The sequence below is a fragment of the Calliopsis andreniformis genome, chromosome 9 (assembly GCF_051401765.1).
Source record: "Calliopsis andreniformis isolate RMS-2024a chromosome 9, iyCalAndr_principal, whole genome shotgun sequence".
In the NCBI taxonomy this organism is placed as follows: Eukaryota; Metazoa; Arthropoda; class Insecta; order Hymenoptera; family Andrenidae; genus Calliopsis; species Calliopsis andreniformis.
This window is the reverse complement of record NC_135070.1, coordinates 12,311,503-12,455,681: the sequence shown is the minus strand read 5'-3', so window position 1 is coordinate 12,455,681 and position 144,179 is coordinate 12,311,503. Positions and strand designations below refer to the sequence as shown.

General features: G+C 42.1%; 5 protein-coding genes across 10 annotated transcripts; 3 read left to right on the top strand and 2 right to left on the bottom strand.

Annotated features, from left to right (window-relative positions):
- Positions 1-58,199: 58,199 nt before the first annotated feature.
- LOC143182939 (uncharacterized) lies at positions 58,200-93,488 on the top strand. Its single transcript, XM_076384271.1, has 6 exons — positions 58,200-59,056; positions 60,478-60,708; positions 66,491-66,604; positions 73,343-73,642; positions 91,326-91,493; positions 92,491-93,488. The coding sequence occupies exons 1-6, from the start codon at positions 58,804-58,806 to the stop codon at positions 92,958-92,960; spliced, it is 1,536 nt and encodes a 511-aa protein (XP_076240386.1). The 5' UTR covers positions 58,200-58,803; the 3' UTR covers positions 92,961-93,488.
- A 4,113-nt stretch (positions 93,489-97,601) lies between these two features.
- LOC143183256 (brefeldin A-inhibited guanine nucleotide-exchange protein 3) lies at positions 97,602-110,354 on the bottom strand. Of its 2 annotated transcripts, none has more exons than XM_076384769.1 (22): positions 110,270-110,354; positions 109,899-110,032; positions 109,344-109,478; positions 109,105-109,270; positions 108,742-108,871; positions 108,405-108,689; positions 108,062-108,295; positions 107,759-107,986; positions 107,305-107,681; positions 107,046-107,230; positions 106,810-106,972; positions 106,426-106,734; positions 106,127-106,349; positions 105,872-106,045; positions 105,387-105,795; positions 105,093-105,305; positions 104,121-104,991; positions 103,893-104,025; positions 102,140-102,368; positions 99,657-99,883; positions 97,848-99,429; positions 97,602-97,753 (listed from the first exon to the last, which is right to left on the bottom strand). In XM_076384769.1, exons 1-22 carry the CDS (start codon positions 110,352-110,354, stop codon positions 97,610-97,612), a joined length of 6,636 nt encoding a protein of 2,211 aa, XP_076240884.1. In that variant the 3' UTR covers positions 97,602-97,609. The 2 variants fall into 2 exon arrangements, with proteins under 2 accessions (XP_076240884.1, XP_076240885.1); XM_076384770.1 differs by having other exon boundaries at positions 108,405-108,665.
- Positions 110,355-111,245: 891 nt separating this feature from the next.
- On the top strand, positions 111,246-114,494 carry LOC143183833 (C-mannosyltransferase dpy-19). Of its 3 annotated transcripts, XM_076385575.1 has the most exons (9): positions 111,246-111,378; positions 111,462-111,574; positions 111,653-111,790; positions 111,867-111,935; positions 112,345-112,680; positions 112,759-113,581; positions 113,647-113,809; positions 113,892-114,020; positions 114,090-114,494. In XM_076385575.1, exons 1-9 carry the CDS (start codon positions 111,309-111,311, stop codon positions 114,307-114,309), a joined length of 2,061 nt encoding a protein of 686 aa, XP_076241690.1. In that variant the 5' UTR covers positions 111,246-111,308; the 3' UTR covers positions 114,310-114,494. The 3 variants fall into 3 exon arrangements, with proteins under 3 accessions (XP_076241690.1, XP_076241691.1, XP_076241692.1); XM_076385576.1 differs by lacking the exons at positions 111,246-111,378; positions 111,462-111,574 and having other exon boundaries at positions 111,725-111,790; positions 111,867-111,931; XM_076385577.1 differs by lacking the exons at positions 111,246-111,378; positions 111,462-111,574; positions 111,653-111,790 and having other exon boundaries at positions 111,900-111,935; positions 112,349-112,680.
- A 1,899-nt stretch (positions 114,495-116,393) lies between these two features.
- LOC143183587 (uncharacterized) lies at positions 116,394-138,902 on the top strand. 3 transcript variants are annotated; one of them, XM_076385196.1, is made up of 9 exons: positions 116,394-116,587; positions 116,669-116,855; positions 125,622-125,846; positions 126,245-126,822; positions 133,407-133,587; positions 134,260-134,394; positions 135,302-135,785; positions 135,861-136,116; positions 136,870-138,902. In XM_076385196.1, the coding sequence occupies exons 3-9, from the start codon at positions 125,624-125,626 to the stop codon at positions 137,227-137,229; spliced, it is 2,217 nt and encodes a 738-aa protein (XP_076241311.1). In that variant the 5' UTR covers positions 116,394-116,587; positions 116,669-116,855; positions 125,622-125,623; the 3' UTR covers positions 137,230-138,902. The 3 variants fall into 3 exon arrangements, with proteins under 3 accessions (XP_076241311.1, XP_076241313.1, XP_076241310.1); XM_076385198.1 differs by having other exon boundaries at positions 116,394-116,855; positions 135,392-135,785; XM_076385195.1 differs by having other exon boundaries at positions 116,394-116,855.
- A 560-nt stretch (positions 138,903-139,462) lies between these two features.
- On the bottom strand, positions 139,463-143,143 carry LOC143183145 (uncharacterized). The gene is made up of 2 exons (XM_076384597.1): positions 143,004-143,143; positions 139,463-140,771 (listed from the first exon to the last, which is right to left on the bottom strand). Exon 2 carries the CDS (start codon positions 140,769-140,771, stop codon positions 140,541-140,543), a length of 231 nt encoding a protein of 76 aa, XP_076240712.1. The 5' UTR covers positions 143,004-143,143; the 3' UTR covers positions 139,463-140,540.
- Between the last annotated feature and the right edge of the window lie 1,036 nt (positions 143,144-144,179).

Genomic DNA, 144,179 nt, shown 5'->3' with positions numbered 1-144,179 from the left:
CCATCGGGATTCCCATGAACAGCGAACGAGAGAAGTTATCGACTCTGATAACGAATGTCCTGGGAAAACAGGATGAATATTAAAGAGCGAGGAACGGCACCAATGAACGAAAAGATTGACATTTCTGTCAGATAGATAAACGATTTATCACTTAGGCTCTATTCTAGAGCCACTGCTCCGTTGATATCTCTCATCTGCTTTCTCAGTATATTCCGTATTCTATGATCAAACTTCCTTGTAACCGATAGGTACTCGAGATATTTTCTTGAGGGATAAGAACTAACTCTATTTCAAACTAAAAAAATAAACATGTCCTTTTGGAACCTTCTTTCATTTCATAAAATTGTATTTTCATAGCTTTTGGGACATGGAGCATAGACTACTCAACCTCAAAGAATATTTTGCATGTACCTATATGATCAGACAGGAAAACAGAGTAAAACGAACAGATAGAGGAGGAACTTTTTGAGCGATTGAATGGGATTAGCCGATGGAAAATGAGAACCGCGTTAACACCCCGTAGCCGTGGGGCTGCTCGTTGACGAGTAGACAACGGAACCAAGCAACCATGAAGGGTCGCCGCATGAACCGAGCTAAACCGATCGGAGGCAATCCATGTGCGCGCGCGCGAGCACGCGACCCAGCCAGTCCAGTGCTAACTAATGTTTGCCCAAAGAATCGCGACGAATAATTGAGTCAGCAGCAGAGGAGAGGAGAAAAAAATCAGAGCCCGAATCACCGGCGGAATAATCGACTCTCGTCGGGACCAGACTTCCTCGCCTCGCGATTTTTCAGCTCCGAGTTAAAATGGACGGTGTTTGACGAACCCCCTTGGCGAGAGGCTCAGTCCTAATGGACGAGAATATTCCCAGAGAGTCGGGGAATCCTCGAGATATCGTGGAAAATTGATTCTTTTGGATTAAAGGAATTCAATTGGACTTTTAAATCTGTAATTCTTGGTTTCTTTTGGACAGAATTTATGTACGATAACTTTTCTACAATACTGATAGTCAAGAAAGCTTGAACTTAAACCCTTAAGCTGCTGAAACCAGACTCTCGATCAGAGTCTCGACACAGAATATTATTACAATGTCCTTAATTCTACATATACTGAATACAGTTAACTCACCTTAACAATAATTCAATAAGCTATATAATATCAAACAGTTAAACTTGTATAGTGTTCTCGATACCAATAAAGCACGTTCAATCTGTTACAAACTACTCTGTCCACAGAATCCAGTCTGCAATTAGGGCACGAAGGACCCAAAAATACGAAGGTTGGAACATGGACAAAATATTCGAACGATCCAAGCATGTAGACGTGCCAGTGGATCCTCCGCCCAGGATCGTGAGGACAGTGCTTGAGGGTCCTAGAGTTAGGCAATCAGCGTTGATGAGAGGGTACTCGCGGAGTGAAGGGCTCGGACAATTAGTAACCACCCTCTGCCACCCCCCTGCCCGTGTCTTCCCGCACCTTTGGCCTCCGATTCAACCGGTGAAGCTGCCCAACAACGCACCGACCGCAGCGGCCACGCATGCGAAAGAGCAGACTTGCGTGGGAGGAACTGAGAGAGAAAGAGCCCAGGGTTTACGTTCGTTCGCCGCGTTGTGTGGATTACGCTGTTGTAAAGGGCTCTCTTCGTTCGCGGACAATGTCAACGCGATCGAAACGCTGCTGAAGCTAAGATCGGGACTTCATTCTAGCTGATGGTCAGGATGAAAAATTCTGGTGGTTGCATTTTTTACAGTTTTAGTTCGAAATTGAAAATAGTGGAAAAATTGGTGGCGAACCTGGATGAGAATGTGCGAAATGTTCATACATCACGGTAGTGGAATTTTGAAAAATTGAAACGGTTATAGGATTAATCTTCACGAAGTTTAGTTGCATGTTAACACTCAGCTAACGTGATGTCAATGTTACAATGTTATGAAAGTAGTGGTATCAGTGTAACAGTGAAAATAAGTGGACTTATAGTATATAATTCCATTTCTACATCAGAGAGTTGAGTTTAAGTTTGATTAAATTTCATATGTGTATTAATAATCTTATGCTTGCAGAGTACCTAAGTTAGCGGTAACTTAGCCGAGCCCTATGATAGGAATGGTAGCTGTAACGATTGGTATAAATAGCCAAGAAGAAGCAGCACAGAAGAACAAAGTTAATCCACTATGCATTCAGTTAATCCACAAAAGTAGTACCCACAGCGAAACAACGAAACGATGATCCTAATTACAGCATGACGGAACCAATAAGCAGCACCCCTCTTTAGAATCAAGAAAAACCTATCGACTGAAGGATCAAGCCAAGTCTCCGACGTTCATTAAAAGTCAACCTATCGGATAGCCTAGCGATGCTACCGAGACGCCATTCCCATCCAAGGGACATCGTCTGAATCGTTTATTCGAACTGCTTGAAAACTACTTTGAAGACCATACCCTCCTCACCGAGGAGGAGAACCGCGCCACTAATTGCCTCCATCTCCTCTTTCCACGAAACGTGTCGAGGATTACACGACGTCCAAGGAGAGGATGGGTCTCCTCGAAGGACCGCGGGAATAATAAGCCTGACTGTGGAGGATGTCGTCCCTGCTCCTCGCCAGGGGAGAAGAAAAAGCGCTAAGATTCTTTGGAGGGTCGGGCGTCTTTCGAGACGAAGACAGGCACGCGATCGCGGCCTTGCGAGACGCTTAACGAGCTGTTTTGCATCGCAATGCTTCGACCTCGTTATCGGTTATCGATCCGTCACGAACACAGCCGACAGGCTGGCCACGGATTAAAGAGAACCTGCGCCCGGGCTGCGTGCACGCTCGTGCAGTTATTTGACGTGTACACACGCGCCTGGCCCGTGTGTACGCGTCTCGCGAGCGTATTTCCAGGCCACGGTTGTTTGACCGATTGCCACCGGGAGCCGGTGAAAAGGCGCATCGTTTCGCGGAAACCACCGATTTTCAGCCACCGCCGACGCTAAATCAGCAGGAACTGTTCGCCGTTTCGGGGAACGTCGATCGATTCTTGGCTTCTGTTCGAGAAACGCCGCTTGCTGGCTCGTTCCACTGCGTCGTGAACTTCTTCGCGGGGAATCATAGTTGGAAATTGCAGTTGAGTGAATTGTAGAGCATCGAGAAAGTGCAGGGCTGAAGTTGAAGGGTTCTGCGAACGATTCTCAAATGACAGACAGGATTCAGTAATTTAGAAGATAGACTGGTTTCTTTAACTGTATATGATTGGTATGGAATTCGATTAGCGGTGTGCTGGATCGATTGCAAGAGTACTTGAAGTCTTGAAAAGATGTTAATTTATTATTGAATGTCTGTACTTTGGTTTATGTCTTATGCGTTTCTCTGTATTCAATGATTCTATTTCATGGAACTATGACAATTAAGTTTCTGCTTCTTTTCGTCAGAAGATACTGGTCATATTCTTCTATATACTTTCGATCACACTTGCTTTAATAACTTTACTGTACTGTCGTAATACCTTAGTGTGATAAAATGAAGTAGGTGGATTAGAACTAGATTCAATATTCACCTAAATATGTAATTTAGGACACTTTCCGAGATCCTTCAAAGTGAATAAAATTGAGCTCAAACTAAATCCTATTCTCAACTTTCCATAAGTCCTTCAACCATGTTCTACACCTCGCAACTCCGATAATTTAAACAATCTTCTTCTTATATTACAAACTGAGTAAAATTGAAATATATAAAATCCAAAGCCTCCTAAGCCAACGAGCACAGACCAACCTAAAGCAAAACACTAGAGTGGAAACATAATTTCTCACGAATGATATTCGAAACCCACCCCCTGCTACCCACTTGCTCCATTTTTGCTGAAGATCCCCGAGAGCAATACCAAATCCAGAGCACAGCGGCAGCATCGTTTGGGGGCCAAGACAGACGGCAGCACCGAGGCAAATCAACTTCATCGAGCTCACCGAGAGGAGTAACAAGCGTCCAGCAGCACGAGTCGGTCGACAGGCAGGCAGCCAGGGCGAGAGGCGGGCGCGACTGCATTAACGGGGCTAGTGTCAGAAGATCAAACAAGATAATTAATCTCGTTAGTCCCGAATCAACCTGCGCTCTCTATTATCGGATTACCATACCGGTTGCCCGGCAATTTGTCAACGCGCCGCGTTCCTCTGCGATTTCCTCTCGTCCTCCGCGTGGCCCCGCGTCCAAGCGTGTTTTCCTCGGATTAACGGATCCAGCCGCAGCTTGGTGCAGCGGGCCGACCGTCTTAAGGAATCCAAAGGGAAAACAGCTCGGTCTACGGCTGGTTGAACGAGCCGAGGAAAAGACCTAGGTGCGAGGAGAACACGTTGTAAAAGGCAATAAACCGCAAAAATTTCCCCGCGCGCCGTTTATAAAACCACACTCAGGCTGTTTGTTTCCAGCTCCCCGCGCAGCGTTTTCGCCCAGGAACGTTTAGGACCGCCGAGGGCGAGCCCTACAGCCTAGGATGCGAGGCCTCCTAGGTCTCTCGCGGTCATTTATGAGGACAATTTGATCATCGACTTTACGATAGGGTTCTCTCTGGTTTTCGTACCGTAGAAACGGCAAAAGAGACTGAACAAGCTAGGCGAGGACAAGGAATATTGCTACGGACTGGCTCGGCTGGCCCGATTGCTTGAGGTAAAAGTTGCGGTCGTCGCATGGCGAAAGCCCATATAAACTTTTACGATTTCGTTTTATAACGAGCATGCCTTTTCGCTGATTCCCCACTCCTTCGTCATCCCCCGACGGACCCAGGGGCCCACTACCCTCCGCTGACCTGCATCGCCAATTTAGGAATTTCTCCGAAAGAATTTTAATTTAATTAAAACTGTTTTGCGCGTCGCTGTATTTAATTTGCTGCGTTCGGGCTTTTTCCCTGTTTTCTCGGAGGTGCCTTTACGCGTTTACCACCAACCCTTCCGAGGGATCTTAGCGATGGTACTTGCGACTTGAAGGGTTTGCTGTTGGTTAATCTATGTTGCTCCTTTGAATGACGTGCTAAGCGGACTAGGAGGGAGAATACAATCGCCTTAGAATATTAGCTTATCCAAAGTTATACCTATTTATTAACGAGGTACTGCCCTGCTCAAATATTTTCTCAGAGGATCTAATAAAAAGATTATCATGGCTTGTCTAAAGATCCCACTTCGCTTGTATCGTCATTAATGACACAACATATGACAAAGAAAAATTGTTACTGTCCTGTGAGGCAAGGCACGTGTTAAAAGGCTTGTTAATCGAATGGTTTCAGACGCGAGGTCTCGACAAATCGATGGATCGCGTTCGTAGGTAAGGTTTGATCTAGTTGACCGTGGAAGGCTTGATTCTTTTCAGGAGCCGTCGACTACCAACCAACGGCAGAACGGAACTCATCAGGCCGAGAGGAAGTGGACACGTCGGAACAATTTCCTTACACCGTCTCTGCTGCCACCACCCCACACACCCTCTGCCTCTGGACCTTTCCGTCGCTACCCTATCGTCCCGGCCGCTACTGAAATTTTGACCCCACCCCGATTGACCAATTTGCCAAATCGATTCACGTCGAAATGAACCTACGTAATATCTCCAGGGCTGATTCTCCCTCGCGATCCTTCGCACAGCCACCCCTGGGCAGACGCTCTTCGGTTTAGGCTCAGTGGTTGCTTGAAACGCGGGACACGATGCTGGGGGAATTCTGCTGGGTTCCTCTGATTGACACTGTCAAAAGGATTCGTAGGTGATAAGATGGAATTAGGTGGGAAGATCTTGTTGCTTCTTCGAGTGGAAGGAAATTCGACGACCTACTGGGATACCTCACTGTTAAGTCTCAGAAGATGGAGAATACAGTATTCAATCTAGGAAAATTAATAAAAGTTGCTAACTTTCAAATGGAGAGTAACAAAAAATGAAGTGATCAATTATTTTGTATAACTCTAGTTGAGGATATAATTGAAAAATACTGTAGTTTATCAGAAGAGTTAATTTTGTATTATCTTATTAAATGTTCTAATTACCCTACATTTTATATGAATCCGAGAATCTATAAGTTGAAATCGCACAACGTATTCAAATTAACAGTATGCTATTTAGTCTTAGGATCTATCAGGAGCATACCAATACAAAACGAACAGAAACCATAAAGAGGAAAAAGCTCACGAGGGAAAAGTAAAGAGAAAAACTTCCCTTGGCGTAATAAGTCCCCCGACGCGTCACCCTTTAATAACGTCAATCGATTCGATCTATCGATGGTCAAAGCGTCGCCCGAAGGAGTCCCAGGCGAAAGAAAATCAGGCAAAGCTAATAGACGCGGACCACGTGCAAAAGGGAGACTTGCGTCTAGACGTACAAAAGCCGCCAACATTTTTAATGTCGGAGCAAGAGGGTACTTAGTACCTATCCTCTCGGAAGCAGAGTCCACCCCCCGTCTGGCCATCCTCTCTAGATATTACCCTTTGGAATAGCAGCAAAAATTATGGACAGCCGATAGGCCAGCAGCCGCTGCAGGGGTGCGTCTCATCCATTTAGGTCCATCACACATGACTGGATGGGGTGAGACTTACCCCGCAGAGGTTCTCACGTAGATTATGAGCTCCTCACCCTCTGTCCTCCGATGCACGAGTGGAGGAAAGCGCCACCCCTGGATGCGCGACGCGAATTTTCCTCTTCTTCCGACGGGAGTGGAGCGTCCCTTGAAAGCTGACGCATAGTTTCCGAGAAATAATTTTCGAATTGTTGGAAAGAAGTATCAAAATTAATATTTTGTTAATCACTCAATTGATTTTTCAAAATATTTCTGATTACTCTCATTAATTACTAAAAATGTATTTGGAAATTTTTTCTCAGTAGACACAGTTTATAATAAGAAGTCTTAACAATGACAACTTGAACAAAATTTTGACATTTTGAACAAAATGTCTAAGAGACTGATTTTTCTGAGACAGAACTTGAGATGGACAGATAGAATTTGTTTGTGACGAAGTAAGATCCAATGTGGCTTATTTCTGCACAGAAATAGTGCTCTCGTGGAATCACGTACGGCCTAACTGATCCGAAAGATCGTTTGAAAGTCTGCCGAGGGCAGGGGTGGTCTTTCTCTTCGAGGGCAGATTTATCGATTATTCCCGGTCCAGTGGTCCCCTTTCGTTGAACGCGGCACGCCTTACCCCTCGGCGTGTGTGTACAGCACGCGAAATTTACGACGCCAAACATCCGTAACATCTCTCCTACTGACTAAGAAAAAGACTCCTCGACGATAACGCAATCGTATCTCCCATAAAAATGAATATATTAGCATCTGAGTGTCATTAGAATTATACAAGTATTCCAGGATTTAGGATGAAAGTAAGTGCAAAGAAATACTCGATTGCTAGACTGATTTTAAGTACATAAAATTCAATGCAATGAGAATAATATACTACGTACATAAAATAATGAATGAAAATGTTATGAAACAGTATACCATTGAAATAAAAATTAAGTGACTCATATCAGGTCATTGTAAGGGTTTTTTAAAAAAGCTCTGATATGTTGCATTGGAGTACACAAAGCTTAGTAAAGAGATTGAATTCTGATGCTAAAATTATCCAAACCTTTCAAAACAACACTACCCTTAGAAGAACTCAATATCAACCGCAATCATAGAATGAAACGATAAAGCAAAAGCCGAAGGAAAAAGAGAGCTAAAGAAAGAAAGCAGAAACACCGAATCTTTTTCCATTAACATCATTTACTGTACACGAAACACGCGGCTATCCACGTATATGGAACACACGCAAACCAGTGTGTACGTCAGCACGTGAATGTGTGAGGATGCGAACACAGCCTCAGCGAGCTCTCACCCTTCGTACAGCCGTATTACGGTCGTCGGGGGTAAACCACCCTGGCCTCTAGGAGCCGAGAGCGGGAGCCCGCAGGGGTACGCCACGACAACCCCCGTAGCAACCCCTCAAAATCAACCGAACTCTACTCCCCGCGTGCTCCTTTCGGTCGCCCCTCCCTCTTCATCCCTGTCTGAAACTCCTGATCCGTTCTGTGTAGACGTTAATACCGCGAGAGGTATCCGTCCGTGGCCTATTCTCGCTCGGAAACCTACTTCAACCGAACTACCCTTCTTCGAGGCATCACGGGCTAATATCAACGTGGGATTGGAGAACCAATCGGGGATCTTGGCCCGAAGAACCTTCTGCTTTTGGAATCCTGCTCCAGGGGGTTGGTATTGTACGAGGTTCAGAGTGGTCAATGTTGAAACTTTTTATAAATTTTTAATTTAGAATACTTTAAAATCCCTCCTGCGCTCTACTGTTACCAGTGCTTATTAGATTGTTCTTATTTATTCGTGATATATTTATTTACTGGTCCTGCTGATTTCGTGAACTAGAAATCTACACTGTTCCTAATTAGTCCTATCTCAATTTCGTCGTACTTCCTAGACTTTACTTTCGAAAAAATCCCTTTTCGAAAGCCACAGGAAAGCAATTCCACAGTACTCTACTGTCCTTTCGAAACGGCGAATTTCCACAAAAGTTCCCCCGATCGCGGGGAAAGCGTCGGAAAAGGACACAAAGTAACGGACAAAATTGGAAAGAGCCAATATAGGTGCTCCAATATCCCTCGATCGGCAGTGGCCGTAAGAAGAGCGTGATCCAGCGGCAGGTCGGCCATCCCAAAAGGGATTGCAAAATGCAGCGCGGGCGGCGTTGACGGGGCGCCCTTTGCATTCGAGATGCACCGGCGAGTTAAGACTGAAGTTTGAAACACAATCAACGGGGGCCCTATAAAGGGCATCCAGCAACGGGGCCAGCAATAATGCATGCGGCGTGCATTCTACCCTCCTCTGTGTAGATGGGGTTCTTTGTGCTAAGGGCTGCGCCAGAGGCCAGGGCGGTTGGATATACGGGGGAGAGCTAACACCATTATCTAATACTCCTGGGTGGCCATATGTGGTGCTCCAGCTACGAGCCACTGTGCCATTCTCGAAAACCTCGGCCACGGTCATCCCAGCGACGATCGTCACCCCACGCGGACGAATTCGTGACCCTCCAGCCGATTTCTTTTGTTACTCTCAGCCCCTATTTACCCTCGTCCCACCCTAATTATGGATAACAAGCTGCAAAAGCGGATTCTTTGTTACTTCGAACCGGCGCGGCGGTGTCTGTTTGCGATGGAAAAGCGACGGGAAACTGCCACGTCGAGGGAAATATGTGACGAGGTTTATTATCGCGAGGGTGTCTTGATTAATTCCTGCATCAACGAATAGAGGATTAGCTTGTTAGCGATACACCCTTTCACTCAATTTTTTGTCGTAGCTGTCGGAAATAACTTGATGATACAAAGGTGTCACTTTAGAGGTAGGAAAACAAGAACAAACCTGGGAAACCCAATTTCTTTTCACTGTATCATATATCTACGAGACCAGAAGTTTTAAATCTGTTGATTCAAAGATGTCGACATTCAAGCAAGCGATAATAATTCTCTGTAAAAGCTTAAAATATATAAAAATTGATGACAATAAATTTGTTTGTTTAATAAGGTATTCATCTCTCATCTCCCTTTATATCATTTGCTCCACATACACAAAAATGTCGATGCCAATATATCTCCTCACACAAAGTAACAGCACACCCCTCATTTTTACCAAATGCCCTACAATTTTTTCCCTCATGCGACGCAATTACTATTATTCGCTTAACAATACAAAAAACTGATTCTCCGTCGACGGAACCGCGCTTCCACTAACGAGCAGCCGAATCAACGAGCTGTTTATAATTCTTGATTCCTCGACGCACGACGATCGCGAAAGTGTAATTGCCGTTCCGATACCGAGCACCGAACTGCTCTTCCATTTTTCCCAGTGTCGATACCCGTGGCTTCCAATTACGCCCGCTTTGGCCAGCAATAGATCACGATTATCTCCTGAAAATCGGCCAGACGAATGTCTTTGTTTTTTATTGCACGCTGTTTCCGTCGTTTCGAATCAGTTCGATGGTTTCTACTGCAAAACGAATGAAGCCAGTAAATTAACCGTTTCACAGTGCAGCGCGAGAGAAACTTATGCAAGGTGATGCGTTATGGTTTTATAGTCCACCACAAATTGGTAACCTCACGATTGCTTTAAATTTATTACGATAAAACAAAAATAAATGTAAATAATATATAATATCTATATTTTGCCACCATTGGGTGACTTGAAAAACGAGTGGACAATTTAGGAATTTAGAAACTAAACAGAAGCTGTAAGCGCTTCAATTTCGAAAATTGTTAGTGTATTCTATTTCTACTTCCTTCCTGTGGAATGATAAGTACCTGTATAATATAAAGTACTGAACAGTCATGTTGAACGAAAGTAGGTAAATGAAAATACTGGAAAATGTATAGGTATACATTGTTAAACGTCCCTAATTGTTTCATTCCACTGTGGAAAAGTTAAGGGCATTATAAAATGTCTAACACAGGTATAATCAAATGTTTCAAAACTTTTAGAAGAGCTTAAGGGAAATTATAGACATTTGATGGCAACCACGACCAGTACCACAGGTGATGGCACTGTTTCCCAAACACCTTCGACCCGTCTAGGACCGAAAAATTAATCCGATTACAACGGAGGGTAAATATTTGGACATTTTCGACGCTTCCTTCATTAAGGTCCGACCATTGTTGGCCAGTGTTCCCAGCTACGACCCGGTCCGAATGATAGGATTACCATGGCTTGCAATACGATCAATAGGATCCTCCTGTTAATTTAATTTTTTCGCGTGCAATAAAACAATTAGACGAGCCGCGGGGCGTGCCAACCGTGTAAAGAATCTTTTGTCCCTTTTTATTTTTCACCAATTCTTTTTTAGTTTCCAAAAGGGTCGGGGACTGACGTGACACTGGATAGAAGTGACTCGAACGCTCGAGGGATTTTGCGATATTGAGGATTTGTAAAATGGTTTGTTGGTATTTGGCATGATACTCGACCACGAGGAATATTTACTTTTTATAATACTATAAATATTTGGAAATGCTTAAAAAATGAAGTCTACGGTGATATTGCGACAGTACTATGCACCTACTATAAAATAACTTTTTGTAAACTCCATTCAATTTAGAAAATGATATTCAAATGAAGTAAAAATATAATAAGTAGTACTGTTGTACTGTCTTTAAACATATCTTACGTCTTCATAACCAAAATCTACAAATCTACAAAGTGAACCAGTCAAATAAAACATCTTCTAGGCTACTAATTCTCTTTCTACATTTCTTTTCTAAAGGAACTTCCGATTTCAAAAACCTCATTCTTTGCTTCCTAATATTTTGCCAATCGTGTCACCTTTCCCCAGAAGAATCCCCAGAAGAATCGTTTGGCTCGCTGAAGTACAGAGAGGATCTCTCTATTTACGAAACTTTTCGATTTCACCCGGTTTCCGGCCGGTTGCGGAACAAACAAGGGTAAGGTGTAGGTGGAAAGAAACGAGGCTAAACGCTGTTTCAGGTCGATTCAAGATCGTTCGTCACGCCTCGGGGCAGCGTCACCTCGGTATAAACGAAGACCCTTGAAAACTCTGCTCACGGTGCGAAATTGTTAAGCAAGAACGCTTGGCCACGCGTGTCTAATTTCGTAGGTCGACCGTCGGCCAGAGTTTGGGTTCCAGATACCTGAATCGTCGACGAACACGTTCCTCGGGCGAAGAAGATGTCAGGGAATCGGATTAAGGGATATCCTGTTTTCATATTGCGAGCTGCGTACCGTATTTTGGTAACTTCGGTGAATAGAGTTCTCCGAATGCCACGCGATCGAAGCCTGAAGGCTCTTTTCAAATGCACACCTGTACTTTACAAAATATGATGTATCTGTATTTGAAAAATATTCATTATAGGCAAGTAGAACTAAAAGATATTTGTCATTACTGGCTTTTCTATCTTAGTTGTTAGGTAATACTAATAATCACTACCAGTTTAATAGATATTAATAATTTTCAAGTCCCCCATTCCCTCGTAAAATGAATTTAAAGAAATATATCATCCCCCAAGAACACCCCACACTTCCTACTACTCAAATAATTTCAAGACGTGGGTCTTCAACACCGCCAAGATGAATTACCTATGTACGGCTAGGCGAATACGTATATCAATTAGAACTCAAGCCTTATATCATCATGAAAGCTGCTACAAATTTCTCCAGATATTTAAAGAAAAAAAAACTCAATCTTTCTTCTCCCAAGTTCGAAGCTGTCCACAATAGAACTTCTAAGAAGTCTCAATCAAGTCCTCCAAAACCAAGCCTCAAGTTGAAACTCCAGAGCTTTCGACCCCCAAGCCCACCAAAATCTGTCCTCGGGCATCGAAGCGACACCAGGCACGACCGAAATCGCGGCATCACGTCGAAGACCTTGGCGAAACTTTCACGAGCGGTCGTCGCGCGCCCATAATTCCATCTCCTGAACAGCATCTCCGTGTAAATTATCCGTCTGGTTTGGCGCGCTTGGGCAGCCTCGGTGGCCGACGGTGGCCGCGGCAGCAGGCCACGCGCCATATAATTTCCAAGGAGGCAAATAAAGAGGTGCGCGCTCGCACCGTAAAAGTTTACGGGAGCTTTCTAACGCGGCCTGACAAGCCCGGGCGTACGACTCGTCATAAATTCTGCCAGTCACCGGTGCCCCGAAACGTTGGCCAGCTCCCGTCGACAAGGATAAGCGCAGGATCCGATCCATCGAGTCGAGAGAGACGGGGCTAGGTACGAAGCGAGCGTCAGCCGTAAAGTTTTCCCGAAAATTTCACGAGGCACGCAGCACTCGCCTCGGGACCTCTCCACGGCCTCTCTGTTTTCTCCTTTATGATCTTTTCGGGGGAAAGCTCTCTCTTCTGCGGACCGTACAGTGAGCAGGTTTATAATGCGGAGGACGTCCGCCTTCCTCGTCCCCTCTCACTCGGCCCGCAGACTTTCTCGTGCTTCCTCCTCGTCTCTCGGCCAGTCCTGCGAAAGTGGTGGCGGAGTTGAGCGTACGAACGAGGCATAAATATTCGCGTCGATCTTAGCGACAATAAGGTGAAAGGGAGACCCAGTGACCCAAAGCCCTGCCTTTCCATTGGACCGGGCCCCCCTTCCGTCACTCTTTTTCCATCGTACGCCACGGTTTTCCTCGGCAAGATCGTAAAGACCGCGAACGGGAGCAAGCCGATTGCGTTCGCGCTGCGACCCTTCTCCTTCCTGGATGAGGGAACTTTACGAGGGTTCCAGGCGGGATAAAATGCGATATCTGGAGGAGTCGCGGTGAACTGGATTATCGGGGACTTGTAAGACATCTGTAGGGGACCATTAAGCGACTAGGATTCCTTTCGTGCGGTTTTATTTATATGTTGGGGTGGCGGAGAGGGGTTACTTCTTCGGTAATGGCAGTTGTTATTCGCTCTTCTGGCTTGTGGAAGCTTGCAAGATGGGAGATATTTTGGGGAGAGATAAGTAAGAAAGGTCTTGGACCGAACTTTTTTCAAAGTACCAGACTAATTGGGCTATTGACTGTATTGATTTCAAGTTAGCGTATTATGGGTATAGCTACATGTAGGAAAGATACTTTCTCTCATCTCGTTTGCTATGCACTTGAATACATTACACCTATAAACCCTACTTACAATTCAATACAAACAATTTTCAGGCTTCTTCTCTGATAATTTGTACTAGGAAACGAATCTAAGTGTATTGTATAGTATACTACATAGCATAGAATAATTACTATCTTACTGACTACCCATAGATTTTCACCTTACTATGTACTTGAAATGAAGTACACGCATCACGCATCATTGCCTAAAAGGAAAACTCATCTCGTTTACCAAGCGAGCCTCACTTTTTTCTCCGAAATTTCATGAAAGAGGCTTAATAATGGTCTCAGAGCTCTCAACCTAACGCCCTTCATTTTTCCATCGTTTCTCTGCGTCGAACAGAAGGCGGAGACCATGGACGGTTGGTCAGATCCACGCGTCCCGTGGGATTCTGCACTTTGCGCATCGACGTTCGCTGAATGTCCCGGAAGAGACGCTTCTCCCGCTCAGTATCGCTCGCACCGGGATGCTGGGTATTATATGCTGCGATGCTATTGTCCTCCAGGACACCGTATAAGGTTACGGAACGATTGTCACACGGATTCCTGACGACGTGTTCTCTATGAGGATCGAAGACGTCTCAATTACCCGATTCTACCTGCTTTTACCTGTCGATCCACCCACGCTACGTGGGAGAATGCTCCTGTGAACAGTGGCTGCTGGGCCATTTATTCTAGCTGAGAATTAGGAGCCTTTGCAAGAGTCTACATAAGTGTCAGAGGAAAGCTAGCTGAAGGGATGTTTGGCTATCACCCTTTTGGAACTGTTAAAGACTTGCTCTCTTGTAGAGCGTTGAAACTGCCTTTCTATTCGTTTTGTCTTATGCTTGTAATAGACAAAGGTGGAGGAAAATGAAAAATTGAATTTGAGAAGAGATAGAGATGGTTTAAGAGATTCTTAAAAGCTTGTATCGAGAAAAAGCTCTATCTACACATTTTCATTTGGAGTAGAGTTTTCAGTATGTAGGTACAGTGTTCTGAATTTTGAAATTGTTTTTCTAGGAGAAAGAGGAATTTTCAAGCTGATGTCCTAGGTGAAGTGATGAAAGTAAAAGTGTCTACTGTCTATCCATGTTGCCGAAAGTCGAAAAGGTCCCTCGTGATGCCAGGCTGAGCGAGGACACGACAAAGTCTGGTTCAACTAACGGTCCGCCAGTTGTCGACGGCATAATTGAGTTTTAAGTGTAATAAATACTGGCATAACCAGCGTCACGTCAGGGCCAAGGTCAAGTGCGGCCCTCGTCCTTCGAGTCGCGTGGAAAGGCAACGCTTTCACGAGAGATCATCGGAAGACTCTCGTGCCTCTCCCTTCCAACTTTCCTGACCTCGTCCAGGCGAGATGAAAGTTATTTCCGTAATATTCGAGTCAAAAGAACCCTAAAGTTCTAAAGGAATTTCCATCTTGGATACATTCTGGCTTCCTAGGAACCTTCTAGACTTTATAGAGTTTAGAGAATTTAGAGACACTCTTTGGAGAAGATACCATAATGATTCTTTAGAGAATTTTATTTGAGACAGCATCGATTGTGAATAATTGAATTGAAAATAAAGTTGAATTAGTAGACACTAACTTTTACTATGCAATTACATATGTGGGGAATTTTTTCGAATTTCGAAACATTCAGGTATTTATATTTCCAAGGATTCAAATATAAAAATTTATGAATACTTGAATTTTAAATTCAATTCGATTTTAAAGTGATAAAGATCTATAAAAAGGCCAATGTTACATTGCAAGCTCAGACAGCAAAATGTGTTCCTGTACAATATCCTGCTAATTGCTTATCTGTCCACCTGATACGAGATAATGTACCAATCCAAAGATCGTTATCTCTGTTCCAACCTCGCATTTTAGCCAATAAAATTGAATCCAATCTCAACTACGGCTACCAATATCCGCATATCCTTTCGATCGCCTATTAATCCTTCAGTCAAAGCTACCGAATCTCAAGTTGAATCCACAGGGTGACGAGACACCCTACTCCCAGAGAAAACGTCGATCCAGTCCCTGTTTCCACCGTGGTGAGACGCGTTTTTCTCAGGCTGGCGGCATGAATGAGCTCGGGGCAGGCTGTGGAAACCGCGCGGATGAATGGGGAATGCGAGGCGAAGGCGTTTTCACGGAGGATCCACTGCTCTCGCCGTGGTGTTTGGTGACTCGACATAAATCACGGGGAAATCTGCTTTATGCTCGCGGGTGCAAACAACCGTGCGACGTTCCGCCCACCCTCGCGCATTCGACTCATCGACAATGGCCGTGGACGTGTAACTTGCTGGCCAGATCGCATAATAAACGCGTTTCGGCCCGCGACGAGAGACGCAGCGTCCTGGAAAAACGCAAACTCCCGGTAAATAAAGCCGTATTCTGGAAGCTGGCCCCCCGCTCGACAAAACGCGAGATAAATGGACGCGCGAGCAGCCGTGCCCGCGCACGCACACCCCCGACCACCCTCTTGTTTCGTGTGCTCGCGGCGCTGGACGGCACTCCTGACGAAAAAAAAAAAAAAAAAAAAATGAAATGAAGAGAGTGAGAGCCCTGAAATCACCCGACTGTGTTCTACCTGTCTCTTCTGGGGAAACGTGGATATTCCTCGCCTCTCTGTCCCGCGAGGAGTACGCGCGCAGCTCGGAATTTTATTCGGTGCACGCGAGACGATGCGAGCGGCCGCGTAATGGGAAACGGAGACGCGACCCGTCGAGGGAAAAATTGTTGCTGCAACGCTGACGATGGCTGTCTTTGATATGCTGTCCTTTTTTTTTCGTCGGACTGCGACCAGCAGTAGTAGTTTGTACAGTGGATAGTGTGTTCATTTAGGGGTGGCTTCAACGCTGAATTTCACTCGGGATGAATGGTCCAGAAATGGGCAAAGAAATTTTGGAAAAAGGTCATTCATAGGTCAGATGTCTTTTGTCCTAGACTCTTTGGCTTCTATGGTCAAATGCAGGGGGTGTGGAGCTGTTTAGCGGAGGGAGAAGAAAGGGTTGCGTACGGTCTGCGATTATACAGATACTGCTATCGGAAGTAAAAAGACAGTTTTGTTCTTTTTTGAAGAGACTCGGGGACTCACACCCAAAGTTCAACTCTCTTGAAACACCCACTAGGAAAATGGTGCATATGTGTGTGGATAGGTCAAAGGTGTCCCACGTTTACAGGTTGGAAGACATGTCCCGAGTCATCGATCATGAAGTCGGGATCACATTCAACCTTCTACTCCACCAAGGAAATACAGTTTTTGGAAAAGGTAGAAACGGACTTTCCTAACGCATTTCGAATACATTCTTCGAACGTTTTACACGTGCATGCTATTGTTGATTTCCACTACCCCAGGTTAATTTCTGACTGTGGCCGATTCGAGTCAAAACGCGAGGGGGCGTGTCGTGTTTGATTACACAGAAGTCGACTGCTTTCATGGGAAAGGAAGCGGAACCGAGCCTCGGGCGACTCCAGTGGCTTTGTCCACCCTGGAGTCTCAGCCGCGAAAATACGAACTGTCAGTGAACTACAAGGTGCATAACGGAAAGGAATGGTGATATTTAAAAAATGGAGCTAAAAATATAGTATAACATATCGTGATTAAGAGCATTATTTTAAACATTTTTGTATCCATTGCAGATGAAACAAAATGAAATTTTAAATGAAAATTTAAAAAACAATCTGCAAACAAGAAATTAGAAAAATTTGCTTTTGTCTAAAAGTAATTTTGTGGAATATTCGTAACACCGCGCAACCTAAACGCGAAGCTCTAAATAAAAATTAATTATTTTGTCTTTTTATATATATTTTTTCTTTAATGCAGACTTGCTCCTCTCGGATTATATCATCAGCTCCCAGACACTGTATATAGACATCTTCCCTAGCTGGACCAAAGGACGTTGAACACGGAGAAAAACGAGGCCGACCGAGTCTAAAAGCCCGAACAAATTACTGAAAGATTCGGCTGAATGTGGCCAGTCCACCGGGGGCTGACCTGCTGACCATTGTTGGCTAAATTGTTGCGTAAGAGATGCCTCACTCTGGGCGGAATATTGAAACGCAACCGGAGTCGAGCTTTAAAGCGTCGCATAGTGCAGCTGAGCTTTGTGTGCGCAATGGGAAATTTTTTTTTCGCATAGCTACTCTTCAATGAGAACTTCTCTCGCCTATTCAACAGATAATATACCTTTTATATCAATAATAGGAAATTTTGGAATATTTGAGGTTTTCGAAGAACTCGTAGAAACTTCCACATAGTTATGAACTCCAAAACTCTAATAGACTTTGCAGAGTAGGTGCTCAAGAATTTCAAGGAACTTTGAAATATTTTTGACTAGCAAGAAATTTCGTAGGAAAGTTTAATTTTGTTGATTTTTAAAGAACTCTAAAATTTGAAATACTAGGATACAATAAAAGACTCGAGATGTATGTGCTCTTAAAATCTGAGAATTTCTAATCCAAAGTAGATTAAAATCATTATTTTAGATGCTTTTCATGCACCAAACTCTCGCGAATGATAAAAAAATTTTTAATGTTCTCGAGTGTGGTATATTTTAGAATGTTTGTACTGTAGTATGTAGGTGCATGCTACCAATTGCGGTTTTCGTCTTTTCTCCGCTGAGCATAGATAGAACAGAAGTTTCCATTTGTCGAAATAGTAATACTTCTTCGTAACAAGTTATTTTCGTGTTAAACTTCGTCTACCGCTGGAGTACCACACCGGTTCCACAGCTTGGGCTATTCTGGTTTCCATATTTTTAGACGAACACGCCGACAAGCCTGTGTCATCGTACGTTACCTCGAGATAAACGTGAATTCGTTCCAATAGACGAATGGCTTCCTGCTTTCACAATAATTCAACATTTTCAAAATTCTCAGCCTTTAAACACCGAAGTTGAATTTCAAAATATGTCGCATTCAATCTTAAATTCTAAATGCCACAGAGTATCTATATTCGTTATAAATATATTTTAAAGTCAAAATCAACTTCAAATTCTAAGTAATTTCAAACACTAATTGTGCCTCCAAAATCTGAGTCTTTCAAAATTTTCAAAACTTTCAAATGTTAACACTTTCCCAATCCACAATATTCTGGAATTCAAGAGAGCTCTAAATTTAAACCTCATACATACTGCCACAACAGAATATCAATCGAAACCACGCCCTGAATTCTCAAAATCAAAGATTCCAGGCTCTCAACATTCACCAGATTTCAAATGAAGTCACAATATTAAGAGTACTAAAATATCAGTACTTCTTGTTTCCTCTCTCAAAAGGGATCAGAATTCTTTCCCTTGTTAAAAGGCCAGGGGAGCAGAGATGTCCAGGGACCGGAAGGATCTTCGTGTTTCGGAAGCTGAGCCGTCGAGACGAAACCTCAGACTCTGCGCGACGAAACCTCGTGCTTGCCAAACGGTGGGTCGACACTTAAAAATACAAATTCGACGAACAAAGGGAGAAGCGTTATCGGCACGGTGGGATATCGGTTCCTGGCAGGCGGCATCCCTAAAAGTCGACAGAAAGAAAAAAAAAGGGGGACGCGTCGTTGCTGAAGGAGACGCTTTCGAGAAGCGTCGGCTCATTATGGGTGCCAACCCCCCGCAGCTCGACCTCGGAAGACGTAGGGGGTCGTTCTGGAATTTGTCTCCTCGGATCGGTTCTCGTTTGGGCGAAAAAGTTACGGCCTACCCCTGGGGCACGACGATTTTAACTAATCGTGTCGACGTCACGGAGGATTCGTCACGTTAGTGACGAATTACTTTATTGGTTCACCAGCGACGGGTTTCGAGCTTTCGTGATGGTGCTAAATGGTCATTTTGTGTCACTTCAGTGGTCGCTTCTATACTTTTGGTATTTCAAAGTATCGTTAAGCGTACAATCAATTTTTTCGGTATTTAATATGTCTGAAGTTTTCATTTATACAAGAAAAAGAAAAACAAAATAATTGAAGAAAGTATTAGGATTTATGAAATCCACCATAATGACGAAACTTTTGGAGAGCAAGTAGCTTATTAGGTACTCGAAATAAATGAGTTCTTGATTCTTAATTAATTGATGAGTTCTTAATTAAGCAATAAACGATGCTTTCTGATTTTGTATACAAAAATACATTATGACTTCGACAGACAACACAGAAGGCGTTCTACCTTTGTGCACAGAATCCGAAATTCGACAGGAAATAGTCAGCAGTAATAGGATTAGAAATTTCCATAAAGTAGCAACCCGTAGGTCAGGTTAGAGGATATGGAGACACAATATTCGAGGGGACCTAATCGTTACCGAATTCTGGACCATCAGTCATCCGCAATAGAGACATTCCTCGAGGCGGCTGGGAGGTTGGCTTTTGCGGGTGTTTATGGAGCCAACAGTACGCCCCTTCAGCTCCCTCTTTACCCATCCTCCGAAACCTCAATTGTATTCTCTTAGGATTTTGGTCCTTCGCTGACCGGCCGTGTGCCTTTCACAGGGACGCAGCAGCTGTTACCACCTTCGAAACTGAATTTCAACGCAACGTTGGACTCTAACGATTACACCGTGACAATGTGAAAATTGGTGTTGAAACAGTTCAGATTAGAAAATTGCGATGCTATATAATAATTAGAATTTTCTTATGAAAGTTCTGCGAGATTTCAATTCCAAAATTCGACGAAATTTAAAAGTTGAGAGTTTAAAGAAGTATAGACATTAAAATATTTTGAATTTGAGAGAAAGGAAAACTACTGGCTTTCAAAGTCTTCTAATATTAAATGAAAGAGAACATGAGAAAAATTGTAAAGAAAATTATAAAAGTTTCTTCCATCTCCATCCTTCATCGACGATCACCTGTGTAATCACGACTATAAGAAAATTCAAGGGTGGGGACGAAATCTTTTCACCAAATGGACCTCAATCACGGGCCCGTCCATATATTTACTCGTTGAGACCGCGTCTCTTTTATCTCGTTCGGCGCTCTTCCACGGTCATCGTCGCAAATCTCAACCATTTATCCATCCCGCTTCACGGACAATAAGAGAGAACGAAGAGACGTAGGTGGAGGAGGCAGAAGTCGCGCGACCGTGCACGAGAGAGTTTCCCCAATTTCGAGGCTAACAGGGCCGATTCGTTCCGGCTGTAATACGTTTATGGCAGCATGTCCGGCAGTCCAGCGTCCCGTCACGCTTCCTTCCCGTGTTACAGGACCCGCTGGACGTGCTAAGGAGACCTAAAGACTCTGTTTTGTGCGACAGGGACCCCCGCAGGAAGAACGAGCCCTCTTCGTCCACGTTCCGTCGATCATCGTCCATCGCTTTCTTCTTGCCTCCGTCGCGTTCCAAGATTTAGAGTCTTGTCTTCCCTTTTTGCCCTTCATTGGGGAAATCGACGTCTCTGTAGCTTGGAGCTTGGACAGATTTTAGAGAGGTCTTTACGATAACCTTGACTAGGTTTCTTGATTTGGACTTTTGAAGGAAAATCATTGCACAGGGAACTTAAATCGAAGAAAATCGATAGAATCCCTAGTTACGTTCGCAATTCTAAATTTCACGTATACCGAAGATTTCTGCTAGTAGTCACGACCAATAATAAAGAGCACTCGATGATCACACTTTAACTCTAGTAAGTTTTTTAAGACTTCTTGAACCTAATTGCGACATGAAACGAAAATCATAATCATAATGAAATAAAAATTAGATACTACGAACAACATTTTTAAAAAACACATACCTAAGTGCTAACCTACTGATCATGAGATCACTTCATAAAAAAGAATTTTTTGAAATCAGTATCTACTGAAAATTTCAACATGGATATAGCGCGATCCCACAAATGGATATCCTATCAGCGAAGCAAATCCAGAAATGAAAGAAAAAAAATCCCAGGTGGATCGTTAACGCCGCGCAGAGACAGGACCTTATCAGCGGGGGTTTAAGGAGTCGATCGACCCACGAAATCATCGTCTCTCGCGGAAAGACTCGGGTCGATACAGGCGAACGGAAGCGAAGGGAATTTCGACCGGGGATCAAGTTGGCGGGTGGCCTCCCCCGCGTATAACCACGGATTGCCGGGGTTCTTTATGGGCAATCTATGGTGATGGAGATGATAGGCAAGCAGATATACGTAAACCTGATTCCGGGAGGATCGTCCGCGACCCTACTCGAAGCGAGTACGCGGCTGGAAGCGTCGGAAGAGCCCGCCTCGATTCCCCAATAGTTTAACTTACGGCCGGATTTACTGGCGGAGATAGGAGAACCCCCGCGTATTGGCTGATAGACCCGCGACACCTACGCTCTCGCCGATCCCCAGCGGTCCTCAAACTTACCCAGACTTTCCGCGAGACTGGGAAGGAATTTTTGCTCTATCCACCAAAACGTTCACCTTCCAGTAACGCAGACCTAACGTGATTTATTTCAGTGTTTTGCTCAAGAGGAGCTTTAGAATTCGAATCGGGGTGGATTTGAAATTTTTGTGGGGTAGATCTGAGATTTTGTAGTTAATTAAATTTGGAGTTTATCAAGAGGTACTGAAGATATAATTTGGAAAGGTGTTCTTTTTCTTAGTATTTCTATGGTGAGACTTTAATATAGTCAATTCTGATAATTCTGTAGAGTAGATTATGTTATTCATATTGTGCAAGCAGATCTACCATTACCCACAACAGAATTTACAAAAGTTTCACAATTTGTCTTCACAAGAAAAAGAATGCTAAGTAGATTTAAGCAAGATCAATTTTTGTAGGATCTATGACAGACCTAAAATTAGCTTGACTCAGGCTTCTTAGAGTACTCCTGTAAATTCTACAAGAGATTTCAATAATTTTAGTTTAACATTTGTTTGATATATTTCAATGTTGCAAAGTGTAGGAAGGAAAACCTAAAATCTAAAGTAATTCTAGAAAAAAGGAGTTATGATAGTCTTTCGGCAGAGCAATTTAATTCTCCGAGCGTCAATTAAGTCAGCAGTCAGCTCAGTCCAGCTTTGGTGGATCGGTCGCCCCGACGGCCGGAACTTTGAAGAGCGAGGGTAAGCGGTATCTCGAGCGTGTCCAGGATGATACCGTCGGATGCAGCGAACAGGAAGCACTTGGGTGACGCAGGAAGCACCCCTGCTTCAGCGACAGCGGCGAAAGGGAATAGAGGGAACGCGGGAAAAAGAGGGAAAGGAGCATCGCCGCGAGTAAGAGGGACGGGGAAAGAGCAAAGAGGGCGAAGGGATGGAGGCTTGGTCTCATCTTCCCTCCACAAAGCGGCGCCGCATCAGATAGCATTTGTTTTAAATATATGGATCGAAGGGTGTGGGAGTGGATGCCACGGGGGAGGAAAGAAGGGCGGAGGGAACGGCTGGGATACAATACCCCCCTGTATCCTACGCGAAAACCGGCCCACACTTTTATCGCGCGGCAGACGAGCGAAAGAGAGAAAGGGGAGAAAGGATGGAACAACCCCGTTATAGGACACAACTCGTTTCCTCGGTATTCCCTAGTTTCAGGAGTCGATACTCTCTACCCCCTGAATACGGTGAACGAGCCTGCTCTCTCCATCCCGACCTCCTCTAACCTCCCTGCGGCCAGATATCGGCTTCCCAATAAGCTAACCGACTGCTCCACGCCGGTTACCAGCGGTATCCGTGTCCTGGTTTCCTTCCAAAATCGCCTCGAACCTTACTCGCGATCCTTCGTCTTCCTGCGAGACGGCCTTCGCGAGTTTCGCTCGAGAGCGGCTCTGTTAAAAGAAAACTTATGGCGCCGTTATTTGTACATACGACTGGGATTGAAATGAGCTTCGTCGAGTCTGGGAGGAGGGTGTGTATCGAGGATTGGGTGACGGAGCGGTCTGGCTGGTTGGTCGTTTCCTAGATCTTCTGATCGCAGAGTTCTTCAGATATATATTGTGTCTTTTGTGATACTGAATGAGTGATCTAATTTATATAATCCTTTCGTGATCGAGTGAATTTTTGAGAACCTTTTTTTTTAGAGAGAATATTAAATGAGTTACAGATATATGGTTCATTAGATATGAAAGGGTTAGTGTGCATTTGGAGTGTAGAAGTGTTGTACTAGTCCTGGTGGAAATTTACTAATTTAAATTTATATAAGTGAAACCAAGTTTATTTAAAACTTATTGCGAATTCTTTACCCTTAGGTATTAGTCAAACAGTGTAAAAAAGATCTTATTTCGTCCACTATATTCACTAATGACATTAATATTGTTACACAGAATACCCAAGCAATTGCACATTATATTCGTTGGAACTACCTACAGACAATGACAGAAATAAACTGAGAATACTATAAAAACGAACTAAAAAAAGGTTATCATTTGTTCAGTAGAGAAGCAACATAAATAAGCGAATTAATTCATTTCAGAACGAGTTAATTACTTTGTTCTTTAAATGTGACTACCTGTGAGGCATTCAAGACTTTACGCGTTTGTTAACTTTACTGTGGTACCTTATCAATTGCTCCTAAAATGAACATTTTGCTTTTGGTATAGGGTTATACCGCTCCCACAGACAAGAAGGTCAATAAACTTTATGGTACCCATCGAGGATTACTTTTATCATAATTGCTGGCTTGGTCGACCAAGTCGACTTGTACCGTAGCTTTTTCTTAAAGAACCATTACCCCATTAGCAAGTAAATAAACACGCGAGACAATAGTTCTCTTTAAAGGAGTGTATTGTTCAGGTCAAATAAGACCGAATTAAAGGAGTTACTTTAAGTTGACGACTTAATAAGGGGGCACTCTGTGGAAGCCTCTTTCACAAACGAATATGTAAATATTGTAAAAAGTTAAAAGTATATAAATAAAATAGTAAACAGAAAATTGTATAATCTCATACCCTTATAAAATAGATTACAATATGGCTTAATAGTAGCTACCATACATTTTCAAAATTTACTCTACTTAATAGTCCAGAACTTAGACTTTAGTGACACTTTAAATCGTACAGATCGTGACTGTTGTGAATTAAGCAGCAACTTCGTTTGGAAAAAGGCAGGAGGGTAGAGCGATTTGTCCGCAGTTTTTCTTCACCCTCGAGATCGAGATGTAGCTCTCCTCGGAAGCTGTAAAAGTCCAAGGGACTCGCAGCTACTTATGGGCCACAATGGGTCCAACAATGGTCCCCGTTTCACTACGAGATCCGGCCACCTCCCGCGCCTGCCCGGGGGTCTTCCGGCGTTCCCATAAATGCATCATGGTTACCACGAAAAATTACGACGTTTCCTCGAGAACAGTGTGAATCCATGAATCTCGAGTACGTGAAACGTAATTGATCGCGAGGACAGTCGGAGGGCCCTACCCGCGGGAATCCTTTAAGATGTCGTCGAAGTCTCTCGCAGAACTTGACAAATTGTGGGTTGGTATGCTTAAGGTAATGGAAAATGTGGTTTCTGGGGTGGAAACTTTAGGTGAACCTGCGTAGGGGACTGATTGGACTTGCGACATAAAAAAGACGAATTTGTGTTTGCAGATTTCAAAGGACAGAAAAAGTTCGAGGGGAGTCGATGTAAAATGGTCAACAGGAGATCAATAAGAATTGAGGGGACTATGTTCTAAAATAATTCTACAATCTCTTAACTGAAACTCTGTGATTAACTTTTGTCTTTGACAAGAAGTACCCACGAGTGTCTTGATTAGGAAGATTCTTGATTAAGTTTAAAGAATGTATTGCTTGCGACAGTGTTCGATTATAGGTAAATATAACTACTGAATATGTAGTAGTTTCTACCATCATTTTATATTTCTTAAATAATTATGGGAAACAATCTCTCGACTTTCAAGCTGCAACTACCTATACTTTGTGACTAATGTTCAGTGTTACGAACAGTAAAACAAGTCCCGAATTTCCTACGAACATCCAAGCTTCTCGTCTATTCCAACACTCGACAGGTTTCTCAATTGCACCAACCGCGCTTACAGGATTTATCACCAGTAAGAAATCTGTTTCAGCGAAACCGTTCCACGTCGATTCGTCGACTCTAAAAAAATTCCCCGTTTTCACGCGAGAGCATTCCTTCGTTAGTCGATCAGGGTGAAGGCAACGAATAACGTTGGATGATCGCGCGAGATGGCAAGCACAGAGCGAAACAGAGAAATCCATACCGAGAGGGAGAGAGAAGTGAAGTGAGAAAACGAGAAAGAGAGGCACTTGTAGGGGTCAGAGGTCGCTCGAATTTCACACGTGGATTAACTCTCCGTCGAGTGGAGTGTGCTCCACCTCCTCGTTCAACTTCCTCTCGTTCCTTGCTCGTTTCCACTCCTCCCTCCGCCCCTCTGCCGCGTGCGCGCGAGGCCTTGGCTACACGAATTCCGAGATCCACCCTGTGCAGCCGCTAATGAACGTCCGCGCGGCCTGCGACATAAGCCCCCCTTCGACCCTCCTCCAACCCCCGTCGATACGGTACACGGGAGTGCATGACAACGAGCACCTGAACGATGAAGTCGAGGACACAGCGCGAGGGATGGGTGGAAAGGGTGCGATAGTCGCGTCCGGTGATCGTATTAAATCTCCTTCGACCTGAGCTTTTCGCCTCCCCCTCTCGACCCTTCGGCTCACGGTATCTGCGTCCATCGATCTCGTAATTCAAGCTGACTTCAAATAAAACCGTCAGTCAAGTATTACCGCCACTAGCCCTCCATCCCTTGCCTCTCCCTCTTTTGCAGAAAGTGTCGAAGAAGATAGCCGGAGGGGGGTGAGGCGGTAGCCCTAGCATGCTGGAAAACACCGATCTATGGCATCGAGCGACGTTCCTCTGACGTTCGCCGTTGTAAAGCACTCGATTCGACGTGTAACGTGTTCCGTAGCGGAGGAAGCTTTTCGAAATTTTCAGAATTTTCACGGCAGCTGGAGTACGTGAACGGGAAATTAAAAGGGTGACTTTTAGATTGAAAATAATTGGAAATAATTCTGGAGTTAATGCGATAGATGAATGGGCTACTGAGCTTTAACCTATTGTCCTGCTGATGTATGGACCAATAGGTGAGAATGAATAAAGTTATTGTGCTTATGATGAATATTATGTGGGATTTGATATGTGCTGTACTTTCTCATTTTGTGTTAATGTGAGTATTAAATTTTCTCACATAAAACTTGGTCTCTTCTCTATAGAAATTAATCTACATATCTATTGTATATTTTTAAGCAATATCGACCTCAGTTTTAAAATTTTGTTCTGAAAAGATTTCTAAAATTGAAGTATTCAATGATATCGTCAATTTCAAGTATTGACATGAGGGTTAATATGGAAAAATATTTATAGAACTAATTCACTCATTTTTCTCAGTTAAAAAATGAATACTTTATGATTAGATGGTCTCATCTGATAGCTCTCAAAATTGGATACATATTCTATTCGTTAAAATTTCAAAAATTTACTATTCTTTACTACTCAGTAAAACATTTATACCCTTTTTATAAGAAAAAAATAATCTTTCGAATAATCGCCCTTCGCTTACTCCTACTGACGATAATTAAACCTCTGAACTTCACCAGAGATTACCACCGAATCGTTAAACGGATTCCATGTAACGCTGTCCTCACGCCCATTCCAAACTTCGCCCCCGAATTGCTCGAAATTTCCAACTTAACCCACTAACGTTATTCGTCGAAATATTGCGCCAATAAAAATTACAATCTTCGTCCCCCAATATAAGTTCCTAACGATACCAGACGGAGACGATGGAGCCTACCGTAGCAACGGGTTAAAGAGCATAAATCAAAGTGGACCGCTGCTCTTGGTTCACGAGCCTAGCATCCCCAATATTTTCTCTGACCGTGAATGCCACAATCTTTACGATGGCCTACTTTCTCTACCCTTCCACGAGGACTGTATTACGCATTGTACCGAGTGGGCTAACCGGGTTGTTGTAACGTCACAACGAAGACATAATCGAGCAGAACGACAGTTCTCGGGGATGCTAATAGAATGCGAATTGGCCAGTTTGCCATTTAAGAGATATTCGACAGCGGCCAGAGTACCGCTAAAAGAACAAGCGTTTCCCATTCCAGGAAAGGTTCCTTTCTTTCTATACAAGGGTTGTTGTTACCTTTAGAGGCAATCCAAAGGGTGAACACCGCACGGTAGTCTAGCTTCTGACCAGCTCGAGCTGAGAATGTCAATCACCCAGTAAAATCAGAAGTTGGTGGCGGGCTCCTATTCTGAGATCTTTTATTTTGCATGTAAAAAGATGAAAAAACCAATAGATGAATAAATATATATATCCTTTTGATTAAAATTTGATTAGTATGATTAAATGCTTAGCATTTCGAAAATTTCTAAAGTTCTAAAAAACTGCTATACAATGAAAGAGTACAAAGTAGGAAAACAGAAAAAAAGAAGAGTTATATTTTAATTCTCTAGAATTAAGTTTCTATCACCATTTAATATATTAGATACGAAAATCATCCATGGCATCCCTCCTTGTCGCTCTTTTCACAACAAATAATACAATGTCCCTACAATTTTATTACACTACAGAGGCCAGGGTTCTATCGAGCGCCACTATGGCGCTGAAGGACGAAAACAAGAGCAAGGGTTTTGAAAATCGTGAAGGCGTGCGACTCGAGCTAATAATAGACCAATAAAGAGTTGTTTCGTTAATTGGAGGGCACTGGGCAACCCTTGCTAACTCTTCCTCGCAAACGGTACACCACCCCCCCTGGAAAACCATTCGTCCCTGTAAATTATCCAGCTTCGCGTCCCCGAAACCAGTCAGACTCGCTCGTGGGGGTCCACTGTAAAAGGAGCACGTATAACGGGTTTGCGAAAATTTACGATTTCGCCGACTGTTCGAGGAACCTGTGGCGCACAACTCGTTCAAGGGCTCCCCGTTCTCATCCTCCCTCGTTGGGGCTGCACATCTACTGCGAAGACACTCGTAGAAATGTTAAACAAGAACTCTCGTTCTTTCCTCCCTTCGAAAAATGCTACAAACCTGTTTTTCAATTCTGACAGTATTTTCGGACACCGTTCTACATTTCTTTCGCTTGGAACCCAAATAAAAAATTTCTGTTCATCCTATCTTACGACTCGCCAAAAAATTCCAACAGTTTCGTCAATATTTCCAGCAAGATTTACAATCCCTGACCCTGCAGAGTGTTTCCAAGTGTTTAAAAAACAACGGTTCCTCCACGTAACCGGACGTCGTTCCGCCGTACCGTTCGTTTCTTTTCACCCCTTCCCATCTTAGCCCTCTCGAGCCCAGAATTTTTACCGTTTCTTTTTGCCAGAATCCCCAAGGAGAAGGGTAGCGGGGGCGAGCCGCGCGTTTTTACGATAACGTAGCGGTGCTTTATGAATTTATGCGAACCCCTTCCGTATTCCTCCAGACCGTGGTCTTGACTTTTAAGGGTTATATGGCCCCTCGACAGCTTCTTCAACGGTTTCCTTTCTTGCCCAGTAAAATTAACTTTACTGCCGCGAAAGGCTTAGCGGTAGAAAAGTCAACTCGACGGAACTTTTTCGCCAGAAAAACGTCCACTCCTTTCGCCTGGCGTTTTATGATTTTTTCGGGGACGAAAGGGTCCAGCCCGAGGTACCGTTTTTTCTCTTTTCTTGCTGCATGTGGGTCACTATGCGCGGCCCGTTACACCGATTCCCAGATTTTTACCGTTTTTTCGTCATCCATCCCCGACGTCCAGGTACCGGCTGTTTCACCCTATCGTTTTAGGGTTATGGACGATCGATCTACCCCTTGCAAATCACTCGAGACGGAGGGACGCTATTCTGACGCGCGAGCTTTCTGTCGGTGTGCTTTTTCTGACGCGATCCCTGGGAAATAAGGACTCTGGGAAGCATGTTCTTCGTCGAAATTTCAGACCTTGATTTTGGGAGCAAAAATGCACACGAGGGAAGGATTTAAGAACTGCATTTGAGTATTTTTGTCAAGATTTAGTGCAGCACCGAAGTCGCGTGTCTGAAAATTGTAGAAGTATGTGCATAGCTAGAAGCCTAGACGTATGTACTATTTATGAGGCGTAAATTATACCTATATATAAAAGAGTAAAGAGATTATAGCGAAATTGGCCTTCACACAAATAATATTCGAATCGTAAAATGTTAGGTTGATAAAAAACTTTTCATGTGGGCCTAAAAGATGAATCTTTTTATGCAATAGATGGGAAATAATAACCCTAAATTTCCTAGCACATTTAATATACCCACTACTTAACAATTACCACCCTCATAAGCGAAAACGACAGAGAAGCAACTATTGTACTTTCTGTCTCATGAACACAAACTAATAAGATCCATTTATGTGTTCGTAAAACTACTAAAAATTTATGAGCGTCTAACCTCCATTCTATGGAGAAACCCTCGAACAATTCTTCTAAGATTTCCACCCCCATTCCTCCCCGTCATCCAATATTAAACAATTTTATATCCTTATTGATTTTTTGTTAAAAGAACCCCGAAACTGGGACCATAGAACCATTTTTATCGCCGAATTTTTAATGATCTCAGAAAATAACAAGCAAAAGGAAAGCAAAAATACAAAAGAATGACCGTCAGCGTTCGCAGGAGGGTAACGGGAAAGCTCTCTTTACGGTGCAGGTACGAAAAAGAAGGTCGAGGAAGTTTTCTTGACCCAGTTTCGGTTAACAGTGACTGGCCATTATGGGCCGATTTTTATGTTTTTACAGGGCCAGCAGCGACTGTTCCCCGCGTGAATTCTAGGCAAACGTCGACCGCGAAGGACGGGAAACGGGATCCCAAAAAGCGGGATCCCGTTTCGTGCATTTCTGGATCAAGGGTCAACCTAACGGTGGTTTGTTTTTAATAACGGTGTCGTATATTTTAATAGGCCTCTTCTTTTTAACACAGGCCCCGGAAATACGTTTTACGCGTTTAGTGTCGCCATGGGCCCAGTCCAAAAACCATCCTGCACTAATTCTTAACCAAAACAGGGCAGTTTTTTGGCCTCGACCTTCCCCGAATCTGGAACATTTTTTCACGACTGGCCGTAAAGAAATAAACCTCCCGAGGCGAAACAGAGCTACATTTTTTGATTTACGGTCGAGGAAATCGTCCCCCTATAGACGACTGTCTTCGAGGTAGAACAGCGCTGTTATCTTGAAATTGGACGTTACGGAATTTCTGCTTTGGAATCGTGGGTTCGAGTTCGCCGATGATGGCTCCATTTAAGAGGGACCGTCTTCGGCGATATATTGCTCCTATCCATGGAAATCGACGGAGTGACGGAGGCCAGGGGCTTCGGGGGAGTCACAGTGATGCTAATCGCGGAGTAATCTCTTCTAATACACGGTTTAGAATGCGCGACGTGACGCGGTGCGCGCCAGCTGCACGATCACGCTTTTTCAACCCACCCCCTCCCCTCGACCCGGTGTTCCATCGAACGGCCTCGTGTATCGGAGAGGGGTGTCACATTTTGCGTGAAGAGATCTCTGTGAAACGGAGAGAAAGGAAGCGAATTTTTAAATACTTGAAATCCTTGGTTAATAAACGAGCCAAAGGCGTAGCTTACTTTTTGTCAACTTACACACCAGTGGAAAATATTGTTACATCGTTACATGACTTTAAATAAAACGAGAGAATCAGTGTGAAACAATTGAAAGCTTTATGAAGTGATGTAATCGGGTTACGTTAAAATTTTATACGCGAGCAGAAAATAAAAAATTAAATGTCTCGAAAAATATAGTTTATGTTTATTTTAATATGCCTCTACAAGTTTTAAAGTATCATATAGAGAATTGTGTACAAAATGTTGTACTCTTAAATAAGAAATTTTATCAAATTCACTCTACAATAAATGCAGAGAGAAGTAGTACAGAAAGAAGAGTGCAGATTTCACTATTAAAGTGACTGTCTCAGTGATTTTACCGACAGAACATTTTCAACCCTCATCTTTCACAACCCCTGTCCCACCACAACTCCAATTTTCTTCCAACCATTTGATCGCATCGATCTCGAGGAACTCCTCAAAAGTGATACATATAAAGCACCGAGATCAAGTGGACTAGTGCTCCATGGCGCGATATCATTTCCACAAAAAGGAAATACACCGCAACAAACGGTTTCAAAGTAAACCATGCGACGCACAGCGAACCTCCCTCTCTCTCTCCGTCTCCCCAGCGGCCAAAGCTAGACCACCACCATCCAAATTCAAACATGCCACCCCCTCCTGGTCCGCGTCCCGACGCTCCGCGTTCTTATACACACGTACAGGATGCTGTACGCGTGCACACGCACGTACACGCGCGTGAACGCTAGCTGGTCAGCGTTCGGGCTGACGCTGCGTGCGTGAAAGGGCTCGTGGATGCACAAAGAGTGTGGCCAGGCAGCCAGCCAGTGTGTTGGTGACTTAATTCGGTGTGAATATATGCAAGCCTCTCGGATCCCGATCCCTGCCACCGTCGACGAGCACGTTCAGGCCACACACTATCCAACGAACGCTAGCGATGGGATCGAGACGTTTAAAGTCAGGAAAAAAGGTGCATAAGTTAGTTACTTCGGTTGAAGTGTCTTCGAATGGGGTGTAGATTGTAATTAAAGTACGTTCTTACTGCTCTTAGGAGATCAGATAGATTGTGGTCATTATAGGTGGGTAGCAAATATGTCAGAGTATTTACAACTTTTGATTCAACTCTAAGTTGATCTTCATTCGATGGATGTTTTAGTTCAAATACAGATTCAAGAAGTATCAATGATCTATGTAATATAGATTACATGGAATTCAGTATGAGGATACTTGAAATTTGAGAAACTATGTTTTAATAATACTTGTTAAGAAACTGAGCGATCTTGAGTAACACCAAGTTGGAATTAAATAAAGGACATCAATCCTGCTTTCCTGGAGGTTTGAATTTTTCAAAAACTTTGAATATCTTCAGACTTCCAAAGTACTTGGACAACTTCAGAAGTTTCTAGATGTCAACAAATCAATAATCCAACTTCTTCGACAAATCTGGAAGACTGTCAAATTATTCAGAAGTGTAGGTGTCTCCATACGTAAAAATTTATCACATGAAGTTCTAGTGAATTCTTCACGAGTATTAAGAATATTGAAGAAGTTAATCTTGATCACCCTGAAATATAAATAAGCATCATCTGAATGGTCCAACGTCTGTTATCATCAACCCTCCTCCAACAAAAGAAAGAAAAACCAGGAGATATTAACATCGTAAAACAACATCCCCCGAATGAACTCAATCCTTTCGCCATTCTCAAAATTTCCAAACATCCTCTGACACACGCAATATCCAAAGCAACTCCCAGCGCCAAAACTCCTTGAACTCGGGCAAATTGCTCGAACTCGTGAACACGGGGAATTGAACGGCCATCACTAGTCGAGCTGGTTGGCTAATTTCAATACCTCCGCTTCCAGCCCACTTGCCACCCCCTGAACCCCGTGTACGTGGTACCAACACGCAGGGTGTTGCTGGTCTGCGTGGCGCTGAGTCGCGTACGAACACAGGGGGTGGACAGTCGCCGGTTGCGTGTCGTTGGTGGGGGTGGATTGTTTCGGTGGAGGCGCGTGTGCGCGCGTACAACAGCGCGGATGTATTTGATGCTGGAATATTCCCGTCACCCACTGGGAGAGGGTGGCGGCGGCGAGTGGAAAAAAAGGAGCGCGCTTCTGCAAAACAGGAAGCACGGTGTAGCGTAGATAAACGGGCTTTTCGAGCGACGACGAGAGATCACATCCTCCAATTAATGCGTCTCGACTTAACGCTCCGCTACTTTTTGCGCTTTTCTACTCTCTTATCGCTTGCAAGGACATTTTGCTAATTAGTCGATCGCCTACTCAAGGGGAGAGTCGCTATCCCCTTGTATTCGATCGTTCGATCGTTTATTCCACCGCGTTCTTTTTCTTTGGGACGTTTCACTGAATACTTGTCACTAGTTTTAGCTTAATTCTGTTACAATTAATATTAATTAAGAATATACTGAAATTTGGGAGAACAAAATTAGTATCTCCTCCTTAATGTTTTGTAATGACTTAAATATCTTGAGATATATCACTATTCACGAACTCTGAAAGGCTAAAGATGCACCTATGGTTATGTATACCTACTTATATCTTTTCACCTGAAGACAATCTAAAGATAGTTTCCATAACTACTAAACTTCCACTTCAAGCTATCTACTACCTACATTTTACCTACGCCACACTAGGATCTACTGATGCTAGAATAAAAATCACGTAGCAGTAGAAGTATTGCCCTTATAAAAATCCTTACGACCATGGCATAAAAGTCTCCAGCTATGCATGTCCTCGAAGCACAGAAATTTCCTGACGGCTGACAAACAGGCGTCGCTAATTTGGTCGATATTCACCGTGCAGTTGGGTGGCCCATGAAAAAAGCAGAAGATCGACTGCAATCAACTTGGATGCACCGTTTCCCAGACGGGCGATCCATTTCCTCCCGATGCAGCGGGATTTACAGCGCCTTGCAGCCTGTAATTTCGGTGCCTGGAAAGACGGGAATGCGACGACGTGGAAACAGGGTCAAAGGGAGTGAGCAGTTCCGCCGTTGGGGTGAAACCCCGCGCCCAGTACCCTTCGACCTCGCGAGCCTTCCACGGTGAACTCTCTCTCTCTTTCTCTCTCTCACTCCCTCTATCCACAAGAGCGGCTAATTTTGATTCGCGATTGCCCTCACAGCTACACCCCTCTACACCCCTTCATCAGGTAGCTCTAGCTGCTTCAATACCAGTGCAGCAACCCTAATTTTCCCAGCGCGTCAGGGAAGGAAAGAATCGCCAATATTTCGCGGGTAGATTGAAATGTTCCGGTTTTTCTGTCTTGGAATTGTAGAACACAAATCGAAATCGATTCAGAGGTGCAAATATGCATGTTGGAATTGCGTCATTTGGAAAGCTTTTTGTTGAACACACAATACATACACGCATAAAATTGTAGTTACTGAAAATGCATGGAAGATAAAAAATATTCCTCAAATTGCTTCAATTGATAATTCGCAAAAATAGTAAAGAATATCTTTTGGTAAGCTATACTCTATTCAGATGTTCATTGAAAATCATTAAGACTCTCAAATCCTAGCTAAAATAATTCTTGAAAGATACAACGAAGTCCATAAGAAATGGATAAACAAAATTACTTAACTCACTTCTGAATGAACCGAAAAAAGTGAAAGCCAAATATCCTCCTGCTCCCATCTAATAATTCCATCGCTTTTCTTCCAACAGGATTAAAGAAAATCTCCAGAAAGGAGAACAAAATCCTTTTCCTGCAGGAGTCGGTGTTCGAACAATCACGCACAATCACGGCCAGCATTATAAAACTGTCCCCTGGGGAACGTTTTGGCCGTGAAGGGGGTTGGCGGGGGTCAATCGAGAGAGGGTTGGCCAGGATATGGCGAGAGTCTGTTGGAGATTTTGCCATCTCGAAGGGGTCCAAAATGTCCCTACGTGAGTTCAACGTTACGACAGCCTTGTATGGCTATCGCGCGAGACTCGGTGGGGTGCAATGGCTTCGGCGATGGAGGTCGAGGGGCGAGGGGTGGCAAACTGGACGGCACGTATCTTTACGGGTCATAAAGGTTGGCCCTCGTTACGGAGGAAGCTGTACCGCACCCGTGGCCACCAAGGCACCGCACCACGAACCCTCCTTGTCGCCTTTAACCCTCTCTTTCCCCCTAGCTAGCCCTGTTTCAACCTATCTCTGCCCTTCTCGGTTGGCCCTTGGTGTTCCAGGTGCCACCGATACGCCCACAGTAAAGCTGTCACGGATTGAAACCGATCCACTGATACCATGGAACGACGCAAGGGGAAAAAGGGGATTGCGCGGCTAAATGTTGTGTAAATGTTCCACGTGCACGCGGAATGAGATTTTTTAACGATTCTGACACAAATGGCTGCAAAAATTGCTTTATTCAGCATCATAAAATTCTTCGAGAATTCTCGACTGTGATTATGATCTCGAATGAAGAAACGAAAGTGCTAGCTTAAAATTTAGTTCTACTATTTCATAGTAATCTAAACATACTTTCTGGTAATATCAAAGTATTCTAACTACAATAACTGAAGTATCTAAAATCAACAATAGAATACAATTCTCTTGTAAAAACGTCATAAAAATATACTTTCGAATCTAATGTCCTCAAAAGTTCACTGCACTCACCCTCTACAATTCTTCTGCCTCCGTCTATCATGCAGTGCATAAAATCATAAAATCATAAAAGTTTCCCTTTAATTCTTAGAAACCGAACTTTAGTCCATCATGACTATATTCTTGCGTTGTTATCGAATAAAATTTTGCCAGCAAAACGGTCTGGTGAGGTGAGGAAGTGGGCCCTGGTGGATGCAGAGTGATGAAGATGTCTCGTCACGGGTGTCCTGCGGCATGGGGCCCCATTGGTCCCGTGGCAGACCACGGGGGGTGCGCGTAAACGATGTCACGGACGTCATTGTACTCTAAGCAGAACTGATCCCCCATGGAATCGAAAGAGAAACTCTGACTTTTCACGGGGTCGGCTTCAAATAGGCCGGATATATAATTGGGCCCCTGCCATTCACGAGATTCCCGCGGTACCCCCCATAATGCCCATCGAGTGCACACTCGGTGAAAAGGGAGAGAATAAAGACGCGTGTGACTACTGGAATGTCTTCGTACCAATTTTGATAGATTCTGGGGGAGAATGTTGCACACAAAGGAGCCACTATGTTTTGTCTTCGAGTGTCCACAATTTTTAGGGGGAAACGATACAAAAAGGTAGAATAAACAGGGAATACAGAATACGTCTTTGACGACCTGAATAGCAGCCTTTCTTTCTTCTTAAATTCTGTAGATTGCATGATTCTTTCTCATTATCGTTTAAACATTAAAGCAGACTATTAAATATTCCTTCTTGTGATTAAATTAACACGTGTAGCTTACAAGAAGTTATAAGACAAAGTACTTATTGAAACCCTTCAAATACTTTCTCTAACAAATACCTCCAAAATTCAACAAATTCCATTCTTTGCGCCCGAAGGATTCGAATCTCAAGCAACGCAGCCAAGGTTTCAATGAAACGAAAGCCCTGACTATTTTGGAGTGGCAAAATATTGAGAGGTTCTCCCCTGGTTCATCCACAGACACGCACCAAGGAGGACACAGAAAGGGCGCGCGATAAATGCTGGGCTAACCTCATTTTTCACGTGTCCCCATAAAAATCGTCGTCCATGTATCTGCCTTGAATGGCGGGGCCCCCAGAGACCTTTCAGTGCCGGTCCCCGAAGAAGAAGCTCGAAGTCTGGCATTGGCGGGCGCAGAAGCGTGACATTATATTTATGTTGTCACCCTGCGTGTCAACGGCGCGGCTACTGGGGCCGCTGAGAGAGGGACGTGAAAGGAGAGGGGAAAAAAGGCGAAGATAGGCAGGAGGGGGCCCTAACTGGGCCTTGTCTGCAAACACTGCCGCGTCCCAGATCGCTACTCATGCCACGGACCAGGACAATGGACGGATCCTTTCGTTACCTGTTTACGAAAGCTAGTCATCGTAAAACCATCGAATCGAATCGCGAAGAAAGCGACTGTGACGCGTTTTCCAAGATTTCCTCCTTTCTTCTCTTCTTTCTTTTTTGTGGGCCTCATTTTTTGAGACGGGACACCCATGAAAGCTGCTCTACCTTGTAATCTCGCCATGATTCGAGACACACGCTTTTAGTGACCCTTTTTTTGAACTTTTTTGAGAGAGTACATACATTTTTTTTAGTGGACATTTAATACTAGTAGCTTCTATTAAATAGTATCGGTATTTTAAGTTTTATTCACGACGCTTAGATTTGGGCGATTATTTTCTTAGCTACCTTAGGTTGAGAATTAACATTCGGTGTAACTTTTTGGGCTCAGACTTGTAGGGTTGCAGGGGGCCCCTCCAGGCGACGCGCGTGCCCCTGTTGTCGCAACTGTCGTGAACAGTTGGCCCTCCAATGTTCTCGAAAATGTCTGCGAATCGTCAGCAAGGGTCTTGTCGCGTCGACAGCATCCGGTTCTTCGATTCGTCGCTGGTCGTTTGGTCAAACCGCTACGTCTGACAGCTCTGTTCTCTTTTAACGCTTTGTGGCAGGTTCAACGACGCCGACGGCTCGTGTCGCTCGAACGGAAGTCTTAATCGCCTGTCCACTAAAAGCTCGACAGACTGCGGAAGGCCGACAATCTAAATCTATGGCAGAGTGAAGCTTCTAGCCATGAAGGACAAACGAGTGACGCAGATCTGATCAGAAGACACTGATTGGATGTAAAAGAAAACTAACAAGTAGAGACAATTGCAGACAAAATAATAAACTATTCTATGTTACAAGATTCCTAAATACTTAACTCTCAATGTCACAGCGAATTATGGGATTTATATAGAGATTACAGGGGAACAAATGTTAAGCTGAAGTTCTTGAAGTCTCTTGTAGAATTTACAAAAGTACTGTAACAGGCCTCACTTGAATAAAATCAGTAAAAGTCAACTGTGTAGAGTTAATAAAGCTACTCTTACTATAGTTAAGCTACCTCTGCTAATTTTATAAAGGTCCTGCAGATCCTATAAAAGTCTACCCTGCTTAAATCTACTTAGGTGATTTTTGCAAGACCTGTGTGACCATTTTTCTCCGTGCAGAACCTTGATAACTCGAATTTCAATAGTCCATGTACTATTTTCTTCAAGATTACAATTACTCAATGTAATAGCAGTAGAAATATGATAAAATACTGAAAATAAGAATACATACAATAAACCAATTAACTGAGGTCCTGTCATATGCACATCATGATACAATTTTCACTAGATAAACGAAATAATAGTACTTGCTACTCACAACATGTAAGTGCTACAGAATAGACTCTCAAATTATATTACGATATAGGGTTAGCTGCTACAACTAAGGGTTGAAACTTCCGACCATCGAAAGTATATGTCTAGAATAGCTGTAACTACACCAATTTTAGGTCAAAGAGCCAGGAACATTCTAAGGGGGGCCAATGAAGTTGAAGACTTGGTGCAAGGCCACGAAAGGTCGTGCAACAATCGATAACTGTCGTTCGTAGCAGGCATAAGTCGTACGTGCTCGTGAGCGTTATAGAGGCCGGGGAAACGCGTGCCAGTTTCCATCGAGAATGATGGTAACAGCTGTTGCACGTCCATTCCGAAAGCTTTCTCGGTGGATTCCCCGAGAGGGAAGGGAAATTGGCGGCGCTGATCGTCGCGTAAACACAACTTAAAAGCAGTAGATCACTCGATTCCTCTTCGCGCCTTTCTAAACAAGGCTGGTTCTCGCGGATGCGCGCAGAACGACTCTATATATACGAGACCCCGAACACTAGCCTCAAATAGAGCTGTCGATCGATTAGAACTCTTCCCAGCGCATACGTGACACCCATAAAAATCGTGTACCACCTCGTCCAAAGGGATCGAATTCATTCGACGTTTACCTACTCCGTGTCGATCAGGGCTGTTCGCCCCAAAGAACTACTGTAGGCTTTGCTAGAGTTAGACAATCAGAACTGTAAAAAACAGATAATATCTCAGATCTAAACCAGCTGACGACAGTACATAACAGGATCTACTTCTCTCTACACACGTTTCAATACTACAAAAACTCTTTGCAGAAAGGGTGAGTGTAACTGATACATGGTTGCTCCCTGCATCTCCTTGCTTCTTATCCTATTTTGCAACATCCTAGTCTGCTTCAGGAACATGTCACAACAGTTCAACGTAAATGAAACGCAGCACAGCGAATTATTTCTTCAGAAGAGAAAAGAAAAGGAACGTACAGATCAAGAGATACATAAATTTCATTGAATACACTCATCCTCCTCTCATTTTGTCCTTCACACCCTTCCCTTAGAGAGACGGGCAGTCCGATCGAGTCGTTAATATTACAGGTATTCCGAGAATTCGCGAACATTTTGAAACACCGCAAACATTTATAAAAAATTCAGAGATAGTTGGAGGCGCGGCGGTCGAACCAAAATTTATGTCGAACATAGGCGAAAAAGGGGGGTCAGAGTGTACAGCGACCTGAACCAAAGAATTTAGTAACATTCTTCTGAAAAATGAACTTCCGAAATTTCAAGGAATTTCCTAAATGATCATCAATCTCGCGAGTGAAGCTACAGAACTAGCACTTAGATAACAGAAACGAAAGCATGGATATTAACACAGGAACGACTGAATCTTTTAAATGAATAACAACCTCTCTTTAACAATACACGAATTAATTGTATAATCTAATGAGTTGCACGATTGTACCCACATGGCAACATGAAAAAATTAACGAAAAAGTTTGAAACAAAGAGTAGGGCTTAAAAAACAGCGTAGTTAAAACACATAATAGTTATCATAATAATTTGTTTATCTCAACAGTAACCTGGCACATAAATTATTCAGTTTAATTCACTCTATGGTTTAAAAGTTACACGAAACTGTCACTAAATTCTTCGATCCCAGCCACTGTGTGGTGGCGGGAGCAACAGTTCGCGCGATTCATTCATAAAAAATTCGTCGTGTTCCTAGCGTTACATTCGCTCGTGCGGCAGAGGGGAGCGTAGAGGCAGCGCGAGAATTTGATTTAAGTATGCCCCTCCGATCGCGGGAGCGTCGCTGCTCGTTGTCGTTTCATATTCGTCGAAGAGTGGCCGTCCGAGCCGGCGAGATTGCAGGAGAAAGGGAGCGTGGAAGTCGAGGGAGCGGGGCTGCCGGTAAATTTTCATTAAAATACAAGGGAAACATTTCTACTCCGTTAGACGGTGAATTTGCATGAATTAGAATTTCAAGTGTCGCGCGCGAACCAAGGGGCGACCGTGGCCGCTTTGGAAGAAAAAGGAAATCGACGGGTTCGTTGGCGTTCCGAGGATCGGGGAAAAAAGAGGAAAAAGGAAGCGCAAGGGGGATGGCGGTCGAAAGCGCGAATATTATTTTTCAAACCGGTGATATACGGCCGAGCGACGATTTACGAAGTTACAACGATTGCTTCGTTTTTACGGTCAGAGCGGGCGAAAAAGACAACTCGTTCGTTCTTCCGCTTCCTTCGTGTCTCTTTTTTTTTTTTTGCTACTCTGCCGTGCTTTTTTTGCGTGTCGCTTTTTTTTTTCTATGCGCGCTGCTCGTCGGAAAAGCAACGGACGTTATTTCCACCGCAGGCTCCTCTTTCCGCGTATATTCTCGCGCGCTTCTTCTTCGGGGTCTCGAAGGCTTCAATTTTTTTTTGGCACGCGCAAAAAAATGAGGAAAAAACGGGGAGAGGGGAGCGCGAGGAAGCACAGGGGGAAACGAAGCAGCCGCAGGACAATGGTGCCTCGGTGCACCGACGATGCTTTTAATTTTTATGGGATTTTAGGGGGTTAAAAAGCCGTTGCCGACGATTTTTCGTTTCTTCTGGCCAGCCTTCTCTCTGCGGCCGTTTTATTAGGATCGTAAAGTCCCTGCGGCTGGCCAGGAACGAATTTTTTGCCTCCTTCGACGACCGACGCGCACAAGAAGACTGAGCCAGTCCTAGCTGACGAGGGACACACGCGCCACCTCGGAAAAACTCGCGGAAAAAGTCGTGGAAAAAGTCGCGGCTGAATGGAACCCGCGCAAAAAGTGCATAATGAACTGTGATGTCGCGATCTCTTGCCGATGGCCCTCCTGGCCGAGTAATTATCGACGCTTTGTGGCTGGAGACCAGTAAAACCTCAAACGAATTTGTGTTCTTTAAGCGATTTTTTGAACATTCTGTCAGGGGACTAAAAATGCTTCCAGGGATAGAAGTTGGAGGAAACTGGGAAATAGCCGTGTCGATGATGTTTCTAGTTCCTTTTCATTGAGACAGCCATCTTTTTTACTTCCACTTTCCCATTTTTAATGACTTCATCGAATCATCAGCAATGAATCCTTTGCAAAAATATAAACTGTAATTAAGGATTATTATTTTCTCTGGCGTAATTTTTAACAAATACACCAATCCCAATTTTTACCTTGTTTACTTCGTATTCTTCACGCAATGTGTCATTCGAGATTTGACAGATTCGAGAAATGATCGGCAGCGACGTCGATCGATAGGGCCAGACAATCGAATAAAAATAGAAAATCGGAAATTTTTTGACCGCGGAAGATCCCTCTTTCGACGCAAGCGCCGGTTTTCCGCGTCCCCTGTCGGATCAGAACGATCGAACGATACCGGTGTCGATATTGAAACGTTGGGAAACAGAGGAAACACAGACGGGCTGACCGATCGGCGGTGCACTCCGGTATTTCGCTCTGGTTGCGAATCAGTTGCTCGTCGGCCTCGCGAGCCGAAAAAAATCGACTATTCATGCGCAACACCGATAAAATCTGAAAGCTGCTAAAAGCGCACGCGATCGTATCGCACAATAATGTCCTTTCCGCCACGGCAAATGCAGAGCTGTATTTAAGCCTGGCTGACCATAATTCAACAATTTCGAAAAGATGCACTGAATATGGGTGAGAAAAACTTGATATCCTCGTTTGCAATTGAAATACTTCTCTGCTACAGGCTGAGCATTACACATGACATTTTTCAGAGCTGCTTGGCACCAGTAAAACTGAGTTTCATATTTTCTGACTTGCTTTTTCAATGAGACAAATGTGAGTAGCATGTAAAATGACCACAAAAACTCTCCTCCTATTTTTCATATTTTATAAACTTGTTACTGTGTTTGCATTACCAGATTACCAGATGAAAGTATTCTACATTTTCATATGCTTTTGTATATATAAAAGTGTAGAATATGGATGAAGAAATTAATTGTTAACAAATAATTAAAAGCGAATAAAATATTTTACAAAAGACCATCATAAGACATTGCAGAACTTGAAGAAGCTTCAAACACAAAAAAGGAACACAAAATGAGACACTTCCAAAATCTTCCTCCGTCACATCCATCCAACAAACTATTCACAAATCCCCCTCTCGAAAGCCCACACACTCTGCCTTCGCAATTTGCAACCTCACCCCGAAGCAGTGCATAGCAATCGCTCTTCCCCTTGATTAGCCAAAGAGATATAGAAAGAGGAGAAGAGGGACGCGCGTCGGAAGATGTTTGAAAAGAACCACGGAAAGAATGAGAAAAACACGGAGAGGGTAAATCCGCGTAATTACCCCCGAATCTCGAGGCCCGTTGCGAAATTCGGTGGTTCCGGCTGGGCTGCGCTCACCGAGAGGGAAAAAAGATACCCCGTAGATAGGATCTGAAAGCTGCTGAAAGCGCGCGATCGTATCGGCCGGTAATGCGATCCCCCAGCGACATAATGGCGCAAAACCTGGCCCCCATTGTTGGCTCGGGGGCCTCGACGGCGCATTCCTTGGGCAGGATGTGCTCTCGATTTTCTCGGATATCGTATAATGTGGCTTATGCCTCTGGCAAACGGGGAGAAAGGGAAGGGGGACGCGAAGATCCGGCGATTTAGCGTGTAACCGTGAAGGAGGAAGAAAAAAGTCCAATCGCCTTGGCTGAAGTAGGTGTGTCTTTTAGAGAATCTATTATTGCTACTCTTAGAAGGGTGAATTAAACCGGACGTCGCTTTTTTCCTTTCTTCATTCGGAGGCTAACACATATGTGTGGACCTGAAGCAGCGAAACTGTTGAGAAGTCGATGAATTATTTTTAGATGGTAAAGATTGTTTCGAGAGTTGTTATTTGAAGGGACGGAACTGGAAGAAGAGAGTAATTGTAATTTTTAATGTTATATAATTATCTGTTTCCAAGGGGAGATCTGAATTTTTGAAGAAAATGGGAGGACTCTGTGAAAATGAAGATGCAAACTGCACTATTTTTGATTGAGTGACTTGAAAGCTTTGTTTTAAATTATTCAGCAGTGTGTATGAAATGTACTCGTACGCAAATTCAAAGTGTAATTCGGATGAGAGTAAGAGCAACATCGTGAAGCTATATTGTGAACTACTTCCACCTTGATGTCTCGGTGGATAGTACACCGTTTTAAAATAAAGTAGGTACCTGCTGTACCGATACTAGATTAGTGAATTTCACAGCAGCGTGGAGACGAGTGTAGAGGATAAACCAGACATTTAATGGACTTCCGTGTCTCACGTTCTGAAATACCGACGGCTTAAAAAACCACTGATTTTCGAGAGCCTCCTGTGATTAACGGTCGGTGGATGTAGGAAACGTGTTCATTTTACACTGATAATAACTGCAAACGTGAAAATGTTCCTACCATACCACCCAATATTCAAGAAGTCCCACTAAACTATGCTTCTTATGCATCCCTATAATTTCAGGTAATAAACAAAAATACTATTTATCAAAAATATGTTGCTGCAAAAAATACACTAGAGAGACAATATTTATTCTAAACGAGATGCCCAATTTTTTATGGCTAAATTCAGTGGAATACGGACTTCTATGCAAAAGTACTAAGGAGCATTCACTCATCCCGAAGTTCAGCACGCGTGGCATATTCATAGATTAATATCTATATTATATTAATCAAGATATGCATCGTATTAGTTAGTACATGAGAAAAATGCGTAAAAAACAACAGTAAATACGTATATAATAAATTCTATAGATGAGAAAGAATCGCTTAGCAAACTTGGTAAAAAAAATGACTAAAAACCTTAACAGTAGATGGTACACATCCTACGCTGGTCCACAGGGAGATAGATAGAATCAAAGTCCCAATGATCTCCCTTCACAAAAATTTTAAAGTCTAAAACTTCAACTAATAAGCCAACGATATCTGACCAAAGGTCCAGCTGTTCACTGGCCAGAGTGGTTCAGAGTGACCCAGGGAAGTCCAGGTCAGTCCAAGAAGTTCCTCCAGAAGATCGCCAAGACGATCTGCGCCCGCTGGAGTCTCCGAAACAAGTGACCAGCAAAAAGGGAATCAGTTACTGAACTATAAGATTAATCAAAGGAAGAATAATGTATGAAAAGTTATTAATTTCCACGTTCGTTAACTAACAAATGGAAATTTTAATAACTTATACAAGTGCAACACTGTATGTGATTATTATTAACAATATGTGTACCAGAAATTGTTGCTGAGATGATTATTTTATAGAAAATATCAATTTTTCGCGAAATACTGTTCATTAGTAAATCTGAAAATTCTAACTAACTGAAGAACTTCTCTGATTGGTTTCTCATCTTCCTCGAGACAGTATAAATACCCCTGCAGGAGCACGAGTGTCTCAGTTTCCGCGGGTCCTCCGGCGGGAACGGACCTTCCGGGATCCTGGAGACCCCTGAGCCCTGGGCCTCGGACCTCCCTGGACTCCTGGGCACCCCTAGGCACCCCTGACCAGTGGGTAGGTGGTCGATGACCAGTGGTCATCTTGGGTGACCGGTGAGTTTTTGAATAAATTTTAAATTTATTTTTTCTGTTGGCCTTATTTTGCATATACCCCCTCTCTGCCCCCTCTTTTGCCATTTTGTGCGCACCTTTGCATACCTTTGCATACCTTTGCATACCTTTGCATACCTTTGCATACCTTTGTATACCTTTGCATACCTTTGCATACCTTTGCATACCTTTGCATACCTTTGCATACCTTTGCATACCTTTGCATACCTTTGCATACATTTGCATACATTTGCATACATTTGCGCACTTTTGCGCACTTTTGCGCACTTTTGCGCACTTTTGCGATCTTTTACGCGATCTTTTACGCGATCTTTTACGCGATCTTTTACGCGATCTTTTACGCGATCTTTTACGCGATCTTTTACGCGCTCTTTTGTGTTCTTTATTAATCAACTGAAGATATCAGAAGAAGATCAAACCAACTAATATTTCAAATTCAAACATTTCTTTTCTAATCTTGTCTTTGATTTGATACCGTATGCCCCGAGGGATGGTATTAACATTTTTAATTTTTAGTGTTACAGGGTTTAAATAATTATTGAATGAAGATTTTGAAACAGGTAATTAGTCAAACACATTTCTATCTTTTTTTTTTTTTTTGCTGTAATATGTTACTACGAAATTCCTTATACTCTTCGAAGGTTGTAGATCGTTCTGTCGATCCTTTATATTTTGTAGAAAGCTCCTCAAACTCCATAGCTAAATCTAATTTTTCATTTTACAGGTTTTAAGTAACGATCGAATAAAGATATTGAAAGAAGGTAATTACAATTAATATTTCTAATTTTTACTAAAAGAAGAATTTAATCAAATGCCAGTCTTGTTTAGTTCTATTCCCTTTTGAAAAATGTCTTGTCTTGATTCAAATATTGGATTGTTCTGTCAATCCTTTTTTGTTTTTGTGACGTTCTTAGAAAATTTTTCATTCACTTCGTAGACCGTAGACCGTTCTGTCCATCCTCTATCGTTCTCTAAAAGGTTCCGCAGTGTTCATTTCTGATTCTAATGATTATCCCTTCTCCAATTTTTATTATATTCTATGATTTAGGTGAATATAATTTAATTAATTTATATAATTTAGGTCATACATTCATCTAACGAAGACATTGAATCCAGCGAGGGATTGCATTAACAATTTAAAATTAAAATTTTACAGGGTTTAGATAACTACTGAATGAAGATTTTAAAAAAAGAAATCAGTAAAACACAATTTCGTTCCCTTCTCCTGTAATAAGTTCTCTTGATTCGGCTTCTGGATTGTTCTATCAATCCTCTATTGTTCTATAAAAGGGTCATCAGGGTTCACTTCTGATTCTAATGTTCAGTTCCAATTTTCATCTCTTCCAATGTTTTAAAATGTTTAGATTTTAAGATTTATGTAAGATTTTTGTGGATGGAACTTTGATTCCATCTACCTTCCTGTAGGTTTCCTTCCCTTCATTCCTCTTCTGTTTCCTCGCTGGTTTTCTTGTTATTCTTTACTTGAAGAATGAAGAATGAAGAACGAAGATATCCTACACGCCGAGGGATGTACATTTTGTTTGAATTTGATAACAGATAAGTAAACTTTCATTTTTTCCTCTCTGGTTTTCGAGGCGGCTCCTCCAATCATTGGGTACATTCTTTTATTGTTCCATCGATCGTTCCCTACTTATAATTAACCATTTGCTCTTTACATCAAGATTGTTCATTGAACGAAGATATCGTATCCACCGAGGGATTCATCGCTTTTAGTTTGTAAGTCTCTACAAATAAGAATATTTTTAAGACCCTACTTTTAAGATTCTATTGTAAAAGATTTGTGACACTGCCAAGTTGTCATTTCTTAACTCTCTTTGCTCGGCTACTTCCTCCTCACCTTCTGTGAGGAGGTCATCTGCTTCTCTTAGTAGAAGCAACTCGCAGCCGTGGAATCGGCGGTCGATGGAGCTTGTTCTTCTTCCCTTGGGGGTTTGTACTAGCGAGAGACGATGTGGACACCGAATGGTGTGTGGTATGACACACTTGCAGGTGGAAACCCCACAGTTCAATCAGGCAACTGATTGGACTGTGAGGTGCCAGTCGTCTTCTCCTAGTACCCGTCCTCAAGGTGGAAGGACTCGCACCACCGATTGTCTATTTCATGGTTGCCTTACGCGGTAGACTTTAACACTTCCCAATCTTTTCTCAATGATTACTTGGCAGTTCCCTACTATAAGAACCAAGCTGAAGGTGTGGATGGAACTTGACATCCATTTATGCCTTTGGCTTGTTAGTTTAAGATTTTTGTAAAGGGAGATCGATGGAACTTTGATTTCATCTATCTCCCTGTGGGTCTCCCGCACAGCAACCTCCTCGTGGTGAGACCTGGGGCGGCTCTGTCCGTGCCAATGGCTGTGCCATCGTTGGGGTATTCTTGGGGAGGCTCCCCCAATTATTGATAAAGTACTCTTCATGCTGGTTCTCTCTTCACTTTTTACTTGAAGACTGAAGAACGAAAACGTCGCATCCGCCGAGGGATTCACCGCTTCTAGTATATAAGTCGCAATCACTTAGAATATTTTTAAGACCCTATTTTTAAGATTCTATTGTAAAATAATTGTAACACTGCCAAGTTGTCATTTCTTAGCTCTCTTTGCTCGGCTACTTCCTCCTCACCTTCTGTGAGGAGGTCATCTGCTTCTCTTAGTAGAAGCAAATGTCCAACTGTGGAATCGGCGGTCGACGGAGCTTGTTCTTCTTCCCTTGGGGGTTTGTACTAGCGAGAGACGATGTGGACACCGAATGGTGTGTGGTATGACACACTTGCAGGTGGAAACCCCACAGTTCAATCAGGCAACTGATTGTGCTGTGAGGTGCCAGTCGCCTTCTCCTAGTACCCGCCTTCAAGGTGGAAGGACTCGCACCACCGATTGTCTATTTCATGGTTGCCTTACGCGGTAGACTTTAACTATTCCCAATCATTTCTCAATGATTACTTGGCACTTCTCTGCTTTGAGGTCCGAGGAAAAGGCTTGGATGGAACCTGGCTTCCATCCATGTCTTTGCCTCTCTAGTTTAAATTCACTGTACAATTGTCGAGTTGTCATTTCTTAACTTCGTTTTTTGATACTTGTTCCTCATCTTTGGTGAGGAAGTCACCGCTGCTTCTCTTGGCAGAAGCATGTGACCAACCGTGGAATCGTCGGTCGGTGGAGTGTGTTCTCCTCTTGGGGGTCTGTACTAGGAGTGACGCGACGGACACAGTAGGGTGTGTGGAAAGACACACTCGACTGTGGAAACTACACGTTTCCGCCTTTTGCACATTCTCTTTACCAGCCTGTCGGAATTAGGTCTACTTCGGTAGCTCCTATGTGGCAGCAGGGAGCAATGGACAATTGACTGAATCATGTAGTGCCGTGCGCCACTCCGACCTACCGGCCTTCAAGATGGTAGAGCTCACACCATCGCTCGTCTATTTCACGGTTGCATTAGCTGTAGAGTCTAATTTAATCAAATCCTTCCTAATGATAACTCGACAATTTCCTATTTTAAGATCTAAGCTAAAGGCATGCATGGAACTTGGTTTCCATTCATTTCTTTGGCTTGTTAGTTTAAGATTCTTGTAAAGGGAGATAGATGGAACTTTGATTCCATCTATCTTCCTATGGGTCTCCAGCACAGCAACCTCCTCGTGGTGAGACCTGGGGCGGCTCTGTCCGTGCTAATGGCTGTGCACTTTGTATTAGATATAAGCGTAGTTAGGTAGGGGTGCTTCCTCTAATTTTCTACGTTCATTAATATGCTTTCATTATTCGTCCTTTCTCTCTTTGCTGAATGTCTCTCTGTTCTCTTCTAAGTTTCAACGCTGGTTATAATTATCGCTCCTATTTCATTCACATGAAACTCATACATCGAACGAAGGTATTGTATCCCCCGAGGGATTTCATTTGCATTTCTGATTTTTAACATTTCAGGATTTAGGTGAACATCGAAGAAGAATTCAATCAAATGCCAACGTCGTTCCATTCTGTTTTTTGTCTAAATATATTCTGTCTTGATTCAGAGTACGGATTGTTCCATCAATCCCTTCTCATTTCTGTGACTACCATATGGGTCTCCAGCACAGCAACCTCCTCGTGGTGAGACCCGGGCCGGTTCTGTCCGGGCCAATGGCTGTGCCATCGTTGGGGTATTCTTGGGGAGGCTCCCCCAATTATTGATAAAGTACTCTTCATGCTGGTTCTCTCTTCACTTTTTACTTGAAGACTGAAGAACGAAAACGTCGCATCCGCCGAGGGATTCACCGCATCTAGTATATAAGTCGCAATCGCTTAGAATATTTTTAAGACCCTAATATTAAGATCCTATTGTAAAATATTTGTAACACTGCCAAGTTGTCATTTCTTAGCTTTTTTTGCTCGGTTACTTCCTCCTCACCTTCTGTGAGGAGGTCATCTGCTTCTCTTAGTAGAAGCAAATGTCCAACTGTGGAATCGGCGGTCGATGGAGCTTGCTCTTCTTCCCTTGGGGGTTTGTACTAGCGAGAGACGATGTGGACACCGAATGGTGTGTGGTATGACACACTTGCAGGTGGAAACCCCACAGTTCAATCAGGCAACTGATTGGACTGTGAGGTGCCAGTCGCCTTCTCCTAGTACCCGTCTTCAAGGTGGAAGAACTCGCACCACCGATTGTCTATTTCATGGTTGCCTTACGCGGTAGACTTTAATTATTCCCAATCATTTCTCAATGATTACTTGGCCCTTCTCTACTTTAAGGTTCAAGCTAAAGTTATGGATGGAACTTGATTTCCATCCATGGCTTTGGCTTACTAGTTCAAACCATAGATTGTAAGATTTTAACTTAAGATAGTATCCTTAAGACTACAGAAGACATGTCATCCGCCGAGGGATTCAGCACATTTGGTTCGTAAAGTTCTGTCTTTACTCTTTGTCGTTCGTGTGAATGAAGACATCGCATCCGTCGAGGGATTCGCCGCTTCTAGTATATAAGTCGCAATCGCTTAGAATATTTTTAAGTCCCTACTTTTAAGATCCTATTGTAAAATATTTGTAACACTGCCAAGTTGTCATTTCTTAACTCTCTTTGCTCGGCTACTTCCTCCTCACCTTCTGTGAGGAGGTCATCTGCTTCTCTTAGTAGAAGCAAATGTCCAACTGTGGAATCGGCGGTCGATGGAGCTTGTTCTTCTTCCCTTGGGGGTTTGTACTAGCGAGAGACGATGTGGACACCGAATGGTGTGTGGTATGACACACTTGCAGGTGGAAACCCCACAGTTCAATCAGGCAACTGATTGTGCTGTGAGGTGCCAGTCGCCTTCTCCTAGTACCCGCCTTCAAGGTGGAAGGACTCGCACCACCGATTGTCTATTTCATGGTTGCCTTACGCGGTAGATTCTAAATATTCCCAATCTCTACTCAATGATTACTTGGCACTTCTCTACTATAAGAACCAAGCTGAAGGTGTGGATGGAACTTGACTTCCATCCATGTTTTTGGCTTGTTAGGTTAAGATTTTTGTAAAGGGAGATCGATGGAACTTTGTTTCCATCTATCTCCCTGTGGGTCTCCAGCACAGCAACCTCCTCGTGGTGAGACCTGGGGCGGCTCTGTCCGTGCTGATGGCTGTGCACTTTGTATTAGATATATGGGTAGTTTGGTAGGATTGTGTATTAATTTCTGCATTCTTTCGATCGTTTATGATCTTTATCTTGTGCTTGGGAGATCGAAGGAAATTTGATTACATCTATCTCCCTGTGGTTCTCCACTCGCAGCTATCTCCACGTGATAGGACCCGATTAATCGGTTTTGCCAGAGCTAATGGATGCGAATTGTCAATAGTTATAAGATTAGACTTATAAATACTTTTTAGGAACATTACACGCTTTCTGGGTAACAACTATTGAATTTTCAACCATACCCTGACTGTAGTTTGTATTTAGGTTTTATCTACTGTAAGTTACGTTACCTACGGTTGATCACTCATACGCACAGTCGAGGTATGTACCTTGTCGTTAGCTATGAAATTAATGAACAGCCGATGGTAAATAAAGAAACTTCTATATAATCATGCACTCAGTTTTCACCGATTTTGAATTGTATGTTCGTAGAACTGATTTCTTTCGATACACAGCCAAACTGAAATTATGCTTCTGATTGTAATTAGTTCAAAGAATACGTATTCATTATAGATTAATTAAAAACCTTAATATGTAATTCTTCCAAAGAACATTAAAAGAAAGGAATTTGAAAGAAGGAAATAAGTATATCGATGGAAGTATGAAAATATTTCAAGTTAAACATGAAACTTTTGAGAAAAAAGAAATCTCCGCAACCGCAGTTCAACTACTATTGATCATCCCCATTAGTTGTATAATTTATTCCCAACACAGGCTAGCTATAATGCTCAGACCCGAATGTTCTTGATTTACGCTTCGCAAACCCACCGAAACGAGCGGCAAAGCTCGTCCTTTAAAGCTCATTCTCCCAAATAGGATGAAAAGCGAGAGAACGAGACAGAACAAGGGTTTGTCGCACATCTGTATTGTTACCCTTTTGATGTCCTTCTCAAAGCCGGACCACGACGCGCTTACATTCCCCGTTTCAGTAAGCGCAGGGAGGCAGTAGCAATAAATTTCAATGGTCCACCTCACGTTATTCGCATTCGCTACTTCTCTAACATACCTCTGTCAAAATTTCTCTGATTTTACATCCAATGCCTACATTTCAACAATATTCATTTCACACAATGTTATAACTTCATACATATTCCAAATTTAAAGACTGCAGAATTTCTAGAAAACTATTCAAACGTCTCTATTTTCACCGACTAAATAATCTACGTGCGGAAAAAACTCATATTACATTTTCTATCTTCTAACTCGAGAGAAAATACTGTAACACTGGAAGGTAAAAGTGTCTACATAGTGATAGACAAGAGGCTACCTAACTAATTATTCCAGTATAGTTCACAAATGAAGGTGATTTCAATTAGAACAGAACTATTAAGAATATTTCCAACGCATGTTCAGCGGATATAATTTGTTAAAGATCGAGAATTGAGAGGACTTCCCTGTGCCGTCGGAATCTAGAGAACAAACAGACACTAAAGAGAGAGAGAGAGAGAGGCAGTCTTGTAGAGGGTTTATTAAGCTTATTAACGGACTGCGCAAGGGTGGACGTATCTACGTCGGTGGTCGGTGGAAAGTATGGCTAGCCAGAAGGGGCGCCAGGGTGGAGGATAATGGTACGTGCGCCGTATCCTGACCCCCCGTTAGTTTAATACAGTAGAATTTGAGATTTTGGCTTGTCCTACCTATAATTATCACTTTCCTTTGTGTTATTTCCTTCCTATCTACCTGATTCCACGACGCCTTTTCCAAGCCCGAAATTCACTCGATTTAAGGTTCAAACTGAATCATGGATCTTAATTACCTACTAATTAACTGTATACGTGAAGAAAGCATTGCATCTGAACGAGAAAAGGCCTACAAAATTTCTTTAATATCTTAAATCGATGTGTATAGAATTATTACTTGAATCTCTAGAGATACTCAAATATATTAATTTAAAAGTGAGAATGGAATTAATTATTTATAATCTACTTGACTACGAAATCATAGAAATCTTTAAACCGAGAAGTTAATAGTGGATATCAACGTCTGTACATTAAATCATTTTGGTATTCATTATAATATTGAGATTACACATAGTGATCTAATAATAAATGAAAAATACCAGAAATCGATTGAAAAATTAACAACGTGGTTGAAAGAAGGATAATCATGTAGTCATTCTTCTTCCACATCCCTTTCCATAGAGTCTGTATTCTTTGACTGAGCCACCCTCCCCGTTATCGCGTGGCCACCCCAACAAGTATTATTAGCTGCACGCTTTGCAATCGGATTAACGGAAACGGAATTGCATCGACGGAAACGGAAACAGCGTGGATTGTTCCGCGTGGTCACGAAGGGCCACCACTTTTGCTCGCTCCGTTTAATGGAAATACTTGCCGGTACCATGACACAGTTATTATCAGGACTGAATTATTCTTAATTTCTTTTAAAACACGAAAAACTGATCTAATTAGAATTAAACGTGGTATTAAAAATATTGCTGAATAATTCGAATGACAAATTTCAGACTTTCGTCTCTGGACAGATGAGGTACAGGGTGAGATTTAATAGAATTTTCTTACAATGTAAAATTAAGAACTTACATGGAAGAAAGACGAGGGAGATACAAAATGTGTGTAATATTCTTAGTTAATGTTATTAAAGCACTGTGACGAAACAGTACATGTGGAAATAAAGACGAAAGTCATGAGGGTGAGACGACGTCAGGGTCACGGATTTAGGCCTCGCAAGAGCCAGGAGAAGAGGTCGTCTAATCGTGTCCCTAGTCCTGATTTAGGACAGGATTTTAATTACGAAGGGTCAGTAAGTGCGGCTGTCCACTCGCTGTAAGTATTCCTCCCTTATTTATAGTTCATTAGCTCGGCTTTCGCACAAAAGGCAGATTAACTTACACCCCCAGTTACGTTCACTCCCCAGAAAGGGAATTTTCACGAACTCTCAGGATAAGATCTTGACGAATGAATTAAAATAACGAGAAATGCTATACCAAATCTAAACATTCGCTTTACAAATTCACCCTAATTTCCAAGAATGAATCTTGGAAATGCAGTTATCTCTAAGCTACAGAAATATTTCAAAGAATACACTGTACTCTTGTCGAAGCATTTACATATCTGAGGTTGTAGAACCTTAACAAATACTATTTTGACACAGAGGATGATTAATGAACAGGGGCATTAACGAATGAATTATCGAAGGCAAAATTCTGCCCAAGAACGAGACATTTTCTGAGAGACGACCAGCCGATAAGCGTGTCTTACGAAGCCCTTCCGGTGGCGCTGCAAGTGGCTCGTTTCCAGGCGATATCGTTTCGTTTCGATAAAAAGCGTCAAAAAAAATGTTTCTGTTCTCCCCTTCGCCTGTTCACCTCGTTATCTCGCTAACCCTGTGGCTGCTTACAATCCTAACATAGCTTGGGTATATCGCGCAACCCTTAAAATAAGATTTCACAAAGAGAACACTAGCATGCTAACTAGCTTTCCCTCTTTACTTAAAAAAAATAATTAACTTTTAACAGGAAAGAAAAAAACCACAGTGAAAAGACAAAAAAGTACCATGTATACATATTAATTATACTTTCCATCAATTCGATCAGTGAGTCAAAGAACATTACGAATCCAAAACTATTTTCAAACATTCTCAGAACTACACAAAGTGTATTAAGTTACACAGAAAACAAGTAAATTTAGGCTCGTGGGTTTAGATATGCAAAATGCACAGAATTAAACGTTTGAATCAAATATCCCAAAGAAATGATTTTTGGAATTATACTGCTCTTTAATTCACTCATTCAATTGTAAATACGTTCCAGAAAAATAAGAAAATTGCGTTTTCATAGGGACTAGTTCGACCAGATTAAAATGGGACAGAGAAAAAGCAAGCAAGATTACGTCGTGGCTCGATAATCGTGGACACACGTGACGATCGCGATAGATCTCCCCTGGCGGCGTCTTTCGCGTAAGTAATTGCGGTTTCACGACACGCCACGCGGTCCCGATTTTTGCGGTAGATCGGTGCGAATCGACAAAACCGATCGGTGAGCCGAGCTTCCCGCCCAATGACGGAACGAGATAAGAATAACGCCAGGCGAAATCGGCCACAGGTCGAACGCGTCCTACGCTTCCGACAGGGTTAATTGCATTCTTGCATGGAACGAGTAAAACCGCACTCGCTTCCTCGCACCTTAGGCAGACCACAGTGCAACAAACGGTACCACTGCCGCGAACCTTTAAAACGCCTCGCAATCTTTTGACGAGTCAGTGTTATGGGAAAAATCTTACCTTCTCACGTGATGAATAAGCTGACCATATTGATGTGTAATGTTTGTGCCTGTTCGATGACTTCCTGGACTGCTTTGAAGATGTGGAGGGTTGCCTGGAGGATCCATCGTATTAACGGCTGGTGATTTTTTGATAAGTGTGGAGCACAGTCTTGGTTCAAGTTTTATCTGTGAATTGAAATAATTGCTGTAATAAATGAAGAGGAAAAATTGGAATTTAGGATAGACAAGAGAGAGTTGTTGTTTTGGAAAAGATGGGTACTGGACCAAAGTAGGAGAACGAGATTCTTGGGGATTGTTCAACAGACTCCTAAGTTACTTACGGAATTCCTGAAAGTTCTAAAGGTAGCTAAATACAGGTCTCTACCGAGGACAGAAAATCTACTCCAAAACAGTAATTCAGCCTGAGATTATTTCAGCTTATTTGAGTGATTACAATTTGGAGTAAACTTTGATGAAGGTACAAATCATTTTAGAAAAGAATATAGGTCATCTCTATTATACATTAGGAAGTGTTACCACACTCAAATAAAGGACTCTTACTCCAATCATCACAGTTCTTTCTGATAGAAATTGGAGCAGCTGTCTATATCAACCAAAGTGTGTATCTCTAAAAAGATTTTAGAGAATGAGGCTTGAAGAAAGTAAAAAATTCACGAAGTGTCAGCCAGATTGCATCCAGCAATGGCTAACTTAGGTACCAGTTCCCTACCTGCTGTTGTCACAGCTGGTGGGGGGTCACCGAACAAAGTTCAAAAGAGAGGAAAACAGGCCACGAGGGAGAGAAGGAGGAGGTCGAAGGTGGCGGTGGCACGAAGGAACAAAATCGCGGGGGTGGGGCGAGCGATCCACGATGCGGGAGAGCCCCACCCCCCACCCCCCACCTGCTCACCCAATCACAAGCTCCGCCTCCAGAAACTCGCGTGACGTCACACGGACACTTGTTACGCCTTGCTGGAACACTGGCTATAGCTGTGCCACTTGGACCTTACCAAGATAGGAATGTCACCCCTTTCGACCCCCTGCGGACATCTTCGATTCGTGAGACAGATCCCTCGATCTGTCAGGTATCAAAATTTCTACACATCACCCTCTGCTATAGTATGATTTCTATGGGTACGTGGAACGTGGTATAGTCTAACGAAAATTCAAGCAGGGAGAGAGGGTTGTATAGAAATATAGAAAACTAATTGCAATAAATCGTATTTGGAACTTCCTAGTATGAAAAGTTTAATTATAATTCAGAAAATTGGAATCATTCATTCAGTTAAGAGCTACACAGTGGCAAACTTTTTTCATTTAATTAGGTACTATTTCAGAGAGGACTTCATAGTCCCTAAATAAAAAGTGGCACGATTACGATATCGCGGGTACCGAAAGATTGGCCCGCCTTGGGGAATAACGTGATAACATGGGGAATTTCGACGATACTACTTCCTCCTTGTCGGCGCAACAACTAGCCCAAAGATTATGCAGAGGAACAACTAATTACCATGAATTTCAGACAGTCATCGTTTTGACTTCACGATTATTTCCCGAAATTCCCAAATGTTTTTAATGTATCAAAGAATGATTAATGGGACCCGTTTTCGAGATGATTTGTTCGAACATACAAATATATTTACGAATAGATGATAAGATGACACAGAGGAATTTCCACAAAGCAATTGCATTAACAACATATATTATCATTTACGTACCTTTCACATGGCGAGAACGACCTTGGACACATTTTTTATCCTGTAAACTCGATATATTTAGTCTGCTACCGCTGCTGCACTTGATATACGCATACCAAAAAGGCGGGAACTGACGACTATCTTCGGGACGATTTTCATTAGACTTATTTTCATGTAGGACTAGGTGAAGCTCTTCTCCATACGATTGCTTTAATAACAGAAAAATGTTTAAATTATTCTACATGAATATTTTTAATTCAATATCTGAAATTTTTTTAATCATGAGTTAATGCTAGACTACTTGAATAGAAATTCTATAAACATTTTAAGCTATCACAATTTTAAATCGAATGTTATGGTATAAAACTCTCTACTGTTGTAAGGTTAATAAAATGAAGCAGTCAATAATGAAAGAATAGCAGCAAAGATAACAAGGATAAAGCGACAGACGATAAACTAAATTAATAAAACCGGTAGCAAACAAGTGAATGATGACTCGACCATGTATTAACCTTGCAAAAACCTCGTCAGCCTCTACATCGCAAGGTTAAGTACGACACACGATAAATTAACACACTTGTTTAATAATTAAAAGCAATTATATTCACAAAAAGGAATGTGCACTCAACTACTAGTAATCGAAACTACATACTATAACAGTCCTCGTTAAATGTCATTATTAACACAAGTCGAATACTCTATGGAGCAAAAGCGTCAAACTATTTCCCTCCACTCGTGACGCTACTTAACCTAATTTGCGCGCCCACGTTCAATTGCATCTCGAGTTCGGAACAAAGCATTTCAAATTATGCACCTTTCGCAGTAACTGTTTTCTATGACTCACCAAAGAAGCTAAAACGCAGAACAGTGAGGCGGGAACAACAGAAGGAAACTTTCCATGTTTGTGAAACGTCAAAATATGTCAAAGGTCTCGGGAAATCTCCTTACTTCATTTTTTCTCTGTGTCCATAAAACACCTTCAGAGATGAACCATTCGAAACATTTGAAGATGAAGCTCAAAAGCGCCCTCTTATGACAAGTACAAGAAAACTACAAAAAAAAAATCTTGATATTACATTCTTCTAGATAACAAAGTACAATATTTAAAAATTAATATCTCCATGAAATATTCTATTCCATGCTCAAATCACGCATACTGTGTACTACAAAAATGCCTTACTAACCTATTAAAATTTACCATAGAACACATCATTTGTAATTTACATTTGAAAAGTTCTTCGACTAAATACCATAATTCTCATCTTTAACTAACAAACTTTTTACAATGAACAGAGGTGCATTTACCAAACTAATTCACAGATATAATTCAAAAATCACGTTCGAGTCATGTCACTTTTGAAGTACCTGTGCGACACGTACTCTGCTCGTACACAATTCCATTACCCATGCCAATGCCTTCGTAACGATATCGATCAACATCCTCCCATCGTCATACCATTTCCATCAATGCCCATCCGAAGATGCTTTCGTCTGGGCAGAAAGTTCTCGAGGAACTTTCCACGGTCGAAAGCACCGCTAATGAACAAGCCATAGGAAGATCGAAACACGAAGGACACTGGTCACAAAACGAGTCCACGATCCGGAGGGCGGTCGGTGCTCCTCCAGTGGGGGGACGCGGCGCGTCGGGACGCGGCGGGAGGACGTAGCGCGAGTCGACGGTGGGGATGTTCGGAATTGCGAGGCTTAGGCCGTCCCGGGCCGCTTACGCGGAACACGCGGCCAAAGCCGCGCCGCCGGCATTACGTCGCGTACCGTCGACCGCGACTGACGTCCGCGTGGACGCGTCCCCTCTGCTCTCGATCGGGCTCCATACCGTGCCCACCGGATGCGAGTATCCGCGAGATACCTCGGGAACGGAATCGCGCGTGGAACGACAGTGCAAACAACGTACCTAAACCTCCTCCCTTCATCGGCACCGAAGAAACGTTAACCTTCGGCAACCTGTAGAATCCCGCGCTCCGAAACGTGCTGAATTGCTACACTTGCGAACAGGTGACAATCACGACGCGCATTGGGCATCGATCGCGCGTTACTTAGATCAGTGATACGTCTCTGAATAGACGCCAGGGGGCTGGTGCGTCTAGGACTTGCTGCGCGTGAGGTGTTGCGCTCTGTTCCAGCTATTCGGTGTTCGAAGGCATGGCGTTGGCGGGAAAACTGTAAAGTTAGAGTTACGCTATGGAATTGGGGGAAACATCGTCACAGCCGTGGATATCGAGCAACCTGAGGTGGATACGATGAACGAGTGGGTAAGTAGCCTGGTCGTCGGTCACGTCGAGAAGAAGCGGAGGGGCTGCACGCGAGGCTGGTAGCGGAGGAGTTGGGAGCGCATAGACGGGGAGGCAAGCGAAGCCACGACGTCCTGCTCGGAGGGTGCTTGCTTGGGCGACGAGGGGCGGCTACTGGCCGATGGGATGCATCTACCGGTGGGCTCGGTGGGCTGCGGGGAGAATTACGCCACCGTTGGATCCCACGAAGGCGCCGGCCCGTGCGGCCCCTCACTGGCGCCGCTGCAGGGGGTGAACACCAGGTACCAGGCCGACGACGCCGACGTCGGGGGTGCTGGCGGCGAGATGAGCGAAGGTGCCGCCGTCGGCGAGCTCTGGTGGACCGAGAGGCTCGTCGGCGAGGCACAGGCTGAACACCCTGGCGAACTGGTTCGAACAGGTTTGTATGTGTTCTTTCTAACTGATGGTTCTTAACCTCTCGCGGTCTGTCTTATGCAAGAAATTGATGCCCTGTGGTAATTATTGGGAGGAATGTTGTATATACTCCATCCTAACCCCAAACAGAGTAAGTGTACGTGATACTCGACGGAACCTAGTATTGGATGTTAACTATATCTTTGATTGATGAAACGCAACAAGGGGACTAAACTGCAAACGTCATAGCAAGGAATTTCCTCTTTAGTTTTGCAGTTTGGCCACTTTTTTGCATTTCGTTTGTTAAAGGTATAGCTAATGTCCAGTGTTAAGTGCTGACTAGTATTAGGTACATTTATCCTGCATAGTGGAGGTAATGAAACTTTTTTATGAAGGAAATTTATTTTATTTTATTTTTATATCGTCAATGCAAGAGTATATATAAAATAGAAGTGTGATTGATCTAGAATGCTGGGTAATGTATATACTGTATGCCTAGAAGGCATAGTTGTACTGCAGGAAATGAAAAGGGAGGTTATACATAGAGTCTATGGTCTCGATGATAGGGGTTGTACTTTGGTTGTTGCGAATGTAGTGGGTATATAGGAAGGGAGAGATTAATGAGAAAAATATGTTGATACTTAAATTAGTGATGTACTGTTCGAGGTAGTTCAAAGACGATATGTGTTACTTCCAGAAGTGAGGATTATTGAATTATTTAATATTTGCCCATTTAGTCTCGCTTTAATATTTCAACTCATGATAGCAATAGAATGAATCATAATTTTAACATAGATTTATTTTCAAAATTTATCGATAATGTATAATTTTGAGGAATGAATTGTAATTGTTTGCACTATGTTTTACGAAAGTAATCTTGTAATATAAAATAATCCAGAAGTGAGTTATTGTTTCTTTTATATTATCACAGGAAGTAACCAATATTGATAAAAACATGCTAAATTTTATAACTTATATCTAACTTATATCTAACTAATGAACACAAAATATTCCGAAAATTTGATAGCGTATATAAAATAGAACCATTACATTTACTTGTTTGCATGGTTTCAGAATATTAAGAAATATTTCCTAACACAAAAAGTATAATGTGTGTCAAATAGTATCACAATGGTAAGCGTAAAATAATTGTTTATGGTTTCTACGCGTTCGTTAAAAAGGAAGCTTAAGAAATCTTGCACAATAAAAAAAACAATGAAAATAGAATCGCAAAATTACTCAAGATAATTGAATTTACTCCAAAATCTCTTATTTCTCAATCGTGACACCCTTTCTAATTACGCTAATAAAGCCTCTATTTTTCCACCAATTAAGTGATAAAATATAGCGAGCTTATATAGAAATTATAATAAAAATTGTTTTAATGTGTAGTTTATCGTTAAAGACATCTTTGTAGTTAATGCGTTATTTCTGTTCTATTTTCAGGATCACCGTATTTTCTCTGCAGCCAACTGCCGACTCACTGGCGATCCAACAAGACACTTCCGGTGGCGTTCAAAGTTGTCGCCCTGGGCGAGGTCGGCGATGGAACTCTAGTGACAGTGAGAGCGGGTAATGACGAAAACTGTTGCGCTGAACTGAGAAATTCCACTGCCTTGATGAAGAACCAAGTCGCCAAGTTCAATGACCTCAGGTTCGTCGGAAGAAGTGGCAGGGGTGAGTCTGTGAAACTATTTCTCTTAATCTCTTCTTTTCCACTTCATATTTCTTCATACAGTACTTGTATTCCTCGTCACACTATTCTCGATATTATCACAATTTTTGACGCTATTTTTGACGCTATCAATCAGCTTTCCACCAAAAAAGATAAAGTACGTATCTATCCACTTTTGGTTCATCATCCTTTTTAAAAACGATCGAATAGAAAACAACTAACAGTTGTCGTCTACAACGTCGAACTCGATCAATTAGCACGGTTTAGTTTAGGGGTTGCAACTCCTCGGGGCTAGTTTGTTCCATGAATCGCTGCAAAAAGCAGCCAGTAAATTGTCTGTGCGGGAGAGGCATGTGCCGTGATTTCGAACCCTCTAAAAGCACGGTTATTGTAATCATCATCGTCATCAACTGGCCTCAACCCCCTTGAACCGCCGCCTCGCTTTTCAACCCTCCGCATCCGCGAGTTCTCTCGCTCCCACCGCCCCCAGAGTCATTACTCGATGTCCGCCAGTAGCCCCGACCTAGCATCCGAAACAACTGGCCGTTAATCAGAAATCATCGTCCGTCGGCTGGGGAGAGAGAGGCTAAGTCCCTAAAATCAGCCGAATCCAGTCGATGCTCACGAACCTCTCAAATTCGCCACTCGAAACTTTTGCTATTTTTAACGATCGGTTTCAAGTAAAAAAAAATTAAGATCTACATATTTAAATTCCCATAAATTTTTATAGAATTTAAGTTATAATAAATTTTTGCAATTATTGGAGTAATACAGGGATTCATTTTACGGGTATCGCTATTTTAGTAAAGAAACTTCGTTTCCTTTTAAAACAATTCTAGTGATAAAAGATATCAAAAGTTCAAATGTGGGTCTGATCCTAAACGATCCAAGGCCTCAAGAATTCTCTTTTCACTCTCTCAGCGTTTCACGCTTTCGATACTGCATAAAATCGCTATTGCCGTTAAAACCCAGGCGAAAGTGGATCAAACTCTGCCTCTTTAAAATTAAATCATCGAGCTGACCGCGATTGAAATTGCACGAATAACGAACGATTTTTCAGCAGTTTGATTGCGCGACAGCTTTTTAAATAATCCGGTTCTACACAGATTTCAGCGATGTGTGTTGATCAAGGACGATTATACGCAGGTAGACTGGAGCGTTAGGCCCTACAAATGCACTTTGCACTCCCAGCACCCCCGCAGGATGCATTTATGAATTAACGAGCCGTACTGCCCGCGCTTCGATCGCATCATCTATGTTTCATTCGATTTCATGATGAAGTGCAGGGTCAGCGTGTTCCATCCTCCTGACACCGGACACGCTAACCCCGGGAATCAATTAGCGAAAGAGACACGTCCCTCGCCGAAATCCTTCGATCCCTTTGTCCGATTTTTTGGCATTTTTCTTTCTCCTTCTCACTCTCTCCCTATCTCCCTCTCTCTGTCGCTCTTTCACTCGCTCTCTTTCTCTCTCTACCACCCACGTCGTCTATCTCTTCTCGATAATCCGTAATACTCAATTTCGACGATTGACCAAACCACCCCTGCCCCTATGTACCCAGCCACGAACAAAGCTACCCTCCTATCACCGAGGTTTTGTTTCCGCGACTTATTAATTTGATTGAATCGCGTCGCACGGATCTCCGATATCGCCAATCCCAAGGAATTTTGGGGGGGAATGTCTATGGCTACGTAAGAGTTGATAATGAAGAACAAGTTAACATATTAATGTAAGGTGACGTCGCACGCATTGAAGAATACTATTCTCTGTAGGCAACAGTGATGCATTATCGAATATGAAATCATAAAGAGCCTTATGAATATTTTACAAAAATAGTTTAACATCCTGTCAAATGAACATATAAAATATAAATCAACACATAAAAAGCAATTGTTAAGTTAAATGTCCCAGTAGTTGACCACGTCCTGGTACCTGAACAATAACGCTAATTTTATTTAATTTTAAGATTAATTTCTAATGTAAATTAAAAATACAAAATACTGTACTCAGCTACTGAGTCATCATAATTCACGTATTAGAACATGTACTTTTGGGTTATGTCATATTGACTCACTGGGACATATCACACCTTAAGCGTTCAGGTATTAGGCCATTGACCTTCTAGTAACGTCAGGTAAACTTGAAAATAATAGAACAGGTTTCAGTATACTTCCGTGTATAAAAGTTCGAGCCCTTTAAAAACGACATTTGATCAAACAAGACGAACCGTCTCCCGGAAAGCCAGCTCCACAATGAAACAACTGGAAAGAATCTCGATGAGTTAAAGTAGTTGGTGGTCGGGCGGGCAGTGGAGGATATCGCGGGATCGTCGCAATTATCACCTTCCTTGAAGGTGCACGGTGTTCCGGGGCCGCTCGTAAACAGGGAAGAAAAGGGAGAGAGTGAAAGAAAGGGTGGGAGGGTGAAGAAGGAGGTGGTAGCGCCGGATCAAAGAGGCTCCACGGACTAAAACGGGCGTTCCATCATGGTCGGGTCCGAGGCAGCAGCCCGTGCCTATAATTAGTAATATACCGCAGTCTATATCGACACGGCTGAAATTACCACCGATAGTAATTATTTGACAATTGCAGAGACATCCTGTTGCGAGACTCGGGACCTTCGTCCCCGTTCCCCTCGTTTTCCATCCCAGCTTCTGGCTCCCACTTGGAGAGAGACTCGGCGTGTCCCCCTCCTCTCTGCCACGGCTGCCACGAGTATTAACGGACGGTTTCGAGTGGTTTCGTACGGTTGTGTGGGCGGTTTTGGGATGGCGCTCGTCTCATCCTCGCCGCTGAAACGCACCGACACACACCGAGGCTCGGAGCCAGAGTCGTGGCGTGATGCTGGCTCCCGCCGCCGCTGCTGTTGGTGCACACGTTATATAGGTGGCACATACGCGTGGCCCGGTTTTGTCTGTCGGTCTGTACGTCCGTCCGTCCGTCCGTCGTTCGCGAATGCACGGCCTGGGTGTCCTGTCTCTGCAGATGACCGTTCCCATCATCGAGTATTAACCGCAGGTCCGGGAAACGGAGGGGGGAATCGGCTGTGCGGCATTATTAGCCCCAAATGCGATAGACTCGGATGTAGAGGGAACGGGGGACACGGGTGTCGCGCGCGAACCTTTTCTCCTGTCGCTTACGGGGGCGACTTGAGCGACCATTTCATCCCTTTCCCGATCTTCTCGCGCTTTTGACAACGAACCTGATACGTCACCGGTGATCGCCTCGGGGATACTGCTTTAAACGCGATTCCCTTTATTTGAGGTTTATTTGAGGTTTATTTGGGGTTTATTTGGGGATTCCAGATGGCACTCCTGTTCATTTGGAGGTATATTTACTGTGACGACTGTAAGTAGGCATATGGAGAGACAAATTCTTGATCTTTATTAAGACGCTGATCAGTTGAAAAGGAACTTGGAAGAAATACAAATATTATTTATCTCGTAGAGTAGTATTATTTGAGATTAGCTGAGATAAAGTATTCATCTCTAGTTCATTGACTCCGAACCTGTTTCTCAAATATTTATTTTTCTTCTATTTCTATTCCTATAACAATTTTCTATTTCTACACCCAGATCAGGTTCAGTAAACCTGCAAACTCTCGCATCTAGACTTTGCAAAAGGATCAAACCGTGAAGTTAACTAGATCATTCTCTCTTTACCACGCTTAAACCATTCAATCCCGCACTCGCTGCCTTCGCTCTTCGAACTCCCCGCTTTCTCTGCATTCTACATTTCCCAACCGTATAAAGTTGGTTTCCAATAGCGTCCCATCAATTGCAAACGCGTTTCCCACGTGTCATTCATCCCGCGAAGCCGTCGGGAAGACACACACAGAGTGCTCTCTGATCGATGCCGCTAATCGATTTCAAAACGAAAGCCAGAAAGAGCAACCGCGACACGCGGGATTTTTGGGTATTCTGAAACGAGCCACTTTGCGCTCGATCGGAACGATGACGATAACAAGGATACAATGACGGGCGCGAGAGCGACATCACCGCGGGCTCAGGGGGTGCAATCGCGTGGGCGGGCGGGGGTGGAAGAGGGTGAGCGGTCGCGAGCAGAGAGAGAGAGAGAGAGAGAGAGGGCACGCTATAACTGGGATATAACGCCGTGCCTCTCTGCAGTCAGTTGCAGTTCCCGGGGGTGGCGGGGTTGGGGGTGTTTGATGCCGGTTATCATGTTGACAGACACAGCGAGGTGGACCACGGTGCACCAAGGGGAGACAATTACAAATCGTTGACGTTTACGCCAACACAAACGACTATATGTCCGCGACACGTTAGGATGTCCTCTTTTTAATGTAAACGATCGATCTTCTTCATATCGGTCGAACTTGAGGTGAATTCTTGGTAAAGTTGAGGGAGTGATGCAGCTCGGTGCCTCTGTAGGTCGTCGAGCTTCTTCTGGACACTCGCTTCTGAAGATTTAACGTCAGTAGAAGCCTCAAGCGCTGAATAGCTTTAGCAGGTTAACTACATTGGAGGTTCTGTAAATCAGTTGAGAAGATCTTCCAATGCTCTGAGTATTTTATGCAATCCTCCTTCAATCCTTGGCCATTTCTTTGCTAATATCGAAGTTCAGCAAACTGGTATATAATAATATCCCTATCAATTACCTATCATGTCATAAAGTACCTCTACAAGAATAAAGCTGTCTGAAAAACCAAGAAAATCGCCACATAGAAGTCCCCTTTCTAACAGCCTCCAAATGTCCGAAGTTTTGAAGCAAGAGTTCGATTTGAAATGGCCAACACGTTCTTCCTACAAAGCCAATCTATTTTTAAGTGGGCTCAACCGACACAAAGTAACCTAGGCTTGCTGCAGTTGACTTTACCGAGGTCAAGAAAGACAAGGGACCTGGTTCGTTGGAACAGGCAGCGGCGAATTAGCGAATGCATATTAGCGCGCGATGGGCCGTTTAAGAAAGCGTAGTCAATCTCCGCGACGGACGTTTATGGGGAGGGAATTAATATACCGGCCCTTCAACCTCGAGACCTTCGTCGGTGATATATGTACCCCGGTGCTCCACCCCCGAGTGGTTCGTTTCCCCTGGAAGTCTGGAGACTCGAAGAAACTCGCGGTCTCTCTGAAACTCAATGTAATTGCTGGACGAAATCGTAAACTATTCGAGATCGAGATTCGGTCGAGTCCCTTCTGACCGCAGCCTGAAAATGTCGCTGGTTCCTTCGCATCTGGACCAGTAACGAAATGCCGCTTTGTTGGTCCATGATGGACAAGTTGGTTGGTCTGAAGGGTAGCAATTTTTCTATCATCTCTTAACCGCGGTCAGAAGACACTTTGGAGATACTTTTCACTTATCACGTTCGTGGTATCTTTTTTTATATCTACGAAAGTATTTTATGAGCAATATTCTTTGTGTCACATTTTGGATCTATAGAGTAGGAATTTTTTGAAGGAATACACACTTATAGAATGATTGAAAGAGTGGAAATTGGTTACAGGAAGTGGTCAATAATTTTGAGGAACATTATTTCTACGATGATCCTATAAATTTTCTATCAACTACTTACTTTTATCTACTTATGATTATTTGTAGATTTCACTGTCAAAAATATTATTCAGTGTCTATTAGAAAATAACTGAGTGGTTCAAGTGATTCAAGAATCATCTGCTATTTTATAAAAAGAAGTATCATCTGCACTTGTTAGCCACATAATTCAATTAAGCTACTTATAGCTGTCCTCTTTATTTTCAACAAAAAAATACAAGCACAGTATTCAAGTATTATCTACATATATTAACATCCACCATTTATGCCATAGGAAAGAGCTTCAGCATCACCATCACGGTGTCGACGACGCCTCCCCAAGTGGCAACCTACACGAGGGCCATCAAGGTGACCGTCGATGGACCACGAGAGCCACGTTCCAAAACGAGTGAGTAGATTGAACACTTTCCACCCCGTTGTACCCTTCCCGTGGTTCGCGAGATCTATCCGCGGCCACCGGCTGCTACTAGCCGTGGATTTCCTGAAAATGTACCGATAATTCAACGAAAGTCCCTATACGCGGTAATGGGGAGTCATTACCGAGCAGATGGTGCGCGATGATGCAGTGGTCGACGTGCGTACCGCGCGTATGCGTGTTTTGGGTTAGCTATTCACCCCGTCGGGCTCAGCGGGACAATGCTTTTACCAGCAGGGAAACGCGAGCGCGCGAAAAGTAATCCACTTAGCGTAATATACTACGAAAACCTCGAAAAATATCGGTTAATTATTGATGCTTGCGTTCCATGCTTAATAACCAGACTCGTGTATCGCATATTTGCGATATGGGGTTAATATACAAATAACGAGAACTATAATCGCATCTCGTGTTTTGAATCTTCCATCATCCACGGTGAATAGTGGCAAAAATCATCGATTGAGGCTAGGCATATCAATCATTTCTTTTTATAGATATTAGTAGACAAGAAAGGGAGAGATTATTCAGAAACTTTTTAGTCAATTTTTAAGAAATTTTCCATTCACTTAAACAAGAAGAAAATACCCCTCTGTAAACATGTATCATTTCACCCAAATGTGTAAATATTCCAGAGGTGATGCAGAAATTGTGAGAGCAAGTACACACATATAACCATCAGGAAATAATGAAAACAATTTTGATTGCTCCACAAAAACCAGACCATTTGAATCCGCAATTTTTGATGCGGTTACCCGTAATGGGTCCAAAAAATTAAAATTTATTTTCACTGGATATACGCCCGCAAGTTTCGCCCACCTTGACAGAGAAAACTCAGTATCAGAAATTCGGAACAATTGTTAAACTGTCGCCAGCTTAAGCGAGCTTCGCCACCTGCTAGTTTTATCCGAACCAGGAGGAAAAAATGCCTCGTTGTTGTTTCGATATCAGATTAATAGCCGCTGCGGAGTCAACCGCGAATACGGCAGCTTTTTGCGGACGTTTCACATTTGTTGTATAAAGTATTGATAGGCGTAGGGCGAATGCGTGCCCGCTGGCCTCGCAGGATTTTTTTTGTTTTTGGAAATGGTCCACCGTGATTGATTTTACTAACGTTCCCTTTTTTATCGTTTCTATCCCTCTGGTCGCGCTCAAATCGATACAGAGTAGAGAAGTTTGTAATTCTTTCGATTTTTCAGTTGTTGCGAAGTGTTTAATGATAAAATTGAGGTTTCAGAGTCTGACACACAAGCCTGGCAATTTCTGACACGGATGTGTCTCATCAATTCTTTATTCGTCTATGCACATTCTATATTTCAAATAATTCTCTAACTTCCATTGCAACATATATAGAACGTCCATTAGAAAGCATCTCCTTGATTTCTCTACAATCCAACTTCAATTCTGTTTATCTCGACACTATTTCTTACCTCTACAGAAAAAGAAACTTCCATAGTTTTACTTAGAAAGTAGTACAGAATATTTCATTTACTCGATCTAGGTACATACGCATAATTCATCATTACTTAATACCAAAGAACAACCACTCATCTCCGTATGACCTCCGTACTTTTAAACACTGTCCCTAACTTTCCTTATCCCTCAACATCATTTACAAAGCCTCTCGTCTGAAGCCACTATTCCCGTTCTAAAAACGTCACTCTCGTCAATTTCTACGAACCACCTTCCACCCCTAATTCCGATGCAGCCGACCTCAAAAGAGGGACAGTCGCGACGCGTGAAGACGGTTCCAGGTCTGGTTCCAGGTCTGGTTCCAGGTCTGGTTCCCAGACAGCCAGCACCTAATTCCGGCGAGGATCAAAAGGAGAACGGTGTCACGTGGAGGCAACCGCTCCTGTCGGGCTGGCCACGCATCGCAACATATTGCATACACGGGTTTCGGTGGCGTGTCTCCTCGAGTTGGCACGCACCAGGGACAATCTATGGTAACGACCAGAGGCGTACGAACGCCGTCGGTCAAAGCAACCGGCGCTTTCATTGTGCCTCGCAACGACGCGAAGCGCGCCGCTCCGCAGACACCTGCCGGCTATCATTATTGCATGGATAATCGTGAGCTTTTTGTTATCGAAAATCACCAGCCCGTTCCACCCTCCCTCCACGGGCCCCCATCGTCCCTTGGCTGGCCGCTATTTCTCTCGCTTCGACCGGCTGTTTCGAGGCGAACCGGTAATCGTGCAATTTCTGTAATTCGTCGGCCGTCAGCGTGTGTAAATACTGCAAACGCGACTACCGTAGACTGGAACAACGTGTAACTAAGTTAACTGACTTTCCAAGTCGCGATAGATTCGTCGAAACCTGCAAGTGTCAAGTGTTTTTGGTAGGGAGCTATGTGAAGGCTAACGATTGGAGTAGAATTTTACTAGTGGCATGAAAAAGGGGATGAAAATGTATGTATGTATTCTAGAGAAATTAGAGATTCTTGTGCATCTTCATTTTTAACTTTGGGCTTGAGATTTGTATGTTTCTCTAAGCATTCCACGTTTCTCAGACTGCGTTTCTAAAAATGTTAGGTTTGTAATCATGAGGATAAATAATCGTTTATGTTTTACTCTAACTTGTCGCCTTAATTTGTTTCGTAGTTAATTTTAAATTTACCATCTGTGAGACAAGATTTTTCTCTAACTTGAAGGCAGACAAACGAAGTGATACAGTTCCTCCTATTGTTATGAGCTAAGCTTCATTCTTCCCAGGAATATTTAGACGTACATATAGGTACATCAATTTCATAAATTTAGAATAGTGTCCCAAATAGGAAAGTCTCTAGAAATCTAGACTGAAGGAAAGTATATTGCAAATATCACTACCAATCACAAAACGATAGAATGGGAAAGGGAGCCAGCGACTGACTGAAACGATTGCAAAGGGGGATTACGGAATAAAGTGGCTAGCAACCGTCACCGTGTCCCAAAATCATCGAGACTGTTCCAAGGGGACAATATGCATCCAGGGTGCTGTTAGTCAAAAGTCGAAATTGAATTTGTTCGATTAGTAATTGATCCGCGTTTGGAATGCCGAATAGAAGAGGGTACAGAAGATACAGCAAACTCCTGTTTCCCAACAAATATTTCAGGCTTTCACAGGAAATAATTTTTGGAGTTTAACTATCGTATGAGCGAGTCGCGTGAAAATTAAAATTGTCTCTGGGGAAAAATCGGTCTAAATTGATCAGATTGGAACAAGCAATCGAACGGTCTCGGTTCGAGCGATATTGACTGGTAGAGGTAGAGAATGCTAAAATTGAACGGACCTACGCTGCTGAAAAAGCATCCTGGCATCCGTAAGATAATTGAATTTGAAGGAAACATGGAAAATATAGACCAAATGGAGAAAAGAAACCGATTTAAAAAGAAATTTAATGATAGATTAACGAAAAATGACCGACGTTTAAAATCGATGATTTTTTATTGCCAGAAAATAGTAGAACCGCTGATATTATTAGTATCATGAACATCCAACCTGCTTACAATAGATTCTCATTAAAAGACTCTCGACAACACCTTCTTCTGATGGAAGAATCATAAATGGCAGGCCTCAGCCCGTTCATTCGTAAATCACTGTGAAATTATTTCGAGTCACGTTCGAGCAAATCGAAAAGATGTTACTAGATGCTAAGACGAATAAAAATACAGAAATATTCAAAGTTTCATTCAAATTGAAGCTTCTAGAAGAAACCGAGTTTAGGAGCAGCGAAATCAGTCTTTCTATCGCGATCTTGGTGCCTATTCTTTATCTGAAACGTCTTATCGGGCAGTCCTTCGACAGCCACGTGGACTTCGTGGAAAAGAAGCGTGGAGAAGAGATCCAAGCAAAAATTCTCGAAATGCTGGCAGACCATGGCGTTAAGGAAGACGTAAGACGAGCGGAGGGAGGGGCCCCGTTATTAGAGAGGAGGAAAAAGCCGCGCTATTTCCGTCCTCGGGGTCCGCCACACTTTGATTAGATAAGCCCACCACTCGTGCTGCGGAGATTGGAATTATTGCTCTCTCTCTGCTTTTCACTATGTTCTACGAACCAAAGGGGCAATCGGTGAAGGTGCTATATCACGATCGTTCTTATTTATTGTAATTAACAGCCTTTCCGCTTCTTGATGCGGATACCAGGTATATTTGCATGTATCCTGTACTCTCCATTTTAGTGTAATTAACTGTCATGAGCTTCGAGATGTAATTAGTCTTAGTTATGACTGAGATTTTTCTTTTAGACTGCTTTAGAAAGGTTGACTTTCGTTGTTATTTGGTGAATGATATTAGAAGGTTGTAATTTTGCTCTAAAATGGTGGGAAGAATTGCTAGGAGTGCACAAAGAGTCATCAGTGTTTGTAAGAGATTCAGTAGAACATAGGCACCTATGCTACTCTGAATATTAAAAACTGAGATAATTAAACTTTTATAAATCCATTAAGTACTGATACACTCAAATGAATCTCTCCATTGGTCCTCTTCAAGGGTCACTGATTGGGTCTGAAGGGTCGCTAAAAATCTACAGTCTGTTTCAAAATCTCTAAAAAGTGTGTATTTCATTTACTAAACTTTACAATTATAGATTGTAATATATTATAAGGTAATACCACTCAGTACCCAATAATGAAACTATCAATACTATCTCAATACTTGCCACCTTTCTGTTCTCTCGACTAAGCTCTCGCCTAGACCTGACTCCAAAAAAAGGAGCATGAAACCACAAGTCTAACTCGAAAATCAACACAGAACTCCCCGAAGGAACAAAATACTCCGCAGGCCCTCCTCCGCCAGGCTCGTAGCGATCGAGACAGAATTATCCGTCGGTGGCCGATGCATCCCATTCTGGCTTGCTCCTCTTGAATGGAAACACCGACGGGCTCCGAAAAGAGTGTTGAACGCGTAGCAGGCAGTACGTTTGGGGGCATTACGAGCGTCCGGTACGTGAGAAGTCGTGGGATCCGGTCGCGGTGCTGAACGCAACACGGAGCTCCCTTGTTTCTTCGTGGCGGAGGATCGGTGGTAGTCGGTAGCGAGGAATAATCTTGTAGGCATCGGTTGGCGCACAGGGCTGACCATCTGGGCTCGCCGACAATTTCGTGCAGTTTGCGGTCGAACTTTATTTGTCGTTCGCCCTCGTGGCCGAACGTCTCTCCCACCCCGCGATTTTCTTTCCTTTTCTCTTGCCCTCCCCTCCCCCCCCTTTTCTCCCTCCCCGACCCACTCTGCTCGTCCCGATTCCTTCGCGCCGGGAGGAATAACAATTTGCGCCTCGGCTCCCATTCTTCGCTTCCTCTCTCGCCACCGTCCCGAGAGGAAAGAGGAACGACGTGCCACTTCTCGCGATTAGCAACCATCGTCCACTAGTCGTTTCGAAAGATACTGATACGCGAATACGTGTACTGACGTGGAAGCTTGAATGGGATACTAGCGTCTGAATATCGAGATTTCATTGCCTCTTTTTCAGTTGTTCAATCTATTTTTTAGGAGGATAGGAAATAGAGTGGAAGAAGTATAGTATCGACAAGTTAATTTACACATCAATATTATTTTATTTATTGTAAAGGTTCAAGAGAATATCAGTATTCATCAGTTTTACGATCCTCCAGAATATGTAGCAAAGTTGGAATTTGGGATACCTTGTCACTATCATATTAAAGTCTTGCCATCTATTTTTCACAATTTTCTCCAAAAAATCAGTATTCAGAATTGGAAACAAAGACACATATTTGCAATTTTACGACGCCTTCATCTTCAAAGTACACAGAACAGTTTTTTAAAATTTAACCACTCTACTTCTAATTTTCTACAATATTTTGCATCCTAAGTGTGAACATCGAGAAAAGATCGAAGAATTGTTAATTCACGTTCAAAGCAGAGATGTTACGTAGCCCAGAGTCGTCTTCCTGCTAAATATCCTGTCTAATGATTATGCAAGCGGTCGAGCCTATGCACGTGGCGCATAATGTGCATCGGTATATAACGATACGCACGGTGTACATGCATATTGCTAGTCAACACAATAGCGAATCGCCGTGTCCAGTGTACTATGTAGGCGCCGCGATACTTGGTTTGGTTCTATCAACTCACGAGGGCTGGAATGTGCGAGGAATGCTATTGAAGTCGATCGAGACACGGCTGCCGCTCGAGTTTCTTAATTATCCTACTCTGCCAAGCTAATTGCACAAACATTCGACCCCTTTCGAGCGGCTGCTGGACGTTCTGTCTTCCTTTACTCCCGTAAAGAATGTGTGGATAAGAAAAAATCTGAACAACCTTCCCTGCAGGCTCTATAAAATTTCCTAAAATATACATTCGAATATTTTGTATAAAAAGAGAGGAAAAATTTGTACTCCAAATGACTGTACAATTTTGCTACGTCCATTTGTTACTAAACATTGACTTATGTGCATTACATTAGACTATTAGAGTCTGCAATATCCACACCATACGTATCATATCATACCAACATTGACCCTGGTGCCTATTCCCTTTAATGTGTGTGAAAGAATAATACCTACAATGAATGAATCATATTTTTTAATTATCCATAGCTAAAATTGATCCTTTCTTGAAACAACCCAATTCAAACCCTAAATATTTCGAATCAATTTATTTGCTCTGTTTCTTCCTTTCTTCAAAGATCTCAGCGCATCAGATCCAAATATAATAGAAATAAGAATAGGTACATGTACGTTAATCGTTGGCTCATGACACGAAACGAATCTTGTTGCAGGACAGACACATATTCCTGGACTGGCACGAGTTCCTGCATTGCCTCGAGTTCCTGGACTGGCGCGAGGGACCTTTCCCGACGCACCCAGTCCGTTTACCCCTTACCTACGGGATCCAGAGCCGTACAGGAGAAATAAGCACCACGTCGGTAACAACGTCACCGCGAATTCGGTTAGTGGTGCCTGCACCAACCCCAACAACACCGACCCGACCGCATCGCCCGCTTCCAGTACACACCTCGGGGCTACCGGCGGCTCCTCGGCTCATCAGGATTGCTACAAGCACAGCCCTCAACACGGTGGTGAGTCTTGCTCCTTCTATTGCCGCGTCTAATTCTGTCGACGTTCATTCAGTGACCTGCCTGAATTCGTGTTAATTATAACTGTGCTGTTCACGGAAACCTCAGAGACAAGTAGCATTGAGCCATTTTAGCTTGATGTCTCTGCGTTGACAGATCTGCTCAAATGATTTCTTCAACGCATTATGGGGTTAGATTATGTATCAATGGGTTTATTTTTTGAGGAATGAAAGACTGGGAATGTCGATTCACGTCTTTTGAATATTCTCGTGTGATATTGTTAGACCATGATGTGAAATGGTTAAGAGTAGAATAATGAACACTCTGCTCGTTTCGAAGAAACGAACAGCATTTCGTCGATGTTAAGTGGAGAGGTCAGTCATAATTGACATCATACGATCTGTAAGGGTGAGAAGGTTGAAGCCTATCGTTTGTTTGCTTCTTTGGTTTGATAGTAAATATTCTTCGGGTATCATCATCCTTCGGTCACGACGGGCATCCTCGTGGCTCGAAACTACGCACCAACCCCACCCACTCTCTCTCTTTCCAGGGAGAGGGGAAACGCGATGGCGAGGGATCAAGGGGAGGGAGAAGTGGTCTGCCGTTTCGCGAGGTAATAGTTTCATACCTCGTTCCGGCTCTGCACCCTCTAATTCAACGTAATAACGACATTCAACCTGCCGTTTCCATCTCTTCTCTCGCTGATCCCCGCCTCGATGCACCGTCAAGCCCTCTCTAGCACGAGGCAAAAGTGTCCTCGTGGTGCAGCACTCTTGCTGATCACCAGCACCGTTCATGTACTCTAATATTTCTGCGAACTTAACAGCCTTTCTCTATATTTTTCTATTCTCTTATATCTGAAACAAATCCGCAAGTTTTCTCTCTTGATTCGTATCATTGATGATTTTTTGCTGCTCTACTAATTGCGTGTATCCTGGTGGAATATAGAGAGAGTGTTAGCGAAGTAGTAAGAGACTATGTTCAGAGGAGAGATTCTATACATAAAGATAAGAAAATTGGGAGTTCAGTTTCTCTTATGGGAATTGTCGATATTTAAGCGTTATATAAGTTGCAATAATTTGTTATTCCTCTCTACACTTTTGCTACGTATAATAATCGTACTGACGCAGTTATGAGTAGTTCTCAAGTTTCAAGTATTTGTAACAGGATTTATTACAAAACACTACAAAATTAAGAAAAACATGATTAAATAAGAACAGCTTTGTTTAAAGTTAAAATCACTTGGTCGTAAAAAGTCCCAGTAAAAATTGCAATAAAAATATAATTTCGTTAAAAAATACAGCAAATGTAGTATGACAGTAAGTGTGCTTGACAGTTGATCTTCACAGAACCGCGAAGGTTCACAATCACAAATAGCCATGAAAACAGGTGGCAGTTCTTAGGAAATAGTAAAGCTACATTCAGACTCCACTGGCTATTTGAAATACATTCGAAGACCCGTAGTTGTGCCTAGACTCGATAATTCGGGATGCAAAAAGGCGGGAAGGCCGGCAGCCACTTTATTTCTGCATGGCTCGTCTCGCATCAGCGGTCTCGACCTGATCAAAGTTAAGTAGACGCGCCCCTGGCTGGCAAGACCTCTTTGAAGCTACGTTGCGGTTTCTCTTTGCCCTAATCTCCTCCTGCTTCTACCTCCGCCACCTTCTCCATCGATCAGAGCCGCGCTACCTTCTGGGGCGAACTTTGCTGCACCCGTGTCACCTTGCTGGATTGCCCACCATTGTAATTACCTCGTCTGTCAGAGAGTAAAGTTTCACATCCCCTTTCTAAACTGCTGCAAGATGCAAATCTTGACACCTTGGATAGTTGCCCTATTGTGCAGCAGATTTTTTTGTGATTTTTTTATTGTGTGTTAAAAATGTCATAATAAATCAAGTAGCCATATGCATTTTTATTATAAAGAATTTTTGTGTATAGTAAGAACGCTTCATTTATCTGGATACATTGGAGGTCAAGATCGTTCACATAATTGAAGCTTATCGAATTTCTCCACTACCCATGCTCCAGCATTCTCTTGTTCATTCATCTGCGTATTAATGTTTCAAGGCGAGAACAGTAACTTATTATTACCTACTTAGTCATTTAATTCAAGGAACTCTATTGGCATCTAAACGTGCAGTACTGTACCAAGTTCAGTGGATCTATCGTTTGAAATCGGGTAAATCATTCTACCCTGAATCTAAACGACCCAGATTCTGCGCAATATCTTCCAGCGATCGTTCCCTCTTAACATTACTTTTCCTCGGTTGATTTCGCGAAGAAACTCGTCTGCAAATCGTTCTTACCTTTTCCCCGCCACGAAATTCGCTCCCCAGTAATACGAACATTTTCACACCTATCAGATGAATGGAAATGGCCGAGCGAAATGCTTCGTTTACCAGTCGCCCATTCATCTCTTCTCTGTTCCACCCCGTCCGTCCTCGCCGGCCGTTTCTTCTTCTCCTTCTTCTTCGCGCCTAATGAGCGGTCCCGAGGCCGGGGCACACGTACGAACGAGCATAGAGTGCGAAATGAGCGTCGGTGGATGCAATTTTCTTCCTCCCCCGTCGCCTGCCTCTGCGTCCCGCGGCTCTGATCTCTGCTCTTCCCCGAGCTGCCCACCGATTCGAATCCCTCTCCTCGCCGATCCCAGCGGCCTACAAGACCGCGCGCTCACGTACAACTCACGTGCACGTCTGCGTAATACCAGGGATCGATCGGTCGATCGATCGAGAGCTGGATCCATGTTGTTTTTGCCGTTCGCTGCTGCACCGACTCCTCCTTTTGTCTTGGGCTCGGTTCGCTTGCGATGCCAGACGTTGTTGAATCGAACCTATCCCCCTCCCTCCTCGCAATCTTCTTCTTCGGTCAGTCTCTTCTCTCCTCCTCTGATTGCTCCAGAGATCTCACCTACATGACGATCGTCGATCGTTGCTTGCTCGTGCGTTTACTGTATGAATTGAACCGTCTAGGGAGGATCGAGAGCTCTCGCTTAGAAGCTCCCAGTCGCGGGAACTTCGAGATTAGACTCTGTTGTTGCTGCAGAATCTTTCTGCGTCGATTTCTTCGCTGTGTTTCTTTTGCTTCGCGTTCAAGCTTTCTATTTTTCTGCGCATCGGCTTGCAGAAAATCACTGTGTCCCCTCGGAGACGCGTGTGTCTTGGAACAGTATCATGGGCAAGGTAGATACGCCTGTGAACGTGGAAGAGCAGCTACGACCTCGGCCAGAAGGTCTCTCGCTGAGGAAAAAAGAGAGCCGAGCATTATTCCTGTCTCTTATAATATAACCGTGTCCGTTTCTCGTCTTCCATCCGTCGGGAGTCTCATCTCGAGTCGTGATCGGGGTAATGAGGCTCCACCAGTGGCAGCGGGCCGAGTACCTGAAGAACCGACGTGGACGGAGAGAAAGGACGTGCCTCTTCAATGCAGGACTAAGAGAAACAGAGGAAGGACGAAAAGGAGAAACGACGTGGGTAGGGGTAAGGACGCTGATTATGGGGTGTCAAACAATCACACTGATTGTATATTCTCCGCTGACTCCTTCTGTCTGCTTGGACGTCTACTCGCATAGAAACCTGTGGATTTGTCTTGTTTCCCTGTGGGGCTGCTCTCTTGTTTCTATTCTTCTGTGGGGACAGAGAACCAAGTCGTTTGATGGAAGGGGTCTCATGGTACCAGCTGGTCGGATGTTGGTGAACTGTAGAAAAAAATTCTTGAACATTCTCCTGAGATCAGGATAGTTCCTTCAAGAACTTGTCTTTAACAAGTAGAATATTGAAAATAGCAGCAAATTGAGTTGTCTGTATCATCTTGTTGGATAATAAGGAACCATAGTTCACAGTACTCCTCGTGAAATCACAGTTCTTTTTTGTGGATCTTAAGAAAGCGGTGAATCAAGTCGCTAGTTGGAGAATCAAGATACCAGTTGACCAGATGCTGAGGAACCATGGTTCATAGATTCTCAGTGTTCTGAGATCACAGTTAGATCTAGAGGAACTTAGAGGAAAGTAGCGCATCAAGAGTTCAGTCAAGCAATGAAGGCGATGCTAATTCGTTTAATACTCAGGAACCATGGTTAATAATTCTTCAATATTTTCTTCTTCTTCTTTCTTAAGAAACCAGATTCGCATGATGTTTATCCATTAACCATTTTATAATTTTTCACCAAATCACTTGGACTTATCAGCAGCACTATGAAGAGGAGTGACCTCACGATTCCCACGTGCTTCCCAGAATAACAGCGATTGCAGTTACCTTTCTGGCCATTTCTCAGTCTTTTTCTCCACCTACTGATTGTCTTCCAGACATTTCTTACCTCAACGTAGATTTTATCCATCGTTGAAGTTAATGGATATTTGGTGCGTGTCTTACACAGAATTATTACTCGCTACTCGAAATCGTTGGGAACCTTAGTTGATATCAAGTTGTGAATAATGCAATTTCAAAATTTTACCCTCAAAACTATTACATCCTCCAACACTCATAGACATCCTGGAACATTGAAGACTCTAATCTTGCAAAGGGACCGATATCTTCTTTAAACTCACCTAACTTTCGTTGATTTTCTTCGAATGCTTTCACGTGTGATGTTTGATTAAACTTCGGTATGACGCAGCTCCAAAATGTCTGAGGTCTAGGAGCAACCAGAGGAGAATAAGGGTTACCTTTCTTAAAGGGTTGCGAGGCAATTAGGAAAGTGTCACATACACTCCTTTCGCGAGTCTCCCTCGCAGCATGGCGACCCCTATCATGTTCTATCAGCAAGTTATTAACGTACGCGCTTAAACTTGCTATGGGAATGCTAAAGGATTCGTGACACATTAGGAAAACGTGTAATTAACACCACATAAACGGGGTTCCTAATCGTTCACGCGACGAAAATACATACAGATTCCTGTAATCGCGTAATCGTCTTCTTTAGGCTTCAGTTGTACTCCTTTCTTCGAGGGGAAAGTATCTCCGTCACCTGGTGTTCAGAGTTCTGTAATCTCGCAATCGTGGAAATATCGCGCAGGTTTTCCTTATTCAAACTCATCCTCTTCGCAGGGAAGTCCTCGTCGCAAACGAGCCTTCGATGCTCGCTAAAATGACGAACGCGACCGCAGAACTTAATTAAACTCGTAAATCCGTCGGCACTGTCGTCCTAGACAGCCACGACTGTTGTTGCGTCTTGGTACTTATTTCCTTCGATGTAGTCGACCAATTGGAGACTTACACATTTGAGCCAAGTTCCTGAAGCTATATCCTTAAGAATGCACTATCCTTTCTCTTTCAGTCTCATCCCTGAGACGACGGCTTGCAAAAGACTGTGGTTGAGTCATTTATGAGGGTTGCTTCAATCCTCAATTTTTGGGCCCTCTTTGACCCATCAACTTCTTTGGGTCCTCTCGTACAGAACTCAAGCGAACCATGGTCAGTTATCTAAGAATGTAAAGACTGTAGAGGATCGTAATACCTGCGGATGTTTGTTTAACATTTTTCTCATGACCCTGTGAGGGAAAATGAGTAGTTTGGAGGTTCCCAGAGTCAAAGAGATCTTTTCCGAGTTGCTGGTAGCTCGAGGCAAGGTCCGAGCGACGTGAGGCGTGCTTCGAGGAAAGCTCGACGAAATCTTCGGCTTCCGCAAAGTGGAATTTCAGAAATCCCTCGGCTGTGGTGCCCGGTGAACTTTATCGCCTGTCGGTTTATCGCGTATCCTGGCACGGTACAACATCCTTCGTGTCCGTCCAATCAGGCGCGCACTTCGTGGACGGCTTAAGGAAACCCGTGGTGACCGCTTAGCCCAGACCGCGATAATAACCGGGCCGAGCGGACCGTTTCGTTTCCACGTATTCTCCTTTCGAATGCTCGGGATCTGCCTGGGGACCCTTCCGCGGACAACCGGAAGCAGAGCCTTCCTTCTCCTCGTCGCTGCTGACTATCGATCGTAAATCTCGGAGAAGGTGATAAATCTTAATTAATTATTTCACATTGGAAAATATCAAAATTTGAAAATTTGAACATTGGAGGATTTGAAAATTTGAAAATTTAAAGAGTTGAAAATTTGAAGATTGGAGAATTTAAAAATTTGAAGATTGAAGGATTTGAAAATTTGAAGAGTTGAAAATTTAAAAAGTTAAAAATTTGAAGATTTGAAAATTTGAATATTTAAAAATTTGAAAATTTAAAGATCTGAAGACTTAAAGATCTGAAAATTTGAAAATTAAACATTTCTAGCCCTCAAAAAAAAGAAAAAAACATTTGCAGAGAGATAGAGAAAGGATCGTAACAGGACCCAGTATCTTCTTTTTCAGTAAAACAAGTTGAAGCTGAAACACATTTAGGGCGAAACGGGAATCTATTTTTCTTGTTCCACCAGTGGAGGGTGCTGGATATAGGAAAGGGTAGAGATTCAGCATCTAGGATGAGATAGACGAGTTTTGGCACGAGGACCACTCCAGGGAGGAGGGTGAATTGAATCGAACCCTTCGTTTAAACGCATTCACGCTTTTCCCACGACGCTAGCCGTTGCGAATTCCTGGTCATCGGAGATGGTCCATCCCATAGGAGATTCCTGCTGAAAAAATTCATTTGAGGCCGCTATAAGGACACACTGTTTGAGAGTTACAAATTTTTAGCGAAAATAACGTTTAATATAATTGTAACATATTCACTTTTAGAATTTGAGTATACCGAAATATGCTACAAAACTATAGCAAACCTTATTTTATACTAAGCCCAATTTCACTTAAAAAATATGTTTAAAGGGAAATTGAACAATCTAGATATACATCTCTCAGTCATGCTTCAAATTTATTTTTAGTATCCTTTTCCGCGTACAGTATTTATGCCATAAACATCTTGTCGAAATTATTCTAGGAACATGCATCTGCTTCTGTCCGAATAATGACACGGTAGCTGAAAACTTTTTTGTCTCGGACCGCATCCCATAAACAAATTCGATAAATAAGCTCGGTAATTCGTAGAAATTCCATGGCTCGATCGAAGGTATGAACGAATGGCTCGCGTGCTTCGTCGATCCAACGCCGAAAATCGAGGCAAGTCCCGGGGCAATCAGGAGATACACGTTCGAATCGATTTGAGATGATCGAGGGACAATCTCGAGCAAATCGATCGAGGTCGATCCGCCGCCGCCCGTCGGCCCGAGAAACGTCGAAAAGAATTGAGCCGGATGAGCGAAGCGAGAAAGCGGTTCACGATCCAGAGGATCCACGATCTCCTCTGGATCGTCATCCTACCGAAACATCGACGCAAAAACTCCTCGAAAATCTACGGGATAAAAAGTCAAGTCGCTTTTTTCTATTGATAGACGATTGCCTAGGTGAGGCGAAAAACGGAAAACGGTTGTTATCGATCTTCTGCTTTATTGACAGCGGGAAAATTTCATTTGGAACCATTCTTTAATCGAGGAAGAAGGAAAAAGCATTAATCAAGTGACTGTTGCATTGGGGAATTTTAGTTTGCCAATCCTTGTGTAAATTTCTTTCCTATTTGCTAATACTTGCTTAACACGTAGCTTATTTCATAATCTTACTCTTTTGCAAGTGTAAATTTAAATTCTAATTAATCCATTTAACTGTTTCAATCAATAGATTCAAGGTATGACTTCTAGGTTCTCGTAAACTGTTATACAGTAGATTGAATTCACAGTACATTTTTGCGTTTGTTATTTTAGGAAGATAAAAATGCTTCCAGTATATCATCAATTCAGAAAAGAAATTTTTGTAAAATTGCAACTTGGTTTCTGATGAATCTAAAATTTTGTAGAAAATATATGAGACTAAGAGGTGAGAATTTTAGACATTTAACGAAGAATGGAACCTCTTACAAAAAATCCTGTAGGAAAAAGTCGAAATGCGTGTACAGTTAAATTGATTGTCAAGTATGGGCATTGTCAACGGTTGAAAGGAGAAAGGTCATCGCGCAAACAGTTTCGCGAGCTTCTAATAACGAGTTCCTCGTCTCATTCTCGATTCGTCGCGCGCTTCTTCCCGTTACTTCGCTAAACCGTAAAACGACAACGCTGCCTTTCGCAAGAGGATTTAAAGGTCCCGCCACGTTCCTTATAATTCGCTGAAACGCTCGCGACGGATTACCATACCGTTTCTTAACTGTCTGCAACTGCGAATGGCTTCTCTCTTCGACTTTAATCTCGACCCGCGCTGCGAGGTGCTGGTTTCTGGGAAACAGAAGTGCAGATGGAAACTGGTTTCGCTTGCAATTTTTTATCACTGACGAAAGAGAAAAATTACCTCGATTTTTCAATTAATATTTGGTGTATAACTTTCACTTCAAAATATTATGCATTAAACTTTGAGTTTCAAATGATTTTAAAATCCTGAAAAAAGTATCGATTTAAGGTTGTTTAAAAACTGACTTACGTTTAAATACATTCACTATTAATATTCAAGAATAGTTACACTCAGGAACTGAATATCTTCAGAAACAGACATTCATAAATCCCCTTGGATCTTCATGGTACATACAAGCCAGTTTTTCCTCAAGTTTCTTTGCGAGATCTCGTTGGACGCTTATTGTTTTTATAAGAAACTTTTTCCTCGACCAACCATACCACCCACGTTGTTTCCAAGATCCAGTGACTTAGCTTTACCTCGCGATTCCTAGAGAACACCGGAAATTCCAGCAATTCCAGTATCGTCATCGACTTCTCTGAACGTCCTCGATCCAGTAGCAAAGATCACACTCCGACGAGGACACCGAACCACAGTCAGACTATTCTGCCTTCGAATGTAAATCTAGATCAACAGATATCTGTTTGGAGAACCTAAAAAATGCATAAGGAAGAAGGTGGGGGCGGTTTGAATGAACGCAGGACAAAGAGGCCGCGAGAGGAGGCGCTGAAATGGTGAACGGAAGTGCTGGTAAGGTAGACGAATTAGGATCGAAAGGAAGCCCATGCTCGCTAACCTTTTTTTTTCCCTTGCACGAATTCCCTGTACTCGTAACATCCAGGGAACGTTGGCTGGATCGTGTCAGACGAGGGACTGGGAGGGATGGGAGGGAAGAAATAGGGGAAGAAGAGGCTAAGCAAGCGAGGAACAAGGCAGAGAGACGCAGAGGAAGAGGAGGCGGAGAGGCAGTTACGTGATCCACGCTCGAGAGGGCACGGATCCTCGGCTCGATATCTCTCTCGCTCGAGACAGACGGACGAGGATCATCTCATTTTGCCCGCGGATGATTTTGGTCTATCGACTGCTCCCTCGTTTTTCCTCTCTTTTATTAGATGTCGAACAATGCGGGCCAAATTGAATTACGTCGATGGGCGTGAACTGTAACGACCGAGGAAACGATTTTTGACACGATCGACGCTCTCCTTGCAGCCGTTGTATCCGATTTATGAACGACTTAGAGGATCCTTGGAGAACACTCGATGGTGGAATTTCGCGTTGCAATGGGATCCCATGGCGGTAAAATGTCCACTTTGCGTTGCTTCAGGTTTAGATATGGTGTTTAGGGGTAGTTCTTATTAAGTTCTTAGGGGTTTTATTAAAATCACTTCCTCTGTGCTACAGGCAGTTCTTGCGTGGTAACTTTGTAGGTATTATCTTCATAAATACTAACAGCTGGATTAGAACTTCTAGTTCAAAGAAATTGCTCCTATTAAATTCTAAATCTCGTATTCATGGAGTAATATCTGCACCACTATACTGCCTTGAAAATTGTTACAACTTAGGTAACTCGAAGGTTGCTATACAAAAAGTTCTTATATTAGGCGTTAGACTTTCCCTTGATTTTACTCAGGATATTAGACATTGGATATTAATCATATTTGGAAAAATACAATTTCACTCGTTAGAAATGATCTCTCGAGAATTGGATTTGAACCAAATTTATTTCTCTTACTTAATAATAGAGTTTTCCAATGCTGTTTTAGACCATTACTTGCTCCAAACCCGACATGTCGTGACGAATACTAACTTTCACTGTTGATCAGATTCGGGCTCGTTATAAATCCATATTTTACGCGAAATCGTTTGGCAAACGGTTTGACATCCAACGAAAGACCATGGAAACGGGATCGATGAAGTGTTGAGTGTGGAATTGTTGGGTGATTCGAAGCGAGACTGGAAAACGGTTTCGTGCACGTACGAAACCGACAGGCGAAAAAGCGTGTTCCAGGCGACGATTCGTGCCGCAAAACCGTGCCACCGATCGACAGACGATTCGTTTGAGTTCGCCGCTAAACGGTAACAAAATCGGGGACCCAGGCTCTAGAAACCCCTACAAGGAGCCGACTAGAGCGACAAGAACTCTCCTTTCTTTCGACAGTTTCAGCCTTTTTCCTTTCGAACTTAATTGATCGCCAATCAACGGTCGAAGCGTGATCAATTGATTACAGATCGATGTCGCTTTCGCTGAGCCCCGCGGCCTCTTGTATTGTATCTCCTGGTGCTTGTTGTTTTCCTTGTAGCAGAAAAATAGAGATTGCCATCCCTCTTTTTCTAGTGGATGCTGGAACATTATGACGAACTTGTTCGAAACATGTCACAGACTGATTCATTGAAAATTTATTGCAAGGGGAGACCAACGCGTACGTATTTTATTTCAAGCGAAACAAAATATAAACACTATATGCGAATAAAAAAAGTACAACCAAAAATGAAAATACGATAAAAAATATGACGGATAAAGAGTCTTTCGTGACGCAGATCAATTTTCGTAAGATGATACCTACAAAATGGGTTGAATCACAGTCATTGTTCGATTGATAATAATCTATAATCTACATGAAATTGATGTTCACATATCATATTCAAATAATGGAGGTCCCTTTTTATATACACTATCTAGCAGTTTTTGTAATACAGGACGTCCAAGAATTGGTAGTACAAGTGGAAAGGTGATGCAAAAAAAGTCACATAGAATACAATTTTTTTTAATCAATTTTCGTAAAAATTAACTTTGAATCTTAGCATAGAACAAGAATACTGTAGTACAGGTTTAAGTATTTGAAGAGTAAACGAAGAAAGGGAATGTTTCTAGCCCACAGTAGAGGAAGTCAGTGGTCAGACCGTGAGCATTCCTCTTACTCCATATACCCCTGAAGCACCAAAAACTGTACTTCCGCCTAATTATACCTGACCATGATTCAAACTCGACTTTCTCGAAAAGAAAGCACAATATCAAGAAATTGTTAATGAAAAAAATGAAGAAATATCTCTATTTATATGAGTGTATGAAGTCAGTTCAGCTCTGACCTCAAGTCCTGTTCCCCTAATTTAGGACACCCAAGTCTAACACTTGTCGAACTTCTGAGAACAACTCTCACAACAGACGTCACTGAAATTTACAATAAAAAACGAGAAAATTGGTTCGAATTACTACGACCGGCGCGGACGAAAATATCACCGTGAAAGATGGCTGGGTGTGCCAAGGGAGCCCGAAATGAGGCATCACGTATCAGAAAAAGGTGATAGGAAGGCACTCGCGTGTCGGTCGATGGTAATCGCGCGAAACCGCCGGTGGCCAATAGCACGGGGCCCCGTGAGTTTCCGGGCACGCCAGTGGGGCCCTCCATTCATGCCCCTTCATTCACCCTCGAAATTGCCCACGACTGTGGAAGGGAGATGCATGAAAGTTGCGAAAGGCGTCCTGAAAGGCGACAGACAAAGGGGAAAACGCAAGAAGAAGCGACAAAGAAGAGGAGAGAAAAAGAACGAGGACGGGTCGAACTCTTTTTCTCGAGCTACATCGAAGATGAGCGCCCATTGTTCCTCTTCAGAGCAAATTGCGCGGATGCGTGCGTGCAAAACCCGGCTGGACTTTCAGCTAAACAGATTTCCGTCCTTCGGGAGACTCGGCTGAATGGCCGAGCCGGGAGGTGTGAATGGAGGAAGCGACATGAACGCGCGAAAATGCGAGCAGAATGAACGAAATTGCTGGACAATGGTCATTCAACCGTCGTCGAGGGAGCTCGAAAGATTGACAAACTGTGCACGCTGCTTCTTCAAATTGCCGTGAGATTCCTCGTTTTACAAAGGACAGCGATTATTTGTTTCTAAAGTTACTTGATACTTTCTCACGTTTGGTGCCCTGGGGGTCTTCGGTTACCGTGAATTACACGTGAATGAAAATATTAAATACAAGACACCAAGTTCAAACGATCTGGACAGCTAAAATTATATAAAATCCTACATATTACCATAGAGGGAATACCTTCACGCGACTACATATTGATGAAGGTGCAACGAACAAATAAATTCTCAGAATTCTCAATATACGATCCAAAAAGTTTGAAGGTAGCAAGGCTTCAAAGATTTCAAAGAATTAAAAAATCCAAGAAACGAATAATCTTTCAAAATTCCCAATGTACATTCTACCAATTGAAAAGGAAGAGAGTCATCAAGAACATCGAAGAAGTCGATTACAACTTCCATGGACCATACACTTGTTCAAAGGACAATCGTCTGTAGTCTTTGGATGCTGACTTACTGGATACCCAAAGTTACCCAACTTTATAATCTTCTAAAGAAACACTAGGAGATCATACTTCGTTCTTGTCAGCAATGCATAGTAACGATCCACATTCCAGGAACTAATAGGGCTGAAGTGTGCCTTCTTCAACGATTTTTCGCCCATCAACGCTCAAGTCAGTAGCTCGCCGTTCGCGATCCCGAAGTTATCGGGGGGAAATACTATCCCCGTGACAGGATACTGGGTATAAGAAGAAATCGCTGATGGTAAGCGATACGCGGGGCAACGAGAGTTTCCTGGCCGCTCCGTATGCGTAAGACTTCTCTCTCTCCTCGGAACGTTATGCACGTTTACGAGTGTACACGGGCCCGATGTGTGTCATACACGCAGTGGTACGCGTGTGTCGACATTCGTGCCGGGGTAGGAATATCGAGACGACGCAATATCGACTTACCTTACACGACCAAACGAGCATCTATCTCGGTGGGAAACGAAGCCCCACTGCTTCGTCTGTTCGACGCTCGTTGTTCTTAACGTTCGATCTCTTTTGGAGCTCGCAGACCCCTCGATACTCGCTCATAGAGGAATTCGCGAGTCAGAGGGTTCTTGGTTACTAAGTGGGGACCTGGTCCCAGACTGTTCTGACAGCGTTAGAGTCCTTGGGATACCTTTGAAATTCTGAAGGCCTGTGAAGTGGGTTCAGTGACTTGGGATAGGTCCATGTTTCCAGATATATTATAAGATACTCGTGGACTCTGAAGTCAACGTAAGGATGGAGCAAGTCTAGATTAATCCAAATCAGTTTACTCCGAGCTCCTTAGGATATAGAAGAAACAGTGATTTCAGATTTCTTCTGGAGCCATGAATTTTAGCATATGAATATATCCAACCTTCTCTAGTAACTTACACATTTTGAGTAACTCGTGATATAACCTGTATTCTCAAATGCTACCTCAATCAGGGTACCTCAAGAAGTATAAGGATCATCTTAGCCCTTTCTTCGCAGATTAGCAGATCGATGGTTGAAAGAAGATGAGATCGATCGAAGTAGCGGGCAGTAGTAACGCGAACCTGGGTGTGGGGTAGAGTTAGGTGGGAGAGAAACCGAGAAACGACGAAATGACGGCGGTCGATGGACGGTTCGTTAAGTAGATGGCTGGTCGGGGGACTAAGCACCAAAACCACCTCACTGTGGTTTCACACCCGCAGAGCAACAGAAAGAGAGAGATAGGGCAAGCAGGACAGAGAAAGAGAGACGTGGAGAGAAAGAAGTAGTAAACAACTCGGTGTTCCTTTGGTCAGGACTCGTGCGTTCCTTCGGTCAGGATCAACGGCGGAGGTTACACCTCCTCGATTCTTGAAAGAGCCTTCCGAGAGTAGCGATTGAACGGTGACCAACGCCGGAACGACAGTTGGTCACTGAGTACAGCGATGGGAAAGATGGAAGAATGATTTATTGATCCCTCTTACTGTTCCACAGTTGTCTTCAACTACTTATCGGTTTCCATTGAATTTGAAATACTTTCTTGATACAAGGATCTTTTCTTAAGTGAAAAATGATCAGTGGTGTGCTTGTCACTGTAATATAGTGACATAATAATACATGTATATTATTATATTTCTAATATATGTATACTGTATAATTTATTCACAAACAGGGCGAAACACTTTTCAACGAAAGATTTCTTCAATTCAGATTCTTCTCAGGATGAAATCAACGCGATCTCGCTTCTTCTCTCGGTTCATAGAACCAACATCCTCCTCGTCTTGCCTGAAGAGGCTCGAAACGAACTATTATCCAACAGATGGTCGTTCGAACACCGGCTCGAGCGATGGTATACCTTTGTTTTGTTACCGTTGTTCCGGTAATTGCGGCAAATACACGACCATTTTCGGTAATCACCTGCACGCCCCCATCCCCACGGCGGTCCCCTTTGAGAATCCCGAAACGACCTCGACCTTCCTCGGCCGGTAGGCGTAACGACAGTTTTAGCAAAGGATCCTACACTGACGACCTCGACCTTATCTTGCGGCAGATCGACTGCATCCTCCAGAATCGTAGCATCAACGACAGAAATCTTATTCTTGGATCACTTTCGTAACTCTGACGTTAGGAAAATGAGCAAGTAGTCTATTGGTCTCTGTGACACATCTTTTATGATAGAGTTTGCAAATTAATGCCAAGGTTCAGACATTGCGAAGGTTCAGTAGACCTGTGGGTTTCAACGAGAACTAAATACAGTAGAACCTCAAATAACGGAGCCTCAATTATTTGCAGTCTCTTCTGTTCAGAATTACTGTTACTTGGAAGAGGTCAATAAAATATGGATTAAGAATTGGATTATGATTTGGTGGTATAATTGATTGAAAATGAAATTTACCATTAGGAGAATAAGTACTTCAGGTTTGATTCTCACGTTAATCATTGTTAATTATCCAATTGCAATAAGTTTTGTATGGTAAATGAGATGTGATTCTAGAAGACTAGAAGTTAATTTGGAAGTTTCCAAGAACCTGACACTTACGTGCATTTAGCACTCTATTACTTTCTTCATTTTTGCTGTCGCTATAATACAGCGACATTAAATATGTCACATTCTTAGTAACTACCAGTTAAGGAGGCTATTAATCATTTCTTTTTAAAAAATAAGAATTTTAATATACCATTTTAAAGTAAAATCCTAGAATTTATTTACGAGACCTCGTCAAGATTTCTACTTTGCTCGGCCCATCAAAGTCGCGTACTGCAGCCTCGCGAGCTCAAATAGTTGGGCTTGGAAGGACTCTTAGAACTCGAGTACGGATCCAAACGGCCTGTCTATAGGTTTACGAGGGGATTAGCGGCCGTTAATTACAAAACCGCCGTCTGTTTCTTGCGCGTTGCAGCCCCTCGTAAGCGTCGCTGAATTACGAAGCGTGTAGTCGAGTCAATGGCGAAACCTGAGATTTATCGGCTATTAAAATCGACGGTTTTCTAATCAATTCTCCACGCGACTTCCCCGCCTTGACCCGACTGCAAATGAACTCGTTCGTTTCCATTAACTTTGTAAAATATAGGTTTCTCTCTTCGATCAAGCGAAAAATAGGCAAACTAGCTCAGAAACGCTTTTATTTTGCAGCTCCCGCGATTTCTGATCAGTTCAATCGATCGAATCGGGTATTTTCTTCGATATAGGAACTGTCTTGGCGCACGAGCGCGATGCTGTTGCGCAAGAACCGTCTCACGGCGCAGGGGGTTCCCAAAAGGTGGAAAACGTCATTGGAGAAAAACTAAGCTGACAGGACTCGAAACGAATGCTTTTCATCTGCATTTCAGACAAACAGATAAAACATAGTTGAGGGTTATACCAACTCTATTATCAAATAAAAAGTGATCGAGAAGTTTGCTCGAAACATTGCTAAATTATCTGTAGAAATATAATCCTCAGAATTTTCAGAATATTTAATGAATGGATGCAAGCGATGACTAACCATTCATTTAGCATACCTAATTTCGTTCGGCTTGAGTCATCATCTGGCTTGATGGTGTCTACTCGCAACAAGAATTTTGATAGAGGAAGTTTTTGAATTTTTATCATTTCGAAACGCCAGGCTTCCCCGAGCGCAAAGGTCTTCCTGGAATTCGACTGGACGACAGTGCTCGCCCTTGACGAAGAGTGTTTTGTCATCGCCTGACGAGTGTCCGCCGAGAATCGCCAATGCTTGGGCTTTCCATCGGCTCTTCTCGCTGTTAAACGACTCTAGAATCACGTATGCGAGACGATAGTCATGAGTTAGTCAGTTCTTTGAACTCGGCTATCGAGCTTTCACGAAGAAGCCAGTTATATCCGTGAAGAGAGTGAATTAATTAAAAGTTATGAATCATAAATGAATGAATATAAAGTAAACCTATAGACGTAAAAATCAACAATTTTGGAGTTCTAGATTACCCATTTTGAAGTTCAAGAAAATACAAATTTTAGATACTTCTGAACAGCCAATTTTTGACCTGAGGAACCAAGAGAGTTAGCGATAGCTTTAAGCTCCAGAAGACGTTGATTTATGTTTTGTTGAAGCTCCGTCGACTGTATAACAGTGCACAGATTTAGTGAACCAGTTCGCAAGTGATACAAGAAAAGTTGCACCAGTGTCAATGGAGGTTGTTTCAAGTTAATCCTCGAAGGCCGTCGGAGACGGGAAGAGCACTCTAATGTTACACAGATGCCGAATGAAAGCTGAAACGGCTCATCGAGGGGAATGAAAAGGCGAAAAAAGGGGAAAAGGAGGAGAAGCAGCAGTATTGTGTGTCAGTGGAGACTTTTTCGTGAAACTTTATTCCGGATCGTGCGAGCACGAATATGGATTTCATAATCAGTCTGATTCGCCGTCGACGGTGAGCGTTCCCGCGAACTGGCGGCAGAGGTAAAAAGTTTTGTCGAATCATCGGTGACTCAGCATCTCGGTGTTTTCCTCTCTGTTTCCGTAACTTTTACCCACCGCCTCGTCCCGCTTTGCTAATTGAAAATTCATCGGATGTCCGACGGAAGTCGCTGTCCACGTAATAAATATTTCAGGAGATGTTAATTAATTGACGATAATTGACGTCGAAGGTGCGATCAGATCGCATTGGACTGAATTTCTTAATAATTCATAAATATAAGAGTAGTTTTGTCACTTACTGGTCATTCGTGGTCCAAGTTAATTTGTCTTCGATCAATTGCTGATACACTGAAAGCATTTGCGGTCAAAGGACAGCTCGGTTGACAAGTTACAGCAATATTCACAGATCGACCTGGTCGATTTTACAAATCTACAGCATACCACAAGGTTTCTGCCAATCGTTCGAATTTCCTCCACGCTTCGATTCATGAGTCACTGCAATTAATCCGACTGAGTTACTCACTCGAAGGCCCGATTCATTAGTTACGACTGGTAACTGAACGACTGACATTGCTTCTCCACGTTGCACGCCCATCTCAGTTATAGTGATTGAAGGCATATAAAATATACAATTAAAAAATAACTCACAATTTTTTTCATTCATTAAAAGACATAAATTTCTATTAAACAATCTTACACTAATAGTATCATATATTCGCAGGTTTGCAAGCGCCTTTATTAAATTAAAAGGTTAAAAAATAGAAAAATTTAGTATTTCAATTTCCAAATTTAAAGCGGCTATTTTATGTGCACCAACCCTTCTGTAATAGTCACTTCTAACTGAATGGTGGTTCTAACTGTTGACTGACAAAACCTGTCGAATATGTTTCAGATACCAGTACAGCTACGACAGAATGGTCCTATTCAACAGCATCATCCTACCCAGCACCTCCAGTAAGCAGCGGTGGTTCCTTTTCACCACTTCCTGGCGGGGCGTTTTCATACCCAGGAGAATCCCTTTCTCATCATCCGACCACGGAACCCGTACCGTTACCTACTGGTGAGTACACGACAGCATGATTACAGAATTTTAGGAGATAAGTTTCGCTTCAGTTAAAAAGGAAAATCACAAGGTACTGCGTCATAGTGCTCCCGTGACGCAAGAGTCGTTCGAAGAACACGTTCTTCCTGTTCTCCGAGACGTAATTGCGAATTGCAACAGCGATGCAAACAGTGGAAATGCTTCTGCTTTTCGAAACTGTTTGAATTGATATTATCGCTCATTTTCTCCTGGCGCTTAATCTTTGCTATTTATAAGATCCTCAGCTCCCACTAATTTTCCTGCCAGTAGTTTCCTGTAATATGTTTATTAGACACTACTCTGTGATATGACTACAACCTCACTGAATACTTTATTTTCCTCCACTTGATCCTATTGTTTCTTCTTTCGTCATATACCGTATATACAGTTATCTGATATTCTTTATAAGGATTAACATATACATACTTTTGAATTTATATTATTTATTCACTAAAGTACTCGCTACTGCACTCAGTATTTCACAGTTTCAATAAAAATCATAAATACTAAGTCTATATAATTTGCCTACTTTAATTCCAGAAAATCAGATAGTAACGCATCAAATTATGTAGATACATGCTTCCGCGCATACAATTACCGAGATCACGCGAAAGGTGATAATTTGTTGGCGTAACACGCGAAGAGCGATGGATGAGGAAAAACCTCGAATTCTAAATCAGTAATTACCTCCCATGTAATTCATTGTCGGTTTTTTCACGGTTTTGCAACAGAATATTCCTCCGAAACCCATCGAAGCCTGCAAACCTACACGTCCGCCTACTTACATTCTCATTCCACTTACTTTGCTTTATGCACGTTAGGCGTAACGCTAACTACGCCGAGCCTGGCTTTTACACCATCCTGTCTGACTGTACACTAAATGGCTATCATAAAGACTGGACCTACCTCAAGATATCCTCAACCTGCTTTGATCCAGCTCTGAACCGGCTGCTGAAGCCGCATTTCAATATTGCAGTTCTTCCGTCGGAGAGCCAGCAGGACACCTACACGCCCAACTGCGTTCCTATGTACCCAGGCCACGGGACGTCGTCGTCGTCGTTGCCCCTGGTGCCTAGCAAGTCCAGCGACCCTGACATCTTCGCTGGCAGCGGGACAGGCAGCGGTAGTCCAGGCTACCACTACGGTTCCTGGACCCCTGGGCCAGCCACGCCAGTCCCAGTCGCCTCCCACAACTACAACCCGAACTACCAGGGCTACTACAACAACCCTAGCCAAAATTACATCAGCCCAGCGCCCATGGTCCTCTACCCGCAGCTGTACAGCACGGTGAACCAGAACCAGATACACCTGCACCTCCACGGCGACCTGAGCGAGGAACAGGTCACGATTGCTGGCAGCAATCTGACTATCAGCAGTAACAGGCTGGAGATCGGGGTGCTGGGCGAGGAAAGTGAACAGAGGAACGATGTTTGGAGACCTTATTGAGGAGGTCCTGGGGATGGTTGAAATCGATGAGTGGACTGATCGAAAGATGTACCGGTGTTATGAATGTGATATCTATGTGGGAATCCTTGTTCGACGTGATTTTGGGGGGTTCCAAGGAGGTTCCTTTTGGAGGATGATTTATGTGAGAACTCTGTGGTGTTTTTTTGAAGGACTGACAAAAGTTTCTTGAACCCAAGAGGGTTTGGTACTCTTGCGGGGTATGGATCTTTGTCGAGTGATCGTTTGACTACTCGGTGGACTGTGTGTCTCGCGGAATATTGGTGACAGTGAGTGGAACTGGATCGAGGTGAGGACTCGTGGGAAAGTCGCGAGGTGTCAGCATGAAGGATCTCGTTTCGAACGATTTCTCGGATCGTGGTTCGAAAAGATCGACAGGGACGAACGACAGGGCGACCCGGTTGCAAACCGAGCCGTCGCGAGAGAGCGTATCCGCAGAGTGGGAAGATAGTCATGTAACGTTGTAAATACACAGATATTTTCCATGAAATAAAATCTTGCCTAAGCAGGTTCCTGAATCCCCCCCTCGTTCACCTTCGCGGAAGCCTGGAAACGCTTCAGCCTCTGAATAAAGGGAATCCTTGCGAGTTTATACCTCTGAAAAGTGTTTATTTTTACAATTAGTTAACCTACGACTGTATAGTAATAAGCAAGCGGATTGGAGCGGGTCAAACCGAGCTGAAGCGAACTGACTCTTGTGAGTGAGGGTGCAAATGAATTAGACATAGAAAATGAGATGAAGTCTGAAAAAGTTATTGAGAAAGCATTGCTTGGCCAGCTTTAAAACAGTTAGGATAAATAATAATGTGAATTACAGATAACATCATCTGCTTTCGTAATCCTTCTTTCAAGGATCAGAGTTATATAATTTAAATACAGTGCATTTGCTTAAGTTGAAGCTATGAAATTCGAGGAATTATGATGGAAGCTGAGACAGATTAAAAATGGAAAATAGAGCATGTTCTCATTAGCAACGGCGAAGGATAGAATAGATCCTTTTCGGTAGGTTCACCTAGAAAAATGCCTATCCAGCTAGCAGTATGGGAGCAAACCACAGAGGCGTGGTTGTATCTCGCAGAGGGCACGGATAATCCTTTTCACAAGCGTAGCGAGCTTTATTTAATATTTAAAGCACGCTGGAAATGACGAACGGATGGATAGTTGCGGTCTCTCGACGGTTCACTGTGTCCTACGTCCCTTTATTAGCGATCCACCCTGTCTCGTTGTCGTTGTTTTACGTTTACTCTTTTTTGCAGATGGGCACGTCGCCTTTGTGTCTAGAATTTACTATAGTCAAATAATATTTTTTAAATTTAGATAAACTAGTCTTTTCATGATAGATTTTTGGAAAATATTTTTTTCTCATTTTCTAACTAGTCTTTTAGAAATCTTATAATCTAAATAAAAATATAATCCTTTTCTTAATTTTTCCAAGAGTTGAAAGTAAGTTTTATGAATTTGGCAGATTCTCTACAGACAGCATTGTGCAACAGCTCACAGGAATCAGTAGAAAGTTACTTGAACATTATGTTCCGAGCAAAATTACTACCTGAAATGAGAAATTAATAGATAATTCCAAGGATTTTGCGTACAAAAAGAAGAAACAATCTAATCAAGCAGAATCGACGCTGTAATGAGAAGGTTGAAGCAATAGCGCGACTATTTCCCGTTTTTGAATGACATCTTCTCGTCGACTCTAATCGCTATGCTTTCTTCCTGTCTTCAGAAATGAAGTATCTATACACCATGGAAAAAAGTTTCAGGCTTCTGAATTTGAACTCTCACAATAACTGAAAATGCTCAGACTGAATAATTAAGCGAGTAGAAGATGCCCCAGGACATAAGAGAAACATCTACGCATAGATCTTGCTGTAGAATTATTTCCGCGCTATGTCATCTTCCCTCGAAGAAGAAACGCTTTCCAGCGACTTCTCCACTTCCTCTTCGCTGATGTTTACAGCCACGACGAATGGGACGCCAAGATGCAAGAATAAAAGCATGGAATAGGCCGTCGCTCATAAGCTTTCCTCTTTACGAGGATGACTCGACCGCAGACAAGAGTCTCCCGCCCTTTCATGTGCCCGTTAAAACGGACCGAAATGTGTTTCGTCTCGCAGGAAATGCATACATAGTAGACACCTTTGATACCTCATGGGGACCATTGAGAAAAACTCAAAAGAAAGCCGTATTTTCCTTCTATTAATGAAGTAAGTCTACCTCGTACCTTCAGGGCTTGAAAGTTAAAGAAAATTCTTAGAGATCATTGTCACTTCTCTGGCTTCCTTTTTGGGTTCGTATATCATTGAAAATTTTAGTACAAGAGAAATACATGCCAGAAGGAGCATGATAGATAAGGAGTCCATTTACTAAAATGGACTTAAACGCAGGGTTTCTGGTCATTTTATTTACAATTTTGCAAAACAGGATATCTGCACGTTTCCTCTGTATTCGACCCCTCCCAATTTCAATACCACAAATTTGATCGTACAGCTTTATTATAACATGGGATAATCGATTATTCAACGTTCGTACATTCCTCGTAATTATCAATCGTTTGCTTCTGACCTGGCCATCATACTTAACAATTTAAGACACACTCACAACAGTCCGTAATAAATGCACGTTTTATTCGTTCGTACAGTGGCTCACTACACGTAGGCAGAGCGTTCAGACTTTAAAGAATGGGATCGAGTTCATTTTCGAAAGAACATGGTTCTACGTAGGCACGTTTTATTATCAATTATTAAACCCTCCTGTGATTTTAGCTTCTTCGTTAGACAATCTGACGCTCAAAAATACTTACAACACACTGAAGGTAATTCAGGACAGAATGGCGGGTACTTGGGTTGGAATGGTCGTTTTATACAACAGTCGATAATTACTCTTTCTTCCATCGTCAACCTTATAAACGATATACAAAATATACGTACAATATTATATATCGAAGCAATAAATTAACCGAAACCATTTCGACTACTCGCTCGCTAAACATTAGAAACACGAAAATTAACGATAAAAATATCTAGCTTCTTTCTCGTTTATCGCCACTGTCGATGGACCAGCGTCAATAATACTATTTACAATAAAATATAACATTATTATCAGTAGTTTTACCTGTCTACTATAGTTTTCCTCGCGTCCACAAATTCTTTGGCAAAATTCGAAGGCTCTCTTATGGATTCCCCTCGAAATCCTTTCATTTATGGGAACAATAACATTTCTAACATTTTATCTCGCTAATTAAGCCTTCCTCTTTTTTTGTAATTAGCACTGATTTTTGAATGTCGCCTGAATAATAGGGTAATGGAGAATGAAAGTTCAATTTTAATAATAAAGAATGCTGCATAGTTATATCACTGCTTCAGAGAGGAGTAAGTTTGAAGAAACTGAAGAAAAACATTATCGCATAATACTTAGTTTATCACGTCTTCAAAATTACCTTCTTTCCTCTTTGCGATTGAAAAAATCACTCTTTAAAACATCTATCACCACTTAAAAAGTATCCTACAGATCACCGAAAAAAACTTTAGAAATCTACCCCCAAGGAAAGAAAACATTCAGTACGCGTTCAAGAATCAGCGCTGGATTTTCGTCCCCAGTTCTCGAATCTTTTTCGAAGTCTTGAAGAATTCTATTTGGCGAATCGACAATAGGAAACCGTTCCAGCTCGCGAAATCCGCGTCGAACTGCTCGCGCGACGCGTGTTGGAGTCTGGAAGCGGGGCTGGTACATCGGACTCTGCGAGCTGGACCGCAAATTACAGTTAAGCGCAAAGAGCATAAAATGAGAATCGAGAGATGTGCGTGCAAAGCGGGATCATAAATAAAATCCTTGTCCCTCCATGTCGACGCGCCTGAACGCGAAGCTAGGATACAAGCGACGTTTGCTCGATGAAAACGGGACATCGTTTCTTCGCCTCAATCAGAATAGAGAATCGACTATTGTCGATCGTGTACACGGGACTTCTGGTCTCCTTTGGTTTCCTTTTATATCCTTCTGGTATTCCTTGGCTTCCTTTGGTATCCTTCTAGTATTCCTTGGCTTCCTTTGGTATCCTTCACTATTCCACTGCAAAGATCAGTAGTCACATTTGACCCCCAGGGTGATGTCTCCAAGTGGTCCTCGATTTTAGTAACTATGAAGACCATGAAAATTCAAGGAGAGTGAACTCTGTTCTCGTTTCTCGTAGAAATGAAGATTTCTTCGAAGAATTTTTCTGTATTATAGATATGAGTCATCTTATTAGAAGAAATTCAGATGGAAATGTTCCTCAAAGTATGAGAACCTATGTTCTTCAACTCTTGATATCCCTGACCTCACATGTCGAATGTATTATCTAGGTATAGATTGACTATGATCAGTCTAACAACGTTTCCTCGAAGGACGTTCCTTCATCTATTGACTGGAACCAATGTTCTAAGTTCTTCCGAACATAAACGCCGTTTCACACTTTGACGATAGGGCTGCGGAAGTCTTCGATGGAACAAAATAATTTGATTTGACGAGAGATCTTCTCAGAGTTTGTCCAGTGTCTGACGACCTCGATCCTCGTCATTACTCAGAAATGACGAGTGTAAGTTTCAAAGAGAATTGTGAAAATACATCTGTTCCCAGATGTATTGAAGCTGTCCCTAATTGCTCGTCAACCCGTATAGTATAGCAATTCGGTGGAAGAGGGCTGACAGACGCTGCTTGAGGACCTGGTCCACTGCATGCCTAGTGAGGATCCTTACGCCGCTCACGAAAACCGGAAGTAATGGAGTTAGTTGATCATCCTGTAAAACATCCAACATTTTGACACGTTTCTGACATCGAAATTATCTATATTGCATTGAACAAATGAACAGTCAAAAAATATATTCAACTTACCGGCAAGGCCAGAGTCCAATCCAGCACAGTGCTCAGAGTTTCCGCCCAAGCCTTCCTGTGTGCTTCACTGTCTTTATAGATATTCGTTTTTCTCTGGAACGCATTTTCCTGCGTTGGAATTTCTGGACTCTCAACGCTCGGCTCCTCTGCATCGTTTCTCAAGAATGGATTAGTTCTAAATCCCCTTTTGCTGCGCTCATAGTCGCGCAACAATTCATCGATGTTATCAAGAAACTTCGGTGAACTGGTCTCCTCTTTCTCGACGAGTTTCGAGGCGATACGTGGAGACATATCGAGATCATGAGATGAGTTAGATACAGTAGAGCCTCCTCTTTTCCTCAACTCCATCACTGACCTGCACCTCAAGCTGCTGGAATCAAAGCGCGAGAACCTCTTGTAGTCCTCCACTTCGCTGGGAATGATAAATCTCAGAGAGCTTCGGCGTGACAGTAAACAAGCGTCGCTTTTTCTTCTCTCTAATTTTGATCTCTGATATGAGGAGATCTCTTCGAATGTTAAACTAGTGTTCCCTGTTTTTACGTCTGGCATGGAAGTCTCAAGAGAGTCAGCGGACTCTGTTCTTCGTAGAGAACCTAGTTTATAGTATAGTTGACCGATATCGTTTGTCACTCTTGGAGGAGCTGGAGTGGTTGAATCGTATTTCCCATCGATGTACCCCTCGCTGGAGGTACCACCAGATCGATCAAGGTAGACAATCTTCTCTGTGACGGAGCCCAGTCTGGACACTGGCCTTGAGTCGTCGGTCTCTGGTTCGGATGGAGGACCAGAGTCAGTAGAGTATTCCACTGCTAAGTCAGACAGCCTGAAGGGCCTCATATCGTCCTCACAGTCGGGCACAAGCTCTTCTAACCCAGTTTCATCATCCAGATTTGGACTATAGGTCTCTATTTCTTCTGGTTCCTCCTGTTCCTCTTGGTTCACTTGGTTCTCAGACACCCCTGGCTCTCTTAATCCCTCTGACTCTCCTGCTGGTGATTCTACTGAAGCTAGAGTAGCCACAATTCTGTCATTGATGGGTTCCTTCCTCGTGATCTCTGGGAAATCATCTGGCTGAGCCACCAATAAGAATATTTTCCTCTCAGAGAAGCTATCCACTTTTGTGTGCTTTCCATCTTCGTCCAGGACCACTTCCACGTAGCTCTCGCAAAGATCTTCAAAGGTAGTACGCAATTGTCTCAGATATTTTGAGAGCTTTCGATGGCTAGAACCCCTCAGGCGTTCTCTGTCATTAGGACTCGAAGTCAGCAGTGATTTCACAGTCTCCAAAGTAGCATCGGTTTTCTCTATTTCACGGAGACATAGCTCGAATAGAGTGACGACTTTTACTGTCCATGCTGCTCCAGCTTGGCGATAGAGGTTCGCTGGCTGCTGGAGATTGGCCACTTTTTGAACTAAGAATTTTAAGCCTGGGCGACAGTCGAACTTCAAGGCAGCTGCGTAAGAGAGATCCAGTGCCGAAAGGAAAAGATCCACATGGTGGGTGGTTAGGTACGAGAGGTAGCCAGAGGTGAAAGCTTTTGGCGATGACGAGGGTGTTGAGTGCGGTATCACGTGAGATAAACTATAATCCAACGTGTCAAAGATATTTTAGGAAGTGTCTAAAAAGCGTATGAAACGTGTCTGATTTAGGACTTATTCTACTGCCAGCGTGAGTAGCCACGTCAGACACAGCGAAATCAGTAGAATAAGTCCTAGGTCAGACACATTTCACGTATAGCGTTGAACTCCTTCACTCTGAGTAAATCCAGAAAATAGTGGTCAAATAGCACAGTATGTAATAATACCTACCTAGGAAAGGAAGAGTCAGCTCCCTGCAAGAGGACACTGGCGATGCAGTGAAGCAGCATCTGGTGAACCAGAAGGCCGACCACCAGTGCCCTGAGCTGAACTCTGACGATGTAGAGGTCAGGGTTAAGAGTAGAACCCACCGAAGGTGGATACAGAAGGAACACGTAGGACCTGTCGTCGGGTTTTCTTGACGTTTCTTCAGTGCGTTGTTCCTCCAGGAGGAACACCTGGAGCAACGAGTATAAGAACTGAAATTCTTCAAGGCACCAAGGGCTGCCTTACATCGCGCCATTCCTCGTAGATCCTCGAAGCTTCTCACAATATTCTATGTTTATTTATTCATTAGTCATTCAATTATCACTAGAAATGTTCAGTTCGAGAAGCTACAAAAAGAATCGCGCGTGATGTCTGGAGTCTGTTGCAATGATGTGATGCCGTGACTAATGGATGGACGCTCCGCATGTGAATAATCGTATCTCGTTATCGAGGGCGGTTCTATGGCTCGACCAAACGCGATCGATCGCGCTCTCGATCAGTAAATACGTGTGCATTCTACGAAAGCTGCAGCTTCTAGAAGTAGGTGTCGTATATCTCATCACGTACATATTATGTGACAGTGAAATTCTAGCCATGGACTCAAGCCATGGATTTTAATGGTGATACGCAAGACCGTGCCAAGTTGAGTTTAAATGATATCTCGGCCAACGACGGGGTCCTTCGTTGCTTAATTCATTATATTACAATTTGTCGCGCGTCAGGAATCGTCACCAATTAATCACATTGAGATTCAATTATTTCTGTGCTAATTTTTTTCTATCGTAAAGATTGAAATAAAAGTTAAAAATACTTGAAAATCTCCTCGGAATTCCTGAGTCGATCATCGTTCGACTTCAAGGGATTCCTCGGGCGAGGACGAATTCCATCGAGAAAGGACCTCGTCGAGGAGGTTCTGCAGCCTGACCTGTGCCTTCTACCAGCGAGTGCAAACATCTAAACGAGGTGATCGATTGCCAATCATTTCGTCCCGCAGCATCGACAGGCTCGCCCCGATTCCTCTCCGTCCTTTCCATCAAATTCCCGTCGCGAAGGCCGATTAAGGGAATTCAAAGGGGTGCAATACAAGAACGAATCAGCTGATGAATGGAGGCGTTTGTATTTGAACACAGTGCGCATCGAACACATGGAGCGATACAAAAACACGCATCAAGAAACACGAATGTGTATTGACAAAATACGCAGTCTCGTACAAAAATTTTCTTTTCTTTAGCTTTTCTCTTTCTCCAACACTCTGACAATTCGTCTAATTGCAACGCTGCACAGCGGCATAGATCTCGAGCAACGATCTCGTCCAAGTGGCAACGCTTCTGTTTCTAAAATAGTTTCAAATTCAGAAGCTCGATTCTATACCGCCGTATGCCGAATCAGCCATACAAATGCAAGCTCGAACACACGCAAAGCGCACGAATCACGAGGCACGACGATGCAAAAAATATAGAAAATCTGAATCTAGTCGACTACGATCACAATTTGCGAGTGCAAGGACGATCCTCCGAGAAAGCCGTGTTTCGGAGGCAGAAAGCGGTAGTTGCAGTAATTGAATCGCGAAGAACGTGGATCGATAGCAGGCCTGTCGACGACGAGCACGCGGCGAGTCTTTATCGCTCGTCAGATCGCGATACGGATCACGTCGGATCCTGGCTCGTTCTTCGATCGTTCATAGAGTTCACGCAATAGAACTATAAATCGATGCGTAACATTCGTTCGTCTGTTTGCCTTCTGTTGTTTCCCTATCGTTCTTAAAATCCATGACATGAGTTACCGTGGACGGCTAGAGCCAATGGGGGCCCGTGTTCGACGTAGTGTTAGTGTAATCGAGGGGTGTCGTGTGCTGCCTACAACCAACGGAGTAGGAGGTAGTGTGCTGGTCGATCAGTGTCGTCTCAATGGTCATCGAATCCTGGAAAGGTGTCGTCGGCAGTGACGCCGCATTCTGCCTCTTGATGGCAGACAATACCTCGCGCAGCTGGCTCACCTGGGAGCAAGTCAGGTCAGGAGGGCACCACGTGTCTCTCTCTCACTGGCAATTGCCGATAATTACTCTCTACGTGCACGACACTCTCTCGCACTCATTCAAACGCCACCTCGCCGATTCGAGGTTCCAGAATCGAACGAATTCAGCGCGAGCAAAACGCGGCATTTTCTTTGCGTCGCGATCAGGATCGTCCACAGGACGATTGCCGAGGAGCGAAGCAATCGCGAGCGACAGTGTCAGCCGATTTCACGAGAAAAGCGACAGAATTTAGATACAGTAAGGGAACATTGGAATAATCGTCGAATGGACACGCTCGGCTGCGAACTCGTGGCGAATGTGAAGACACAAAAAGAAGCACAACGAACGTCAAACAGCCAGAAGTGATAGAATTTTCCTTCGGAGAAGATAGAGAGGTTCGGACGTACAGAAGTGCAACAGGAAAGGAACCTACCTGGGCGGCGAGCTGTCGCAGTCGTTCCGACTCCTCCACGGTTGCATCCCGTCGCGCTGCAACCTTGACCTGAGCAACGTCACCGTAAAACGACTCGGATCTCGGCAAGAAAGCCATGGTCAGCTGGTGCAGCTCTTGCAGGGAGTTGGAACAGGCACGGTAACAGGCGACGCCACACACCTCCCATTGTTCTGGGGTGAGAAGCGGCCCGCTGCTCACGAGAACGTGCCTGTACAGACATCATCTCAGCTCTTAAAATGACCAACGTCTCCAAAATCGCGAAATAATTTATTCCCGATATTCGAGTCAGTTGGATAGTTTCAGAAATCTGAGACTATTGAAGGACTATTGAGACCTAGGGCCCTTAAGTGTATTCATCTGAAATATTTGGATTGCTAGAGTCATCTTCTTAGACATCAAAAGAACTTCAAGATTGCAAGGCTATAATATCATCTTTAAACATAGAATTCAATCAACTGTTCCCACGATCATACAATAGTAGCTTCTAGCAGCCCCAGCATCTTTGTATTAACAAAAGAATCTAATCAAATATAGAATATAGGGTCCGTCTTCAGTCTGTCTATCCAAGACACTTTGCAAGCCAACGACAAGTTCAAACCTCCCCCTCTCATCACGACAAGATTCATCGCTTTACAGAATGTTCAAGTTCATGGAAGCAGTCAGTCATTCTGAGGCATCCAACTGGATCATCCTTGACTGAGATGCTTCAATAATCAGGGCTCTCCAGGCGACCAGTAGTGCTCGTAGAAAAGAGCTGAGCGAGTCGAACAAACGCAGCTCCGGGTCTCCCAGAGAAGTGGGTGACTCTAGGATTTCAGCTCAGGATCCCGTTCGTCATTCAGTGCCAGGCTAGCTATCTGCCCGCGAACCTGTCCCGTTTTTAAACTCCGCGCACGCCTGTACATCGATACCTCGCGATCGACCCCGGCCAGGATTGAATTACACAGCTCGATGTACGCCGTGCATTAATACGGAGAAAACGCGCGAATGGATACAGCCGGGCAGGAGGCAGAGAAAGACGGGGGCTGTTCCGTCTGTGTGAGTTCCACACGCATTTTGTTGCGCGTGTATTGTTGGCACGACGCTCCAGGGGTGTCGAGTGTCGGTGGCTACCTTATCCCACCGGACAGCCTGTCAAGCTTCGTTATCATCTTACACGCACGCTACGCCTGTAACAACGATATATCTAACCTCCGTCGATGTACATTCCATCGAACCTCCGCGTTATGATTCACCCTTCCTCTCTTCTGATCGTTCCCCTTCGTCCTGGAGTCCTAGAGGAATAGCTGTGTCTGTATCATCTATCAGTTTTAGGCAGTCTTCGACAAATTAAGAGTGAATCTTGAATGAGACTCGTCGGTCTTCGACTGGACTCTTTTCTATTTTTCAGTGGTCTGTTTTCGCGTCGAAGGAGCAGGTCGATCTGGGTCAGCTTTGGAAATCTGGATTTGACTTGGTGTCGATGATGGAGTGCCTTCTTTGCGAGCCAGTGATCTTAATTCGATACTGAGTCATCGACGCTGACTCCAAGCGGGCTTTGACTCTGTTTGCCTTTAAGAGGCGTCTTTGATTTGTGGCTGACTGGGTTGGAGTTGTAGGTGTTGAGTTCTACTGAGAGTGGATGATTCCTTCCATATTTCTTTTGATCACCCGAGTAGCTTCATTTGAAGCTTGTAGATTGGATTATTTGGAATGTCTGGTAGGTGAAGGAATATTTAATTGAAAAATTTACCTGATACAAGCGCAACCTAAACGAGCTATGCTCTCCGTGGGCTGGACGACGCACTCCGCCATCACCAGCAAAAGCTGCTTCAACATCAGCGTCGTAGCCGGTAGATAAGCGTCGTTCCGAACAACCTCAGGACCTAGAAGTCATCAGGTTCAAACATTTCAGAATTCTACATCTTTCCTGTGGGCATGCTAAGGATTTACTCCTTGAAAGCATATATTACTCAAACACCTTGTAAGTGAGTCAAGTAATCCACAACTAAGTCCGTCGTGAGTCCACAACACTGCTTAAAGTTGGGTGCAAAATTATCCCAGCCTCTGAAAATCTTTGACGTCTTTCTCAGCCAATTCTGAACCATGGGAAGCAGCAAATGGTTAACGCAGTATAATCCAAACGCTGGTCCAGGAACATTCAGTGTATCTCTTAGCAGATGGAACAGGGTTTCCAGCGTATGTGGTTGATAACGTTTGGGACATATCATGGTGGCGCTAGCCAAGCCCTCGATTAAGATGTACCAAACCCTCAAAATGCCACTGGGCTTGTCCATGCTTTGCAGTGTCGTCACACTGTGGACATTGTCCATCAGGACGTCGTGAGGTCTTTCAGGGAATGTCTCCTGAATCGATTCAGCGTGTTTTTCAAATCTAATCAGCTCTGAATTAGGTATGGTGGGGTCGACGTATTGGGGAATAGTCGAGACTTGAATCCTCTGAGCTGAGTGGAAGATAGGACAAGCTGGCATGCCATACATTGAAGCCAGGATGTCGCTGCAGCTCAACAGGTACTTGAGACTTTCCACGCAGAGTCTCATTCGCCTGGACTCTAGAACATCGACTTGATCCTGGTCATCTTGGTGACCCTCCGCGTCTCCGATACCCCTCACGTGCCTCAACAAGCAGAGGATACAATCTAGCGCTGCGTTGGCGAACACCAAGGTATTGTCTGTTGACAGGAAGACCCTGAAGACCTCCAACAGGGGCGCCGATTCAACAGAATCTGAATTACCGACAGAGGCCACGCGCAATGCTCCGAATAGAGGTCGCCACCCTGATCTGATCTCTGTTCGGTTGGTCTCGACGAACTCGCAGATACAGCTGACAATCTAGCAGAAAATAGATTTATCAACTCCTTGAATCGATTCCAAAAAATTGATTTAGGAAAAGCTACCAAGTCTAATGAAGATGGATTTCAAATCTGACTTACTTGATCTTGTACGTCACTGTCACATAGCTCTAAGCACAAGAGGTTCTCAAAGGGCTTGAAAAGTGCTTCATTGAAGTGGAAATGTGGCAATTCCACTTGCTCGTTCAGCAAAGCTGCCATTGAATCATGAATGCATTGAACAGCCTTCTTAGAGATGCTGCGATCTTTATGACACGCTGCTTCCATAAAATGTGGGCCCAGAATACTCCAAACCTGAAATAAAATAATGAACGAATAGTGCAAGCTTCAGCTTCAGCATTTCATGTGATGAGAGTCTCGAAGAAAATTTGTTACCCTCATTATATGGATCAGAGGTCTTCCACTCTTCACACACTTCAACATAACTTCACCCAACCGAGCCAGGAGCAGGACATTCATCTCATTTTCTCTAGGTTTGCTTCTCCTCCACCAAAATCTCTTATTATCCTTCAAACCATCTGTGGTCTTAAACAATTGTGCCTTACTAGCCTTGCATAGAGCAGTCAGGAATAAGCACAAAGCTCGAAGGTTCAGTTTCAACGCAGCATTTTCAAACAGTCTGTCCACTTGTTGAGATAGAACGCAGACTATCTTCGCTGCATAGTCAGCAGGAAGAATACCATTGAACTGACTATCTGCGTTTGATTCCTGAATAATTTCTGGGATCGTGTCCGAACTGGGATTCTGCGTATATGGACTTGATAGAAAACTGTAGACATCAACACTGCAAAAATAGTCTGTTAAGTAAAAATTCTTTTTATTTGAGAGACTGAAGAAGAATTTAGAATATGTTGCTTTACCAAGTCTCTTCCTCGTCAACGATATTAAAACTTAATCTCAACTTGTCTTGGCTTCCCTTGGGATCATTATTAGTGCTCTCTTTCTTTTCTTTCTTCTGCTGAGTCTTTGGCAATGATGGATTCTGATTTCTTCCGAAGAAATCGTGCTCCAGCTTGCTCACGTATAAACAGCACCTGTTTACAGAACAGATTAACATCATATAATTTCAATCGAAAGCTAAAGGTCTATTAGAAGAATAGCTAGTGGTTTCTTACGTGAAAACATGTGGCCAGCAATCGCTACCGTGACTGCTCAGCTCCAAACCTTTGCCCAAAAGTACGTCCATGCTCAATGCGTGCGAAGTGTGAATATTGGTCGCTCTATTCTGCAATTTTAGACGAAGAACATCCTTTGTTCGAGTGATCTTAGATATAGATTGCTCTGTGCAGGCCGCTTTCGCTAGGAGAGCAAAGATGGACCCACAACGATTCTGCAAACCTGAAGAGCAAGAAAAGAAAAATAATAATACTTCGTTGTAGCTTTTATAGAAAAAATATTAGATAATTTTACTGACCAAGTATATTGCTCAAGATTGCAGCCTTGTGGAGACCTTCCAGAGATAGAACAACAGTGTCCCTAATGCCTCTTCTACCCCCATCCCTGCTCAGAATCCCCTTACTGTTCTCTTCCTTTGGAGGATTCAATCCTGTCGTGAGAACAGTCATCATGCTTCCCCAGCAGCAAGTCAGTACTCTTCTTGAGAGCTTAGCACCTGCCTCAGCTTCTGGCGTTGGTTCACTTCGAGATAATTGAGCTTTCTCTAATCTTATGTAATCAGACAACACTTGTCCTCCTCTTTGACTGCCAGGAATTCCATCGATATCTTAAAAAATATAATTTAAATTAATTAAAATTCAAAGAATTCCTTTTTTATCTTATAAGCAGTTTCTGTGGGTACCTGTAAGGACGTTTATCAAAGCGTTGTTCTCTGTATAATGAGGATTATAGCCACACTTCTCAAGCAGATTGCACGCTAATACCTGCTGATACAGTTCAGATAGCCAAGTAGCTGAGAGATAAACCAGTACTCCAGATCCGTGTACTTCTTCCACAAATTGTTCCTAAAGAATTCAACAATAGTTACTAAAGATAATATGGGAATTTAAAGTGGAAATATTGGAGATGGACTGGTACCTCACTGACAGGAATCTGACGACTCTCTTCATGATAATAATTGATCCTAATCAACTTCAAATTAAGAAGTAACGCCGCATAGGTGGCTAAGTAGATACCATCAGCATTCATGATGGTGATCAAAGCACACGAATCTGTGCTGATATCTGTCTGTTCCTGGATCTTCTGCTGGGTTGTGAAGACTCCTAAGGATGCAGCACACTTTCCTTTATTTTCTGAACAAAAGCATTTTTATGTCAAACATAGAAGAATATCCTACCTTGGCAATATTCCGAAGCAAAGTTCTGTAACGCTTCATCAACTTCTATGTTGCTCCTGAGGCTCAGCACCATGGGGATTAAATCAGTCCTTAGAGTTTTAACGAATCTTCTAGCATTGTGCCTCTCCATATCAACGTTACATTCGTCGGCAACCTGACGACCAACGTGAAGACATTTAGGAAGCTTCTCCAGTCTGAGTCTCTCCCTTTCGTTTTCCATGGCGTAATCAGTGTCCTCCAAGCTGTTCTCCTCTTGGACTTCGTCAGATTCGTTCTGAGGTCCTTCAGTATCCGTCGAGTCACCGTCCTCTGATGGTCCATGACCAGAGGAATCTGAGTCTGAACCAATTCCTTTCTTCATAAGCTCTAACTGTTCTCTGAAGAAATTAATAGAAGAATTTGAAGACAATTGTTCAGTTCAATGCCAACTTGAAATGGAGTTATCATAGTTTACCTATATGTTTTTGGCAGCCGTGCCATGCTTTGGTATGTCAAAGGCCCTCTATAATCGCAGGATTCTAGGTCCTCGTATAGACTATTGATCGTGCATGTATAAGTGTGACTGATAGCCTTGCCCTCACATAGTTCCTGGAGCGCTGAGAGCATAGCAACCACACACGAAACACTGGCATGGAGGATACTCAAACCACCAGTCGTTGATTCTTCGATCGAGTCCATCGCTCTGTTTGAAGAAAATATTGCTGGAATAGTCTATTTTTCCAGAATTAAATTATTTAAGCCCGAAACATTCACTTACAGCCTCATCAGCGCCATGTCGCTTTGAATATGACTAGACCTGTCCTCCTCCACTAATAATGGCCCAGAAAAGTCTACCATTCTGCTGGGACTACGGAGAAGCTCCTTCAAGGCTTTCAAAGATTCTAGGCGTTGCTGAGGTGGCGGGTATAATAGCATTCTGTGAAATACTGATTCAAGAACTGGTCGAAGGGGACCTACGCAGCCTACTAATCGAACTAGCTCTGTTCCAATGCTGTAAATGTAAAAAAAAGTGGTCAGTCTAATTTGATATATTCACTAAGGATGATTACCATTGAAGACATCAAAAAATGGAGCTTATTATTAATATTTAATCTACGTGCCTGTAGACAGTCTTTGCCTGATGGCTATCAAAACTCAAAGACGTAGCCAAGTATCCAGAGCCCCTTCCCAACTCGTTCTCCTTTCCTTCCCTGGAAGTAAAGGTTTTATCCACTCTCGGTGTACCCAGGAATGCTATCAAAGCTGGGCAGAACTTCTGCCAAAGGAAGGTAGTGAAATGTGCGTTAGTGTGAATCTTCTGCGGCAGAGAGGAAATCAGGGTATGCAGACACTCCAGAAGAAATACCACGGTGTTTCCATTCCTACCGTTGCTAGAACAGGATTTCCTATAATCGGACAATGCAGTCGTTTAACAAAATTAGTTTTTTATTTTCCTACTTTTGAGCCTCGTCCAGCTTGCTACAAATATACTGAAGTATTGGCAGAGCCTCGTTGAAACAGGACACCCCCCTTTCCCAAACGTTTTTATTCTTCTTAGCGTTCTCGTCCATTTCTTGGCACTCTTCATCTGTAATTAAAAACATCGTTTCGTTATTTCTTTAATCCCCTGTGAAGGAATCTGAGAAGCTTCGTGTTACTAAATGGAAATATAGCAATAATCACGGAATCCTCTAAGAACCTTCCACCGTCACGCGAAAGGTATCGATCAAACTTTTGTCTGACAACTGGTCTATTTGATAAGCGCTAAAGGCTATCACTGTATTTGCACATATGGTGGTAATTATTAATGCGATTGATTACCTAGAAACAGGCAAAAGGATCGCAGAGTTTGGCTGGTTGCAGCCTGAGCAGCTGTCCTTACTGCCTGATTCCCATTTTCGAAAGCCTCGCAGCAGGTAGTGAGAATGGCGATTATCAAGCGGCCGTTCATCGTCCAGTACGAAGAACAAGCCACTTGTAATAAAACCTAAGAAATATTCAGAGCATGAGGAATTTTTCTTTTTATTAATTTGAAAAACTTTTACTGAGTATAGACTCACTTTTAGCATATCCGTCTGCGTATCGTCTGATTGAGACAGGATAGAACCCATCGCGTGCAACATTTGCGCGGGTAGCCAGAGAGAGTCGTCCTCTGGCTCATAGGGTGACTGAAATCTGTCATCCCTCAACATTTTCTGAATTAACGATAAATTGTGTTCATTATAATACGATATATATAAATAGTAAATTTAAAAAACTATCATTAATTACTAGTTATTAGTCACCACAAACTAATAAATTTATGAGGCTTCTAAAAATTCGTTTCATCAATGGAAGGTGAATTTAAGTTTAAAAAAATGTTTAGTTCGAAAGGAAATTATATTGCTATAGTGTACTCTGAGAAGGAAGTTTCTGCGGTACTTCGACTCATTTAAAGGACAGCAGGAAACACAAGGAACACCCCAGCTAACACAGTTTCAAGTGTCACAGCTGCTCTTCGATATGGCTTTATCGCAATGTTCCTTCCCGCCAGCGGATGTGTTCTTCACATATACGCGGCACTACAGACGTACAATGCAGACATCGAGAAATTAAAATGTCGTTGGAGTACGCACATGTAATCCCGACAGGCCGAACGCGACGAACTTGCTCCTCTTCGTTTCTAATGCTAGCTGAAAGGTATGTAGACATTTCGCTCGCAGCTCGTGGGGTGGATCACGTAGCAACCCCTGCTGCTTATCCAGGAAATCTGCATAGAAATTTTGAATTAATTCCCATAGAGATAGGCAAAATATTGAAGTGAAGTATATTTTGCGATACAATTAACTATGAACTGATAAATTGACAGTAAATAAGGTGACGTTTAGCGAGACTAATTATCCTGAGCACTGCCCAGGTTCGACTTGAGGGAAGGGATGTTAATGTTTCGTGGCAATGGTAATATAAAAACTATTTGATTTCGAAAAATTGTTCGAAATTAGCTCACCATACGCTTCCTGCGCCGATTTCCGCAAATTCTGTAATTTTGCATTGCTCGATTCTCGGACGATCTGCAGCAGGAGATCCTCCATGTCACGGTGGACTAGCACGCGACTGATCGATAGCGGGAGTGCCAATGCACGCTTGGCGATACGCGCGCATGCAGGGCCGTAGGAATGTTTTTCGACGAAGGAAATTCATTTTACAAGAAGATGGGAGTAGCACTGACATCTTGGCAATTTAGCTACCAAATAGAGATATCAATGAAGAAGTACACTGGGCGGAAATGAACATATGCAATTTGCTTTTAACTAAGTTAAAGGCTACTGAAGCTAATTATTTTACAAAATATTTGTTCAAATTTTAATCAAAATACTTACAGCGTAAGAAAAGTAATTCCCATTTTAGGAAAATGTACTAAATCATTAGTGGAAGCACTAAACCTCTGCAAACAGAATATAACCAAACGAACGTGTGCTATTTCTATACTTAAGTTTTTGGAACTGTAAATCATGTGTTTTTTAATATTTTATCATATACAGTTTTCTATAGACTTTAGTTACTTACTCTTTGGTAGTTTGTATTTGTAATTGAATATACATTAGTGTTTTCTGTAAAAATTCTTGATGTACTTCGATCAAGATTAGGTCTAATGAGGGACTTCAGCTTCCTCTAGTAAAATACATAAAAACAATACTATATGCATATGCTATAGCCAAAAATGTACTGGTAACACTTATTTTCGTGTTTTATCAAGAAATTAACGTTAAAATTGATGCTCTTAACGCATTGCATTCTGTAGGATGAACGATAAAAGAGAAACTAATTTTCGGGCAATCGAAGCCATTTTCAAATCGTTTGAATGGTCGCGCGCAAAGGGTTTTCTCGTGGTCATGTGATCAAAACCAAAGAGTATTAGGTAGAGTGAACGGAATGCGTATACGATTTACAGCACCCTCTGAAAAGTCAATGCGGAATTTTCACAGTACAGTTACGAGCGTGTTGTATGCAGTTACTCTTTGATCAAAACTAATCGATCACCAAAAATGGCGGAAAAGGGTGAGAGATCGCGGCGTGGATCTATAAATTTATACAAGTTCGCAGTGAATCTTATAGGTACGAGTTTGTTTCTTCAGAAATGCCTTTATGTTTGCTTCTTTTGGCTAATTAACATCAATTTCTTTCATCGATTGCAACAGGTTTAGCATTTGGGTTTTTTCACCGGTGGCATGTATCCACGCTCTTTGAAAATGACCGAAATTTCTCACACTTGTCCGAAATTGAAAGAGAAATGTCATTCCGCACAGAAATGGTAGGATCATCTGTCAAGTTTAAGAAGTAGATACAAGTTTTGCGACAGAACCAGGTATGATTTATTTTTTTTTCTCAGGGAATGTATTATTCCTATTACAAGACGATCGCTGAATCAGACACATTCATGGAAGGGTTGAGGAAGGTCAGCCACGATAACATTTCAGAGTACGGGAATGTTATTAATGCTGCTAGAAAATATAGCTTGTTACCAGAGGTACTGTACTCCAGTCAGTGGACTTCCATTGGTTAGATAATGAGAACTACAAAAAATAAGAATTAATGATTTACAGCTAGTAGCTGGCTTTCTGTATCACTGCACCAAAAATCTGGGAATTATATCGATAGAACAATGTTGGCAAGTGAGACTTGTTTGTGGTAAATAAACATACAGAGTCAAGCATCACAGGCTGTTGATTCTTCTAGCATACACTGATTTTCATATAATCTTTTACTTCATCTGTGGCATAAAAAATAGAAATATGTCACAGTAGCTATTCTAAAGTTCTGTATTTCATTAATGAAAGTTTGAAAATTCCATCGATATAATATAATGTGTTGTGAGTATAAACTATTAAAACTACAAAGACTATGAGGACTATTATTGTAATACATGTGCAATCACAGTGCTAAGGGATCAATTGCTTCAAATAATTATTATTGTTCCATGTGAAATTAAGATATAGTCTCATTAACTTGACTCTGTATTAGTTAGAAAAAACAGTGTAAGTGTTTCTTTTTGTCAGATAACTAGAAAGGAATGGGTTTTAGATAGAAAGAGGAGAAGGTGTGCCACCAGTTACCAGCTGTGAAGGTTTACGTGTCCCTGTTTACTTTTACTTAGAAATTGTCTGGTTTTGCACTACATTTACAGTAGCTATACTGTTCTATTATGCTGTGTACTTGGGTAATAGCATAAGCAGTGGAATTATTGCAGTGTTGTTGTTTTTCTACAATCATAATGAATGTACTCGAGTCCAGTGGACTCCCCCACTGCGGGAAAGTTTTGCATACCCTGTTCTACTGTACCAGATGTACATGCTGACTGTGATACTCAGAGAATATACACGGCAAGACTTCAGAGTTATACCAAAGGAGTTACTCCTGGTGTGTTGAAATATTCAAGTGTCCTAAACCAAGTTATGAACACTTTATATGATGTAACATACAGTATAATTCTTTCAGAAAATGGTTATGTCTACAGTAATTAGCCTATGCTGTTGGCAATTTTCTCATTTTGTTTTCACAACACAAATCATTGCGGTACTAATACTTAAATGGATGAAAATAATCCCAAATGATCTCTACAGAGTTATTTGTTTAGTTCACGGTTGGTCTATCGTGATAGCAACCAGTGTCACAGATAGCACCCCTTTAATCTACTCCTTATACATCTGTCTTTTATTCACTAGTAGTATTTTAAACGAATTCGAGCAGCTGTCTCCACTCTGGAGTACAAAACTGCAAACAGCTCTCGAAATTATTCTCACAATAGTCAGTACAAAATATTTGAAATCATGCTGTTCTTTCGTGACTGAAAACGACTCACACGTATTCAATTTATTAAAATCAAAGCTGACGAATTACAAGGATTTTCATACAATGCTATACACTTGTTCGGCCGAGTTCGATTTCTTACCGTACAAAAGTTACGAAGCAATCGTGAAAACTCTGCTTCTGCCACTGGCTGTACTCGCAGGTGTATTAGCGCTTTACTTCTGGTATAGAAATTATAAAATCCGAGGGTACCCCAAGTGTATAGACGTAGATATAGCCTACAACGGCCTACAAACAGGCGCTTTCATCATACTGGCTGTGTTTATCATGAGATTGAAACTGTTCATGAATCCCCACCTCTGCATAATAGCTGGCACAGTTTGCGCCAACAGGTATTTGGAGAAGCTAGGCTTGAAAAACGACCTGATGAAAACTGCTGTCGCCGTTTTGTTGATATCAGCAATGTCCTACCATGGTTTAGAGAGACTACGAGAAGAACGAAGCATCATAGGTAACGACGGTCATCACTACGAAGCCTCGACCACTTTCCAAGACTAGTCTTTTTTCTTCGTGCAGGTGAATATAGTAATATCGACCAGGAAGAACTGTTCGAATGGATAAAGAACAACACCCCTGAGCATGCGGTGTTTGCGGGCAAGATGTCTCTCATGGCGAACTTGATGCTCTCTACTGGGAGACCCATTGTTAATAATCCTTACTACGAGAATAAGGAGATGAGGTGCATATCCTGGAAACTTTTGGATCCATGATATTGCCATCTTAGGTTTTAATACTTACCATCGGATGTCCTGTGTTTTCAGAGAACGAACAATGAAAGTGTATGAAATTTTTAGTAGAAAGGACGTAGCATCGGTGTACTTTACCCTGAGGAACATGCACGTCGGTTATGTTATTCTAGAGGAACGCTTGTGCTTTGGTTTCGCGAATCTGTAATATAACAATTCTAAAATTTTAATGAAGTAACTCTTCCAATATCCAGTGAGTGCTTTCTGTTACAGACCACCAGGCTGCCAAGTGTTAGACTTGTGGGACATGATGGATAATGGAACCGCAAAGGCAGCAGGGAAACCACCCCTTTGTCCCGTACTGTACCGTGGCAATGCCTACCCCTTTAAAAGGGCGTTTGTAAATAATCGATATGTTGTTTTGCAGCTTGATTATTCTCATTATGTTGAACTAAAACCAAAGACATCCATGCCCCTTCATTTCCAGTCTTGAGAGCATGAGTGATGATTGAATGAGATCGATGAGAAACTGAGAATACCTCGCGAGATTGCAGAAAATATTTTTCTTCAGAGATAAGCGACTGTGTATGATACATATATATATTTTTTAAATACTGATTAGTGGGAGCCAAAGCAGAATTATTAGTGAATTACGTTAAATAAAGCGTTAGAATATTCTTCTTATCTATGTGTTCTGTTTTTACGAAATTTATTTTTCCTGTATCCCTACTCGACTTTCTTCGTTTTACTATTTTACTGAAGACGTGACATCAAAGTGACGTCAGTGTGATGTCAGAGTGACGTATAAGTAATGTCAGGGTGATATCAAAATGTTTCGCATCCCTTTTATTTAGCAACACTGTACACTTTAATGTATCTTCAATTGACAGAGGTTCATTAACAGAGGTCGCTGAAATCAACTCTGAATTTCTAGATCGGTAAGGCAGTCAGACTCGGAGCGCGAAATTCCGTAATCCATAAGATGATAAATTAACATTTTATAACAATTGAAGATTTTAGATTTTTCGAGTAAGCTAACACATTTTTATATGACATATTTCAAAGCAGAAATGTGTGTAAGTTGAGCAAAATAAGACTTATAATCTAAAATTTATGCGCATTCGTAATTTTAATACTTATAGTACGTAAATACATACAATATTTGTTTCTCTTTAGTATACATTCCAGTACACGCATTACATTCGCCTACGAGAAGACATGAAACATAACATGAATTATGGAAGACTCCAGTCAGTTTTCAAACAATGCACTAAAACATACAATTAGTTATTGATCCAAAAATACCATTCACGTTAAAGAGGACTTTTGTCTACTAATTGTAAGACCAAGATGACATATATGATTACGTAATTCATTCCTTACAATAGGTGCACAGTTAGGAGTAGACGAGTCTGGATCGGAAGATACCACGAGGTAACCAGAATACATGTTGTTCTACAGAGAATATTCGATAACAGGTGTCAGAAATTTGAAAGTATGATTCTGCATATAAAGATAGAACAAAAATAAAGAACGACAAAATTGCGTTAAAAGCTTCAGTTCAGATTTATTAATTATTAAGAAAACGCCTAAAATTCGCTAGAAATGTGTCTGACTTAGGACTTATTCTACTGACTTTGCCAGACTTGACACAGGACTTATTCTACTGACTCCGTCTTGCCTCACACGGGACGTATTCTACTGATTCCGTAGTGTCTGACTCGATACTTCTTCTACTGATTTCGCTACGTATACTCTGACTAGTACACCTCGACAGTATAATAAATCCAAAGTCAGACATATTTCACGCATATCTTAGGCGTTTTCTCAATAATTAATAATTCTGGAACGAAGTCTCAAACGCATTTTCAATATTCTTTATCTTCGTCTTATTTTAACATGCAGAATCGACTCTTAAACCTTCTGCCACCTGTTCTCGAGAACCCTGTATACAAGTGTTTCTACACAACACATTTAAATTACAAAACACAGTCCCTCAGATATTTCCTTTTCAACAATAAAACCATCTTCAAACTCAACTACCCCCAAGGTGTTACACCCTTCCACGCCTGCAAACGAAGAAACACGGAAACCTGCAAGAAGCAGCTTAAAAGCAACTAAAACGACATCTACGCCCTTTTTCATCGTTTCATCGAAAGCTGGTCGAGCTTCTCGAGATATGCATTCATTAGAGAAACGAGAGGACGATACATCGCGGGATCGCTAGAAAAATCGAAGCGCGCGGCGAGGATAGCTCCGTTATACCCGCGCACCGTGGCACCTTCACTTCTCGCTGCAGCACAGGCGGTATAGTCAGAGCCCCTGCCTTCGCTATACTACGTTGTGCCGCTGACCCAAATGAATCCTATGGCCAGTCAGTCCCGGTCCGGGCTTCTTCGCGGCAATATTGCTCGCTCGATCGCAGCTGGCACCGTTTCGAACGCGCTCGTTCCCACTCGGCCTGACGTACAACGTCCAAATCTCCGTTCCCCTCTAACAGTACGTGTGTGTCGACCGGATCCACTCGCGAATCGTGACTCCGATTCCTGGTTCCTCGAAGGACCTGCGTGCCCATATTGAAGCGGGAAATCGGGACTTACAGGAATTCTGCGCGGATCGTAAACAGTGAAAGTTTTTAAATGGAAGAGGGACTCTCGAGGAACACCTAATTGTTCTTAAATGTGTCACTAACTTTCTGAGAACGACACGCGGTGATCTGGAGGATCAACAGAGATTGTCTTCTCTTTATTTGAGGACGAAGGGATTTTCTAGTGCGTAAATTTCAGAAGCTGTCAGTGTCTCAAGACTCGTTTTTCAAGGATCAGATGTGTTTAACGATAGATCGATCATAGAGGCAAATCGTCGGAGGCTGTTGGACCAGGGGAGAGGTGATCGAGAATGCCAGGGGCCGAGGACGCAAAAACATAGAAATCGCCGCTGTACCGGCTGCTGAGAGGATCAGATCGATCGAGATCCAGATAGCGATGCGGTTGCATTCCGCGGCAACGATCGTTCCCGCGTAATCACTGACACTCTGCAGTGAGTATCTGATTGGTTTCTTTCGTACCTGCCCTCGGGATCGCTTCCTTCTCTTAGCTTCTTGCTAACGAAGGAAATGATTTGTGGAATATGAAGGACGCCCCCGCCTCGCGTCCTTGCGTTAGCTTGTGAACGGTGCATTAATTCGCTCAATGAGCATAACAATGTAAATGTAGCCCTCAGTCGGACACGCCGTCCCCGATGCTCTGCAATTTTGAAATTGCGCTAGTTCCGCGGGGAGAATTCTAATTTCGTTTCCTTCTGGAATCTCGATTGCTACTGCTGTCTATGTTTTACAATTCTGCACGAACGATTTGCAGTAATCAGATTCTTTTTCTTCGTTTGAGATTCCTTTTGGTCGAGCTTTAACGTATAAACTTTATTTAGGATTCTGGTCAGTCTTGGAAGAAGGTTCGCTATGTTCTGAATCTGAAATTTTAAAGTTTGGGTAAAACGAGACATTGATGTATTTACTAGGTATAGAAATCTTTATGAGTTTGGTCGCTTGTGAGTGGTTGAAATATTGCTGTGGTTAATTCATGATTCAGAGAAGTTTGGAGTATCTTTTGTGGTAGAGAATGTTACTTACAATTGGTATAGGTCACGGTATTTATACTAACTCAATTTGATATGAAAAAGAAAGAAAGTGTTGATGACTGTGTCAGTACCGATTATTGGGTACTTTAGTCTATTACTTCATTAAACCATTTACGTTATTAAATTGTTTCTTATTACAGAAATCTGGTAATCCAACTAAACCATGTTACAATACTAATGCTATACCAGATGAAAGTTAAACGTTGTGTTCTCGATAAATTATATACCTGTTGTATATGAATATGAAGTAATTTAGAAGAGGATTTTACACTGTAAGATCATATAACGTTCATTAAAATAGCCAAAAGATGTTCACTCAATATAAATTCACAAATCTCGAGGAAAAAGTTTAATAAATTTCGAGTAGCATAGAAAATAAACTAGATATCTGTGCAGTTTCTTTCTCCAAAAAATATTGTAGTTACATACATACTTCACACCTAAATGAAAATGTCTACAATATATATGAAAGGCCTACGATATATTAAGATATATTTTTTTAAGATATTTCTTATTTCTCGTAAGAAATACTATATGCTCTTAAAAACCGCTGTGTCTTGTTCAGATCACTTTACATATAGGTATTATCTGAAGATACAAGTATATTCTCGTAAAAACTGAAACGAGTTTTGCTTACGGTAAATACCTACGCAAAATGAAAGGCGGGACCCAAATACGAGATTTAAGCGGACAGTGGGTAGTAATGTCACGAACTTCTTCAGTTTGATCTTTCTTTTTCATACAGTCTTCCTCTGTCATTCAAGGTTGTTCGATGATGTCCATTAAATGAGAATTTAAAGCCTCTTACCGTATGCAAAATTGAAGGTTTCCGTTAAAACTTCGAAAGCGGATTAAGTAACTGAACATGCACAAGTTTCATGTCGTAAAATCCCATAAAGGTATTTGCGTTATGAATAAGTAGGGTACATCGTACTTAAGAATAGATGATATGAAACATCTAGCAAATCCTTGAAAGCACTCCAAAGACTCGTGAGTAAAAATATTCTAAGGACAAAAGCATGTCCATTATCGACACACTAGCAATATCAGAAAGAAGAACAAAAGAGATGAAGATAAAAAAAGAAGATTAAAAATTAACCACGAAGTTAATTCTGAAGATGTTTCAAGAAATAATCACAGGAATCCATGGATTACCTTTTTCAATCCCTTTTTAATCTCTCAGGAGAAATACTTTAAAGCAGCTAAAAATTCAATCTGAAAATATCCCATTTTGCTCCAAGGACCTCTGAACCACTTTCCACTCACAACCCTTCTTTACATCACCTTAATGGCACCATTAAAAAATACCAACTGCAACATGTGGAACCTGAAGAAACCCTATACAGTGGCTACACGAAACGTTCAGTTTCCAATGGTCCATATCGGAGCATCGGTAAGAGGAAACTTGATACAGCGGCGAATCGAGAAGAGAAAGAGGGAGGAGGATTCCTAGTCCGCGAAATAGCCGTTCTTCCCTGACCTCGAAACCACGCGGAACATAGACAGCGTGGTGTGCGTCGCCTAAGGAATTTGGCACGCACAGTGTTCAACGTTCGAGTACCAAGCGCAACGACTATCGGTGTGCACTCGAAGCCATACCGAAGTTGGCCTAAATCCCTCAGAGACGATCAACATGGAGAACGTTGAACCGACAACGTGATCGACGATGCAAACCAGCCGCGCCTAATCTTCGACGACACAGCCGATGGATCGACTCCGCGCGGTTACTTTCTCGTGGTATTCGTAACCCACTTTTCGAGTCGACGATGCAATCTCCCGCGCCAACACTCGAATTAGAAGGATCTAATTCGCTCGAATCATCGTCAACCTCGCTGCAGCTGTTCACAGCTCGAGCATCGGCTGCTCTTTGAAGCTGCTCAGGTTCTCTCGGTCTCTTTGATCAGTAGAATTTTTTATTTGCCACTTCATAAAAATGTTGGAGAGAAGGAAATTTCTTTAATAATTTTTTGCAGTAATTTGACTGATAAAAAATTCATAATTGTTTTGTATTACTTTATAGAACAGTCTTTAAAAAAATTAAATAGTTACTAGTATTGTGGAATGATTATACAGATAGCATAGCAAAGTTTACAGAGAAATAACAGGCTTGAAGGTCTGGCGGCTTTTATAATTTAGTACTGTTTGAGACATTCTAAGGTGTGTCTTGTAGCAGGCTAACATATTTTTGAGAAATTTATCTCCAATCTTAATTCAGACAGAAGAATACCTGCTTCGTCAGAATATATAGTGAATCAACACAAGCAGAATCACTAAGAATGATTATTACCCAAATATCACCTAGAAGAATCTCCCCGTTTTCCAACTCATAAAGTTTCTGAAATTAATGATTAATGAGCATCGTACATATTCACAGCAGAATATCATTAAATTTGAAATGAAGCTAGCAATAAAACTCGTTATAAGCAGTACTCTGCGGTGCAACACCCCGAATCAGAAATCGCAGATTCTCAATAAAAAAATGTCTGAATTCCTCCATCCTGTAATTAACTCGACTCCAAAAACACGAAGAAAGCAGCTTTCGTTCCGATTTCCAAATCCAGAGACAGAAACGCTCCTGCAGCTTCGCCGCTGGCGATCCACTGCGAATCGAAGCTACTCGCCAATCTGAGAATCTCGCGCTGGAGGATCGCTGATTGATCGTGAGAAACCGTTTCAAGGTGGAGGCCGATCCTTTCCGAGCTCAGAAGAGACAGGAACTGCTACTATAAGCAGAGAGAGGCAAAGGAACGCAGGTTCGCGAAGAGGGACAGAGACACTGTGGACTTGCGGAGAAGTGGGCGAGAAGAGTTTCACATGACCGAGTTAGAGCATCCAGTTTTACAGAGGGGGAGGCCACAGTGACACTAGATATCATTTTCACGTAGGCTGGCTGATCACTCGCTGGAGAGCCTCTAATTGGCCAAAGGTCACAATCATGAAGCGTAATTTCATCCCACTGTGTAAGGTAATTGCGGGAATTGCCGCCCCCTCCACTGACGCCACTGTTCGTGCCTCGAATTAAATCACAAACACCGATTACGGGGTAAATTGCTAGGCCGATTTTGCCCGCTGGGCAAGTCGAATTTCAGGAAGCTGGCCAGACGCGTTGCTGCAACGATAGGCGGTTTTCTTGGTCGCAAGACCTGGAGAAAGAGAGAGTGAGGCTGAAATGAAAACACGGAGCAGAGCAATTGTTTTTTATCGCCTGGACCGGGCCAGTTAACGCGTGTTTATGGCGCTTAAACGCCGCAACTTGCTCGCGCGAGCAATTTTCAAACGTGCCTGTTAGCGACCAGGGAAAATTGATGGAGAATCTGAACTCGTTTCGCCGATGAAGGAGAATCTGTGGATAGTTTGCTGTAATTTGAAGGTGTGTTGTTCGTTAGGCCTGAATTGATACAAATTCTTGGGATGCTTTTAGTAGAAAAATGTGTAGAAGTTGCTGTCGTTAGTTTCTCTTGGTACTAAAGAGTTTGTAGAAGTACTATATTATCATCTTTGTGAAAATCGATAGTTTAGCTTTAAATGGATTATTCTCACAGGTTTGCAGTCTTTTCTTGTAGAGCAAGTGTATGAATTCTTGTAGAATCAGATATGCAGATCTGTGAACTATCGTTCACATTACCTGAATTCAAGAGCCAAGAAGAGAAAGTTCGCTTTAGAGCTCTTGACATTACTTTTAGAATGCTATAAAACTTGCAATATGTGTGAGTTGATACTGTCAAGATCTACAAATACGAAACCTTTGAAATAGCTATTTTTATATCGGAAATCAAACCAGAAAATAGCTTCCGTTCTTCAAACTTTCTAACAATTATAACAGTCTCTCTAGAACCAATTTGAACAACCTTTCTTCATTCGAATTTTTTAATTAAAAAAGAGAAAACCCATAGTGGACGGACTTGCTCTTTGTCAATAAAAAGTTATACCATAAATCTCATCCGCCAAGAACACCAAATTTTACAATCAGAAAATACTACCTCATATTTCTCTCCAAATTTGTCTTTTATTCCCCAGTCACGGAAAGTTCGAAATTATTCCAATAATTTCAGTAAAGGATTGGCGAATCCTTGCAAGAAGAAGGGTCAGGCTCCCCGCTAGGTCTTCCCTCGAGGAATTTTGTTTTGTTAGAACTGGTTCGAGCTTCCTTAGCCGAAACAAGACCATGCTTCGTTGGCGTCAGCATCTTCCCTTTTGATCTAGCCTGGCTTCACACAGGCCAAGCATTTTTTTCTGACCTTGCTCGACGTTATACCTCTCGACATTCCAGCCTAATCGAACGACACACCTCTCTCCTTGTTCCGTCCCATAATCCATGGCCTCTGCTGGTTAGAAACGTGTTTCTTCAATGTAAATGTGTGCTTCGATATACGTGATTAGGAAGCAGTCTCGTTTGAGCTGGTTGCTGTGTCTTTGATGGCTTACGATTGGAGCAAATATCCTCATGCTGGTATTTTCGATATTTTGAGGGAGACGTCTGACTTTTAAAAAGAAATAAGTACCCATAAATTGGTGGCTTTATAGATTGACTTCTGACTGAATCCAAGGAATTTTTGTGGACTCTTATCACGAGATTTTTGAGCCAGGGCCTTTTAAGTGGTCTGCTTGTTTCCTCGGGTCGTAAACGATATCTCCTTGTGTTGTATAAGTTTCTTTCTTTAAAAAGCTATATGGTAAAAAATTGGTCTTTCTCTTTAACACATTCTCTACCCAGAGGTGACGTGGTTAAAATGTTCTACCTTTTTTAATTTATTTTTAATTTATTTTAAATGTTATTACTCCAAATAATAGGCATACTACTCTCACTCGAGTCAATAAGAATACTGCACATAAGACATTTTAGTAGTAATTAACAAGTAATTTGAAATTCTTATGTGGCAGTATATGTGATTACTATCCTATCGAACTTTATAGAAGTTCTTTGACTCTTCCTAGACCAGATGTCAACAGGCGGGGACCCCTCAATTTAATATTCCAAGTTGCTTCTAGAAATAGAAAGCTAGCAAATTTATCTTCATTGTACTCTCCAGCGAGATTTCGTTTTGTCGAAATACATGCGAAAGTAAATTCATCTTTTAAGGATTCGCCGCGTAGCGCGCGTGTTTCCGTGGACTTTCTTCGGCTTAACCTACTTCCGGCAGAAGCGACAGGAAGAACGACGTTCGCATCGGGCAAAAGAGCCGACTGTTACAATAGAGACAACAGAGCCTTCAGACTGGTTTCTTCGAACGACATTGTTATCAGTGGAAGGAAAATTAACCTGGTTTCTGTGCCTCCTAACTGGCTGAAATTCACACCAGCGAACAATAATTTCACTGCGACTAACAGCCACGTAAATTGAAATTCACGGAACTACTGGGGTGTGTTTCCACTAAGTAAGGAACAAGGGATTCAGAGAATGCGCTTTAATTGCTTGAGCTTCTAGTTACAGCAGGAGATCCTATAGTCTATCAAGTATTTAGAAGACCTACTCAAACGTGTGAACTATGAAACCTTCAAAGGCTTTAGGAACATTAAGTGGGATATACTTAAGCGAGCTGGTTAAACAACAATTTAGCGTATCGCAAATAGTACAGTGAAATTGTAATACAATTTTAAAATAGAAAAACTTTAAAAAAATAAATGGAAATAATTGATCCAAAGCTTTTTTTCTAAATTTCTAAAAATTAAGGATTCTATTTATTTATAGATTTTCTTAGCTTGTTTCGAACGCTAATCATGTTCATTTAACAAAGTTACGCAAGAAAATGATTATTACCACTGGTTCTCTAGAGCGATTTGCAAACGAGAAATTTTGAAATCCGCCGCTGATTCCAATATCGAGTTCCCTGTAGTCGATTGCTAATTCCTCGGTCGATACTTTGCAACGAAAAAAATTATATTGCAACGTGTGGTCTCGTTAGCTCTACGTGAAAGTGAGCAGCCTCGAAACGTGGAAAAGGCATTCGACTATCGCTCGTGAAGCGCGCAAGTTGAGGATACATATTTATTATAATTTTCGATCGGCGATACACCTGAGATAAGGACCAAATGATTGTAAAGTAGTTCATTTAAAAACTTCACGATCCATTCACCCCAGAATTTATCTGTTTTAATGAATTCTTGCTCCTGTTACTCCTGGAACATTCCTTCTGGTTTTGCTTTTTTAGAAGTCTCAAGGATTTCAGTCAATTCTTTTGATTTTTAATGAAATCACCTCGGAAGAAAACCCATGACTGACATCTGAAGAGATATTTCCTCATAGTGTAACAATCGCAGCGTTGAAATGTCTGCTCCGCAACATGATGCAGAAATTGCCGTGTTTAACGCGTGGTATTAGCCAAATGTCTGCTTTCCTTCGAATGACAGAAGTCTAGGAAATTAACTCGTGAATATTCACGTAATCAAGATCCGCTGTTTCAAAATTTCAGTGATCTATAATTCTGCAACGATAAATTATTAGGTTTCAAAACTTGTTAGCCATTCATTTTTAATACTCTTTGATCATAAAATTACATTAAATTAGGAGGATGTCATATTTGAATAGTGACCCATGGTTCCTAAATCTGAGAATATTGAATTGGCAAATATCCTCTGGAATGTGGTTTTTGTAATTCTTCTAGATTTTAACATTACTAGATTTGAAATTTTTAATTAATTTACTGTATAATAATTTTACGATTAAAATATCTGAATACCAGAATCTCTTATTTCCATTTTTATTAGGTATTTTTCTATCTCTTTTAAATTCAAATTTCTCTGCGTTTTAGATTGCTAAATCCTGCATACGTAAATTATTCCTCACTTAATAACTTTCAACCACTATATTCCAATACGAGGAGTATAATAATAGTTCCAATAATCTCTACGACCATCCGTCCATAAAACACAAAAACTCTAATGATATTAAATTCTAATGCTTTCAATATCGTCTTCAACATTATCTCCAAATTCTATATTCATAGAACTCTCCATTCACAAATTACTTTCTAACAATTCCCCTGTCTTAAATGTCCCCTTAATTAAACCCTTTTTCGTCCCTCATCCCATCACGCAATTAAATCAGAGCATTTCCGCGATTTCTGGCAAGCGTCCCTTGCTTCATCCAACAAAAGTCGGAGTCAAAGTGCACCAGAATACCGTCCGCAGGAATTCGCTAGCTCGGGTCGGCTCCAATAATAAATTAGACCGTGGCTGCACGCGGAATAGAAAGTTGCAGCGGGGCCAGTGCAGCAAAAGAAGCGGCCAGAAGCGGAGAAAACATGGCCGAATACGTAGAACGAGGAAGAAGAAGGACTCGGCTCGATAAGCCGCGCGCATTGCTCTTCAACGTCCCCTTCGTTTACCACGGTTGACATTTTCCTCGGCACCTCGTGAAACGAGCCACGACTTCCTCCTTCCCGCCAGTAATAACTCCGCTGTAACCGGCAGCGTTGATTAACAACGATTCCAGGCCGTTCTTCCTCGTGCACGAGGATGTAATAATTCGACGCGTACGACGCTAATTGCCGGAGCTTTCATCGAGATTAAGGTGTTACCACTCTCACTGGGAGACTCGCCTTTGAAAAGCCAGGGAACAGCAGAATCCACACCTTCCTTCCCTGCGGTTTCCCTTTAATTGAGCGCCGAGCTGTTCGTCTTCTCGGTCCTCTTGCACTTCTTTTTTTTCACCTTCGACATCTCCTTATTCCTCCCGGTTCTGCAGTTCGATTTTCTTGTCTCGTTCCAGCTGGGGGGGACGGCAGATTCTTTTTAAAGAAACTGGGACAGATTGAGTGTGTTTTAATGAGGCTGGTTTATTTTACTGCTCGTAAAGTTTGTTACGCTTCTTCTGCGTACGTGACAGGGGAGATCGTAATGGATGATTAGGGGAATTAACACGCGTGAAGGTGCATTCGCTGGGGGCAGTTGGATTTAGATTTCCCTCGTCTTCTGGTTTCTTTCGACTTTTTTTGTGATGAAAGGATTTGATAAGTTCTTGTTTCTCCTTTTTGTTAGCTTCTACCATGATTATAATAAAGATGGCCTAAAATCTAGCCGATGTAATCTGTCAGTATGAAGAAACCCTTTGCAGGTCTTTCACTTGTCGGCCTGAACACAACCGAACTAAAATTAAAAATGTAAGATATTTTCAGGGTTTCATCCTCAGGGTGTTATATTTACTGACGAAAGTGCTAATTCTGTTTCCAGAGATGCGAAACGAGGTAGGAGAATGGCTGCCCACCTGCGTAGGTTCACCGATATGCATCCTGTTGCTATCGTGGTCACTACTGATCTATCAGAACCAGCCATCTTCCGCGAAGAGGAGGATCGACGTGTTCACTGTGGCCATTCTCTCCCAAAGTCTCGTTCACGAACTCGGACTTCTATTCTACGCTATCCTCACGCTTATTCGACCGAGTAACCACTTCGGAGGTAATTGATCAACTTACGCAATTATCAACAAATGACTTTACCGCGAAATTGAAGGGACTTTGTAAATGAACATTGTTGGGTAACTGCACTAAGTCACTTTAAATTGTTACTGCTATTATAGGCGAGGGATTAACGTAGAGTTCTCTGAAATTGCTGAAAGTGAAATTTGAAAAAAGATTAATTAATACTTTGACTCTGTGATTACTTGTATCTTTCTACGTATATTTATGCTAGTAATAAAGGCTGCTCTACAGAAAATTAAAAACACACAAAATGTAATGAAAATCCTGGTAGTTAATATTATATTACCAAAGATTATTTTATAGAGAATAGTTAATCAAGAATTCAAGAATTCAAAGTTCCACCCTGCATTAACAAGAATTCCTTTCATCCCATAGAATTCTGCTCGACCCTAGTTTGGTTATTGAACTCATCCAGTATCCTCCAGGAGTTAACTCTGACATCGATCGCCATCTTCACAGCGATCAGCACCAGGGATGACAGTATACACGTCACTAAAAATCACATCAAGTACCACCTAGTTAGTCTGAGTGTGATCGGTGCCTGCGTCGGTATCACTGGAGTCCTCAACTTCGAGCCAGACCTCTGTGTATTCCTGGCACATGAGATTTCCATCAGATATGGCGTCTTCGTGAACTCCCTGCGATGTCTGTTAATGTTGGCCACAGTTATCAGTCTACTACTGGCCGTGTTCAGAAGCACCTGCCGTACACGGAAGGCAGAGTTGCTGAAATCTGTATCTGACCTGTCAGAGACCAGCTCGAAAAATTCCTCTGGAGCTTTTGAATGTCACCCATCTCACTGGGACCCTTCGAGTGGCTCGTGTACCAGCGGGTCTACCAATAGCAGGGCTTGTCTCAGGAAGAAGAAAATCCAGGTGGATGAGGCCAGTGGAAGATCAACCATTTACAGCATCCTCTTCGTCTGCTACGTCTTCCAATATCTACCTATCTTGGTAATGTTACTTTCTTCATGTATCTTTTATGGATGATGGTATATTCTTTCAGAACGCTTTTTTAGCTTGAGGAAGTTGAGTATCTCTAAATCTTTAGATTGATAAAAACTTTTAAAATCCTGAAAAACTAGTCCTTAGACATACCTACATTGATAATATTGAAGCAAGTATTGTTCCGTCATTAAATATTATCATAAAAAGAGAAATTGAAGTACTATTCAAAAATTACTAATCTACCTTTCAATAATTGCTGAATTAACAGGTACTTGATTGATGTCTTTGCCTTTCATTTAAATTAATTTTTAGCTTAAACAAACTTGTAACTCATTTTAGCATATATTGACTATGAAATACTTCTGTAATTCAGGATTAAAGATAAAAAATCAGTAATTATTAAACGTTAAAAAGATTTGCTGAATATTCATCGTTCAAACAGTACAGTTTAGACAAGTCTGCCAGGGAATTTGCTACAGTCGTAGTGTCTTTGCCATAAGAGGTGTATTTCGTAATATGTATCTACAAAATTGCGAACAATCAGTGAGCCGTGACAGCGTTGCACGACTAAAATCGACAGATTTAACCTATTCCCGATTATCTCTCACGAGCGCTTAAAAGTCTAGTATTACGCGGCCGCTCTCTAATCCACTCGCGCAGCTATCGCGTAATTCGTTCCTTAAATTAGCCCGATAAATTGGTATTCAATTAAGGCCGCGATTGTTCCCTAACGACGTGATTGTTCATCGACACTTTAACTACTAGATCATGTTCAGACTAGAGCACGACGTGCGATTCTTTTCTTATTTATAGACGTTGGAGGTCAGGAATTGCATTCTGCTTTCTGCAGCTACATATGAACGTCTTACTTTCGTTCTTTGTTGTACTGCAAATCTTAGAAATCATTTGACACGTGTTCGTGAAAATCCCTTGAACAATGAGCAGCAAATGTTAGCAAATGATTATGGGAATCCTAACTCGCTGAGACTTAGTACTTATTGTTAGTTGATATTTCGGAATACAAGGATATTATAATAAGTTCAACAGTAGTATTTCTAAAAGGTCTTGCGCAAATGAAAGTGCAAAGCTTAGCTTACAATTGATATTTATTGTTTAAAGAAATATACATTAAACGTGAGAGTGAATAATCTGGCAATGAGTCTGTTCATATATTTGTGGCTATTTAAAATGAATCGTGGCAAAATTGTATGGCAGTCAAAGAGTTCCCCGTGTAAACCGGAAGCTCGAGACCCTCTGGACCGGAAGCTGACGAGCCACCAGTCATATTCTCTTTTTTTCTACCGGAATTCCGTTTGGTAGCGAGAAAGTAGTCGCTGAAAGAGAAAGACAAATATATCTCTCCTGTGTTTAAACGAACGATTATTTTCCTTCATATGCAAACAGCTATCATACCTTATTCGATTTTATGGCCGATATAAACGTCTGCCAGGCATTGTCGACGCGTATCGCCATGGAGAAGAAACAGGAAGGGAAGTGGAAAGGACGCGAGGAATGTCTATTGAAATATTCGAAAGTGGGAGCTTAATATGGAAGGAGTCAAGCTCGATGTCAAACTCGATTAAAATTCGTGTGACGATAAAAACACCGACGAAGAAACTCTCCCCTGACCTTCCTCGTTAATATTCATAATCGATTGCGTGACGTGTCCACCTCATAATTGCTTCGAGTGGCCACCACTGAATTGGGTTACTCTTACGCTGTCATTGAAGTCTCCGCGTTCGGCCTCGTTTTCAGTGTTACAACTTTATTTTTTCATCGGAACAGTTCTTCTATTAATTACATGAAATTATAAAAAGTGAATTTTACTACATTCTCTTCTAAAAAATATTGCATTTCGTTAGTAGTTCGTTATTTAATACTTCTTTCCACGCCAGATGAACTCTTAATGGTCTGTTTCTCCGTGTCTGATTACGATTCCTAATGAAGTCATTAAAATAGCAAGCCTTTAATGAATAAAAATACGACCAAGGCTGCGTCCAGTTAATTTTAACCTGTAGTTATTAATTTCATTCATCGTCTTTTGGTTTTGCTTTTCCAATCGTGTTTATAAATACTAATGATCTGTATTCATTAACAGATTTTAATGCCGATCTGCTTGTAGATTGTAAATTAAGTGGAACGCTCGTTCAAATACCTACCACAAATTAAGAACAGAGAGGGCCTTCATTCCTTGATTGTAAATTAAATGTTGACTACTTGTTTTTACTTTAGGCTCCTTCTAATAGGTCTGGGTTAGAAATTAAAAATTAGGTACTTTTTGTTCTAGAATGTAAGAGGAACTTTTCACAGACAAAGCTGCGTTTGGTTCTTTTTTTTAGGCTGTTCGTGCCGAAATTAACTTAAATAACATGAAAATTATAAATGAAATAATTACGAAAGTGCCTTCTAATTATTCGCAATATGACAGTCGATTTCGTTCCAAAAATTGGAATCTAGGGTTGAAAATTCGAAAATTTGAAGATGTGAAGATTTGAAAATTTGAAGATTTAAAAATTCAAAAATTTGAATATTTGAAAATTTAAAGATTTAAAAATTTGAAAATTTGAAATTGCTCGCACTTAAAAAGCAAAAAAAATAATAGAGATATCATGCGTAACTATTTCTAATCACTACTGTAAACTACCATAAACAAATATATTAATGGATTAGTCACTAAAGAGACTATGAGTAACATCTACTCCAGCACTTAAAACACAGATAATTATTTCCACGAACGTAATCCATTGTTAACCCGAGACGGTCTAATGGCTAAGTATACCATGTTCCTAAGTTTCCATATACATCTGCAGCACTATCTTATACAATCGGCCCAAAAAGAAACAGCCAACCAATCGAATCGGCCTCGATCAGAGGGAAAACAGCGAATACTTGAAAATCGATCAAATTCTAGGCGAAGTTTGGACGCAAGCAGCGTAACACAGGCGTTCTCCATCGGGCAATTAAATCGGGGCGCAGCGTTCCAGGCTCGTTCGGGATTCAGTGCGAGTTCGCGACTAAAATTGATTGGAGAAACTCGCCGTGCCTTGAAAGACAAAGAGAAAACGATGGATGGGAAGACGATCGCGAGTGAGAGGAAAAATATGACGCGCCCCTCATTGTGACGCGTGAACCGGAGCGATACGATTGTGCAGCACGCGTGCAGGAGTCCGTTCGCTATGTTTTAAACACGCTCCGCGTGCCGAAAGTATCGCAGTCGTGTTCTGCAGACGTTTCGGAGCAGAAAATCGGTAGAAAATGCCAGAGATCGCGCGCGAGAGGTTTAATAGTCTAATCGAAAGGATAATGAAGCTTGGGAACGGAGAATGCTATCGACCTGTTGCAGATCTACTTTTATCGCGTGGCTTTTCTCAATCCCAGAACCTTTATCTAAATGAACGTGAATATTTGTATTTTAGTATTTTTCTTTAGAAAGCTTCACATCTAACAAGGTTGACAAAATACTGAAAATTATATTTGGTGTTATAGTAGATTTTTCATGGATTTCAGAACTGTAGACTTTGAAGTATATTAATTTGAAACTTTTACTGTGGAGGCTGCAGCATAAATCCTAAAATATTTATTTCGAGATAAGACAAGTCATGATTATTCGTTCTGGAAGTTGAAAAATGGATTAGAAAATTCTTTACATTTTACTTTCAAGATTACGCAATTGATTTGCTCTAGAACACTTTAGACTCTAGACAAATGAAAGGTATTCACGATGAGTCTTGTGAACTTACTGTTAGAAATAATAAGATATGGATTTCTAAGTTTAGTCTTTGTATTTGATATTGATCTTAAAATAGTCAAATATTAAAATACTGAGAATGCACCTAATAAATATATTTAAATTTTCGTTCATCGTCAGGGAAAAACTACTGATCACATTGTAACTAGTACTTCAACTCTTCTGCTCTCATTAATAGCACCAATAACTTCATGAAATTTCTTTTCCTCTTATGCTTACTCTTCATTAAATTTTCACTCATTGCGCAGGCTTTCTAATCAGATCGCGTTTCAAGCAGAGTGAATACATGACGAGTGAAATTCGAAATTTTATTAGATCGTCCATGAATGGTTTCACTGTGTTAATAGAACGATATTTCGAGGTTTCCCTTTCCACGACACTGCCGCTTTCGTCTATTCACCTGCAAACGCACGCACGTCACGTTCCGAAGTCACTGTATCCTCTAATTAAAGTACCTAGTTTCGATTTCACATCTACGCTACTCGTACGTGCGCAATATACACGTTTGATATGATAGCAGGATGAAAGCATAAAATAAAATAACAACTTCTTTTAATTTTAGGGTGTAAAACTTGATTATGCACCATAGTGAAATTTTAATTAAGTATTGTAATAATGCACAGCTGCATTATAACTAGGATTATACAGGATAAAATTATTGGGAAAACTTTCAGTATAACCGTGAATATTAAAAATTTCTTCATAATTTTGAACTAACTTACAATGTTTACTTTTTTAGCTAGTTGCACGTAAGTCTACTGCAACGATTTCCTAAGCGAAACATTAACCCTTTTTTCGCGAGCACCGTATAACATTAACAATTACATAAGTCGAAAGATACGCGTGTTCATTGTTGCATAACCGTTTTTTCTAAATTTTTCCCAAGCCAACGCAGCATTTTGGCCACCGAGAAAGTTGAATGTTCCGTTTCATTAATATGCATACATAAATTGGTGTGCAAATTGAAATTTGTTACCTTGTAACATCGGATAAAACTGATTAAGCTCTTAATATTCAGCTGATGCGTGAAGTTCGATGAATACTAACAAACCTGCCGTGCACTTTAATCTTTTTCGAAAGAACTCCTACCTAGTGAATGAAAGTATAGCCATTTGTCAACATCGAAGTTTACATTGTATCTTTAAAGCGATTTCTCTGCTCAAATATTCAGTTTCCTAATGCAAAATACAACCAGGAACACTTTTTTAAATTAGAAACTCGAGAAAATCGATTTCTTCAGAGACCTGCTTCTTCGAACGAAGATTTCGTTCCTCGATAGTGCAGTTTGTTGCAACTGATGCACTTCATGTTTCCTTCAGTATTTCCTAAATCGAGTTCACGAGAACTGTAAATAATAGAAAACTAGAAATTTGAGAAATTGAATAAATACCAATTCTCTATCTCTAGGTATCAATACAAATATAAATTCTCTACTTGTATAAATATTTAAATTCTGCATTTATATTCATCACGAGATAAATTGTTAAGCTCAAATATAATAGATCAATTTTCTACTCACTCACTCATCGTTCAAACAGAATGCCACACAGCAACACAAGCAATTTATCACTTGCAACTTGCAACAAACCAAATGTTCCGCGCAACCATTGCGTGCGATTTCGTCCTTCCTTTGTCTTCTTCAAACAATGCCATCATATATCCCATATTGCAAAAATGCTACCTTCATAGAATCCTATGATTACTCCAAGAAATTAATCGTGGTTACAGCTGCATAGAGTTGCACGCGCAGGGCAGCGCAAAAACGCGCGGCGCGCTTTTGAAAGCGCGACCGTGGGCAGTTTTCACCATGGAAATCTGGCCCTCGCGAGCTCGTTAAAATCGAAAGTGAAGCCCGAGCCACGTAAGATGACGTTTCCACGTTTCCCTCCTACGTTGGCTGCCCGTCGTTTTTCCCCATTCTATTAGCAGCTAGAAATTACAGGAGCGCACGCGTCGCTCGTTTATCGACGCGTCCACGGCAGACGAACTGAACAATTAGTTGCATGCGATGCTGTTGCATTCCGTTCGCCGCTTTTCGCCCGGCGAAAGCCGACGCCGATCGTTCCTGACACGATTTCTTGTGGAAATCGCCGATAGAAGGGAACGGCTGCGTCCTCAATTGGGTTCTTTACGATTATGATAGCTAGAAGCTGGTACTTCGAGAGCGAAGTTAGACGAAGCAGATGCGAGAGAATTGAGAGCAGGTGGATAGTGTAAATTGGAAAATCTGTTAACTTAAATGAGCGTTGGAATCTTCTATTTTTTAGTAGGCACAAAGGACTCGTTATTAAAAAGGATTTAATATAGACTCTAGCTGTGAATGAGAAAATAGAATTATATAGAGTGTTAGGATATTCAGTTTTGTCTTGATATAAGCTCGGTAGTCCTTTCTAATTTTCTTGGAACTATTTTTTCTGTGTAGTAGGTTCTTGCCTTTGAAAGGGCAAGAGAAACCAGTTCCTACGTTCTCTAAACTGCTATTTGATACCAGTCGTGAACTTATATCGAGACCATAATGTATGTAGTGTTTATTATAGGAAAATATCACTTGATCTTTTGCTACTTTTCAATTCAGAAAATTTTCAATTCACTGAAGTTTCTAATCAAAGAACAGGACATTATTTAATAAAATCTTTTTGTTACAATTTTTTTCGTCTTCTTGCAAAATTGAAATACAGTGAAACGCAGAGAAAAATAATTATTTCACAATTACACACGTTAAAATAGACTTAATATCGAGTGAAAGAGCAAATCCAAAAATATTCTAACTCATTTACAAAAACTAGTGAACTTAAAGTCTAATTACAGTAATAATGAAGCAATATTCTTTATTTTTCCACAGGTGATATCCATCAGACCAACTCTCCTCAGGGATTTCTGCACTCCCCAGAACCTCGCAACCTGGTTACCCCTGGTGAAAGACACCTTGCTACCAGTGTTCCTCGCCCTTTTCGACAAAATGTTTTGCCGCTACGTGGCGAAGGTCTACACAAAGCAGGACCACGCGAGGAGGCTGTCTCACGGTTAGTTTCTATCCTTCGTCCCAAACTGGCACTCACGCTGTGCTCTCGCCTTTAATCAAACTCGAAGTCTTCTGGAAACCTTTGAAGCTCGATTAGGAAAGACGGCATTTCACGCGTGCAAATAGCAATATAGTCGAGAAGGGAACAGGATTCCCTGGTCTCCTGGTATTTCTCCGCGCCGTGTGGCATCGATTTCTGAATGAAAAATGCACACGATGACCCGATGCACGCGTGGGAACGCAGAGATGCATCGACGCGTAATCGTCAAGGAGAAATATCAGTTATGCGACAAGCCACAATCTCGCAATCGCTGTAACCGCATACCGCACGGTTAATTTCCCTCTTACTCGTGCGTGATTTACATTTTTTTTTTTTTTTTTTTTTTTATTCCTTTGTTAGGTTGTAACCTTTTATTACATACCGTTAATAAAATGTTTCACAGGGAAGCTTCGCCGTGTCGAAATAAAACAGAAGAAATTTCTCTATCGTAGATGACATTATCCGACAGTAAAATTATATGCAATGTATTGGCAAACAATGCTCAATTGCACTTTTCGTGGCATTAGTTACACTGATAAATCACGCGAGTGAATTTTCGCAATAAGTGAGAGGAGAAATTGTGGTCTGCCTCGGACGATTTCACGAAAAATTTCTGTTACGCTTCCTTTCCAGGCGGTATAGATGGCAAGTTTCGACATTTCGAGCAGGACACCGAATACAAGCTGCAGTTGAACCTGAACCACGGGCTCAAGTTCCCCCTAACTAACGGAAGCCTATACGGTCGGTTGCACAATCACCAGAACAGAGGTTCGTGCACTGATTTTGTTGCGTTTCACACCTTCGTTCCTTCCTATCAGATAAGTAAGATGCATTTGTCCCACGCTTATGCATGCAAACCAGTAATCGCATTAACAAAAGACTCATTACAATATTCATTGAATTCTCATTTGAAAATTGCCAAGTAGTTGAAAACTTAAGTTACGTGATGGCAGTAATGGTATGTAATTTATATGAGCTCTGTACAACCTCAATACTGTGGTGAATATTAAAGAAAATTTCTTATTATAGGGCTAAGTGTTTGGAATAATTGATTTATAATTTTTTTAAAATTGTTTATCACTTTGATCGCTGTTTTCAAAAAAGGGATTATCAAACTTTCTTTCTCAAATTGTTCGATAAATCCTAGTCTCCTTGTTTATATGAAGTCTCTTTGTCGCTACTCAATGGGCAAGCCTGTTCTGAATTTCTGATCATGAGAGACCCGGTTAACGAGCACTAGGAATTCCGTGCAACGATAATCTTCCGTCGATAGAAAGTTTCAAGTGAGTCATTCCCCTCGCAATTCCTCCATTGCGAATAATTTAAAATTATGGGCCACTACTAGTGAAGTGGAAAATCGATATTCCCAGCCACGTCTCACGGTATCGTACTCTTCAATCAGGGTCATGGCACGCATGCCCTTGAAATCCAATTTTTCTGAATTCTAGATTTTCTGAATTACTAATACCAATACATTAACAAAATAAATGAATCAGTAATTAAGTGACGAATAAACAATTAAGTAGTATTTGAATGAAATTTGAATCTTAAGTTAGTACTTAAACAGTATTTAAATGAAAATTAAAATTTTCTTCGATAATACCAAAGGTCTCAATTCCCTCCTCTGTACCAAATCTACCCATTGAGATACTTCTTAACAAGAATCTTCCAACAGGAAAGACAGGCACGATCACGATGGGGTTTCAGCATTATCCCCGAATGCATTCACTCAACGAGGACAGTAATTACGCTTCCCTACCCGCAGAGATGTCATCCTTCACTAGCTCAACCTTCGAGCCACGTCAGGACGCAAACTCCATGGAGAGCTCGAAGAAGACCACGACAGAGCCACAAAATAAACGACCAAGACCAAACGAGAATTTTCAAGAGGTACCATACTGTCGCAGGAAGATTGGCAGCACCGACGTTTTCGGGCAGAACATGGAGAACCTGGTCCAGCTGGAGGATCCTTTCAGCAAACGGAAGTTCACGAAAAGCCTGGACGAGATAAAGGAGGAGTCTCCGAGGAGGCACACGAGGAGTGTGCTCGGTTTGGAGAATTTAATCGTCGGATTGGATGGCAATCTCCAAGAGCAACGACCATACCCCAGAGTCGCTCTTCGAAGGAACCAGAGCTTCGACCATGCTAGATGCCAGTCGTAAGCTTTCTATTAGCGGTTTTATCCTTATCTTGCTTCAAGAGAAGTCGTTCTGACTTACTGAATGATTTTCAGGTACCATCGACCGATTCTCGATTTGAGATCGTACGACTTGAAGAAGCAGGAGCAGAAGAAGGAGCAAGAAAATGTTCAGAGGCAGGAGACCCAGAAGGAAGCTGATGGATACGAAACTTCGGATGACGAGAGCTGTGATTTGGAGAACGGGGACTTCGACACCATGAGCTCCTGCAAAAGTCGAAGCAGAAGCTGCTGCTCCGTTACCACCGTGGCCAATGATGATTTTGAATACTTTCAGCGTAAGGGAACCAAGGTAACTTCATGAACTTTGTCTATGGTTCATGATTACCTCTTAAATATGTAGGTTTTATTAGAAAGAATCCTTAGCTAATAATAAGTTTGCATTGGAATCACTGCGAAGAGCAAATAGCGCTAGATACAAGAACCTTCACTTTCTGATCTCTATCTGATTGTTCACCAATGATTTTACAAGTACTTGACATTTAAGACATTTAATATGCAACCATTAATCATTCGAAACTCTGCGAAATATCAATAACTGCTGTCAGACGATTCAACAGAGAATAAGGTAAATGTCCCAGTAGCTGACCATGTCCTAGTACCTGAACACTAATACTAATTTAAGCTTAAATTCTGACAAAATTAAAAACAAAAAATAGTATCATAAAATAAGTAATATATTCAGCCACTAGGACGTCATAATTCAAGTATCAAGACATGCATTTTTAGATAATACACTTACTGGGACATTTGACATCTTAAGTGTCAGGATATTAAGACATTTACCTCACTCTATAAAATCTTGCCAAGGCTTAACAAGAGAACATTGAATCCAATTTTTTCTTCGACGTTTAGACCACATCTTTCTACTTACACACGTTCATATAAATAATCGCTGAAGCCTTTGTCAAACGCCCAGTAGCTGTCGAAAGACTTCTGTTATTTAGACGTTCACATGTAGGAGTCATTCGCGAGCACATTATTTGGCCTTTCGTCGATACAAGCGATTGTGTAATGAGCATCGTGAGAACCTCTTATTTCACAGGTGGAGCTGTTGCCCTCGAAGAGAGCCGCTGAGGCAAAGGTCAACATGCGATCTTTCACGCCGCGGATCATCGAGAACGGAACAGACGAACGCGGCGAGAGGAGGAATAAGCTTATCGACACGAAGCCAAGCATACAATCGTACCATCTAAAGAAGACGAGGATAAGCCCTGGGTACTCGATGAACGACCTGGACAAGCTGACTATCGACAGAAAGCTGCCAGATTTGTCGATCGAAAGCTTGAAGAGCATCCTGAAGAACTCAGACGTCAGCTACTTGGACAATGGTGACATCTGTAGGCACGACATTGGCGGTTCTGCGCCTGATTTTAAGAAGATCTTCGTGACGGAATTTATATGAAATTACGAAGAATAGAATTGTTCGAGATTCACGAATTCTGAAGAAAAGCTTCAAGGAAGTAGTTTAAGCACTCTGATGTACTAAGCAGGATTTTGAGTTTAAGCTACTTGTCTGTCTGAGAAAAGGATAGAAGATTTGGGTGTACATTGAAGCAAACTGGGTCGAGAAAAGTATGAAAAAACTGTACAAAGTGTTCATGTAAAATAAGGAATATTCATTTTTTTTTTTTTAAATAAGGTTGATTCTGTACAGATACTGATTAGCTGGAGGAAGAGATGAATATCGGAAGATGAGCTCGACGGAGCTTCTAGAATTGTTATTGAAAGGGCTGTACAAAGTGTTCTTGTAAAATAAGAAAACCTGTTCTTTGAAGAAAACGGGAATCGAACCTCTGGAGAAATCGCGAGGTAATCTGCAGTTCCTCCACGGTTAGAGATCTAGAAAATTATGTAACAGCCACGCGGAAGTGGTCGGATTGGAAAGTTCGCGAGCGCGACGGGTCTAGTTGAAGAAGTCGTTAATTAATTCAATTGCCAGCCTTTTTCTTTCTTCTTTCTTTGAGCGCTCCTTGATACCGATCGTCTCTTCAAGGTTCGTGTCAATGCGATAAAAGCAGTGATTGGACTGCGGATGTTTGCGCAGGAACTGGCCATCTAGTTAAAAAGCTACCCATCTGGGAAAATTGATTCGCGATAATCAAAGAAATTTCCTCTGTCTCAGAAAATCTTGTTCTACATTTTTCTTATTCATTTTCGCAATCAATTATCACTTTCACTATAACACAAATTAAACGCTGCAGAGCATAATTCGAATTTTTTATCATTCAATGCTTCTACAGTAGCTTTTAGTAATCACAGCGAGTTACTTATCTGTTCAGTTATGCATTTGCTGTCTCCAATTTTTCTCAAATTGGATATTCACGACTACCAAGCCTCGTGCATACTAGATAAGAAGGGGAGCCTTGTCGATAAATAAATGAAAAGGGAAGACAATTCTTACTAGGACTTGGAGCAATTCAGTTATGGCACAAATTTTATAGGTACAATAGTGAACACTAAGTATATAAATTACAAAGTAATTTCTTTAGATTTCCTTAAAATTAAGAAAGCAGATTACTCTGAAGTTCTTTTCTGTCATCATGAATTAACATAGCTCGAAAAATTCATGTACTCTATGCAACCTATGAAACCCCTCACTTTATTCATCTCGCATAAAGACATGCGCCTGCATCTGCAGTCCATCGACAAGGACGCGAAGAAATTCGTCGGTGTCTGGCTGGCTAGCGGGAAAAACGAATGGTTAGGACTTTATCCGAGCTGGCGATTCCGCGTTTAAATAGAACGGACGCATTACGGGGCGCGGCATCTGCCCGTAAATCACAGTGTTCTGGCGTAATAAGTTACGGCCAGGGGATCGAAATTGCAGCGCAGTTGAGTTACGAGCCGACCAACTCCGAATAGGAATGCGAACGAACGCGCGTTGTAAAATATTCTGTAAAATACGCTCCCATTGTTTCCGTGAGCCACCCCCTTGTCCCGAGGAATCTTTAATAAAACATTTACGCCCCCTCTCCAACCCTGATCGGTATTGTGTGTGGATCGTTTTGTATATATCTTGTATATTTGTATGGTAATATTTAATTCAAAGTAAATACATGCGAGTGCGTGACAGTATTGGCTACACGCGTTCCTCTGTTAATCCCTTCACGGTCTGTGGAGATTAATTAGTCGTGGAACATATGTTACAGCTGACTTACAGAAGGAGAAAGAGAAGATTCTCTGATTGACTGTTTTAAGGTGGCTAAGTTGTTACAGGAAGAATAAGATGTTGATACGCAGCGCATGGAATATTGCTTTTGTCAGAAAATATCAAAAAATTGTGGCCCACGTAAGACACTTTTTTCGTTCATTTTCTAAAACAAAAATTCCTCTTTAATCCTTTACACTTGTGGTGAATTTAATTCGGTATTTAATAGGTAACGAAGAGCTAGCTATTATTAAAGTACTTGCATCTGTTTCATAAAATGTCGATAATATGTAGATACATTACTTTACTTACTTTATGAATAAAAATAGCGTTAATTAATGTCGAATACGAATAAATGTACAAGTGTAAAGAATTAAAGCTATAATCCTCCAGTTCCTCATATTTTCAGGGTCTCTAAAAGAACACAGTTTGCAACCTATCGAAAGGAAAAGCCATCAGGATCACGAGAGTAAGTTTCAGCATAAAATTTTCTAAAAAAAATTTATTGCTATCGTACAGTAAATTTCAAGATCTACTTGCAAGAGAAATCTGTAGCATCATAAAAATTCGAATCTCTTACCAGTTTCTAAGGAAGCCTATATAACTAGAATTGCGTTCGCTGATAATCATAAAAGTTCCCTATGGGTCGGAGGACTGTAATGATCGTGTGCAGCACGTGTACAGATTGTCAATATTCGTTGTGTTTTAATTCGTATATCAACGAACACTGGATTGCACGTGTACACCCTCCGATAGACCCTAATCGTCGCTTAATCAGCTAATTAAATTGTGTACGCTGCGTTTTACTACGCTAGCGTTGACTAGCAACACACGATTTGGCATCGTCAATAGTATCTCTAATTACGTGCTTGTCAGTGTCGTAGAAACGTGCGTGTCCCTGTGATAGATATAAAAACAGCAAGGTATCTGCTCTGTTATGTAATTACAATCATGACAGCGGAATGCCTCTGATTAGAGGAACACGGATACATCAATTGATTGCATGATAGACATTAACACATTCTTGGTACAGAAAACCCATCAGTTTTTATGTTTAATGAATTTTTATACGAGGGTATGTCCTGTTATCAAAATTCCTTAATTTGATTCATCAACATGATGCAACCAGATCAAATTATTTTCCATTTCTTCAGCTTCCTTTCTGAATACTTTATAATTTTTTGCAAAAACGGAGACTTAAATCAAATAATATATTATCGATGCTGAACCCTCTTAATTTATAAATATCGCCTATTCACTGACATTTTGTATTAGACTAACGTCATTATAATTCTACTTCATTTTGCCGCTACAAATCAAGAAACTATAACTCTTTTAAAACGTAAAAGTATTGAATAGATATTTTTATCGCTATTTCTGAAAAGGAAGGAATTCTACTGAGAATCTTGATTCATAACGACAAAAAGGTGTTGTTACCTACACATAAAATACTTATATCTACATAATGATTCTATCATCGACGTTTCTACATCACTGTACAAATGAGACTCTGTTCGCTTTGGTAAAAAATTGCAACGATCGTGGATCGATCTTGATCGCAAGGGTCAGTGATTCGCATAGACAAGATCGCTACCGCGAAAGATTGCCTCGATCATCGACTTCCGGTTGAACTTTCCACCCCTGGACTCGACGATCGCCACCAGTTGCTGATATCGCTTCCACGCGGTCACTGAGGCCGCTTCCCCTTCCGGTACGTTCTTAATCTTCTGATACACATCCGTGCTCTTGACCGCAGCCTCGGAAGTCTGACACACGCTTTCCGTATCCGGTATCATCTGAAATTTCATGGAACACTTTTAGAAACAAGAACGAATTTAACTTAAAGAGTCTAAAGAAAAAGATATATCTTTAAGTCTCGAGTTCTCCTTGTCATCATCTCGACACACTTTAGTCTTCTTTTCCATAATAATTAGTACTAAACCAAAATAACCACAGTATCATTAATATCTATTAAATACAGGGACAATAATTTTAGTGTTAACAAGTATCAAAAAAATAAATAATTGTGAATTAATGAATATAATAGAATATTTAGCAGTCAGGTAAAAAACATAATTCACATCTGATCTCTCCAGTGACTTCTTACTTTCCCATCAGCTTGGCTAATCTCTACTGAATCTGCTATCCTCTAATTAGTCCAGCACGATGGAAAAGCCCCGATTTAATCGCGAGCCCCGATCTCGGCAACGTTTGCTCAGATTTGACCAATGTTTGTAGGACGCCGTGTATACACATGTAACACAAGCCTAAAGCCAGCCCCCGAAATCAATACTCAGCATTACACTGTTACTAAGGATTCCCATCCCCCGACGCCAGATTCACCCCGGTGCCAGCCAGAGGTTCAATGGCCAAAATACGGGCCTCGCCGCGTTACATTTAGACGAAACGAATGGGAACATACAGTGGCTTCGATTGTCTCTTCCTTTTCGCATTCAAAGCCTCGTTGGCCGCCACTCAATCGCGTGGAAAATGGAAAAATATGGGTAGATGCTTTTAAAAAACCCTCTAATGGCTTCTTTATTCCGAGAGAGATATGCCAAAGAATATGTAGAAAACAAATGAAATTTTGGACAAGTGACAAACTTTACTTTGGAGATGCAACTGTAATAGTCATATTGAAGAGAATGTATTACAGATTTATGCATTCTGAACTCGTTTATAGAAGTATCGGAGTTATAGAGTATTAAATGCACGTTTTTGAAGTCATAGAGGCGACTTACTTTTTTAATAAATTTTTTTGCATTACATTAACTGTATCTTAGGGTTATTAACGATGAGGATTATGGATGAGAAGACTCATTTTTGTTTTATTAAAGATAGAAGAGAAAAAATGAAATAATTTTAAGAAATGAAGGGGATACTGAATTTGGAATGAGAAAATGCTGTGCAAAATTTATCAAAATTTTAGAGAGATTGGAAAGAATTTCTTTAGAAATTTCATAAAACGACCCTAAGAGTATCATGTTTTATGGGAAGAGTTTTCGCATCCCTGCTTCACACTGGAAATATTGGCCGAGTTTCCTTCCACCTTTTCTGAGGGGGAACGGGAACAATAATTCTGACGAAGCTCGTAATACAGGAATTGCTGGTTTTATGACTGGAAAAAAGCTAGCTCGCCCTCTTCTATTTACGGTTCGGGAAGTTTAAGTACTGCAACTTCGGAACTTTCGAAAGACTACCGTCCACTTTAACTTTTCTCGCTTTTCCGTTCGTCCAGCTACGATAAACATTTGTCTTCTTCGGGAATTCGCAGACGTGGACGGTCCAAGTTTCAGAAGAGTTCTCGTTTTTCAGAATATCGTGGTCCTTGATAGATATACGGAGGAATCGAAGTGGAACGTCAATTTCTTTAACTTATAGCTTCTCGTGGAAGTTTACTATGCTTCCATTCCGTGCATCGATTGCAAAATGGCAAGTGACAATTGATTGGAATTTAAAAATTAAAATGCAATATCTTTATTGGTAAATGCTCCGAGGAGGATTTAGCAAGCGTAGTTCGCGAAGTGTTAACTGGACAATTAGGGCTGAGAACAGAGGCTCAAAAAGTCTGTTCGCAACTGCTAACAAATATCAGCGAAGATTTCAAACAGGATTTACTAACCGTTAATTAGTAGCTCGAGTGAGTGATATTAAATTCAGAAACCTAACTTTAGGATCCAATTCGAAAAATGGAGTAATGAACCAAAGGCAGAATATCTCTCACAGAAATAAATCACTTAACTGAATAATATAAGTACACTGAAACAAAGTTTCCCCAATCACATTGCGCCAATAACAGAATTTAATGTTCGCCCAAGAAACCAATTAAAAACATTCAAATGAATATCGACTCGACAACTGGATCAAAAGAATAACAGCTAAACTTCAATATCCAGTTCACAAGGCATCCACCGAAATCAGCCAAGCAAGGCCCATAGTTGTACAGAGGGAGTGGTAATCGGAAAGCCTAGAAACAACCCCGCGAGCGATAAAAAGTGATCCAGCTCTCTCAGAAGAGCAGAACTCACCTCTGGGAGCAGCAGCGTCCTCTTCTTCTCCGTTTCTTCTTCTCTCCTCGTGCTCCTTCCCGATCCAATTAAGCGACGGGTTAAGGTCGTTTCTCACGGAGGCCACCGCGAGACGATCGTATCGAAATCGGAGATGGGATCGATCGGAACGCCGCGAAAGCGGACTCGGAGCACAGCACGGTCCAAGAGTAACTGAAGAAGGCCAACAAACGCCGACCATCAGCTGGTTTCCCCGATTACTGGGCCCCCTCCTTCTCTGACTGGGAACCCACATGTGCCGGCCATATGGGGGGAAAAAGTTGTCGAAGGGCTGGCCAGACAACCGAGGAGCTCGGCTCTTTCGTTAGCACCCTCGTGGCCCGAGTCTCCCCCGTGTCGAGGGTTCGCTTCCGACCACACCGTTCGCGTGCCAATGATTTTTAAAGCTCCAACGATTTGCCCCGTCGCACGTTCCCCCTCGCACGTGTTTTCCGCTTCCTCTGCAGCGGGGGTGAGTTTGCTCTTGAAATTGGCGTCCTTTCGAGAACTGGTTTGGGGGCTGATAGAACTCATTGAACCTTTATTTCGTTCTTGTTTGAGAATTTGATTGGCTGCGAGGATGGTTATGTAGGTCCTAATTAGTGTATGGGAATTGGGGGAGTGAGGAGGTAGGACCTGGAGTGTTAGAAATTTTCGAATTCGAAGGGGAGGGTTTGCTGAGCGGTTCTTCTGAAGGGGTGAAGGTATTTAGTGAATTTTAATGTTGAGTTAACGCACCTATATAAAATTATTAGTTTAGATAGGGGAGTTTAAGCGACAGAATTTTTTATTTTTAGCATTCTTCTTTAAATCTGAAAATTTAATAGTAGCCTAACATTGTTTGGTAAAGAACTTTCTCTTCAATAACAGTAGAAAGAGTTCATTGTAATTAATCCTATTTCTGAAAAGTCGACTAATTAGGTGTGGTGTGTGGTTACTGATTTCTTGGGATGTAGAGAGATTTTGTATCACATCTCTCGATGTAACATAAATGCGCTTTAGAATTCACTTTTCGCACAGGTACCTGTAGTCTGTTTGAACAGTGCTTTAATTAGTATGCCATACTGAATATCGAAGCCTTTAATGGAAGTGTCTGTAGACCTCGTTGTCTCTGCAACTGCATCGTAGCTACACGTGAATGCAGTTATGCAAGCGAGT

Excerpts from the sequence above, each read along its gene's own strand:
- LOC143183145 (XM_076384597.1), bottom strand. The coding sequence starts at position 140,771 with ATGATACCGGATACGGAAAGCGTGTGTCAGACTTCCGAGGCTGCGGTC.
- LOC143183256 (XM_076384769.1), bottom strand. The coding sequence starts at position 110,354 with ATGGAGGATCTCCTGCTGCAGATCGTCCGAGAATCGAGCAATGCAAAA. Across the intron at positions 104,026-104,120 it reads TTACTTGACTCACTTACAAG|GTCCTGAGGTTGTTCGGAAC; the intron begins GTGTTTGAGTAA and ends GATGACTTCTAG. Across the intron at positions 102,369-103,892 it reads TTAGGTTGCGCTTGTATCAG|GCACGTTCTCGTGAGCAGCG; the intron begins GTAAATTTTTCA and ends ATGTCTGTACAG.
- LOC143183587 (XM_076385196.1), top strand. The coding sequence starts at position 125,624 with ATGCGAAACGAGGTAGGAGAATGGCTGCCCACCTGCGTAGGTTCACCG. Across the intron at positions 135,786-135,860 it reads GACCATGCTAGATGCCAGTC|GTACCATCGACCGATTCTCG; the intron begins GTAAGCTTTCTA and ends AATGATTTTCAG. Across the intron at positions 136,117-136,869 it reads TTCAGCGTAAGGGAACCAAG|GTGGAGCTGTTGCCCTCGAA; the intron begins GTAACTTCATGA and ends CTTATTTCACAG.
- LOC143182939 (XM_076384271.1), top strand. The coding sequence starts at position 58,804 with ATGCATCTACCGGTGGGCTCGGTGGGCTGCGGGGAGAATTACGCCACC. Across the intron at positions 59,057-60,477 it reads TGGCGAACTGGTTCGAACAG|GATCACCGTATTTTCTCTGC; the intron begins GTTTGTATGTGT and ends TTCTATTTTCAG. Across the intron at positions 73,643-91,325 it reads GCACAGCCCTCAACACGGTG|ATACCAGTACAGCTACGACA; the intron begins GTGAGTCTTGCT and ends AATATGTTTCAG.
- LOC143183833 (XM_076385575.1), top strand. The coding sequence starts at position 111,309 with ATGGCGGAAAAGGGTGAGAGATCGCGGCGTGGATCTATAAATTTATAC. Across the intron at positions 111,575-111,652 it reads TGTCATTCCGCACAGAAATG|GGAATGTATTATTCCTATTA; the intron begins GTAGGATCATCT and ends TTTTTTTCTCAG. Across the intron at positions 112,681-112,758 it reads TACCAAAGGAGTTACTCCTG|AAAATGGTTATGTCTACAGT; the intron begins GTGTGTTGAAAT and ends TAATTCTTTCAG.